Source organism: Myotis nattereri (assembly GCF_964212035.1).
Source record: "Myotis nattereri genome assembly, chromosome: 6".
Taxonomy (NCBI): domain Eukaryota; kingdom Metazoa; phylum Chordata; class Mammalia; order Chiroptera; family Vespertilionidae; genus Myotis; species Myotis nattereri.
In genome coordinates, this window is record NC_138081.1 from 8,767,077 (window position 1) to 8,911,255 (window position 144,179).

Consider the following 144,179-nt stretch of genomic DNA (forward strand, 5'->3'; position numbering starts at 1 on the left):
GACCCATGAAAGAAGTTTCTGACTTCAGACATGCCCTTTTTTGGGCAAACTGGCTACTAGGAACAAAACGAGTGCGATTCTAACAGGCTCATTCAAACACACTTGGTCAGAGCAGAACAGCCCAACTGTTCTCCATAGGAGTTAGGTGGTATTTATTAAAACCTTAAAAATGTGCTTACTCTCTGGCCCAGCCATTCCATTTCTAAGAATTTATCACAAGTACACAAAACCTGTGTATGCGTGTTCACTATGCCAGTGCTTTAGCCAGTCCACAAACCTTTAGCATTCCGCACATGGTGATTGCAACCTGAGGAAAAAACACACCACGAATATTCTGGGACAAATGCTGTCAGATGCAGGAATAACAATTTTCTTAGACTTTCCAAAATGTACTGCTAGTCCACCCCAATCCCAACTTAAAGACAGAAGCAAAGCTACAAACCTCACTGAATAGCATGTGTTCAGGCTGTAGTTTCGTTGTATATTTAAGTTCAAAAAGCACAGAGCTGATCCCTTCCTCCACTCTGAGGCGTGGGTCAGACCAACCTGGGCAGTAAACGAACACGTTTTCTGGAAACATGTGGGTTATTAAACCGTTTATTGTATTGCATTTACAAAGAAAACAGAATGCATCCAGTAGAAAGAGTAAAAATGGACTCAGGGTTTTATTTTTAACTGACAGCAAATAGAAATCCTTTTGTGAGACCGTGGCAATTTGACGTATTATGATTAAATTCAATAAGGTACACAGGGTACTTGGAAGATCAAATTCTACAGCTGCCTCTTTCTACAGCTTCTAATTCATGTGGCTCCTTAAATGATGGGGGAAGCCCTTATGTCACGAGAAAGAGTTCCAAAATGAAGTTACAGGTTCTACTAAAAGTTCTTTTCATGTCAACTGTTAAAATGGGGTTATTTGTGTTTTTGTTATTTCATCTTAATATCATAACCAGAATTCCTGTAATCCCACAGTTGTGATTTGACAGTGTAGAATTCAGTTCTAGTCTGCTATTGCTTTAGATGTATATATATCGCAGAAAATCCAAAGTGGATTAGAATTGCTGAAGGATTTTCCCTGCCGTTGTTTGATACAATCTATTCTCTTTATTCTTGATAGATGCATAGGCAGCCTCACTTAAAATTCTTTCTATAGGGCCGGGCCAGTGTGCCTCAGTGGTTGAGTGTCGACCTATGAACTAGGAGATCAAGACTTGATTCCCGGCCAGGGCACATGCCCAGGTTGCAGGCTCAGTCCCTAGTAGGAGGCATGCAAAAGGCGGCCAAATAGTGATTCTTGCTCATCATTGATATTTCTATCTCTCCCTCTCCCTTCCTCTCCGAAATCAATAAAAATATATTTTAAAAAATTAAAAAAAGATGGTTTCTACAGGAACATGTATGATTTCAGGACTACCCAATCAAGGATCCAATGAACGGCTGGCCATAGTTATTCAGGGTAATGTGTTAACTGGATTGCATAACTGCACCACTTTTTCCTTTGCCACTGTTGGTGAATAAATGACAGAATCTATATTCCAATTCCCGTACAGAAAGCTGGCTACCCGTCTCCTTGGGAGCTTTGCTAGCAGAGCCTCACGCTGCACCTCCTTGGCTTCTGTGAATCAGTCCTGTAGCGCTTCTGGAGAGTGCGATCCCGAGGCCCTCTTGGTCCATGTTCAACAAGCGGCTGTGGCCTCTATCATGCCCTTTTACTTTTCAATATGAACTGAGAAATATGCAGTCTAGGGCAAGTCTGAGAGAGACCCACCCTAAAATAAAATTCATAAAGCCTTTTCTCATTTGAAAAAGAAAACACCTCAAATACATCCAATCATCTCAAAATTGCAGTTAAAAACTTACATTATACAAGGAAATAGCAGCAGAGAATGGTTAATCCTAAACCAATCACACACACACACACAAAAGACCCAAACCCTCAAAATAATGAAACAAGTGCCAACTCTCCCTCCCTCCCCCTGCCCCGGTTCTTATTTCCTGGGATTTCATTTAAGAAATTCATTTAAGACCTGCAGCCTCTGAGAAAATGAGAAAGGCAAAGCCACAGAGGGAAACTGCTCCAAAGCTGAATTTTGGACAAGGCAAAGAAAATGCTGTAAATAACATTTGGGGACCATTTGGAAAAGGATTAAGAACTCTAGGACATTTTCTTGTTAGATGGGAAATCTCTGAAGCCCAGATCTCCTTTCTAGAGTCAGCCTGAATTCTTTAGCCATGGGAAATAAACTCAAGTGAAGTGAGTCAAGTGCCAGCCAGGGATTCAAAAAACCCCCCAAGACCCCTCAAACAGCCTATCAAAATAACTGCTTTTAGGACAACAGAAGACATGTAGGAAAGGACAGTTTGCAGGACACCTGTGGTTCTGAAGAAATAACTAGTTAATGGTTCTGTTTTTGTTTCCATCAAAAATCAGACTGAAGTTGCAAGACTCTTAGAATTATTAAGAGAACATGACATTATTCTGAACAGTGATATAATGGTACCCAAATTTGGTGTTTATACAGCGCATTTAAAAATAGACAGTAGCTTAAAAGTCGCAGGAAAAAAATGTGAACATAGAGAACAACAGAAACAATCCAGGAAGATGGTGCAGCCTGGATACAGCAAGTTTAATGTCTCTGCTGTACAGAGAGTCACCCTTCCCCCCTTCTCATCCTTATGCTGGCAAAAGGATATGCATTAGAAAATTTGACTCTTAGAGTCAGTGAATAAAAGGATGAGCTCCTACATATTCATAGCTCTTTTTAAAAAGGCTGCTTATTATTTAAAGTATGTCCTAATGGAAAGACAAGGGCACAGGGCGAGAGGCTGTTCCATATTTTAGTCCGTTAGTCTTTGGCAAAGCCCAATCAAGGCCAAATTCACCTAGGATGCCCAATGGCTGTGGGGGAATCTCCACAGGGTCAAGTAAGCAGACCCAAATGAACATGTTGGAATAATATAAAAAGCCGCCCAAAACCTAGAAACCCTTGAAGAAAGAGCTTCACCTGAAAAGGGAGAGGGCAATGCTTGGAGGGAAGCGGAGGGGCGGCGTGTGGTCTCTGCTGCGGAGCTGGGCTGGGGCTTAGGAGTTGAGCCAAGGGTGCCGGAGACAGTCAGCGGCAGTGGCTCTCTTCTCGGGGATCAGCTCCAACATGGGCAGTAAGAAATCCGTGAAGCCAGCTGCCTCTTCCTGAGACCACTCATATTTCTCCACTAGAACCTCAAAAAGGCCCCAGGGTTTCAGCTTCGTGATGTGTTTCAGGTCACCTATGGTAAAAGCAGTACAAAAGAAACTGACCAACACTGACAAATGACAAGATTACATTGTGGAAACCCAGTAGCAAATCCAGGTAATCTATAGAGAATCAAATTTTACCATCAGAATCTAACTCTCCATCTACAAAGCAACTCCCCTTCTCTACTCCAGTCCCTGGAAAGAAGTATCTCCATATTTCCATGAGGGCCTAAAAATGTAAGGGAACTTGTTTGTTCCACCGTTCCAGAATTTTAGCCCTGGTCAAATTGGGTAGGGATATCAGGACCTATTTACTGAAATGAGGATTAAATGCCTGTATAATCCAGATGTATTCAATATGGTGTTCAAAGGCAGTTTACAACCATACACCAAAAACACTTTGCATGTACTCTCTTTTCTTGGCTTGATAGTCGAGTAAATGTTACTTAAAAAATGGGCAGTCTTTAAAAATGAGTTAAGAAAACAACAAAATAAATAAAAAATAAGGAGCTGAATGAACCCCATACAGCTTTCAGAGATGCTGTGCCACCCTCGGTACTATTCTGGAACCTCAATTTAAGATAAGTCAATTTGCCAGGGCTTAAGGTAAATGCTGCTTTAACGTGTTTTCTCGTGCGACACTCATCGGAAGCCTCTCATGTGGGCAGCGAGCGCCGACTTAATCACTTGCTTGGCAGAGGCTCGTATTACCCTGACTTTGCACACAAGGAGGAACTCTTAGGAAGCACTTAACCATTTTCCTGCCCCAAAGAGCAACATTAAGGAGCGTTTCTGAGTGTGCTTGCTGTCAGTGTTGGGAAAGTGATTGTTCTCAGCACTAGTGTAGAGGCTGTGAGGAAAAAGGAAACATGGCAAAAAGGGAGAAAAAGGCAAGTCCCTTCTAAGTCAGGTTTTTACATTTTAGCTTTTAAACTTTATTTGAAATGCAGAAGAAATACATATTTAAATATGCCAATATACATTGTCAAGTCAAAAATTTAAAGTGAGAGTTTTATCTGTTCCTTCACTAAGAAGTGATAACGAACTTATGAAACTACAAAGTATAAAGTTAATTCACATGATTGATGGGCTGAAGTGACTGTGATAGGTGTCAAAGGGCTACAAGATGGGTGAGATGTAGTCCTGCCCTTAAGCTTAAGCGAAAATACTTGCTTGCCTTTTGATAGAGGCAGTTGTTAGGCCAAAGGCTAGCAAAAATTTGCTCATTTCTAGAAGTGCTGCATAGGAGTAACCAACCATGTGCCAGGTATTATACACAGAATAACTGAAACTAATGTAAACACGCAGATATCAGAAAACTGAGGCTGTGTCAATGGCCACATAACTAGTGGAACAGCTGGGATCTGAACCCACATGGCCTGGCTCCAGTTTCTGCTCGTGAGTGACTAATTTCATTTCTGCCAAGTAACAGCTCACATTCAAAGTAGGACCATCCTTTTGTAGGTGCTGGGAACATGCACCCAGCTGTACTTACCTCTTAATTTTAAAGCACTTTTGGCCCCTGAATGTCTGGGAATAAACACACTTATTTTACCTTTTTTGGTGAAAAACTCCTTGGAATATTTTCCTGCCACAATGAGCTTGCGAGGCACCTTCCCCAGAAGTTCTATGATCAATGCAATGTGATCTGTATGTTTCAAACATTTCAAGAAGGGGGAAAAAAAAGACATACATAACAGGAGTAACAAATACAGTTCTAGACATTGGCAGAAAGAGTAGCATGCACACCTCTTCGTAAAGCATCTCAGGCTTGCTTCCTGTCCTAAATGGGAAGAGGAGGACTCCATCCATCTAATGGAGAATCCAGAAAACCATAAAAATCAGGTGCCCACTCCAGGGGGACTTGAGCGGTAAGTTAAAATAATCTTGGTGTGAATGCTCTGCTTCCTGAAGGTGTTTCCTGGGGCCTAGATGAAAACTCATGTTAACAATACTACCTCTGCGATTGAAGAAGTCCTGTGAATATTTCCCACTGAGGGCAAAGCGTCTTGGAATTCTGCCTATCAGCTCTATAATGTGCGCAATGTGGTCTAAAATAGAAGGGTAAGAAGAACAGGATCAAGGACAGGCTGTAAGAGGTTTTTCCAAGAATAGCTTTTCAAGGACTAGCTGTTTAAAAGTCACTACAAATAAAACCAAGGCTACTCAAGAGGAGACTGGGAAAGTCAAGAATTATTTCAGGTGGTTGGTTACCTGATAGTAGTTGGCATGCCCTTTCTGGAGTTTAGCGGCTTATCTACACCTTTATTTCTATTTTGTCTATATATTTAAGTTCAGACAGGGTTTTTAGGAAAGGTAAAACAATGTACCAATATGCTTTTAGACATCATAGAAATTTATAAGAATGTTCGTGATGATTAAAGCACTAATATGATTAAGTTTTCACAATACCCTGCACAACAGGCCAAAGACTTACATACCATTTTAAAGACAAGAAATGAAACCTCACAGAGAATAAATGGACCACTTGAAGCTGTAGGGCTAATAAGAGCTAGTATGTGAATGAAAACCCACATTGTAGTCTAGTACAGGGTTGTGTGTGTGTGTGTGTGTGTGTGTGTGTGTGTGTGTAGTAAAACTGAGCACCAACATTTTAAAGCACAGCTCCCTGACTATTTGCAGGCCATCAAATGTCCAAGTCATGTGGTGCCCGGTGAGTGTCACAGCATGAATGTGGACTATGGACACTGACAGGGACGCGTGCAGTCTGTCATCAGGAAGTGAGCTTGGGACCACCCCCCATCCACACTTACAGGCAGGGGACAGAAACTATCAAGAGGCTTTAAAGTGAAGGCTCCTGGATACAACAGCTTTATAAATGAACTTAATCCTGTAGTTACAGAATCATCGATGTCAAAAAGAATCACTTAAGAAACTTCCAATAATGTATCTTCTAGGGGAACAATATGCTAGGTAGTCACATAGCTGGGAACCTGTGAAGGTTTCAGGTCATCTCTGTTTCTCATGTAAAGGACTCACTGGTGCCTTTTTAAAGGGGCTTTACATTCATGAATTCACTATAACCTTTGGGCAATTTTAACTGAATTTATGGCTTGGTAACAAGTACTTGGCTGCCAAGAAATTTCTACCAATCTTAGGCAGGACCTGCGAATAAATGCCTTTGTATATATTAATTGTGAGGCTAGTTTGTGAGACTATATATAGTTTATCTTATTATAAACTTATTGTAGTAGTTTGAGGTTTCATCTAAGGACTGTTAATACTAACTGGCATAGGAAGGAAAAGTCAGGATCTAAATATCTAGGGTAGACTGTTCTCCCTTGACCCTTACTTGAGACTTTTCTTATACATTTCAATTTTCAGGTTTGGTAGCATAAGGTCCTACTCTATATAACTCTAGCCACAATATGTGCACTGTACCACACACTATTTATAGGGAGTCTACAGAGGTAAAGAGAAAAAATTAATTCCCCTTCCAAATAGATAATAGTAGGGCATTTGAAAAACAATGTAAATCTATAGCATATAGATTTATATGCATAACTCAGAAAAAAAGCAAGCAGAGAACAGGGAAAAATCAAGTGTATATAACGGTGTTAATTACAGCATTTTCTCACAGAGCTTATGTATGAAAAACATATCCAAACTGTACCCACTAAAATAAGCATTTGGCTATGCCATTTTCCAAACAGCACTTGTTAGGATTATCAGCAAGCCCTACTAACATTGCCCATAATATCCCAGAGAGCCAGTTTGAGAAAGAGAGCATTCTTGTTTCTACAGAGAGAGCGTGAAACCCGACTTCCTAAAGACTCGAGGGAAGCACAGAAAGTAAAGAACTTATTTTCCACACTGAGAGGGCATATTGCTACTGCTCTCTCAAAGCAATCCCATTAATCCTTAAAATCAAAGCTGCACAAACTGTATAATAAAGAAGATAAAGTATTTATATAGACAAATAAAGTCTCTGGCCCTGGTCGGGTGGCTCAGTTGGTTGGACTGTTGTCCAATGCACCAGAAGGTTGCAGGTTCAATTCCCGGTCAGGACACACACCTAGGTCATGGGAGGCAACCGATCAGTGTTTTTCTTTCACACAGATGCTTCTCTCTTTCTCGCTCTCCCCTTTCTTCTCTGCATTCATTCACAGCATGTTTGTATATTAAAATTATTAACTTTCAGATAAAGTTGCAGGTACAACTGAGCAATAAGTTGATCAACAGGTAGATTCAAACTGAGTAAAGAATGAATCACCACTGGTTTATATAGAAAGAAAGATAACTAGATGTTTTAGAAGAACACAAATTTTAGTTTAACCAATTGTGGCCTCCTTTAATCCTCATCTAGAGTTATTTAATATTTATTATAAAATATCTAGTATATCTAATACCTAACATAAAACATATTTCTATATTTTCTGAAATTTATATATTTCTAGCACACTAAGAAGACTAAGGCTCTTCAGTAGTAATAAATGATGTGAGCCACATGTGGAAAGTGTAACTACCACCCACAAGCAATCACAGTTAAGGGGACTCACCTTCATCGCGAGTATACTCTTCCCCGGAATGAGGTTCAAACAAATAGTCACCAGTGGCCAGTTCAAAGGCCTAAGAAAAAGAGGACAGCGTATGAAAACACTAAGAAAAAAAAGACCTTTGGGAAGCTTATTTTTATTTGGCTCAATATTAAGTAACCTGCAGATAATCATTTAAAAAATATCTAAGAGATTATTCCTCAAGAGCTTTCCTCCTACACCCATATCTTAATAAAATGGAGCAGGAAAATAGTGAAAACTCAGTTAATATCAACATGTAGATTACTCCATGCCCTCCCCACCTCCCGCCAAATCAGTAATTAAGCTCTCAAATTTCTCTTTTTGGTCAGAGGGGGCACACCTGGACAGTAAGGTGATTTTTTATTATTAAATTTTCGTGAGAGAGCAAGTCTTACATTATAATTTTACATGGCTAGAAATTGAGATTCTGTATCCAAAACTGAAACCAAAAAATTCAGACATTTTTCTACCTATAACTCTTTAGTGTTTGGCAAAAAGTATATTTTAAAGTTCTGCGTTGGAAAGCACTCCCTAACCTATCCCAGACAGTGTTCCCACTTCTCAGTCCTATGGAAAATCAGAAAAAGATTATGTGTAAATGGAATCCGGAGCAACTCAGAATCTGTGTCACTAACCAGGAAAAAAAAGGCAGTCTCCTACCACAGACAGCCTCTTATAAATGGTTTTAAAGAGTATCTGAAAGAAAGTGATTTCCTATGGAATAAATGCCAAGCAGTATGAAAAGACAGCATCTGAGTGATGGGGCTATGTTAAATTTTCATTGATTAAAATGGATTAAAAAACAATAGAACAGTTTTAAAAGAACATTACTGATATAAAAGTGAAGTCAGCCCAGCTGGCCTGGCTCAGTGGTTGAGCGCTGACCTATGAAGCAGGAGGTCATGCGATTCCGGTCAGGGCACCTTCCCAGGTTGTGGGCTTGATCCCCAGTGTGGAGTGTGCAGGAGGCAGCCAATGAATGATACTCTTATCATCGATGTTTCTCTCTCTCTCTCCCTTCCTCTCTGAACTCACTAAAAATATATATTAAAAATAATAATAAAAGTGAAGTAAAAAAAGTTAAGTGCTAATCGTGGGACAACTTTGATTGAATCAATGGCATTGAGTAGTTCAGACAATCTCAAAGACTGTGGGGTGGATTTAGTTGGGGCACATTCTCAATTGAGACTCATGTTTAGGTCTCAGTGGTTGGCTCGTGTCAGATTTTGCAGTTTCAGGATAAGACAGACTTTCTTAAAACAGTATCTGTGGGCTGTATTGCCACCCAGAGAAAGGCCACAAAACCAGAAGGTTTAGGACAGTGATGGTGAACCTTTTGAGCTCGGCGTGTCAGCATTTTGAAAAACCCTAACTTAACTCTGGTTCCATGTCACATATAGAAATTTTTGATATTTACTTTATATATTTAAATGCCATTTAACAAAGAAAAATCAACCAAAAAAAATGAGTTCGCGTGTCACCTCTGACACGTGTGTCATAGGTTCGCCATCACTAGTTTAGGATTACCTCTAAAATGTCAGGGATGCTATGGCTTCTTGCCAGGTATAGCTTGTTTTACATTCCAGCAGCTCACTATGAAACTGAACCACACTGATAGAGCAGCTACTGGTGGTACCCTCTAATTGCCCTGAGGTTTATAGTCCCAATGCAGAACAGAAACCAACTGTGATTCTTATTCACCAAAATTTGTCTATCTTCTGAAACCAGTACTTTAATTTTTCAATGTCTCATAGTAGGAGGACAGTAAAGATACTGAAATTAAAGCTTACAAAAATATATTAAAAATTCTAAAACTTAAATTTTCTAATTTTTTTCATCTAGATATTTACATCTAGTTAAAGTTCTCTAAGAGTTTTATTTTCTAAACATAAGGTAGTTGTTAGTAGTTATAATTTTATTAAAACAGCAAAAAACCTAACCAAACGATTACATTAGAACTGAAAGCTAGCAGGAGCTCTAGATAATAAAACACCTAGTTAAACACATTTCCTTTGCAGATGAAAAAACTGTGCCCCAACGGAAAGGCAAAGCTCATCCCCCAATCCGGGGCTCCCAATTCCCACTCATGCCTGTCCCACACTAACCAGAGCCTGTTCAGCATCACTCAGGGTCACAGACACAGGCAAAATCAGTTATAAAAGGAATATTACAAAGTGAAAGAAACCAACCTAAATGGCTACATACTGTAGGATTTCAAGTTGACACTCTGAAAAAGGCAAAACTATAGAGAAAATAGAAAGATCAGTGGCCAAGGGTTGAGGGAAGGGAGGAAGGTAGGGGAAGAAGGATGAATAGGCAGAGCACAGAGGATTTTTAGGGCAGTGAAACTATTCTATCTGATGCTGTAATGGTTGACACATGTCATTATAAGGTTGTTAAGATCCACAGGCTGGAGAATTAAAAACATCTATTCTTTATTGATTCTTAATGTTCGTTAAAGAACATTAACATAACATTTATGTTACTGCCCATCTAAACTTGGTCATCTCAATCACTAGTGGTATAGGCGTTCTTATAACTTGTCTCTTTATCTCTCAGAAAGGGCCCCGATCTTTCTATCAATTAATTACACTGGATGCAAGATCCATCTCTTGGGGCATCTCTGATAATCTAGGATTTATTTTTATTCTCTGATTATGGCCAAACTTTAGGCAACACTTCTAAACCTATCAGCAAAATGAGAGAAGCTTGGGGCATAAGTTCTCATAATACTATCTCATGTCAAATAAGTGCTTCCCCCCCTAATCAAGAAAATTCCTGCACATGAGCTGGTCCAAATAGGAGGCAAGGTTAATTCCCTCACTTCTTAAGCCTAACATAGTAAATACTATGTTAAATGGCAAGCAGGATCCACTACCCTCAAATAATCAGCCCACTACTAAGAACCACTTCATAAATAATATATTATTATTTATTATCATAATAAACAGATACCATCTAGCTATATTTTGTAGTTGGTGATGTTGCTCACTTATTTTCTCTAACAATAAATTTAAAGCTTCAAGGCAGGGGTGGGGAACCTTTTTTATGCCAAGGGTCATCTGGATATTTATGACATCATTTGTGGGCCATACTAAATTATCAGCTTAAAAATTAGCCTGCTGCTCATTGAGCATTGACCCATGAACCAAGAGGTCACCGGTTCGATTCCCAGTCAGGGCACATGCACAGGTTGTGGGCTCGATCCCCAGTGGGGGCGTGCAGGAGGCAGCTGCTCAATGATGTTTCTCTCTCATCGATGTTCCTCTCTCTCTCTCCTTCTCCTTTCTTTTCTCTCTAAAAATCAATAAATACATGTTTAAAAAAAGTTAGCCTGTTATATTTGGTCAAACATTTAATTAACTCACCCCCAATGCCTTGCTTGGCAGGACCAGACCAAATGATTTCACAGGCTTTATACAGCCTGCAGGCCAGACATTCCCCACCCCTGCTTTAAGGTATGGCAAGAAAGACGTCAGATTTTATGTGTAAAATCTTGTGTGTAAAATACCAAACCTTACTTTATTTCAGAGTCCTCCACTTCAAAAGTCAATGATATGTCCTAACAAATGATTTATAAAGTTATGCCATATTAACAACATGGTTTTTAACTCTGTTACCTTTGAAAGACAGCGTTTCAGGAATGTAGATGTCAAAAATCTATGACTAAAACAGGTGGAGATTTATGCCTTGTCCTTTCTCTTTCAAGTTTTCCAGAGTTGATTGTGAATACTAAATGTTAATTAAAATGAATTTAATGTATTTCTTGCTTAGTTAAACACATCTGATGGTCCACAAATATTTCTTAAGTATTGTTGCATAATAATTAATTTGTTTGGTCTTTGTTCCTGTTTCCTGGGAGATAGCATCTAAATTTCCAAGCGATCAGGGTGTTTTTTTGTTATTCACAATGGAACACTGGGCCATACTTAAATTTATACTAATGAGGTGACTCATGATGAGCCTGAGTTCTGTGAGTCATTCTAGTGAACTATCAAATCTGAAATGCTAGTGGAATCTCCCAATGTGTGGCCAGTTGGCCAGAAGTACAGGTGGCCTGTGGGCCTCAGAGGCAGCCTTGAGGTGAACTATGCCCTTAACTTGTGAAATCTGTGACAACTCGAGGTATTTAGCATCAGAACTCCATTGTAAACACACACGCAAAATGTGCCAGGGTCTTAACCAGACACTTGCTATACATAACACACATGAGTCCTGCTGGCTCTTATAACCTAGTGGAAGAGAAACAAGCAAATAAACACACAATTACAAGTAAAGAGTATACTCCATTTCAGGAAACAATATAACACATTCCAACATGAGGCTATTTGTGGGAAATCATTTAGTAGCAACTAAATCTAACCATTTGAATAGTTGCTTGCCTGGGACAAAGCAGCAATTTATGAATGATTGAGCTTCACATTTTATGAAGTGCAAAGATGTCTGAGTAACTTGAACTTTAAAGACTGAAACAAACTGAAACAAACAAACCAGGGGTTTCCTTATTCTGAAAATAAGATCAGAGCCAAAGGGGAAGGGTACTTGTAACACCCTAAACAAAAGCAACACTACCTCAGAGTAGTTGTTTACAATCCACCTGGACCCACCCCCAACTTTCGTAAGAAACATTTGGTTCCTTCACCCAACAGGAATTTGGTAGGAACCAAATGGAAAGCTAGATGTTTACATCCAGCTTTTGAATTCAGACCTCTCCAGACACAGGATTTAGAGTACTAGTGATAAGTCACACAAAAAATACTTTTTCACTTTCTTAATTTGCTGGTCTACTGAAATGAGCAAACAGGGCAAGGCATGTTATTACCAAATAACAAGTGAAGGAAAAAGGGAAAAAACATTACCATGCATGCCGTGCTCCAAATGTCGGCAGGGGTACTATAGCCAGATCCTATCAGAACTTCCAAGGAGCGATACTGTCTTGTTTGAATATCTTCAGTGAAATGTTTATGCTGAGTAAATACAGAAGGAAACAGTATTTTAAAATTAATTTATTCTAAAAAGTAACAAGTCATGATTGCTTAATAACGGAGATTAAAATAAATTCTCTAAATTTTTCCTAAACCAGTTTTTATTTAGCTAATCTGTTAAGTATCATTTTGATGCTATTACCTCCAAACAGCACTTTGCTTTATAGTCTACTCTGAATTATTTTGCAAACATATGAATTTAAACTTTATATACACAGGTTAGAGAAAAACAATTTATTTTTAAGATGTAGGTTTCAAGTTTCAAGAACCTTAAAAAACAGCACCTATGAAGAATTCCTGAGAGTGACATCAGCATCACGGCAGAGTGACACATAACCTTGGTCTGCCCCCTTCAATCGACAATGACTGGAATACTGATAGATGTGTGAGAGATCCACACATCTGTACATCTGAAGTAGGTGAATTGGAATGCAAGGAAAGGTAGAATTAGAGGACCAGCAGTGAGGATGCCTGATACCCTGTCCCTCAGTGGCAGCTGAGTCCACACTCCAGTGAGCATGGCAGCATCAGTGGAGAAGGGGCTCATGACTACACCCACAAACCCCAGAAAAGGAAAAGGGCAGCAGCAAACTCTGGCTCCCTCCCCTGGCTGCAGCAGTGCCTGTGACCCTGGCTCCCCTGCCATGGTGGTGGCACCCGAGACTCAGACAACTTTGGACACAGTGGGGCACACATCATCCTGGTGACTCCAGCAAAAACTGTGGCTGCAGCAACACTGGAAGGCACCAGTGACCCTGGAGGCACAAGCTGCTACAAAGACAGCCTGTGATATCTCTGACAGCAGCTGTGGAGGGTAGAAAATACTAACTCTTGGGCTGGCTAGAAGGGGTCAATAGGAGGGAAAAGGGGGCATATATAATACTTTCAACAATAAAGATTTAAAAAGAAAGAAAGAAAATGCTAGCTGTCATATACCCAGAGTCCACTCAGGTAAGAGAAACCAAAAACTTGTGCTATAGTGCCACCTATTGGAAAACAAAAGAGGCCTCTAAGTACCAACTTGTTGAATTGTTAAAATTAAACAAAGCTGTACCTAAGCAAGAAAAGTGTTCATTACTTCAAATGCGCCAGTAGAGGAATCAAACACCATGGATAATCACAGTAACACAGTAGTACAAAAATAAAATGACATCTGCCAGCAACCAAACTCAGTGTCATGGAAGACTGATCTAAATGACACAGAATTCAAAATAGCTGTCATAAAACAAAATTCAACGAGATACAAGAAAACTCAGAAAGGCAGTCCAATGAGTTCAAGAATAAAATTACTGAACAAAAGGAGTGCTGAACAAAAGATATTGAAACTCTAAAAAAGAACCAAACAAAAAATCTGGAACTGAAAAACTCAATAAATAAGATAAAGAATACATTAGAAAGCACTGGAATTAGAGTAGACTGGCTGGAAATGAGAATTAGCAGGCTCAAATATAGGAATCTACAGATGATTCAGGGGGAAGAGCAGAGAGAACTAAGATTTTTAAAAAGACATGCAACTCTAGGAGAACTATCCCACTCCATCAGAAAGGGCAAAATAAGAATAATGGGTATCCCAAAAAGGAGAAGTGATGGAGAAGGGGACAGAGAGCCTATTAAAGAAATAATAGATGAGAAGTTTCCAAACCTGGATGAGTTGGACATACAGGAAGGTCAAAGAACACTTAATTATCTCAATACAAAGAGACATTCTCTAAAACACATTATATTAAGCTGTCAAAAGTCAATGCTAAAGAATTGTAAAGACAGCCAGGGAAAAAGAAGAAAATAACCCAGACAGGAACCCTCATCAGGCTAGGAGTGGAAGGACATATCGAAAATACTGAAAGATTAAAACTGCCAGCCAAGCCCTGGCCAGGAGGCTCAAGTTGGTTGTAGTGTTGTCCCTGTACACCAAAAAGGTGGCAGGTTCCATTCCTGCCTGGAGCAACTGATTGATGTTTCTCTCTCTCATTGGTGTTTCTGTCTCTTTCTCTCAAATCAATTAAAAACAAAACATACTTTAGGGTGAGGATGAAAACAACAACAAACTGCCAGCCAAGAATAATTTATGGAGTAAAGTTATCCTTAGATTTGAAGGAGAAATGCTTTCCAAGACAAAACAAAAGCTGATAAGAAATGCTAATATAATGTTAAAAACCAATGTAACCTCAATTAAAGAAAAGAATTCTCACCCTCATCCTCCTGTCCCCATCACCCCACCAAAAAAATCAAACAGGAATCTTGGGGAAACAGATCATGCTAAGTACATGAGGATACAACCAGCAAAACAAGTGGAGTTTCTTTAACACATAAAATGTATGGGGGGGGGGGGGAAAGGAGGAAACACCTCTATAGTAAAGGTAACTTAAGAGATTTAGTACCCAATTTTGTATTCATAGGTTTATTTGGATCTTATTTCAAATAAACGAATTTAAAAGAATGTTTTATGAAGAGACTGAGAGAGGAAAATGGCTTTATGAGAAAACAAGGGATTCCAATATTGAGTTTGAAGTGGAAATGAACTGCAGGTGACACATTTGGAAAAATGAACATGTTGATCAAAGGAGTTGTCTTTATTCATGTGCCTCACTAATGCCTTACACAGATTCTGTAAATGATAAATGAGGTCAAGTATTAGCAAAAATAAAGAAGGTGGATTGGATACATACACACACTTCCACTCACTCCTGAAACTCCACTTTAATAGAGAACGCAGTGTTAATTTTTAAAGTATAAACTGACAAGGATAGTGGCAAAGAAATCAAAGCAATGAAAATTAAAAGTTGGAAAACAGAGAGATCTTTGGTGAATGTCTTAATGGATCCAAAAAAGCTGAATAATAAGCCACTGGTGAAAGCTGAGAAGCAATGTGATGCATACTACAGTACACCTCCCCTAAGGCTCAGGGATTGGTGGTATCAAGTACAGTGGGGCCTTGACTTACGAGTTTAATTCGTTCCATGACGGAGCTCGTAACTCAAATTACTCGTATGTCAAATCAAAAAGTGAACGAGTGAGACACGTGATGCTGGGCTGATGTGGCGTTCACTGTGACGTTCGCTGCGCCAACTAGCGGTGGGGTATCTGAAGCTGGCTCGTAACCCGAATTTTAGCTCGCAACTCAGCAAAAAATCGGCCGAGAGACGGCTCCTATCTTGAAAAACTTGTTAGTCAGGACACTTGTAAGTCAAGGCCCCACTGTATCTCTGGAAATATGGATGAAGGGGCAATTCAATACAGGAATGATCCTTTAAAACACCTTTTAAAGAAACAGAGCTCCAGAACACAGGGCTTGATATAGTCTAACAGCCCTTATGGCCCACAGACCATTTGGAGGTTTTCTCTGGAATGGGTACAACAGGGTCTCCGGAGATGCTCTGTACAGTTGAGGAGAGAGTACCATTCTGAAGACAGAGAAATTAAGTGAATCTAATTCAGCCGTGGGCAAACTACGGCCCGCTCGGCTGTTCTATCCGGCCCGCGGAGCCGAAAGAGCGGAGGGTTCTCTTGCTCTCCCCTCCGCTCCTTCACCAGCAGCAGTGTTAACATGGCAACGTCGGGAAACACGGCCACAGCTCCTTCTTCTGAGTCCAGTTTAAGAACCCATTGTGGCCCTCGAGTCAAAAAGTTTGCCCACCCCTGACTAATTGCATGGTGAGCCCGTTTTCTTGCTTAACTCAGCTCCTTGAGTGCTAGTAGCCAGGCATTTACTCTCTGGGTAGGAAATCTAAGGAAGACTATAAGTTTCTGTGGGAAATATGACCAATTTAAGAGGAAAGATCCAGAGCATGACATCTGAGGATGAAATGAAATGGCCTGACAGATGTACAAACTGTCAGTTATAAAAACACTCACAGGATGTAAAGTTCAGCATAGGGAATACAGTCAATAATATTATAATAACTATGTATGGTGCCAGATGGGTACTAGACTTACCAGAGTGATCATTTCGTAAGTTATATAAATGCCCAATCGCTATGTTGTACACCTGAAACTAATATAATCTTGTATATCAACTGTAATTGGAAAAAAAAAAGCCCAGACAGATCATTCTATAGTGAATAACAGTCAACAAGATCTACCCAGGCAGAGCTTCCAAATGCTTTCTAGTAACTCCATTCATATGGTCATACGGTCCTTTGTTTAGTGACCCTAAACAGAAAGGAGGTAACACCTTATAGGAAGAAAATATCAAAATTGGGAAAATGATCAATATCCTCTGAAAGAGAACCAAAAAACCTGGAGAGTAAAAATAAGGCTTCTGGAGAACAAGTTAAAAAATCTTCCAGAAGAGCTGCCGGCTCCTCCACGCTCTCCGAAGCCTCTTGGGTGCCGAGGGCCGCACTGGGACCCGCAGAGACTGCATCTGGATGCCAGGAATTCACTGACAGTCATTCCTGGAGCCGGGCCTGGGCAGCTAACCCTGAAGCACCCCCTTGGGATCTCCAGCCTCAGCCCCACTGAGCCATCCCTGGCCTAGGCCGGGATCTGGGCTAACAATGCTCTCCCCTGGGACCTGAAAAATGGCGCCTGGGCAAGGACCCAGCCCTCCCGGGCAAGCGTGCAAAGGGCCTGCCCTGTCCTCCACTTTGGAGGAGCAGGTAGCCCGGGACACAGAGGAGGTTTTCTGCAACTACGTTTTTTATCGCCATCAGCAGCAGGAAGCTGAGGGGTCAGCTGCCCCCACTGACCCAGAGATGGTCACCTTGTCCCCAGAGCCTGCCAGCACCTTAGTGCAGGTAGGTCGGCAGCTTGCCATCATCAGGGACAACATCAACCAGCGCTATACCATGTTGCAGCACCTGCAGCTGACACCAGAGAATGCCTACGAGTACTTCACCAAGATTGCCTCCAGCCTGTTTGAGAGTGGCATCAATTGGGGCCGGGTGGTGGCTCTCCTGGGCTTCGGCTACTGCATGGCCCTCTACACCTACCAGCAAGGCCTGACCGGCTTCCTGGGCCAGGTGACCCGCTTTGTGGCCGACTTCATTCTGCATCACTACGGTGCCCGGGTGGATGGCGCAGAGGAGCGGCCCTGGACCTGGGCAACGGCCCCATCCGGAATGTGCTGATAGTTCTGGCTGTGGTTCTGTTGGGCCAGTTTGTGGTACGAAGATTTTTTAAGTCATGACCCCAGGAAGGGAACTTTGGGGTCCCAGCTGAGACTCCCGCCTGGACTTTGGCCAAGCCTTCTTCCCTTACCCGTCCCCTGCAGGGGTCCCCCCTCAAGGGTACAGAAGCTTTAGCAAGTGGCACTCCAGCTTTAAAGGGCCCCTGCTTGGGGTCGGTCAGGCTGCGGGGGCACCCCAACATTGCATGGTGCTAATGGACCCCCCTCTCTGGGCTCAGCTCTCTCTGATGGGCTTTAGGGAGGTTGATAACTTGGGGAAGCAAGAAGCTAGGAGGCACATTTCCCCAAGAAGTTTTTAATGGTTTTAGCTTTTTATAACGGCCTTAGGACACCCCTCCCCCCAGCCCCCCCCCCCCCCCGTCCCCACCACTCTGCCACAGGCCAGGACATGGGATATGGGGGTTAGTAGGCCTATCCTGTACCCTGGATTCAGCTGTTCTGGAAGGTCAGAGCTTGAGAGCTGACCTGGAGCCCAGTCCTAGCCCTTTCAAAGCTTCATGTCCCCAATAGGGCTGGCCGGGGTTGGGGGACAAGGACCTACTTAACCCCCCCACCCCACCTATATGGCCTTGGCCGGCAGACTCTCAGGGATTAGGGCCCGGGGTGTGGGATGAGGAGGCAGACCAAGCTGTCTGGCTTTATCCACCAGGCCCCTCCCAACCTGCCTCCCGAGGTCCTCAGCCCTCTCCCTTCCCCTCGCCACTTGCTCCGAGGCGTCACTACCTGAGAAGGCTGCCTGCCCCATCACTCCATGCCGGGGGCAGGGGCCTCAGAAGAGTGCAGTTCTGAGGACCCCTCCTTGCATAGACTCTAGGGTTTAGGACAGTGATGGCAAACCTATGACACGCGTGTCAGAGGGGACACACGAACTCATTTTTTTGGTTGATTTTTCTTTGTTAAATGGCATTTAAATATATAAAATAAATATCAAAAATATAAGTCTTTGTTTTACTATGGTTGCAAATATCAAAACATTTCTATATGTGACACGGCACCAGAGTTAAACTAGGGTTTTTCAAAATGCTGACACGCCGAGATCAAAAGGTTCGCCGTCACTGGTTTAGGACCATGGTTTGTGATGGTCAGGGAAAGGGGTAGGGAGCTCATCTTGAGGTTTCTGAGAGAAGGGCTATTAACATCACCAGAAACCCCAAGGTTGGGATCTACTCTCATGGCCTGGGCGCACTGTAATCTGGGAGGGAGAACTGAATACTTGAACTTTACCCCCAAGCCCATCCATCTGCCTAAACCAGCCGTGGGCAAACTACGGCCTGCGGGCGGATCCGGCCCATTTGAAATGAATAAAACTAAAAAAAAAAAAAAAAAAAAAAAAGACCGTACCCTTTTATGTAATGATGTTTACTTTGAATTTATATTAGTTCACACAAACACTCCATCCATGATTTTGTTCCAGCCTTCTGGTCCAGTTTAAGAACCCATTGTGGCCCTGAGTCAAAAAGTTTGCCCACCCCTGGCCTAAACCCCTCCTGGGGGTAGGGGTGGGGGGCCTTGTCTATCTTATACAGCATAGGGATTTGAGAAGAAAAGTTGTTGATTTAACCAAATGCAGGGAGGAGATGCAGACGGAGCCCCCTGGCTACCCCCCTTCTGAGAGTGTTGGACAATAAACTGCCATCCCCCTCCCATTGGGGAAAAAAAAATCTTCCAGAAAATAAAATAGAAAATAGGAGAGAAACGTCAGAAATGATAGCACCTGCACAGGAGGTCTAACATTTGAATAATGCGACTTCAGAGCTAGAAAACAGAGAACAAGGAGAAGAAGAGAATTAAAAAAAAAAAAATGAAGAAAATAAAACCAAGGAATTCGAATTTCACTATTGAGTCCATAGCATAATGGATGAAAACAGAGCTAGAGGCACACACTGCTGCGAAGTGATAGTGATGTCCCTCAGACTTCCCTGGGGAAAGGCCTCATACAAAGGTCAGGAATCAGAATGGCATTGAGCTTCAGCAGCAACAAGACAGGAAACTAAAAGACAAGAATGGAGCAATTACAACCACACTGAGGGGAAATGATTTTCAACCTAGAACTTGATGCCCAGCCAACTGATTGTAAAAGCAGAATAAAAACATTATCAGACACACAAGGCTCCCCTCTGCCTGCTCAATCTCACACACCCTTTCTTAGGAAGCTACTGAAGTTACATGTACTTCAAAAAATGGAACAAAAACAAAACCAAGAAAGATCAGAGACAGAAACAAGGGATATAAAAAGAGAGTAAACAATAATCCCCAGGACGACAGTAAAGGATCCCAAATGGCAGAAATGCAGCAGGCCGATAGGGCAATCCAAAGGATGAACACAGACAGAAGACTCCAGGTTCCAGGATAGAGATTTTTAGGGAAAAAGAAAGAATACCAAGTTATCTTTTTGTGTCAAAGTGTAAGTATTCACACCACTAGGAGAAAATGTGGGGTTGAATTAAGTGATAAGTGTACAAAGTTGTCTAAGCATGAAAGAGTGTTAGGCAGAAAAGGAAAAGGAATCCTAACACAATGCATGTTCAGTTCAGCTATAGGTAACAGTAGAGTCCTAATAATGAAACACAGAATAAATACCTAGCCAAAAATCATATTAAATTGGGAAGACTGGGGATGGGTGCAGTGGTGGTAAATTAGTCCTACTTTTCAGGAGGAAGAAATAATACCTAAAATTGAAAAAAAGAATTGGGAGCAATATAGTCAAGTTATTTATGAGTGAAATAAAGATAAGTACTGATGTGTGGAGATTGAAAAATTGGCAAAGGGAGTAGAGAGACTCCTCCCTTAAAAAAAAAGCTATTTGAAAACCCCATAATGTGGATAAAAAGGGACGCCATACTAAACCTGACAAGTCCAGTGACTGAAAATAACCTCAGGGTGATCTGTTAATAAACGCCTAACTGGGCAGGATTGTTTCATTATATCATTCTCTCTACTTTAATAAATATATTTGAACTTTCCTATAAGAAGTAAAAAACAGTCACTAAAATGTTAACTGGCAATCTGGGTACAGAACTGAAGATGTTTTCTTCTGTTAGTAGAACTACATTCAAATCTCATTCATCACTAGTTGCTTCAAAACAAAGCACTGAGACTAGTTTAACTTACCACCCAACAGGCATTTCCAAGATCAGCAATCTTCACTTGGAGCTTCTCTGCATTCTTTGGTTCGAGGGGATTAACAAGAAAATTTCCAGCAGTAGATTTCCCTATAGACAACAGGCATTATCAATAAGACTGTTCAATGAACAGAACTACCCAAAGTTAATAAAACTCTGAGGTAATACACCATGCCCCCAATTGGCAACTTACAATAACCTTTCTAAGACGAAAGGAAGACAGCAACACCTTGAGTTTCCAGACTTAAAACCTTTACCTTCTTGGCTGTGCACCCATTACAGGACAATAAAATTCAGTTACCTACAGACTTACACATTTAACGTCACTTGGACACCTGCTGTAAAGCTTTATTAACAAAACCCATGAAATTGATGACTATGTATGCGGGGAAGTATTGGGGAAATATGTCTGCATAGGTACCTTTGCTGTCCAGTGGTCCATTATGTTCTTGGTCTTGTTCATCTTCACAAGGTATCTCTGCCCGAATACTTTCTTGAAGCTGACTGATGTCCTGTTCACTGAGTGACTGGTCTACATTTGATAAAGACTGACGCACCACAGTATCTGACACCTCAGAGGTCACAGGTGTACTAGAGTCTGTTTCTTGAGATGTGCTGCTGTCTCCATTTGGGGAGCTTAGGAAACTAGTTTCCTGCTTCAAATTGTGATCAGAGTCATTAGCATTATGTAGGTCATCTGTAAGCCTCAGTGTTTCTTTATTACTGTCCTCATTGTCCTCAGTATAATTAACGATTTCAATTACTCCATTGCAATTAATTTCTGCCGTACCACCCTCTACACCACGTTCCACAAGTGTTAGATCCTGGTCAACGGTACTTGGCTCTTCTGAGGAACAAAGAGACAAAAAGGATGCATGTGTATGCGTAGGAGTGAAAGAACAGAAAAATTTCTCCACAAGATCAAAATATTTTCTAGAACTTACAGTTATGTAAAAACACAATTGAACTAAAACCTATGTATAGAAGGACAAAGATCTTCTTATCCTTACCCAACTGCTAAATGATGTCTACATTGCATTTCCTGAGAAAAGTTAGAAATTACATTTGAACATCACCTGCCTAACATTTATGACAAATTCTGTATTCTTACTATATAAGGACACCCCCAAAGATGTGCTGTATGCATGAAACCATTACATATAACAATGATAATGTTAAACTTTGCAATAAAGTTATTTTTGTGATGCTCTATTTATACCAAGTTTTTCTTGGGTCATTTTATTAGGTGGGTTCTCTTTCAAGGGTCTTTCAACAGGACTCTCTGATTCTTCTTGCTTGTTTGGTCTTTTTTGCCCAGGGCCCGACTCTTTCTCCATTTCCTCAATTTCCTGCATTCGCTTCTCTAGTAATTCTGCCTGGCGCTTCTGCTTCTTCTTCAATTTCTTCTTCTTATTCTTTGACATTTTGTCAGCCTGGGCGGAGATTACAAACAGATAAAGCCTTCAGGTGGCTAATCCATTACCCCTAGTTGGAGATAACTGTTAACTTTAATTACTTCCTAATCAAATGTCACTCTTTCCCTGACATTTTTCATTAACTTCAAAAAAGTGTATACTCTTATCAAACCAAATAAAAACAAAATTAACAACAAATCTTGGTCCTCTGAGCAGCCTATGGGGCTGGTGTACTCTCAGACACACTCCAATTTATAGATACCTCACCAGTACCAACTTGCCAGAGATGCATGGAATTTCTTGGAGAAAATTATAGAAGCGCAGGAATATTTTTTCCTTTGTTTTCAAATTCTAAACAAAGTGTCATTGTCCATAACAGGAGAATCCCTGCCCCATAGGTCAGAATTAAATACAGAAACGCCTTATACTTACTGGTTTAGGCTGGGGTGCAGTACTGACTGAAAAGAAAAGAAAACCAAGTAAGAATCCTGGCATTCAGCAAAAATAAACTAATGCTCACATAAGACACCCTACCAGAGTGAAAAATCTCTCTTGTACAGTTTATACTGTAGAGAAAACTACTTAAGCAACTTTGATAGGAACATTTTTTAAAAGAAATAATGCATACAAAAGTTGACTAACTTAAAATAAGTTTAAATAAATTAAATTCTTCAGACAGCATAAATGCAGAGCCAATACGCCATTTCTGGTTTCCACAATTAATGCTGCTAAAATCCCAGTCACACATACTGCTTAAAATAGAGTATGATAGAAAACAACCCCCTCATCCCTACCCAGGATTCGCATCTAATTCTTCCCCTTATCACTTGTCAGTTTTAAATGAAGAGTGTCATCAAGAGCCATAGTAATTTGCTACATAGCATATCATGAATATTAGTTTAGCTTAGGTGAGAGGAAGAATCTTCGGTCTCCTTTAAAACTTTTTAAAAATATATTTCATTGATTTTTTACAGAGAGGAAGGGAGGGGGATAGAGAGTTAGAAACATAGATGAGAGAGAAACATCGATCAGCTGCCTCCTGCACGCCCCCTACTGGGGATGTGCCCACAACCAAGGTACATTCCCTTGACTGGAATCGAACCTGGGACCCTTCAGTCCATAGGCCGACACTCTATACACTGAGCCAAACTGGTTAGGGCATCCCTTTAAAATTTTTAAAAATTGTGGCAAAAACACAGAAAATTTCCCTCTTAATCAGTAGTATTAACTGTATTCATACTGTTGGGTAAAATTTCTATAACCATTTCATTTTGGAAAAAAAAGAAATGCTATGCTCATCAAAAACTATCCATTTCCCTCTTCTTGAGTTTTCCTTTTTAAAGGAAGCCTATGATACTTCTTATCAAAGGAAGCCTAATAACTGATACTTTCAATTTGAAGATCAAGGAAGTTCCTCAGCCCTGGCCAGTGTGACTCAGTTGGCAGGGCATCATCCTGTGCAAGGAAAGGTTGCTGGTTCAGTTCACATGCCCAGGTTGAGGGCTTGAGCCACAGTAGGGGGCGCGCAGAAGGAAGCTGATCAATGTTTCACTCTTGCATTGATGTTTCTCCCTCTCTCTATCCCTTCTTCTTTCTCTAAAAACTCAATGAAAAATCTTTTTTTTAAAAAAGGTCCTCAAATATAATTAAACTATTAAAATTAAAATCTGAACTTCAAATGGAAATAATTATTGTAATCACAGTAGCCAATATTTATTTAGTACATGATGTTATATGGCACAATGCCAACTGCTTTAACATGAAATTTAATCCCAATAACTCCTGCATGAGAAAATAACGAAGTCAAATGACTCACTCAAGGAAACCCAGCTGATGATGAAGCCAGGATTCAAAATCTGTTCGCACCAGTGCTTAAACTTAAGGTGTTTTTTTTTTTTTTTAAAAATATATATTTTATTGATTTTTTTACAGAGAGGAAGGGAGAGGGATAGAGAGTTAGAAATATCAATGAGAGAGAAACATGGATCAGCTGCCTCCTGCACACCCCCTACTGGGGATGTGCCTGCAACCAAGGTATATGCCCTTGACCGGAATCAAACCTGGGGACCCTTCAGTCCGCAGGCCGACGCTCAATCCACTGAGCCAACCCAGTTAGGGCAAACTTAAGGTTTTAATAGGTATTACCGTGATCCTGCACAGATCACTGATCCATAAATGAGCATGGTAAGAGGTAAACACATCAAAAATAGCCATCAAATCACAAGAGAAAATATTTTACATGAACCAGCTTTTACATATACAGTTGCCACAGGTTTTAACTGTGTGACTCCACTTAATTGAGGATTTTTTTCTCTTCCTAATGATTTTCTCAATAACATTTTCTTTTCTCTAGCTTACTTTTCCATAAGAATATAGCATATAAAATATAACATATAAAATATGTATTAATCAACAATATGTTATTGGTAAGGCTTCTGGTCAACAGTAGGCTATTAGTAGTTACTTTTTGGGGGAGTCAAAAGTGTTAAGCTGACAAGAAAAAAAATATTTTAAATATATTTTTATTGATTTCAGAGTGGAAAGAAGAGGGAGAGAGAGGTAGAAACATCCATGATGAGAGAGAATCATGGATTGGCTGCCTCCTGCATACCTCCTACTGGGGATCGAGCCTGCAACCCAGGCTTGAGCCCTGACTGGGAATCGAACCAGTGACCTCCTGGTTCATAGGTCGATGCTCAACCATTGAGCCACACCAGCTGGGCAAGAAAAAATTTTTTTGAGGTGTCCTAAATTAAATTATAGCAGGCTGGAGGTTGAAAGGAAGAGATGAGAGGCTAATCTCTTAACGCATGCAGGCCAAAACCAACAAATATTCCTGAAGGTATGCTGAAACTTTCAATTAATCTCCAGGTGACTATCTCAGAGAAAATAGCCTAATAGCTGACCACCAAGTGTCACTGCATCTGGCTTATGCACGATATTTCCAGAGTGTTGCACACAACCTATCTTAAAGAATAAACATTTCTTTCTTTGAACCTATCTCATAACTAGCCCTTTACCTATAACTAAATTCTTTCGAAACAACTTACATCTTTCTTCCCCCTAAACTGTTTGTCTAAAAGATCCACCAATCCCAGAAGGGTAGACATTGTTGTCTTCTCCATGTAGTTCTGCTGCTGATGGTTTAGATAGTATGCTCCAGGACCCAGGCCTATTTCTGGCTAGCATGTGGCTCAATAAACCTTTTCTTTTAGAAAAGATTTGGCTATGATTTAACAAAGCAAATATTTTTAATGTATAGGGGTCTATGTGCTTAAGTCCCCAGTTGTTCAAGGGTCAACTGTACAACATATATATACCTAAAAGACACAAGCTCTAGTATTTTCCTTGCAATTATGGAAGCAATATAGAGAGTGAAAAAAATCTTTGGAAAACTGGGACTATTTTGTACACATAAGCACTTCTTGTACTTTCTTGTTAAACTAGAGGCTTGATACATGAAATTCGTGCACTGGATATGTGTATGTGTGTCTTCCTCAGCCCAGCCTGCGCCCTCTCGCACTCCTGGAGCCCCTCGATAGATTGCCCCACAGAGGGAGGCCCCGCCCACCTGCCTCAGCGCCACAGGTGGGGTAGTCTGGGCCTCCCTCTGCAGGGTGATGGCCACCCCCCTCCCTCCCCAGACCAATCGCACCCGCCTTGGCTGGCCTGGCATCAGTGCCTGTCATAGCGTGGTCGTCCAGACGTTCTGTTGTTCAGCCAATCGGTTGATTTGCATATTACACTTTTATTATTATAGATCAGCGATTCTCAACCTGTGGGTTGAGACCCCTTTGGGGGTTGAATGACCCTTTCACGGGTCGCCTAAGACCATCGGAAAACACATATATTACATATTGTTTTTGTGATTAATCACTATGCTTTATGTTCAATTTGTAACAATGAAATTGGGGGTCACCACATAAGGAACTGTATTAAAGGGTTGCGGCATTAGGAAGATTGAGAACCACTGTTATAGTTTAACTAGAGGCCCGGTGCACAAAAATTTGTGCACTCGGGGGGAGGGGGGGTCCCTCAGCCCGGCCTGTGCCCTCTTGCAGTCTGGGACCCCTCGGGAGATAACGACCTGCTGGCTTAGGCCTGCTCCTGGGTGGCAGAGGGCAGGCCCAATCCCTAGGTGCAGCCCCTGGTCGGGCTCAGAGCAGGGCCGATTGGGGAGTTGGGGCGCCGCCCCCTCATGCACAGAGCAGGGCAGATCGGGAGGTTGTGATGCCACCCTCAGTCACGCTCAGGGTAGGGCCAATTGGGGGGTTGGGGCATCGTCCCGTCACACTCAAGGCAGGGTCGATGGGGAGGTTGCGGCACCACCCCCTGTCACGCACAGAGCAGGGCCAATCCAGGGGTTGGGGCGCTGCCTCCGTCACCCACAGAGCAGGGCCGATCAGGGGTTGGGGCACCGCCACTCTCACACTCAGGGCAGGGCCGATGGGGAGGTTATGGCTCTACCCCATCACACACAGAACAGGGCCCGTGGGGGGGGTGGTTGGGGAGCTCCCCCCTATCAGGCAGAGTAGGGCTGCGCAGGGGGTTGGGGCCCCGCCCCCTGTCACACACAGAGCCGCAGGGCGATCAGGGGGTTTGGGCGCTGCCCCCTGTCACGCTGATCCCGGTGCCAGGAGGCATATTACCCTTTTACTATATAGGGTAGAGGCCTGGTGCATGGGTGGGGCCGGCTGGTTTGCCCTGAAGGGTGTCCTGGATCAGGGTGAGGGTCCCCACTGGGGTGCCTGGCCAGTCTGGGTGAGGGGCTGAGGGCTGTTTTCAGGCTGGGAGTGACTGAAGTTCCCAACCGCTCCTTTTTTTCTTTTTATTCTGGGCCAGCTTTACCTTGAGGCTTGGCTCCAGCTCTTAGGCCTCCGGCTGAAAATATGTTTCTGGCCTTTGCATACAATGTTGCAAATCTGCTGGCTGAAGTCTCAGAGGCCTGCTGCCGCAGGCGGGGAACGTTGGTTTCCTCCAACGATCCTCCATCACTGAGGCAAGCAAGCCTCATGTTAGTTTCAAGCTGCCTGGCTGCCGGCCACCATCTTGGCTGACAGTTAATTTGCATATCTCGCTGATTAGCCAATGAAAAGGGTAGCGGTCGTACGCCAATTACCATGTTTCTCTTTTATTAGTGTAGAAGATGTGATTTACTTAACTGCCTAGTAATAGAATAAAAATAGAAACTTGACTTAATTGCTAATGAGAGCAAAGTCCCCAAAACAAATATACCTGCAGATCCAGAAGGTGGAGGAGCTCCAGACCGCTGCCATTCTGTGGCTTCTGCAGCCAGCCTCCGGATGTACTGTTCATTCACCGACAACAAGATGTTTTCTGGTTTAATGTCAGTGTGGATGATCCGGCACTTGCTGTGTAAGTAATCCAGACCCTGTAACACCTGTGTGGGAACAGAGCAGGAGACTTGCAAACACAAAAGACAAGTCTTTCTGGAAAAGGAAGAAATCACAATAACTTAAAAAAAAATAAAACTATACAAATGGCCCTGACCAGTTTTGCTCAGTAGCTAGAGCATTGGCCTGTGGACTGCAGAGTCCCAGGTTCGATTCTGGTCAAGGGCATGTACCTTGGTTGTGGGCACATCCCCAGTAGGGAGATGTGCAGGAGGCAGCTGATCCATGTTTCTCTCTCATGGATGTTTCTAACTCTCTATCCCTCTCCCTTCCTCTCTGTAAAAAATCAATAAAAATATATTAAAAAAAAAAACCTATACAAATGATGTGGTAGCTTTCCACAGAGAATAAGGTATTTTTTTAAAGTACAAAGATTAACTGTGAATTATGAATGAAGGCAAGAGCTTAACTTATTTATAATAAAAAGTTCTTCCAATTTTTACAAAGTGAATTCTACTTGGAGATATTTTTAAGTACATTATAAAGATTGAGGAAAAAAATGGTACATATGCCCTTTAAATACTGAAATGTACTAGTAGGTGGTGAGAGAGATTTAGGTATCTTGTAATTCAAATTTCCTTTTGATGAAGAACTTTTGCTTCCCAGTGTGGAGCTCTTTCCACCAAAACACAATGTCGAAACAAATTATTTGCCCTTTGATGCATTAATACTTTCCTGACAGTATTCTTTACTGAACACTGAAAGGTATTAATAATACTAGAAAATGCCCACAGACCTGGTCAGTGTGGCTCAGTTGGGTGTCATCCCATGCACCAAAAGGTTGCCAGTTTGATTCCCTGTCAGAGCACATGCCCAGGTTGCCGGGTCAATTCTCAGTAGGGGGCGTGCAGGAGGCAGCTGATACATGTTTCTCACATGGATGTTTTTTTTTCTCTCGCTCTCTCTCTCTCAAAAAAAAAACAAACAAAAAAAACAACCACAAACCCTCCAAAAAATCAATAAAAACATTTTTAAAAAAAGAAAAAGAAAGTGCCCATGAACAATGTTTAAAAAGAGATTGTAATGATTTGACCTGGCAATTCCTTTTCTGTTAATACTCACCTAAGGATATTTTTCCATTGATTTTTAGAAAGAGTGGAAGGGAGGGAGGGAGAGAGAGAGAGAGAGAAACATCGATGTGGAGAGAAACATCAATCGGTTGCCTCCTGCACATGTCTGGACCAGGTAGGGCCGGAGAGCAAACTGAGGTATGTGCCCTTGACTGGAATTGAACCTGAGACCCTTCAGTCTGTGGGCCAACACTGTCCACTGAGCCAAACTGGCTAGGGTGACATAGCAATTCTTTAGTACCATAGAATTAGTATTTGTAACCAGAACTTCTAAATAAGGGTTCCAAATTTTCAAAAATCAGGAACTGCACACAGCTTCCCCTCTAGTAATTATTATAGAAATTGTTTTTTTTTGTTGTTGTTAATCCTCACCCAAAGATATGTTTCTTTTTTAAAAAAATATATTTTATTGATTTTTTTACAGAGAGGATGGGAGAGGGATGGAGAGTTAGAAACATCGATGAGAGAGAAACATGGATCAGCTGCCTCCTGCACACCCCCTACTGGGGATGTGCCCGCAACCAAGGTACATACCCTTGACCGGAATCGAACCTGGGACCTTTCAGTCCGCAGGCCGACGCTCTACCCACTGAGCCAAACCAGTTACGGCCCCAAAGATATTTTTCTGTTGATTTTAGAGAATAGAATTTGATGGGAGAGACAGGGAGAGAAAAACATCGATTAGTTGTCTCCTGCAGGCACCCCAACCAGGTCTGGGGATTGAGCCTGCAACCAAAGTACATGCCCTTGATTGGACTGGAATCCAGGACCCTTCAGTCTGTGGGCTGACACTCTATCCACTGAGCCAAACTGGCCAGGGCTATAGAAAATGAACTGAGGGGAAATGGTTTAGATAAAATGTTTAACAACAGAATAAATATAGTGAATCCTATGGACTGAATAAAACAATTAAAAAAGCCTACTTTTTTTAAAAAATATATTTTATTGATTTTTTACAGAGAGGAAGGGAGAGAGATAGAGAGCTAGAAACATCAATGAGAGAGAAACATCGATCAGCCGCCTCCTGCACACCTCCTACTGGGGATGTGCCTGCAGCCCAGGTACATGCCACTGACCAGAATCGAACCTGGGACCCTTCAGTCCACAGACCGATGCTCTATCCACTGAGCCAAACTGGTCTCGGCTAAAAAAGCCTACTTTTTAAAATAAAACTTCTATTGGAAACAGGAAACTCCTGACACTTCAAGAATATAAAAAAATAAAAATCACCACATAGAAGATATAAGATACATACTTGCTGAATGATTTTTTTGACACAAGGCAGTGGAAGCCCTTGATAATTGGACTTGATGATCCACTTCAGCAGATGATGCCCCAAAACTTCAAACACCATGCAGATATCTAGAAGTTTATTAAGGAGGAAAAAGGGAGGCAAAATGCATTCCAACCCAATGAAAATGTTACTGTATTATTCTTTCAGTATAAAAGGTAATAGAGCTTGACTAAAAAAAATCTAACTGTCAATATTCTGAAATTCCAAAGGTTAATTAATGCTTTAGTTACTGAAAACACCCAAGAAATGGAAAATTCTGGTAGGTTCATTTATCAATAAGACTATACAAAAAAAAAAAAAAAAAAGAAAAGAAATATTGCTTTAACTAGAAGATAAAGTACCAAGACTTAACTCCCAAAATGCAAATGTCAACATTTTAAATAATATAGGAAACTGACGTGCTTTATGCTCTGTAGTTTACAAAACTAGTCTCAGTTCCAGTGCCACCATGTTTTCTCTGTGTGTGAGCATCCCCATCATTGACACACAGCAGAAATACTGCCAGCCTGGTTGTATGCAGAGCTGCAGGGATTTTAGTAGCAAGATGTTGTTATCTTCTATCTCTAGAAATTTCTACATAAATTGGAAAATCAAAAACACACATATGTAATAATGACCTAGTGCCCAAACTTCGTTTTAAATTTTCCACTAAAGAAAACCCTGGTTCCTTGAAGAAATGGCCAAATCCAGGGTGAACCTGGACCATTTTGCTATGCCAGCAGGAAAAATGTCAAGAATAAACAAATCAGTTTGAAGATGTCATTAATCAAAGTTGAGAACATTTTAACGAGTGAAGTTATGAATTAACTTATAAATTAAAAATAGAATGAGTCCAAATGGATACTACAACAAGTATGTATCAGGAGACAGGAAATACCTCTTTTTAGAGAAAAAGTCAAGTAATAAATATACACAGTATGACAGAAATAGAAAGCCACAATTTTACAATGACCATAATAACTGGTTCAGGTAAAAATCAATGAATACTAAAACTAAACTACCGAATGAAAAACTATTGGGAAAACTGAAACAATATCACCCCAAAGATTGCTTATTAATTATAAAAGGGAAAAGGTACTTTTAACCAGAGAAATCTGGAAAACACTGCCATAACCTACTGAGCAAACTATCACTGCCAATGATGAAGCACAAATTCACATCATGTGCCCCCTGAGAAGAACAAAACATCATCCATCTAGTGCGCCTGACAAAAATGATTTAACCTCAATTTAACTATGAGGAAACAATTAGACCAATCCAAATTAAGAGACAAAACATTCTTTGGAAAAATTAGTAAAAGTTAATGCTGTGGGAAGTATTCTAAATTAAAGATTAAAGGAACATGACTATCTCAGAGAAATAGAAATCAAAATTACAGTAAGATAACATTCAAACTCACTAGAATGACTAAAATAAAAAGACTAACATAACCAATGTAAGTGAGAATGTGGAGCAATTAAAACTCTCATATTAAGTTAGTAGAAATGTAAAATAGTACTACCATTTTGGAAAACTGGTTGAAGTTAAACATACAACTAGGAAATCCGTTTCAGGAAAGGTGAAGTAACAGAACTGGATTTACCCTCTTGCTTGAAATGACAACAAAAGCAGACAAAATACATAAAATAACAGATTTTAAGACCCTGGACATCAGGCAATGAAGTCAGTGATCTCTGAGAGAAGGTAAGTAAATGAGCTGAAGCCTACGGTTCTTCCATCTTACTGCCTCGAGATTTTCCAGGCAGGCCCATTAAGGCAGCAGTTCTCAACCTGTGGGTCGCGACCCCTTTGGGGGTCAAACGAGCCTTTCACAGGGGTCGCCTAAGACCATCGGAAAACACATATATAATTACATATTGTTTTTGTGTTAATCACTATGCTTTAATTATGCTTCAATTTGTAACAATGAAAATACATCCTGCATATCAGATATTTACATTATGATTCATAACAGTAGCAAAATTACAGTTATGAAGTAGCAACGAAAATAATTTTATGGTTGGGGGTCACCACAACATGAGGAACTGTATTAAAGGGTCATAGCATTAGGAAGGTTGAGAACCACTGCCTTAAGGTAAACGTATGGAACTGAGTCTTGAGAGACTAAGGCAGCTCAAGATACCAGAGAGTAGAGAGCTGCAGAAAAAGAGATGCCTGGAGATTGTAGAGGGAGCCCCTCAAGTATTTAGCAGTGTATTAATAAGAATAGGTATATGAGGAAACTACCAGAGGCAGACAGAAAAGAAATCACCTGGAAGGATTAGAGGAAACAGTGCCCAGCATTCCCTGGGGTACCAACAGTATGTGCTCTCATTAAAAAGACTAGAAAAATTCAGTCGTACTTGTGGTCCAGAAATGAAACCTCATGTATATGGTCAATTAATTTACGACAGAATAGTCAAGATTATACAATGGGGAAAAAACAATCTCTTCAATACATGGTGTTGAGAAAACTGGACAGCCACATGCAAAAGACCACTGAACTCAAAATCAACTCAAAATGAATTAAAGCCTTAACCGTAAGACCTGAAACCATAAAACTCCTAGAAGAAAATATAGGGGATAGCTCTGTGACATTGGTCTCAGTGAAGATTTTTTTTGGATTTGACAAGAAAAGCAAAGGCAACAAAAGTAAAAATAAACACGTGGGACTACACCTAACAAAAATCTGCACAGCAAAGGAAACCATCAATTAAATGCAAAAGCAACCTATGGCATGGGAGAAAATATTTGCAAACCAATGTCAGATTAAGAGGACAGTATCTAAAATATATAAATAAGTTGTCCTGGCTGGGTAGCTCAGTTGGTTTAAACATCGTCCCGGTATGCCAAGGTTGCAGGTTCAATCCCTGGTCAGGGCACATATAAGAATCAAACAATGAATGCACTAATAAGTGGAAACACAAATGGATGTTTCTCTCTCTCTCAACAAAATATATAAACAAGTTATATAACTCAATAGAAAACAACCCCAATCCAATTAAAAAATGAGCAGAGGGTTTGAATAGAAAATTTTTCAAAGATGACAAAATGATGGCTAACAGGTACAATAATAAGGGAAATGCAAATCCAAACCACAATGAGACATTACCACACACCCCTTAGAATGGCTATTATGAAATAGACAAGAGATAAGTGTTGGTGAGGATGTGAAACAAAGAGAACTCTTGTGCACTGTTGATGCAGCCACTATGGAAAACAACATGGAATTTCTTCAAAAAATTAAAAATACAATTACCATATGATCTAGAAATTCCATTTCTGAGTATTTATCTGAAGGAAACAAAAACACCATGATAAAGAGATATCTGGAAGCCCATGTCATTGCAGCATTATTTACAACAGCCAAGACACAGAAACAACCTAAGTGTTCATTGAGGGGTGAACTGGATGAGTGGATAAAGAAGAGGTAGTACATACACACAATGGAATATTCAGCCATAAAAATGAAGAAAATCCTGCCATTTGTGACAACATGAATAGGCCTTGAGGGCATTATGCTAAGTGAAAAGTGTCAGACAGAGAAAGACAAAAACTAGATATCAATCATATGTGGTATCTAAAAAACAACAACTCCCCAAATTTATAGGTAAGAACAGATTGATTGTTGCCACAGGTGAGGAAATAAGTGAAGGTGGCCAAAAGGTACAAACTTCTAGTTATGATACTATTCTGCATATTAACATTATGTTGTATACCCAAAACTAATACAGTATTGTATCTCATAGCCCAAGACTGAACACTGCTCTGGATCTATCTAACAAGTCATAAAAGTAAAATCTGAAAAGGATCAAACTATTTCCAAGTAAAACAACTGCTTCCCAGAACAAGCTCAAGATATATAGGAATAAAAAATATTCAGCAGACCTAGCCAGTTTGGCTCAATGGATAGTGTGTTGGCTTGCAGACTGAAGGGTCATGGATTCAATTCCAGCCAAGGGAACATGCCCAGGTTGTGGGCTTGATCCCCAGTATGGGGCATGCAGGAGGCAGCCAATCAATGGTTCTCTATCATCACTGATGTTTCTATCTTTCCCTCTCCCATACTCTCTGAAATAAAAATATATTCAAAAAAAAGAAAGAAAAAGAAAGAGGCTCTTAAAAAAAAAAAAATCAGCAGCCAAGATGGTAAAAAAAAATCACAATGTCTCAAAGATTATCAGGCAGCTAACTGACCCAGAACTGTAACCAAAATCAGGATTAACAGACAAGAACATTAAACATTATAACTGTATTCTATATATTGAAAAGCGTAGACATAGAAGATATAAAAAAAAAAGAGACCCAAATAGAACCTCTCAGATGAAAACATGCTGGATAGGATAAATAGCAGATAAAGCACTGCAGAATAAGATTAGTGAACTTGAATGCATAGCAAAAGAAACTATGCAAAGTGAAAAACAGAAAAACGTACAAACAAACCAACTGACACCCACAAGAGTAAGCTGTAGGGGCAACTTAAAGTGACCCCCCAAAAAGGGAAGAACAACAAATAAAGGTTTTATTCTTTACAATAGATCAAAAAATTATAAAAATAACAGCAGTGATCAACCCAGTATCAAAGTACACTCCTAGTGCTTAGATTCTATTTGCCATTTTCCACTATAAAAGGAGTTATGACTTCTCAGAGAAATGGATGATTCCAGATTTGGACCAGAAATGTATAAGATGAATCTGAAACATCTTCATGTGACAAATTATAAAAAACTGTCAAGACATTATGTGGATCCTGACTCAAATAAGAAACAAAACAAAACAAAAACACAAAACAAAACTAAAAGAAAAAAACATGAGACATTTAGAGAGACTGAAACATTGACTAGATACTGAATTTCAAAGAAATTGGTCCCAATTTTTAAAATAATATTTTTTATTGGTTTCAGAGATCAAGGGAGAGGGAGAGATAGAAACATCAATGAGAATGATTGATTGGCTGTCTCCTGTATGCCCCCTACTGGGGATTAAGCCCACAACCTGTGCACATGCCCTGATTGGGTACAGAACTGTGACCTGGTTCATAGGTCAACAACCAATTATTTTTAGATATAATAATTATGTTAAAGTTGTATTTTAAGAGTCCTTGTCTTTTGGACATATATTCTAAAAACAATTATGGATGAAAGAATATATCTAATATTGGTCACAAAATTATCAGGAGGTAGAGATAAAACAATATTGGCTCTCAGTTGATAATGGCTGAAGTGGGTAATGGATCTGTGGGGATTCATTAAACTATTCTATTTTTGTATATGTAAAATACATCAAAACAGAATTTTTAAAAGTATAGACGGCTTGCCCAGCCATGTGGGGTTCAGTGGTTGAGCGTCGACCACAAGACATTTGACTCCTGGTCAGGGCATATGCCTGGGTTGTGGGCTTGATCCCAGTAAGGGGGTGGGGGGCATGAAGACAGCAGCCAATGATGATTCTCTCTCATCATTGATGTTTCTCTCTCTCCCTCTCCCTTCCTTTCTGAAATCAATAAAAAGAAATAATTTTAGAAGTGCAGATTGCTTAAAAACAAACACATATGCAAAGATAGCGATCAAATATGCAGACCTTTATTAGATCTCCTACCAGTGCCAGACTGGAAATATATTCACCTGGAATTACCAACTGAGGTCCAGTTGAGGAGGAGACATATCAAGGAAGGACACAAAACCCCTGGAAACTGATAGGAAGGGCAAGGCTGCAAGAGGGACTGAACCAGCCCCCATAGGCAGTAGGTCAAAAGTGAAGAGGGAGCCCTCCACTACGGGATGGTATTTTCAGGAGGTCCAAGATACTGCACCACTGGGTCCTACAAAACACTTACTACATAAGACCATCCCATGAAGACTGGAGGCATAGCAGTTTGACCTAATACCTAGAAACAAATACAAAGGGACAGAAAAAATGGGGAGACAAACAACCAACCAACAAATGAAACTGAAGACGGAATCACCAGAAAATGAACTAAATGAAATGGAGGCAAGCAATTTGTCAGATAAGAATTCAAAGTAATGGTTATAAGGGTGCTCAAAGAGCTTAGTAAGAACTTAAGGAGAATGATATGGAACTTATTGAGAACTACACCAGCATTAAAAAAAAAAGGTAGAAACCATAAATAAAAATCTATCGGAAATGATGACATAACTAAAAGAAAGAATAGCCTGTAAGGAATTAACAGTAGGCTAGAAGAAGTGGAGGACTGAATCAGTGAATTAAAAGACAAGATAGGAAAAAACATCCATTCACAGCAACTGAAAAAAAAAAAAAAAGCAGGAGAATTTAAGGGAGCTTTGGGACAATGAAATCTAACAACATTCACCTCAAAGGAGTGCCACAAGGAGAAGAATCTGAGTAAGGATCGATAGAGAATCTGTTTGAAGAAGTAATGACAGAAGACTTCCCTGACCTGGTGAAGAAAAAGTCACACAGGGCCAAGGAACACAGAAAGTATCAATAAAGATGAATCCAAAAAGACCCACAACAAGACACATCATAAATGGCAAATGTTAAAGACAAAGAATCTTAAAAGCTGCAAGATGAGAGACAGAAAATTACCTATAAGGAAATTACCATTAGATTGTCAGCTGATTTCTCAATAGAAACACTTTAGGCTAGAAGGGAATCATGGCAGGAAGTATACAAAATAATGAAAAGCAAGTGACTATATCCAAGACGAATTCATGCACCAGTGGGGTCCCTTGGCCTGGCATGCGGGATCCGGCAGAAATCGGCTCTCCCAAGGTGTCCCGGATTGTGAGAGGGCGCAGGCCAGGCTGAGGGACCCCACTGGTGCACGAAAGGGGCCAGGGAGGGACACAGGAGGGCTCCAGGGTGTGTCCAGCTCACCTCGCTCAGTCCCCAATCAGCCAGACCCCAGCAGCAAGGTAATCTACCAGTTAAAGTGTCTTCCCCCTTGTGGTCAGTGCACGTCATAGCAAGTGGTTGAGCAGCCTTTGCATATCATTAGCATATTATGCTTTGATTGAACAGACAACGGGATGACCGGACACTTAGCATATCAGGCTTTTATTATATATGGTAGCTAAGATCTGGAAACAGCCCATTAGTAGCTGAGTGGATAAAGAAGTTGTGATACATTTACACAATGAAATACTATGCAGTTGTAAAAAAAGAACCTCTTACCCTTTGAGACAACATGGAGGGACCTGGAGAGTATTATGCTAAGTGAAATAAGCCAGTCAGAGAAAGACAAATATCACATGATCTCACTTACATGTAGAATCTAATGAACAACATAAAGTAACCAATAAAATAGATCCAGAAACATGGAAGCATGCAACAGACTGAATTAAATGCATATATACATAACCCATGGACACAGACAGTAGTACAGTAAAGGCCTGGTGAGGGTGCTCAAGTAGAAAGGTAAGGGGTTAATGAGGGAAAGAGGGGAACACTAGTAATACTTTCAATAATAAAGATATACACACAGATACAGAAAAACCCAGGAAACAGAATTTTTAATTTATTTGCTTATATTCTTAGTTTTCAACCTTAAATTTTATTTATTGAGAGAAGCATTGCAATATGGCAACAATGTTATTTTAATTTGTAAGGAGTGATATAAAATTGACCAAGTATTTGGTAGCTTAGAAAACAAAAATAATTGGATAAAATATCAAAAAGATATATGAAAAAACATTTTTTGGGGAGATGGTGTAAAGAAAAACAAACAAAGCCTTTTAAATGAAGTAAGAGCCATATTTAGTGTGCATTCTGAACAAGAGGAGCTAGCAAAAGAGTCAAAATACATACTAGGGAAAAAAGTATCCTAAAGACATAGATCACATAGATGGCCAAAAATGACACTCACTGGCTAGTGTCCATATTATGTACAGACCAGCTTTTCCTTCTTAGTCATTCATCTCACTATCCATAGAAGTAGAATGAACAAATTGTTATAGAAGTCTACATACCTAACTTTCAAGCTCAGGGCTCTTTATATTTCTAGAGGCCTGGTGCACAAATTTGTGCATGGGTGGGGTCCCTCGGCCTGGCTGGTGATCAGGGCTGATGGGGGGGTGGGGTGTGGGCAGCTGGCTGGGGGTAGAGACCGCAGGAGGTTGGCTGGCCACCACCCCCCCAATTGGGGCCAATGGGGGGGGGGACTGGAGGCTGGGGAGAGGGATTGTGGAAGGTTAGCCAGCTGGGGGGGGGGGGGGGTACTGAGGGAGGTTGGCCAGCTGTGGGAGGTTGGCTATGGGAGCACACTGATGACTGGGGGGTAGCTCCTGCATTAAGCATCTTCCACTTGGTGGTCAGAGTGCATCATAGCAACTGGTCGACCAGTTGTTTGGTCGCTTAGGCTTTTATGTATATAGAATATGTAGATACTAGAGGCCCGGTGCACAAAAATTTGTGCACTAGAGGGGGTCCCTCAGCCCGGCCTGTGCCCTCTCGCAGTCTGGGACCCCTCAGGGGATGACCACCTGCTGGCTTAGGCCCGCTCCCCGGGGGATTGGGCCTAAGATGGCAATCAGACATCCCTTTGGCAGCCCGGCAGCCCTCGGGGGATATCCACTTGCCAGCGGGGAGCAGGCCTAAACTGCAGTCGGACATCCTTAGCACTGCTGAGGAGGCAGGAGAGGCTCCCACCACCACTGCTGTACTGGCAGCCATCAGCCTGGCTTGTGGCTGAGCAGAGCTCCTCCCATGTGAGAGCGACCTGACCACCAGAGGGCAGCTCCTGCATTGAGAGTCTGCCCCCTGGTGGTCAGTGTGTGTCATAGTGACCAGTCATTCCCAGTCTTTCTGCTGTTAGGGTCAGTTTTCATATTACCCTTTTACTATATAGGATAGAGGCCTGGTGCACGGGTGGGGGCCGGCTGGTTTGCCCTGAAGGGTGTCCTGGATCAGGGTAGGGGTTCCACTTGGGTGCCTGGCCAGCCTGGATGAGGAGATGATGGCTGTTTGCAGCTGGTCACACCCCCTTCAGGGTGGGGGTCCCGCTTGGGTGCCTGGCCAGCCTGGATGAGGAGATGATGGCTGTTTGCAGCTGGTCACACCCCCTTCAAGGTGGGGGTTCCCACTGGGGTACCTGGCCAGTCTGGGTGAGGGGCTGAGGGCCGTTTTCAGGCTGGCAGGTGACTGAAGCTCCCAACCTCTCCTTTTTTTCTTTTTCATTCTGGGATTTATTTACCTTCTATGGCTGTCACTGGAACTGAGAGCTAGCTTTAGCTCTGAGGCTCGGCTCCAGCTCTGAGACCTCGGCTGCTGAAAGCAGGTATCTGGGTTTGTTTGGGTTCTATAATTGTAACACTGTTGCGGTCCTGCTGCTCCAGCTCTGCCAGCTGAAAGCAGGTTTCTGGGAATTGTTTAACTTCTATAATTGCAACATAATTGCTTAGAGTGCAAGCTCAGAGGCCGGCAGGCGGGGAACCTTGGCTTCCTCTATCACTGGAGCAAGCAAGCCTTCTGTTCGCTTCAGCTGCCTGGCTGCCGGCCGCCATCTTGGTTGGCAGTTAATTTGCATATCTCACTGATTAGCCAATGGGAAGGGTAGCGAAGTTATAGTTAATTACCATGTTTCTCTATTATTAGATAGGATGAGAAAAGCTACTGCTCCAGGGAAAAAGCAGTATATAGAAAAAAAGTCAGACCTATAGTTTCATGATGTATGTCTGCACAGTGAAAAGAGATGAGGGGCAGGAAACTAACTCATTAACCCTTAACTCAGTGCTCTGAGTTTTATCCTTTTCAATCTATAGCAGCAGATCAGTAGCCAAGAGAGCCAAGAAGGAGGAAGGGCAGAGAGAAATGGCTAAGGACAAAGAAATAAATTAATAAAATAGGGATTAATAGAAACTACAGAGAAACCACCTGGTAAGTTTTGAAAATATCTTGGAGCTTGAAATTCAAATCTACTAAGATATTTCAATAATTTTCAAAAAGTTTTCTAGTTTTGGGTCAAATAAAGGCAATGAACATTACTGAGGAGAGGACATTATTAGAATATGTCTTATTAGAATAGTTTTATTTGTAACATTTCCAAATTAGTAAAGAAATCTGGTACAAGACAAGATAAAAAAATCAGGAAACAGAATTAATGGCCATCATGAGATCCTGTGTATGTTTTTATTTCTTGGTTAGCCTTCCTACTAATTTGAACACACACATACACAGTAAGCCAACAAAAAGTGACCACAATGGACCCAAGATACTGTTTTAAAATGGGATGATTCTTACAAGTTTTCCTTAGGGAATAGGGATGTAAGTTTCACTTCAAGGAAATAACTCACAACTAACTACAGAATGACAGATAAAATATTTTCACATCACCTGTTCTCTCTGCTTCTCTGTTCATATCTTTTACCATAGTCCACATGATACTACAGAACCATATGCAGTCTGTCTCCTTAAAAAAACATCATCGCTTGCAATTAAGAATGTTAAGAGAAGCTAAACATATAGGGAAATAGAATGATATATGAAAAGTCTTTTCTTTACATTTTTAAATAGTTTATGAATAAGCAGTTTTAGACTCTCCAATCCGAGTGAGATGCTATCATTTATTCTGAAAAGTCTGATAGGCCTTTATTAACATAGCTGTTACAACAACCTTTCAATTAGTTCACTGCATGTCACTCTGAAATTAACTCATAAAGAAAATCAGCTGAGCTTCCCTCCAACTATAAAATTCTAAGGATCTGGATAAAATCATAAAACAAGTCAGTTTTTCATTGATAGTATGTGAACAATCACACCTGTTTAGGTTATAAACATTTAACTACACACACAATCTCTTCAATGTTTACCCAGAATTTATCATGAAAAATTACTTTATTAAAATTTCTGTGCTGATAAAAATCATAGAACCTCCTCTTAATACAAAGCTATTTTCTAAAAAAGTTATTTTCACTTTGGCTTAATTGGGCTGAAAAGGGGGAAAAGCCTAAAATTATACCCTGAAATATCACAATATATAAAGACAGATATGATTCACATCTGTGGTCAGAAATTTATAAAAGAAAGTAATTTGATTTTAGTTTGCCTTTAGAAAAGAGACCAATGCTGTTTTACAAATCTGGTTCCTTTTTTGGGATAAAGTTAATTCATGATTTATTTTTCAATAGGTTTTAAAAAGGATACGTGTTCCATTAACTCCTGATATTTTAAAGTCATCTAGAAGTTGAACAACCATTTCTTTATTTGGATCATTAGGGTCTGAATTTCGCACCTATAATGGGGAAGACAGTATTCAGTAAAAACGAAAGCACTGAAATAAGCCAAATGGCTACCTGCAGCAAATATAATAAAAGATTAATTACTCCAAGAAACAGCAAATTTATGAGAAAAACATTAAAATTTTATTAGCTAAAATAGATAAAGAACTTAATTCACAAAAGGAAATGCATCAAAAAAAGATTATTATACTAAATTGACCATTTTTCTACTCAAAGCACAATTCCCAAATTAACTGCTGGTAACCAGGCTACGAGGAATTAAGCTTTGGCAGGATGCACATCAACCACAGCACTAACCACATGGTTTATTCAAGCTGATATTTTTGTTCAAAGATAAACTTTCTCAATGAAGGAAACAATACAGTAATTTACTTTTGGGCACAAATTCCTTATTCTGTCACAGACTGATACTTTGAAAAATACTTCCTGGTCTTACAAATGAAACAATTAAAGTTCAGAAGAAAGAAAATGAAGAGTTGGAGGATATATTGGGATAGAACTGATCCTAAAACCTAGGTTTTCTAACTCTGACTTTAAGCTCCTTCTACTACATTGGAATTTTCTAATAAAACTGAAAGTAAGTTTTTGTTAAATATACTTAAGTTTTCAAGTATAAAGGAATTAATACAATGTTTATTTTTATAACATCTAAAAACATAAAATAGGTATTTATTTATTAGCACAACTCTCCTTTTAACCATAGTAGAAAAGAAAAACATTCTTTGTGCTATCTGGCACATAAAACATGTTCAATAAACATTTTTATTTGTAAGTTTTTTTCGATGTGTATGAGAGCATGCATATTCCATCAGTTCGCTACCACATGCACAGAATGTTGTGTCTCCTCTATTTCTTTAAAGATATTGAAACTTTATAGTAAATATTAGCCATGCTAAAGAATTTACACTTTGTATGTTTTAATTCAATAAAACTTTATTTAATGCTTTGCAGTTCACATAAAATACTCACTGATTTCAGCAACCGGATTTCATCTAGTGCTGTTTCAGTATAATGTTCAGCACTTTTAACTACTTTCATGGCTACAAACTTCTTTCCCCTAAGAAACAAACATAGACAGTTAGGACTAAATGTCCTCCCTTACTGTAGGAAGCTAAGATTTTGGTATAATGGGAGGCAGTGACAAAAATACAAATATTGATTTCATGTTTCCTTGTACTCAAATACAGAGATCACTTGTACCCAACAATTATCTGGCCAGATTTAATTTATAGAAAGAAAATATGTTCTTGGGTAATGCCAGTAATTAAACATTTTTTCTAAGTTAAAATCTACCTTCTTAATGTCTCCCTGAAACCAAGGAAAACCATAAAAAGGGACAGATAAGGGGAGAAACCCCACCAAATTTGAAGTATCTTGTCTACCTGGCAAACACTAAAAGGTTAAAAACTATAATACTTTCCTATAGGAAGCCAGAAGAAAAAATAGGGTGAAAACAAACTAAAAAAAAAAAAAAAGTACATAGATAGCAATTACTGTTTTCATCAAAGATAGGTAGTACACTTTTAGGTAAACACCCCATGGTAATAGATTTTTATGTAGAGAATAGTTTTAGACTGTGTGAGACTGAGCAAGTCTGTTACCAAAAGAAAATATAAGAAAATCTCACATAGGTTCATCTAGAGCAGGGGTAAAGAATATCCAACCTGTGGGCCATCATTTGGTGTGGCCCAGCCAAAGCATTAGGGGTGAGTTAATGAAATGTCTAACAAAAATAGCAGGCTAACTTTTAAGCTGATAATTTTGTATGGCCCGAGAATGATGTTATAAATATCTAAATGGCCCTTGGCAGAAAAAAAGGGCATCGATTTTCAATCGGTATGCTACAAGAATTTTTAAAACATGCAATACTTAACTATTTAGTCAGGGGCACTGACCTTTTTCCTCTTAGACTATAACATTAAAAAATGGACAATTGCTGTCCAATGTAAATGATCTGTCTTGAAGCATAAGTATATAGGTCATATAACAGAGTTGCATCTTATTTGTCATGTCACATAATAAATAAGGTTGCACCTGACTGGTTACTTCTTGGTACCAGAAATTCTTATAAACAAGTACAGGTACCTGATTTTTATTTTTTTAATTTTTATTAACACATTTTATTTTATTATTTTGTTAATCCTCATCTGAAGATATTTTTCCATTAATTTTTTAGAGAGAGTGGAAAGGAGTGGGAGAGGAGAGAAAACATCCATGTGAGAGAGATCCATCAACCAGCTGCCTCCCATAAGTGACCCAACCAGAGCTGGGGATCAAGCTTACAACCAAGGTATGTGCCCTTAACTCAGTGGTTCTCAACCTTCCTAATGCCGTGACCCTTTAATACAGTTCCTCATGTTGTGGTGACCCCCAACCATAAAATTCTTTTCACTGCTACTTCATAACTGTAATTTTGCTACTGTTATGAATCGTAATGTAAATATCTGATATGCAGGATGTATTTTCATTGTTACAAACTGAACATAATAAAGCATAGTTATTAATCACAAAAACAATATGTAATTATATATGTGTTTTCCGATGGTCTTAGGCGACCCCTGTGAAAGGGTCGTTCGACCCCCAAGCTAAGAACCGCTGCCTTAACTGGACTTGAACCTGGGACCCTTCAGTCCATGAGCCGACACTCTATTCACTGAGCCAAACTGGCCAGGGCTAGGCACCTGATTTTTAAAAAGTTATTTTGGAACGAAAGGGTAGGTAACTACTACTATATTTTTTTGTAAATCAATTTAACTTTACTCTGGTGAGAAAACTACAAATTTACATACCTTACTTTTAGTAATAGTTGCAATGCTTTGAATTTGGGAGTTCTAAGTGCCTTTTGACACTAATTTAATTAATCTTTTGTCTTTAAAACTTCCTTCACCAGAGGAAAGTCATTTGCCCAAGAACAACAAAATTCTGATCAAGAAATCAGTCAGAGCCCTAAGCAGTTTGGCTCACTGGATAGAGTGTCGGCCTGGGGACTGAAGGGTCCCAGGTTCGATTCCAGTTAAGGGCATGGACCTTAGTTGCAGGCACATCCCCAGTAATAGGTATGCATGAGGCAGCTGATTGATGCTTCTCTCTCATCAATGTTCCTAATTCTCTATCCCTCTCCCTTTCTCTCTATAAAAAATCAATAAAATATAGTAAAAAAAAAAAAAGAAATCAGTCAGAGTTAAACTGAAGGTGGATCAGCTCTGGAAAATCAGAAACATTTAGCTATCACCTAACTAATTCTTTTGCAGGACCACAAAAACTTACTGAATATCCCATGATAACCACACTGTTGAAAAGTGTCCCCAGCCCAACTTTCGGATCACATGATATCTCCCATTGAATAGATCTCCGATTTTCACAAGATGGTAACCTCCTGGAAGAAATAACAGGAGGGAAACATTCACGTAAGTAGTAGGAAAAGGTATCTTATATCCCATTTTCAACGTCTCTATACCTTTTATTAAATAAAAATGGTTTCTTCTATGCTATGAATTCAACATTTGTAGTAGGAAAAGTTATTTAAGTAAAAAAAAAATTTAAGTCAAGTCAGGTGTTCAGTATCATTGAGCTCATGTTACAAAAAAAGATCTTAGAGAATAAAATTAATGATTTAGAAGGAGCAAGTGATGCTTTGTAGACCATTTGCTATTTAAAATAAGTCATCCTCAAACAAAAATAAGGTTATGTATCACAACAGATTTATCTAAACATATAAATCTATTTATAGTTGCAGTCTCAGGATTTTTCTTTTCTTTTTTAAAGAGAGAGATCAATGGATTCCATTTATTTAACTTAAAAACACACAGGATTTGATTTTCTAAAACACAAGACAACAAAACTCAGGAAGGCCTGAAAAGGCTTCCAACAATGGCAAGAATCAAGTTATTTTAACATTTATCTTTGCCTGATGAAAATAAAAAGACCCAGGTTCTACTAGATGGTAAGATATATTTTGTTATAAGTTCCTACCAAAGAATACTGGAAAGTCTCATAAAGAAATAGAAAAGCTATCAGGCAATTTTAGGACATAGTTTAAGTACATATAATTCCAGTTTAACTTATCTCAGCAATCATTATGAGAAAAAAGTAATAAAAAGGTGTTTTGCAAAAGTCTACATATAAAATCTCATCACTAGCCCTGACCGGTTTGGCGCAGTGGATAGAGCGTTGGCCTGTGGACTCAAGGGTCCCAGGTTTGATTCTGCTCAAGGGCATGTACCTTGGTTTCGGGCACATCCTCAATAGGGAGTGTTCAGGAGGCAGCTGTACCTTGGTTGCCGGCACACCCCAGTAGGAGGTGTGCAGGAGGCAGCTGATCGATGTTTCTCTCTCATCGATGTTTCTAACTCTCTATCCCTCTCCCTTCCTCTCTGTAAAAAATCAATAAAATATATTAAAAAATAATAAAAATAAAATTTCATCATTGGTTACTTCTGGGTGATAGCATTAAAGATGGCTTTTATTTTCTTTTTGTTTAATATATGTCTGAAGTTTTCTAAAGTAAGTATGCACTATTATTTTTAAGGAGAATAAAAGGTAAAAACAGGTTTGATATAAAACTAATAAATTGAGTCAAACTAAGAGGAAATACTATTTCCTATATTTAAAGAAAGAAAAATGCAGACACCTGTAATACTTTCAATAAAGAGAAATTTTAAAAGATACGGTAAGCAAAAAAGCATCAAAACTTTACAATGATTGAGCAAACATTCAAATGAGAAACTGAATACACCTGGATCATGTCTTACTTATAGAAAGTCTTACCTTTACAATAATCATTGGGATCTTCCTGCTCATCATCATCAGACCCTAGAATCTCCTCTTCCTGTTCTGGTGGATCACTCTCAGAGTGGGGAGCAGAGCCTCGGTGCTGAGTTTCAGATCTAAGAAATAATGCAAACATGTTCAATCTAAATGGACAGAATAGGACTTTAAGGAAATATTAGCAAAATGTCCTCCTCCCACTTAACAGATAATATAAACAGAATATTATCTAATGGCAGCCTAGGAAAACATTAACTATCACTTTACCTCAGGTTAGGAACGTACCACTTTTTAAAAAGTCAGTACATGATTAAATAAACCTAGAAAATATACAGAGTGGGGCAAGAGTAAGTTTACAGTGGTGAGAACGTGAAACACAAGAGTTTATTCTTGTATTATTATTTATAAACTAGTGGCCTGGTGCACGAAATTTGTGCATGGGGGAGGGGGTGTCCCTCAGCCCCGTCTGCACCCTCTCCAATCTGGGACCCCTTGGGAAATATCCGGCAGTTGGACATCCCTCTCACAATCTGGGACTGCTGGCTCCTAACCACTCACTTGCCTGCCTGCCTACTTGCCCCTAATCACTCTGCCTGCTGGCCTGCTCACCCCCAACTGCCTCCCCCCGCCGGCTTGCTCGTCCCCAACTGCCCCCCACTGCTGGCCTGCTTGCCCCCAACTGGTCCCCTCTGCCGGCCTGCTCACCCCCAACTGACGTCCCATCCTGGCCTGATCACCCACAACTGCCTCTACCTTGGCCCCGCCACCATGGCTTTGTCCAGAAGAAGGTCCGGAAGGTCTCCTGGAGGGTCTCCTAGTCTAATTAGCATATTACCCTTTTATTAGTATAGGGGGCCAGCTGGTTTGCCCTGAAAGGTGTCCTGGATCAGGGTGGGGGTTCCCTTGGGGCGTGGGACAGCCTGGGCGAGGGGCCTGTGGTGGTTTGCCGGCTGGCCACGCCCCATTAGGGTGGGGGTCTCCACTGGGGATGGTGCCGGCCGGGGCAAAGGGCTGGGGCAGTTTGCAGGCCAGCCACGCCCCCATGGGGTGAGGGTCCCCACTGTGGGGGTGTGGCCAGCCTGGGTGAGGGGCAGATGGCTGTTTGCAGGCTGGCCACACCCCCAAACGGGGACCCTCACCCCATGGGGATGTGGCCAGTCCGGGTAAGGGGCTGAGGGCCGTTTTCAGGCTGGCCAGGCACCCCAGCAAGGACACCCACCCTGAAGGGGGTGTGGCCAGCCTGGGTGAGGGGCTGATGACTATTTGCAGGCTGAGGGCCATTTTCAGGCTGGCCACGCCCACCAGCAGGGACCCTCACCCCAATGGTGGCCTAGCCAGCCTGGGTGAGGGGCTGAGTGCCGTTTGCAGGCCCCTCCCTCGGTGGCCAGCCCAGGCAACCCAAGCCTCCTGAGCGTTCATGCCTGCTCCGTGGCCACCGCCCACAGACCCCTCCTTCTGTGGCCGGCCAGGCAGGCGGGAAGCTTGGCTTCCTCTGAGCCAGGGGTGACTCTGGCTTGCTATATGGCTCCATGGCCGCTGCCATCTTTGTCCTGCTAATTTGCACATTCACGCTTGATTGGCTGTGGGGCATCATGGAGGTATGGTCTATTTACATATTTGTCTATTATTAGTGTAGACTAGAGGCCTGGTGCACAAAAATTTGTGCACTGGTGGGGGGGGGGGGCGTGTCCCTCAGCCCCACTTGTGCCCTCTCACAGTCTGGGACCCCTTGGGAGATAACGACCTGCTGGCTTAGGCCCACTCCTGGGTGGCAGAGGGCAGGCCCAATCCCCAGGTGCAGCCCCTGGTCGGGCTCAGAGCAGGGCTGATTGGGGAGTTGGGGCGCAGCCCCCTGTCACACTCAAGGCAGGGTTGATGGGGAGGTTGCGGCGCCACCCCCCGTCACGCACAGAGCAGGGCTGATCAGAGGGTTGGGGCGCCTTCCCCTGTCACGAACACAGCAGGGCAGATAGGGAGGTTGTGGCCCCGCCCCCTGTCACACACAGAGCCCCAGGGCGATCAGGGGGTTTGGGCGCTGCCCCGTCACGCTGCTCCAGGGGCCAGGAGGCCTCGCGGCTCCGCTGATCCCAGTGCTGGGAGGCCTCGCGGCTCCGCTTGACACAGGGGCAGTGAGGCCTCGCTGCTCTGCTGATCCCGGTGCTGGGAGGCCTCGCTGGTCCACTGATTCCGGTGCTGGGAGGCTCCACTGATCCCAGTGCCAGGAGGCCTCGCGGCTCCGCTGATCCCGGTGCCAGGAGGTCTCGCAACTCCGCTGATCCCGGTGATGGGAAGCATATTACCCTTTTACTATATAGGGTAGAGGCCTGGTGCATGGTTGGGAGCCGGCTGGTTTGCCGTGAAGGGTGTTTTGGATTGGGGTGGGGGTCCCACTTGGGTGCCTGGCCAGCCTGGATAAGGGGATGATGGCTGTTTGCAGCTGGTCACACACCCTTCAGGGTGGGGGTCCCCACTGGGGTGCCTGGCCAGTCTGGGTGAGGGGCTGAGGGCCGTTTTCAGGCTGGCAGGTGACTGAAGCTCCCAACCTCTCCTTTTTTTCTTTTCTTTTTTTTTTTTATTCTGGGATTTATTTACCTTCTATGGCTGTCACTGGAACTGAGAGCCGGCTTTAGCTCTGAGACCTCGGCTGCAGAAAGCAGGTATCTGGTTTGTTTGGCTTCTATAATTGAAACACTGTTGCAACTCCAGCTCAGCGGCTGGCTGAAAGCATGGGGTTTGTTTAGCTTCTTTAATTGCAACATTGTTTCTTAGAGTGCAAGCTCAGCGCCCAGCAGCGGCAGGCAGGGAACTTTGGCTTTCTCCTTCACTGGAGCTAGCAAGCCTCCTGTTTGCTTCAGCTGTCTGGCTGCCGGCCACCATCTTGGTTGGCAGTTAATTTGCATATCACCCTGATTAGCCAATGGAAAGTGTAGCAGAGGTATGGTTAATTACCATGTTTGTCTATTATTAGATAGGATTATTGTATTTTCCATACAAATTGTAAACCTACTTTTGCCACACTCAGTATATAAAAATTAAAGAAAGAATCCAAAAATACGAAGATAGTGTAAGGAGCCTCTGGGACAGCTTCAAGCATACCAACATCCAAATTATAGGGGTGCCAGAAGAAGAGAGAGAGCAAGATATTGAAAACCTATTTGAAGAAATAATGACAGAAAACTTCCCCTACATGGTGAAAGAAATAGACTTAAAGTCCGGGAAGCACAGAGAACCCCAAACAAAAGAAACCCAAAGAGGACCACACAAAGACACATCATAATTAAAATGCCAAGAGCAAAAGACAAAGAGAGAATCCCAAAAGCAGCAAGAGAAAGAAAGTCAGTTACCTACAAGGGAGTACCCATACGACTGTCAGCTGATTTCTCAACAGAAACTTTGCAGGCCAGAAGGGAGTGACAAGAAATATTCAAAGTGATGAATACCAAGAACCTACAACCAAGATTACTTTATCCAGCAAAGCTATCATTCAGAATTGAAGGTCAGATAAAGAGCTTCACAGATAAGAAAAAACTAAAGGAGTTCATCACCACCAAACCAGGATTATATGAAATGCTGAAAGGTATTCTTTAAGAAGAGGAAGAAGAAGAAAAAGGTAAAGATACAAATTATGAACAACAAATACACATCTATCAACAAGTGAATCTAAAAATCAAGTGAATAAATAATCTGATAAACAGAATGAACTGGTGATTATAATAGAATCAGGGACATAGAAAGGGAATGGACTGACTATTCTTGGGGGGAAAGGAGTGTGGGGGGTGCGGGAAGAGACTGGACAATAATCGTGCACCTATGGATGAGGACAGTGGGTGGGGAGTGAGGGTGGAGGGTGGGGTGGGAACTGGGTGGAGGGGAAAAAGAGGAACCAATGAAATAATGTGAACAATAAAGATTTAATTAAAAAATAAATAAATAAATAAAAGATCATACAAAAATCATAAAGATATTTGACAAAATTGAAGATGTATTTGAGATTGAAACCCTTGATAAATAGGAATAAACTTAATAATTAAGTTGAGAGACTTACTACTCAACTCAATTAAAGGTATATATTAGTAACCCATTGAAACATTACACAAGCATTCCCACAAAAGACAGAAGATGTAACACAGTTTTATGGCTACTTTTCAAAGTTATACTGGCAGTCTTAGTAATTTAAGGGAAGAAAAAGAACCAGAACTGCTACCGTTATAAAATGGTTATTCACCTAGAAAATCTGAGAAAAATAATCAAAAAAATCGGTAGCAACCAATACAAGGTTTTAGGTAATAAGGAGGTAACAAATTACCATACAAATTTAAAAAGCAACAGTTTTAACATACCATCAATAACCAATAAAAAATGTAATGGATAAAAAGCAGTAAACTTATAAAAGCAATCACAGTAAAAATCTAAAACTATAAGAAACACACGTCTGAAGGGTATAACAAACAAACAAACAAACAAGAAAGCTACCGAATATTCCTAGATGGGAAGAATCAAAACTAAACATGTCATTTTTCCAGAAAGTAACCTATACATTCATATAAATTCAAAGCAATCTCAACTGAAATCAACAAGATATTTTTGTAGAACTTTCCTTAGAAAAGAAAATTAGCAAAAATAGCCAAGAATTTTTCAAAACAGAGAAATGATTGGGAACTTGGGCTCCAGATAGCAAGATGGAATAAACAGCTATAATAATTAAAATGCTATAGTACTGGTACTGGATTAAAATGAAATCTAGCCATACACTTAATAAGGTAATTCAGTATTGGGTAAATATGGCATTTCACAACAAAACTAAAAACAACATGAACTGTTTACCATAATCACTGGGAAAACCAGCTATTTGTGAAAAGGGAAGATCAAAGTGAGATATGCTAATAATGTGAGGAAGGGACCATGAGCCAAGGAATGCAGAAAGCTGGTAAAGACCAGGAACCAATTCTCCCCTAGAGCTAGAACAGTGGTTCCCAACCTTCCTAATGCCGCGACCCTTTAATACAGTTCCTCATGTTGTGGTGACCCCAACCATAAAATTCTTTTTGTTGCTACTTCATAACTGTAATTTTGCTACTGTTATGAATCGTAATGTAAGTATCTGATATGCAGGATGTATTTTCATTGTTACAAAATGAACCTAATAAAGCATAGTGATTAATCACAAAAACAATATGTAATTATATATGTGTTTTCCGATAGTCTTAAGTGACCCCTGTGAAAAGGTCGTTTGACCTCCAAAGGGGTCGCGACCCACATGTTGAGAACCGCTGCTCTAGAAGTAAGATAACTTTGTCTCCTTTTAAGCTACTAAATTTGTAGCAATTTGTTATAGTAGCAATAGGAAACTAATAAAGCAGTTTAGCTTACTCAAACTAACATGTTAATTAATTCAAGAAAAGATTCATGTAGTCTGTAAACACATGAAAAGATATTAAATCAATAGAAACAGGGAAAAAGATATTAAAACAAGGATTTTTTTTAAAAAAAGTCCAGTGACTTGGCAGAAATAAAAAAGGATTAATTTTGCATGTTGACAAGGATTTGGAGGGGTTGAGTGGGCATTCTTTTATGCCAGTGGTTCTCAACCTTCTGGCCTTTTAAATACAGTTCCTCATGTTGTGACCCAACCATAAAATTATTTTCATTGCTACTTCATAACTGTAATGTTGCTACTGTTATGAATCATAATGTAAATATCTGATATGCAGGATGGTCTTAGGTGACCCCTGTGAAAGGGTCGTTCGACCACCAAAGGGGTCGCAACCCACAGGTTGAGAACCACTGTTTTAGGCTATGGATGAAATTAAAATTGGTGAAGCCTTTTTATTTTTATTTATGTATCTTTAAAATACATTTTTATTGATTTCAGAGAGAAAGGGAGAGGGAGAGACAGAAACATCAATGATGAGAGAGAATCATTGGCTGGCTGCCTCCTGCACGCCCCATACTGGGGATTAAGCCTGCAATCCCGGCAAGTGCCCTGACCAGAATCCACCTGTGACCTTCTGGTTTATAGGTCAATGCTCAACCACTGAGCCATGCCATCCGGGCTGGTGAAGCCTTTTTAGAGGTAATTTGACAGTTTAAAGTTTAAAATATTCATATGGGGATAATGCTGTGAAAATCTGACATTTAATGTAATTAGCATGATGCTGCTAATGCATCTGAAAACACATTCACATGACTGAAATAACTATGTTGGTGAGGAGGGAGAGAAACTGAAACCTTTGTATGCTACTTTGGTGAGACAACTAAGGATGGCACAGCCAATACGGAAAACAGTATGGTGTTTTTAAAAATTAAAAATAGATTTACCATAATCCAGCAATTTTACTTCTGTGTTTGCACCTAAAAGAATTGAAAGCAAGGCTCAAAATGTTTAACCGGTTTCAGTCCTACAAAATGAAAGGATGGATGGTGGTGATGATTACACAACAATGTGAATATATTTAATACCAATCAACTGTATATACTTAAATATGATTAAGATGGTAAATTTTATGTATATTATACCACAATTTGAAAAAGTGCCAGAAAAAAAAAATCCAACCAAAAATACTCTACCCAGAAAAGTTATCATTCAGAATTGGAGATAAGATTTTCCAGATAAGCAAATACTAAAGGAGTTTATCACTACTTAACCAGCCTTACAAGAAATGCTAAATGGACTTATTTAAGCTAAAAAAAAAAAAGGGGTGCTGACTGATTACAAGAAACCATATAAAAGAATAAATCCCACTAGAGAGGTAAATATATAGTAAAGGTAGTGGATTAATCACTTATAAAGCTAGTGTGGAATAAAAGACAAAAAATAGTAAAACTACCTATGATTGTAATAAATGGGTAAGGGATACACAAGAAAAATGTGACATCAAAACCAAAATGTGTGTGGGAATGGGGAATAAAAATGCTGAGCTTTAGAATGGGATCAAATTTAAGTTGTTATCAATTTAAAGTAGACCATAGATATATGTTTATGCGTAAGCCGTGTGGTAACCACAAGTAAAAACCTATAGTAAACAGCAAAAGATTAAGAGAAAGGAATATAAGTATACCACTATAGAAAGTCATCAAAAAAGAGAGCAAGAGAAGAAAAAAGGAACAAAGAGAAACTATAAACGCGGGTAAGTAAACAATAAGTACATACCTACAGACAATTACTTTAAATGTAAATGGGCTAAATTCCCCAATCAAAAGATGGATAAAAAACTAAGACCTATCTATATGCCATTCACAAGAGACTTACTTACATCTTAGAACACACAGTCAGAGTGAAGGGATAGAAAAAGTATTCCATGTAAAGGGAAACCAAAAGAAAGCTAAAGTAGCTACAGTTTTATCAGAAAAATAGACTTTAAAAGAAAGACTGTAATAAGAGACAAAGATGGATGTTACATAATGATAAAGGTGCCAATCCAGTAAGAGGATATAATATCTGTAAATATGTAGGCACTCAACATAGGAACACCTAAATATATAAAGTAAATATTAACAGAACTAAAGGGAAAAACAGACAGTAATACAATAGTAGGGGATTTTTATATACTACTTAGACCAAAGGATAGATTGTCCAGACAGAAAAACAACAAGGAAATACCAGCTTTAACACATTGGGCATTTTCTTTTTCTTTGCTGTGGCCTTCCACAGTTTATGAGAAGCACCTGATAATTAGACTCCCAGATTATTATCTCCTCTGATTCAAACAGCCCCTCTGTTCAAACTGCAAGACAAGATAAGCTACTCTCAAGGCTACATTCTTGCATTCCCCCTCCTTCTTGCTGTTTTCAGAACTCCTAAGCTCCAAGGGCCTTTCTTCTTTCTCTGTAACTTGTTTCTTGAGCCTACACAGCCCAGCTGGCTGATTTCTACTACCTTTGTAATTTTCTAAATAAACTTTCTTTTATAATTTGGAAAAAAATAACATCACATTGCCAGGTTCTTCTATACCTTCTTTTCTGTGTTTTCCCCAAGACCTCCCTTTAATCTGTGGCTCCAGTTCAAATTTTCCAAATCAAAAAAATAACAAATACATTGTACACCAAACACTTGCAGAGGGAAAAGGCGTTAGCATTATTCCTGCATATTCATAGTCTCAATACCAGGGAATTCATGGCATTCAGATTAAGTAGGAAAAGAAAATAGATTTTCCTCTATACAAAATGACCATAAGCCCTTAAATTCAACAGAGATGCATGTGCCTTTTTATCTCCCTTCTTAGAACCTCAATGCCAATCATATATCACCTATTGTGAAAGACATAACATAGAGCAGCGATTTTCAAACAATGTGCCATAAGAATTTTTAAAATATGGAATACCTGACTATTTGCTCAGGGGGCACTGAACTCTTTTTCCTTAGATTGTCAAATAAAAAAATGACAACAGTCAACACAACAATAGATGACTTGGTGAATGAAGCAAAATTCTACCCATTTTTTTGGTCAGCTTGGTGTGCTGCAGAATTTTAGTAATTAATTTATGTGTGCCAGGAGATGAAAACGGTTGAAAATTGCTGATGCAACTTGCCTGTATGGTCAAATCCTGCATTTGTTACTTCCTGGGTGATCTGAGGCAGGTAAGTTAACCTCTCCAAGTCTATTTCCTTATCTATAAGTCACAAAAATAAAAGCACCAAGTTTACAAGGTTGCTTTGAACATTAAATGAATTAGTACCTATAAAAGCTTAGAACATGCCCTGGCTGGTTTGGCTCAGTGGATAGAGTGTCGGCCTTTGGACCAAAGGGTCCCAGGTTCGATTCGTCAGGGGCACATGCCCAGGTTACGGGCTTGATCCCCAGTGTGGGGTGTGCAGGAAGCAGCCAATCAATGATTCTCTTTCATCATTGATGTTTCTATCTCTCTCTCCATCTCCCTTCCTCTCAGAAATCAATAAAAATATATTTTAAAAAAAAGCTTACAACAGTGTCTGGCAACCAGTGCTATTATTACTGCACACAGAAATTTAGATAGACTCTTTGGGATGTAGATAGTCTCTTTGGGCTGGAGGTCTTTACTTAGAGCTTTTCTCTATGATAGGCTGATATTGATGAATACTGGCACCTAGTCCAGAATAATCTATTTTAAAATTTTGGAACAAAGGTATCAATAATAGTACCTGCCTGTAGAATACACTCATATTTCACAAATATCACTTAATATCACTTATTAGGATATTAAAAGCCACGACACACTAATTTTATCTTTATTCCGGTCAATAAATAAGGGATCTTATTTTGTTGTTTGCCTTTCTAAAAAAATTACTTAGTGATTTCAGTAAAGCCTGTGTAATAAAGTAGATGAGAACATTCTGACATCGAGAGAGATGGGGATTTTTCTTGATATTATAATGTAGTTTAGTTGTGCTCATCTATTTGTCCCTGATGCTTCTCATACACCAGCAATGCCAGTAAGCACAATTCATTTGCTTCTCTCAGGAAGGGTAGTTGTTCACTAAACATAGAAAAGAAATAAAAAGGAAGAAAAAGAAAATCTGAACTTGATTATTATATAATGTCCCCCTTTATTATTTCATTTGGAAAGACTCAACTCATTCATGCATTTATTTAAAGGTACTTAAAATATCCCTTCTTAAAACTTTATAGAAAAGGCAGTGACAACTCCCACCTAGGACAGTTACTGCATTCCCAAGGAAAATAATTTAGAAATTCCTCTTCATAAACATGTTACATCTACATCTACCCTCTCCAAAGACATCAGAATTAAAAGAACCAATGTTTTAAACGACAAAACATCAATAATAAAAACTGCATACAACATCTAAATACTTTTCAAATTAGTGATACTAAAAGACCAAACTTCCTTGTTTCAGTCCAATTCAAAACCACAAAAATATTAAAGTTTACCACTGCTTTATGCAATGAGTATATAACTAAGGAAGATTTACTTTGAATATTTACCCAAGTACATGGGAATATAGAACAAGGTTCATTGCTGATTAACACATTGTATGCGGGAAACGTATTTATACATTTTACATATTAGTGTAGTAGAGCGTGGGACACGTATTAATACGTTTTTTTATAGACTAGCGGTAGAATGCGGGTAACGTATAAATATGTAAACTAAAGTTATTGTAATTTTACTGAACGTTGCCATTTGCGCAAAAAATTAGCAAAAATGGCCCGCGCCACCTGTTAGCGTGCGATAAAAACTACCTGCAAACAATGTGTTAAGAAATAAGCCATTACTTCCTGTCTAGTTCTCTATGTGCTCCAGAGAATAGCAGTCCAAGAGGAGACAGTATGCAACAAACACAAAACTCATTCTCCCATCTGGGGGACAGAAAAGCCTTCAGGTTCAATATATCCACAAGTGCTAATGTTTTCTAATTTAATCAAAGGAGGTATGCACTGTAATGGAATAACTAAGGGTTTTTTTTACCTTAAAAACTTCAAAAACTAGATTCTAGCCCAGCTGGCATGGCTTAGTGTCAACCCATGAACCAGGAGGTCATGGTTCGATTCCCGGTCAGGTCACATGCCCGGGTTGTGGGCTCATTCTCCAGTGTGGGGTGTGCAGGAGGCAGCCAATCAATGATTCTCTCTCATTATTGATGTTTCTCTCTCTTTTCTTCTCCATTCCACTCTGAAATCAATAAAAATATATTTTAAAAAAGCAAACTAGATTCCAATAACCATATGATCAAACTTCCCATTACAAACATGATACAATATGATGAAGTACACAGCATCACCTTGAATACTCATCAAAATGTTTAACTGAAATCCAATCAATCCTTTAGTCCTAGTGATAGGCCAGTGAGCCAGAACAAGTGGAATAGGGAAACTGAGACAAACAGCTGAACAAATTGGCAGAGCAATATACAGCAGATACAGAAGTCACCTCCCTAGAGATAACATCTAGGCCTCAGATGTATTTCAGCTCCAGGCCCAGAAAAGCAGCAAAACTAGGTGGGAGACACCAGGAGCAGCTGCAATGACTAACAACCCCAGGCCTTGACACTGACCAATCAGTGGAGACAACTCTGAAGGAGCACATCTAGAAAACTGATGAATATTCTGCTGAAACCCTCCCTGAGACCTCCCCTAAGATTCCCTCCAGCAAGAAAGAGATAAAGCCTCAAGACAAAGGACCCAGCCTGGGCTCTCCCTCTGGAGAGCAGGTCCCTGCCATGCCCTGTCCTCTTTCATTCCCCCACAGGCATGCATCTCCTAAACTCCTAAAGGACCCCCAGGAGACTTACAACAGCATCAGCCCATCCCAGGCTAACCCCTGACCCTGTTCCCAAGACCCCCTTTTCTCTGACTTTCCAGAGAGCTAAGGCAACCCAACCTAGGCTCTCCAATTGCTTCTTCTATGCTAAGCCCTTCTTTCTTGTGTTATTGTCCTCAGTTTTAATAAATGTTCCTTCATAGTCACCTGAACTCGTGTTGTGAAATTTCTCCTGCATGAAATCAAGAACCCATACACTACCGGCTGTCCCTAGGCCAGTGATGGCGAACCTATGACACGCGTGTCAGAGGTGACACGCAAACTCATTTTTTTGGTTGATTTTTCTTTGTTAAATGGCATTTAAATATATAAAATAAATATCAAAAATATAAGTCTTTGTTTTACTATGGTTACAAATATAAAAAAATTTCTACATGTGACACGGCACCAGAATTAAGTTAGGGTTTTTCAAAATGCTGACACGCCGAGCTCAAAAGGTTCGCCATCACTGCAGGCAGACCTGCCAAGGGCCAGGTTTCATTTCCAGTAACATTTGGGTGACCCTGATAGGACCCTTCATTGAAGACACACGAATAGCCAGTAAGCATTTCCAGCATTTAGTCAAAGAAAAATAATTTAAATGAAAAAAGTCAAAAGTAGAATAACTACTATGAACAACTTATGCCAACAAATTGGACAATCTGGAGGAAATGGATAAATTCTTAGTAAAATACAATCTTCCAAAACTGAATCAGGAAGAATTAGAGAATCTGAATAGCCATCAACAACTAGTGAAATTGAAGCAGTCATAAAAATACCTCACAAACAAAAGTTCTGTACTGATGGTTTCACAGGTGAATTTTACCAAACATTCAAAGAAGAAGTAACACCTATCCCAAACTATCACAAAAAATTCAAGAGGAGGGAAGACTCCCAATCTCATTTTACAAGGCCAGCATTATCCTAAGTTCAAAACCAGATAAAGACACTACAAGGAAAGAAAACCAGCAGCCAATATCCCTGATGCACATAGATGCTAAAATCCTCAACACAATATTAGCAAACTGAACCCAGCAATACATTAAAAAGATCATACACTATGATCAAGTGGGACTCATTCCAGGGATACAAGGTTGGTACAATATCCACAAATCAATAAACATGATATATCACAGTAACAAAATGAACATCAACAGATGCAGAAAAAGCATTTGATAAAACCCCACACATAATAAATATTCTCAGCAAAGTGAGAATAAAGGAAACATAACTCAACATAATAAAGGCCTTATGTGACAAACTCACAGCCAACACCATTCTCAAAGGGCAAAAATTATAAGCATTTTCTTTAAGACTGGGGCCAAGACAGGGATGTCGCTCTTATGCAACACAGTACTGGAAGTCCTAGCCACATCAATTAGATAAGAAGAAGAAATAAAAGGTATCCAAATTGGAAAGGAAGAACTGAAACTGTCATTATTTGCAGATGACATGATATTATATATAGAGAACCCTAAAGATTTCACACAAAAACTGATAAGCAATCTATAGAGTCAACACAACTCCAAAAATTTATGTGGAACCACAAAAGACCCTGAATAGCAACAGCTATCTTGAGAAAGAAGAACAAAGTTGAAGGAATCACACTACCTGATATCAAATTATACTGTATGGCCTAGTAATCAAAACAGCATGTTACTGGCATAAAAATAAGACATATAGACCAATGGAACAACATAAAGAGGCCAGAAATAAACCCACACCTTTATAGTCCATTAATATTTGTTAAAGGAGGCAAAAACACATAATGAGCTAGACAGTCTATTCAATAAATGGGGCTGGGAAAAAAGAACAGGTACATGCAAAAAAAAAGGGGTGGGTAGGAAACGGAACCTTCTTACACCTTCTTACACCACACAAGAATAAACTCAAAATGAATTAAAAACTTAAATATTAGACTCAAAACCATAAGCAATATATTTTCTGATATATCTCCTCAGGCAAGGGAAACAAGAAAAAGTAAACAAATGGGACTATTTCAAGCTAAAAAGTTTTTGCAAAGCAAAGGAAACTATCAATAAAATGAGAAAAGAAACTCACTGAATGGGAAAACCTATTTGTCAATACATTTGATAAGGGATTAATATCCAAAATTTATAAAGAACTTTCAACACCAAAAAAAACCCCAAACAATCCAATTTAAAAATGGACAAAGGACCTAAACAGATACTTCTCCAAAGAGGACATACAGATGGCCAATGGGCATATGTAAACATGCTCAACGTTACTAACCCATCACAGAAATGCAAATTAAAACCACAATGAGATATCACCTCACAACTGTCAGAGTGGCTATCATCAATAAATCAACAAACAACAAGTGCTGGTGAGGATGTGGAGAAAAGGGAACCTTTGTGCAGTGCTGGTGGGAATGCAAAATGGTGCAGCTACTATGGAAAGCAGTATGGTTACCTCAAAAAATTAAAAATGAAACTGCCTTATGACTCAGTGATCCTACTTTTTGGAATTTATCCAAAGAAACCCGAAACACTAATTCAAAAGAATATATGCACCCCCATGTTCATTGCAGCATTATTCACAACTAAAGGCCTGGTGCACAAAATTTGTGTGGGGGGTGAGGGTTGGGGGTCCCTCAGCCTGGCCTGCACCCTCTCCAATCCGGGACCCCCCGGGGGGCCTCTCGCAATCCGGGACCGCTGGCTCCTAACTGCTCGCCTGCCTGCCTGCCTGATCACCTCTAACTGCTCCCCTGCTGGCCTGATTACCCCTAACTGCCTCTACCTTGCACCAGGATTCCCACCCTCTGGCCAGCCGCAGACACCCAGGACCCAGGGCAGCCTTGCCCGGGCCGGCCGCATCTGAGGGGACCATGGGCGGGCAGCTTTGCTTGGGCCGCAGGCATCTGGGACCGCAGGGCGGGTGGCTTATCCCAATCCCGGGCCGCAGCCTGGCTGGTCCCCATTCCTCTCTCATGAGCTCATTTGTGCCTGGCTGGTCCCCATTCCTCTCTCCCCAGTGTTGAGTGTCTGAGCCATTATGGCGTGACGACCATTTGCGTATTAGCTCTTTAGATAGATAGATAGATAGATAGATAGATAGATAGATAGATAGCCAGCCAAGATTTGGAAGGAGCCCAAGTGCCCATCAGTAGTTGAGTGGATAAAAAAGCCATGGTACATTTACACAATGGAATACTACTTGGCTATAAAAAAGAAGAAAATCTTATCTTTTGGGATAGCATGGATGGATCTGGAGAACATTATGCTAAGTGAAATAAGCCAGTCAGAGAAAAACATGTACCATATGATTTTACTCATATGTGAAAACTAATAAACAAAATGAACTAATTAGCAAAATAGTGACAGACTCATAGATAGTAGGCTGACAGCTGTCGGAGGAAAGGGGGCTAGGTGGAGGGTAATAGAGGGATTGAGAAAAAAAAAAAAAAAGGAGCAAAAACTCATGGACACAGACAACAGTGTGGTAACTGCCAGGGGTAAGGGTATAGAGGAAAGTGGAGGAGAGTATAGGAGGGATAAATGGTGATGGACGGAGACATGACTTGGGAAGGTAAAAACACAATCAGTGTATAAATGATGTGTTGTAGAATTGTGCACCTGAAACCTATATAATTTTGTTAACCAGTGTCACTCCAACAAATTCAATTAAAAAATGTGAAATAATCAAAATTTTCATACACTGTTGGTGATAATGTTAAATGGTACAGTCATTTTGGGGAAATTTGGCATTTTATATAAAACTAGAGGCCCAGTGCACGAAATTGTGCATGGGTAATAAAATTTATATGTAATAAAATTATTACATATAAAATCCATTCAGGAATTATGTTTCATGAAATAATTTCACAAGCAGTGTAACTGTTAAATTATAAAACCTCATGACAAACAGATAAAGGCCCAGCTATGGGTATACACATTGAAAACAGAATGAATGCTCAAAGGGAGGTAGAGCATTCTGCCCTTTCAGAGCCATCACCAATGGGCCATGAAAGGGTACCTAAGGCATCCAGAGGCCCCTTATTCAGAAGCCTCTGCTCACTCAGCCTCTACCTTATTTGTTCTCTGGCACACTGAAACAACTGTCATTTGGTGACAGCAGGGTACGTTGGGGTATGTCAACTCCGGTTGGAATCCTAACTTTACAATTTTATAGGTGAGTAATTTACAAAACTCAATTCCCTTAGGTGCAAAGTAAAATACAGATTATCATCAACAAGTTAATGTTAATAAGAGTAGAGTCTGAAAAAGTGAAATGAAGGAGGATTTCTTCAAATAAGACAACTAAAAATCCTCAAAGTAAAATCTTTCAACACAGTATATGAACCCAAAGGAAACACCCTAAGAAGCTCAAGCAGGAGCCCTGGATTCCAGTTTTGACCCTGCTACAACTCCAGTTCCCTGGGCGTATTATTTCATGTACTAAGTTCTAGTTTCAAGATCTACAAAGTCAGGGGACCGAAAAGCACTTCCACCTGTATCATACCATGACTAAATTACCAGGATGCTATTACTGTTGTACTTTCAAAAGTTTCTAATTTTTTTTCATTTAAATGCTTGGTCCGTATCAATTTTCATTATGACTGAGCTACCAGACATAAGAGCATGTAGGACTATTTCTTAACTTAGTTAACAAAGGTCAAATTGCTAAAAAGTGGCAAAATCAAAATTCAAACCAGATCTGACTCTGACCAAACTATATGGCATGCTTCTTCCTCAGACCTTCTCCCTCATTATCTCCTGGTAACTAACAGCTTGCCTTGGCGAAAAGACTGGAATCAGGAGTCATGGAACAGAGTCAAGTTACCTGAGTCAGGTGGGGCTTGTACTCTAACCAAGTTAATTAATTAGACATTTCAGCTACTTAAGAGGAGGTTAGAAAATAAAAGGTAAAATTATCAAGAAAGAGTATTAATTGAAGACAAAAAAAATAAAGCACCTTTGACACTACAAGTAAACAGTATCAGTTTCAGGAGTCAAAGTTGCAGAGGATTAAATATCAGCAAAATAACTGCAGATTATCTGTACTATTCACTTGCTTTTATGCAAGTATGGAAATAATTAAGAACAGAAGTAAGTAGGTTATAGTAGTAAATGGAGGAGTAACCGATAATCAAAGTACATATAATTCAGCTTTAGAATAAGGCTAAGTAGATAATCCAAAGTAATAAATAATGTGTTAAAGTACACAATCATCTATATCTATATACCTCCCAAATTATAGATTGATTCAGGCTAATATAAAGATTAATTTCCGTGTTCGAAGACCAGGACAGAGGACTGCTAATACGGAAAATAACAAAATTACCACCTCCTTACATCAGCAAAAAATGTTTTATAACATATTCATATCGGCTCCACAGAGAATAACAAAACTAAGATACAAAAAGAAAATGAGTAACATTTAAAATCCCACTGCATATTAGAACCAGGTTAGCTCCTTGCTGTTTCCATTCAACCAATCTGGGATTAAAAACTGGTTTTCCAATAATCCATACCTGGATAACTCACATTTAAATGCGTTGGTTACCAAGCACTGTACAAAATAAAAAATTTCGTAAGACAGCCGATAGAAACGGAGCAAGAGGTGAGGTCACCGACCACGTTAGCTCTATTGACACAAGTCATTACGTGCTGCTCTTAAACATCAGGCGGCCACCAATAACATACACCCCTGCCTGGGACTGTCACTCAGCAGGGCAACCTGGGAAAAGCCTGGAAATGCGTTTTACCAGCCCAGAGAGAATTAGATGGTACACAACTCCACATAACATCAAGAAAATGGAACAGTGCCAAGAAAATAGAGCACTTTTTTTTTTTTTTCTGAACACAAACCGCCTAGCCGTTTCCAAGACCCTTTGCAATGATTCAATGTCAGCACAGGAGGAAACTTCTTTAGACCGAGCCTCGCCTGCAGAGGCCCTCTACCGGGCGTTTCTCCTAAAGCTGTGCCCAACTTTTGTGCTTCCCACAATAGCGCTAAGGTGATGCATCCTGCTGATAACGCCAGACAGACGTGTGGCTCTGAACACAGCGACCCAGAATCGCCAACAGCGCTGGCTCGGGGCCTTTCCTGTCGCTATGGTGGCGCCCACGCCAGAAGGCACCCGCACTGGAGCGAGGGCCTGGGGTCCAGGGGGAAGCGGAGCAGTAAGGGAAACCGGCTGCGCCCACGGCGGTCTGCCGGCACCGCAAGCGAAGGCTCAGGAAACCGACGAACCGGGGGGAGCTCCTGGCCCCCCTCGAGCAGAGGGCCCAGCTCGCGGCACAGGCACTCAGGAGCGCCCCGGCGGCCTGCGGCGCAGACGCGGGCGGCAAGGGAAGGCGCTCGGGGGCAGGTAGGGAGGAGCGACACAGCGACCCCCCAGCCCCGCCGGGAGGCCCCGACGAGGGCGCCGGGGGTGCCTCCTCCGGAGCCGGGGAGCTGGGGACGCACGGCTCCGGTCCTCCTCCTGCACCCTCTGCAGCAGGCAGGGGGGCTGCTGAGACCCGGGCCGGGCCCCGGGCACCGACGGAGGCGCCCTTCCCTCCACAGGTTCGCGGAGAGCGCCTCGACCAGGCCGCCCGGAGGCCATGCGGCCGGGCCGCGGGGTGCCCGAACCCGGTGCCCGGTCGGGACGTGCCACCGAGAGGAGGCGCGGGAGGAAGCCCCGAGAGTGGGGCGTGGGGGTTCAAGACTCACTTCCTTTGGGCTTTGTCCTTCTTGGCCTTGGTCCTTTTCTTTCGGGCCTGGAGCGCAAGCACTGCAGGAGAGAGGGATGGATGAAGGGCGGAGGTGGGAGAAGGGAGGTGACCCAGGTGAGGGTGGGCGCCTAGCAGCGGCGCGAGGCCCGACTGCGGGGCCCGCCGGAGGGGCGGCTCCGGGGCGAGCGCCGCGGCATCGGCGAAGCGGCTGGCCAGGAGGCGGGCGGCCCACGGGGCGCAGAGCGGCGCCGAGGCGGGGTGCGCCCGAGGGGGCCCGGGCCGGGGCGGGGGGCCGGCGGGCGAGGATCGGCCTCGCCCGCGGAGAGCGAGGTTCTGCAGTGGCCCCAAGACGGGGGTCGGCCCGGCGGGGAACAAGGGGCGATGACGGCCGGCGTGGAAGGACGCCCGGGCGGAGGGGCGCGGACCCGCAGCCCTGAGGCGGGGGTTGAGGGGCGGCGCCACCTCAGTGGAGGGGCGCCGCACTGCCGGGGACCCGACTGCGGCGGTTCGGCGAAGCTCCCGGCGCTGACCGGGCCTCGCCCCGGCGGCCGTTGCCCCTCGTGGCGAAGGCCGCTTCGCCGCTCACCTTTCCGCTCCATGGCGAGACCGGTAACCGCCAGGCGCCTGCGCACAGGAGAGGCGGCGACTCCGGCTCCCGCCGCGGCCCAAAAGCAAGCCCGCGCCCGCCCCGCCCCCAGCGCCCGCCCCGCCCCCAGCGCCCCGCCCCACGGCGGCGCGCGCCTGCGCGGTGAGGGCGAAGCCTACCACCTGCTCCCGAGAAGGGGGGGCCGTAAAGAATGGGGGCGGGGCGGGGAGAGGGAAGAATGTGGAGCGTCCGCGATGGAGAGGTGCTTGGAACGAGGCTCGGAAGCCTGTCGGGGGTTTGTTCTGTTGGCCCCGCGGCCGCCCCCGGGAAGGGCGGGGAGCGCGGCTGTGAGGGCTCCTGGCGCGCTGAGTCCGGTTCCGCAGCCACTGGGGCTGGCCTCAGTTTCCTGGCTGTAAAATGGGTTCAGCGTGCCCCAGGGCCTTCGCTGAGCTTTGAGGGCCAATTGAGATACTGTATAAAGAGAATGAGGGGAGAAGGGGGAAAGAAAAGGAAGGGCGAGCAACACAAGACTGGAAGGAACCTGTAAACCTATTGTCATTTAAATAGGGAACAGAGTCAACAGTGTTGTAAGGACGGTATGATGCCATCCGTCCAGTGGGTACTGGAAATGTCGGGGAACACTTTGTGAACTATATGAATGTCTAACCACTATTCTGTAACTAATATAAAGCCTGAAACTAATACAAAAGAGTGTTGAATGTAAAGAAATGAAAACAGTGAAATTTTTATAAACTTCAAAGTTTAAAGAAAGGCTGTAAAGGGAGGAAGGGGGAGAGCAAAAATAGTGTTTTTCATTTTACCGCTTTACTGTCTTTTCAGTACATGAAAAACACAGTTGTCTTTAAATGGTGCTTTTATGCTTTTCTAAGTCATTATCTCATTTGACGTTGATGGCAACTTAAAGACAAGATAGTTATTCCCTCCACGATTCAAAGGAAGGAAATCTTGGTGTCTGGCCCCAGTGATTCAGTCGTCAAGCAGGGTTAGTGGAATTTTCTGTGAAGGGTCATATAGTAAATATTAAGACATGTGGGCCGTGAGGTTTCTTTTTCAACTACTCAACTCTGCCCCTGGAACTCAAAAGCAGTCATAGAAAGCAGAGGCTACGTGTTACCAGAAAGCTTTATTTACAGTCCCCGACATTTGCGTTTCATGTCATTTTAACAAAACATTATTCTTCTGTTGAACTTTTTTCAATTATTTCAACCATTTTTGGCTCAGGCCTTAGTTACCAACTCCGGTTGTGAAGTGCTGTAGCTGGACAGGATGGGAGTTCTGGAGACCCTTGCTCTCAGACTCTAGTGGGGAAGACAGAGTAATTAATTGACCAGTAATTAATTGACAGTAATTAATTGACCCAGAAAGGAAGATGACAGTACAACCGTGCAGCGTAAGTCGAGCGTGGGAGCTTGGGCAGGATTTTATCGAGCAGTCGGGGAGGAGGCAGCTTTGGAGCTGGGTCTTGAGAAATGTGTAGGATTCCCACAGGTGGAGAAGGATATGCCAGACATTCCAGAATGAGAAACTCAATTGAGCAAAAAGGCACAGACTTGGAAATTTGTGGCCAAGGGCTGGGGCTGGTAGTGACGAAAGGGATGACTTGGAATGTGGAGCTGGAAATGTAGGTTAGCCAAATAGGAAAATTAGCCAATTAATATCTGTTGCATGGAACCTGAATGGTAGCGTATTGCAAAAGAGGACACCACCTGTTGGCCACGGAAAGCTGCAACCCAGTTTCCTCCCCACTCTGTACTTGAGAACAGAGGAGAGAAGGAACAGACAGTGGAGCCCTGGAGCCTGAGGCTTCTGCTAGCTCAGGAAAACCACATGTGGTTTAGGAAGACAGGAGAGAGCTCGGATCCACTGAGAAAAATCCCAGAATCGGGAATTTATCCCCCTCTAGGAAGCAAACTCTGAGGGTAGGGGGCCCTGTTTGGGTTTTTCTTATGTAACCTCGGTGGCTAGCAGAGTCTCCAACAATGACAATAAACGATATGCAGTTTATGACACATGTATAGACAAGAGAGACAGCACTCAGAGGGACAAATGAGAGCTGTGCTAAAACCCACGTGTGTGAGTGCAGATCCATCAAAAAGGAAGTAATTTTAACTTGCCGTGAATTGGACATACCTATTCAGGCTCTGGCTATTGTTTCTCTCCCTAAGAACTTACTAGCCCTCTGTTTAAGGACTCCACTTGAGATTTTTTCCAGAGTCAATGTAAAGTTTCCAGACTAAGTTCCCAGAATTGACCAGTTCTCCTGTTTCCCCCCACCCATTTTTTCTTCATTCTCCCAGCATGCTTCAGTTCTCCACACCTGTTCTCTAATTGTTTATATGAGTTACTTTGTATTTTCCCCCTACTTCTTGCTTTAAAGTAACTTAAAAATCACTCCCTCTCCCCCCCCAATTTCACAGGGTTTGTCCTAGTCTGGAATTTACCCTTCCAAAAGTTATTCTTTCTTTTTTTTGAAGTGAACATATCAAGATTTTATTGTCATATACTAGTAATAAAACAAAATATGAAACTTAGACCTGGATCACTTGACCCTTTTGCTTCTTGTCTCCTCCCAGTTCAGAATGCTTGCATCTCTTAATAGCCAGCATTCTCTCAGATCTGCAGTTGGCTCAACGCATTCAAGCCTCAGCACAATCTTCTTTGTAGTTTTAGCTTTTTTTTTTCTTTTTTTCTTTTTTTTTCTGAAAATCGGCTTAGTCTGCCCACCGTAACTCATCTGCTTCCTGTCGCAGCGCCGCTTTCCCTGCTCATACAGAGAATCCTTGCCCTTCTTGTACTGTGTTACTTTGTGGGGCTGATGCTTGCCACACTTTTTACAGAAAGTTCGGCGGGTTTGTTTACCATGTTTGTGAGCTATCGGCAGGGAAAGCCAGAAGTTATTCTTAAAAGTACTGGCCATTTTTTGGTATTCATTCGCAGTTACACACCTGTTTTTCTGCAGGTTCGTTTAAAAGTAGAATTATTCAGAGAACATGAGCCACCGTACTGTTTGCTGCTCATGGGCAATGTCAGAATTTAATTCCTGAGAAGATCCATTCCTCTTGAGCTAACTTAGTTTTTAAGACTGCCCTGGGGCCTTCCCTAATGCTTGTTTGAAATTTTTGAAATCTGAGCTCCTAAAGTGTAGGACATAGATTTCATTACATCCAACATTCCCTGCCTTGCTTACCACAAACGCTTACACTTAGTCCAACGTTTTTATCCAATTAAATCCAAACTATCACTTCCCCTAATGCAGTGGTTCTCAACCTTGGCCGCACATTAGAATCACCTGGGAATCTTTTTAAAATCCTGATTTCTGGGCCTCATCCTCTGGAAATTCTGTTTCTTTGTTACTAATGTTTGTGGCCCCACCCCATAACAAAGAAACAGAATTCCTGGAGGATGAGGCCCAGAAATCAGGATTTTAAAAAGATTTCCAGCTGATTCTAATGTGCAGCCAAGGTTGAGAACCACTGCCCTAATGGCTTTCCCAGTGTCCTGTGAGATGAAATGGACCACGGAAAGTGAAAATATATCAGATACTCTGTTTTGAGTGATGTGAGACTCCCAGTAGATGTCTACATAATTGGAGAACCCAAGTAGAACTTTATCTTGCCCTTGTGGTAGTTTTGTGAAGTATATTGGGAAATAATTGTAATCTAAACTTGAGTATCTGGAAACACATGGCACATTCAACAGAATAATTGAAGATAATTGAGTGAACAGGTTGGGGTGTGGGTATGTTTAAGGGAAACCCACAGGGGTGGTGAGGCATCCAGGGACTAACAGCAGGAGTCTGTACCACCTCTAGGCTTGAAGGCGCAGGGCTGGAGGTATTACCAGAAGCCAGCCACAGCTTGCGTGGGTCTGCTGGGGTTGTCATCTCAAAGTACCCCAAACAGAAATGCACTGTCTCACAGTTCTGGAGGCTTGAAAGCGCCTGAAATCAAAATGTCAGCAGAGTTGGTTCCTTGTGAGGAGTGTGAGGGAAGGATCTGTTCTCTTTCCCTTGGTTTGTAGGTATCTGTCTTCTCCGTGTCTCTTTATATATGTCTTACCTCTGTGTGTGTCTGAATCTGTGTCCTAATTTCTCCTTTTCATAATGACATCAGTCACATTGGATTAGGACTCATCCCAGCGACCTCATTTTAACGTGGTCACCGCTGTAAACCACATCTCCAAATAAGGTCCCTTTCTAAGGTGCTGTTTGTTGGACTGCAATACATCTTTTGCGGGGGGTGTGGTGGGGGGGTTAGAGGGGGGTGGGGACACACAATTCAATCCATAAGAGCTGTGGTGGTAAGAAAAGGCTGTCTGACAGCAGCTGTGTCCTTTGATAAAGGGAAGTAATCTTGGTCCAGCAGGGAAAGAAACACCCAACTTCTTTCTCCTCTCATCCTCTCAGGCTGACACCTCCCATTGACAAACCCCAGCTGGAAGTCAGAAGGGTGCCTGGGTGATGCAGTCTCCCGCAGGCCTCGGTCACCCTAGCCAGCCTCTTAGGGCACCGAGCAGGGTGGAGAAGGGTGGAGGGTGGTTATGGGAGGGCAAACAGATTATCCAGCATAACCTGTCTGGGCAGTCTATAGGAAACACCCAAGGCAGCTGGCACTTTCCAAGCAAGTAAGCCACCTTCTTGGGCTCCCTGATCCTTGGAGAGGCTAGAGACCAGAAACTACTTAGAGATAACCACCCCTTTCTGGCTTTGTTCTGTGAAAGCTTAAACTTCACAAGGAAACTGTGCTGGAGTGAAGGGGGCGAGGGGAGTAGATGAAGGAGATGAAAGAGTGAAAGCTTTGGCTTGGTGGGGCAGGAAAGCATGTAAGTTCTTTGAGGTCTTAGCATTGGCCGTTGGGATGCCCTGGCCAGGCATGAAGGTTGGAGGGGGGAGGGCATTCTCCAGCCATGAGGATGTTAGAGATCCCCGGTTCCTGAGGCTGGTAGGGCCCTGCTCTGCTCCCTGGGTGTGCTCTGGGGAGGCAGCAAGGGTTGCAAGCTGATCATGCCCAGTGCTCAGTTCTCTTTCACGGGTAACAATACCTGCCAGAGAAGTTTGAAGTGATGAGGATTTGCCCTGCCCACAAGATCACTCTTGGTATATCAAGAAAACAAGTTAGCTCTGATCGGTGGACTCAGTGGTTAGAGCATTGGCCTGCACACCGAAGGGTCACAGGTTTGATTCCCAGTCAAGGGCACATACCTGGGTTGCAAGTTTGATCCCCAGCCCCCGGGGCCCATACAAGAGGCAACCAATCGGTGTTTCTCTCTCTCTGTCTCTCTCTTCCTTCCCTCCCTCCCCCCCTCCTTCCCTTCCACTCTCTCTAAAGATCAATGGAAAAAATGTCCTCGGGTGAGGATTAATAACAAAAAGAAAACAAGCTAATATGTGTTAAACATTCATTAGTAGGAAGACACCAAAGAGTTCCTATGATCTCTGTTCTGGGTTTCTCTGTCTTTTTGGATGCTTTGGCCACAGCATGAATGAAAAGTTTACTCAAGGCAGGGACAACAGTATCCCAGCAAGACTCTGTCTCCCGCATAGATATCATCAGGCAACCAGAGAGGTAGGCTCCCTTATAGGCCTTATGCTGTTCCAGTCCTGATCAATGCCAGAGGTGTTACTGAAACAGGTTTCCACTGCTGACATGGGTTGCTTGTTAATTTGTGTAATGGCTGCTATAGAAGAGCTGTGCTTGGCAAAGTTTGTGGCGTTCAGTTACTCTGAGCCATTTTGTCAAAGCCACCTTCTGATTAGAATGGTCGCTAACCTCTCCTGGCAAAGGAATTGTTGATTAGAACTCAAGCTGCACCTGGGTGTAACTTCAAGTAACTGGCAGCTACAAATGTCCTGCCTTTGCCAAACGTTTTAATTTGCCCAAGTATTTTGTTTTGAAAAAGTAGATTTTTTTTTTCCAAAGACTATTAAAAAGAAGCAGCAATCTGGGAGTCGGACACTAGGGGAATGGTTAAGGAAGTTTTATGGCATGTCTATGTGAGTTGCCAAAACAGGGACATGTTGGAGCCCATTTATGGTCTGGAAGTAGCAGAAGACCTTTCTTAAACATCTTCAGCAGAATATGCTTCTCTTGCCTTGATTCCAAGGATAAATGCCGATGTAATTTCAGGTAAACTACAAACAGCATGAGATGTGGTGCCCTAGGAGGCTGCCAGGCCAGGAGGGATGCTGTGCTATATTTAACATGTTCAAAGGACCATGCAGACTTGGACAATAAAAGTAACAAACTGGCCCTAGCTGTTTTGGTTCAGTGGATAGAGCATCGGCCTGCAGACTGAAAGGTTCCAGGTTTGATTCCGGTCAAGGGCACATGCCCTGGTTGTGGGCTTGATCCCCAGTAGGGGGCATGCAGGAGGCAGCCAATCAATGATTCTCTCATCATTGATGTTTCTCTCTCTCTCTCTCTCTCTCTCTCTCTCTCTCTCTCTCTCTCTGTCCCCCTTTCTCTCTGAAATCAATAAAAATATATTTTTAAAAAAGTAACAGACTGAAAACCAGAAGTCCTTTCCCCATTTTGAGCAGTGGCTAAGCCTCCAGACTCAATGTGACCTAGGAGAGGAGCAATCTTAGGGTCAAAGTGAAGACAATTTAAGAAATACATTGAAATGGGGAGCATCTATTTTTTTTTTTTCAGATACTTTGCACCAGGCTCACCCTCATGACAAACATTTACTGAGTACTCACTGCAGGCCAGGCATTAGACTGAGGGCTTTGAAAAGCAGAGAAGAGAAAAACAAACACGGGCCATGACCTGTAGGACTTAATAGCCAGCTCTTACATAATAATTACTGTTTACTAGACATTGTTGTCTCTCAACCCTCAAACAACCCTATGACATAGGTACTATTGTCATCTGTTTGACAGATTAGGAAACTGAGGCACAAACAAAGTCACACAAACTTGTAAGAGGCAGGGTTTTGCATGTGGGCAGCCGGGGTCTTACTCACACACTGTGTCACCATACTCTTACTCACACATCATGTCACCCTTTTCTTACCCACACACCATATCACCTGTCTAGATTAGTGGGCGGGGGGATGGACGCATAAGTGAATAAACGCAATGCACAATGGCAGATGCACAAAGTACCACAGGAGCTCAGATAAAGAGGCCCACTAAGCCCAGGATTTGAGGAGAGGTGAGGAGAGAGGCATTGCCTGAATGAGATGGCACCTGGGCAGCAGTTGAGCATGGTGTGTGCGGACCCAGAAGCAGCTCAGTATCACTGGGCTATAAAAATCAAGGGGAGCGGGGAGATAGATTGCTCCACTAACACTTATTGGATCCCTTCTATGTGCAGGCGCGGTGCTTAGTGCTGGGCTACTGCAGGGCATCTAAGGAACTTGAACTTGAGCTATCACACATTTTGCTCCTTCGGTGGGTGAGTTACTCACCAAAGTAGCTTTTTGAAACTCCTCTCATGCAAAATACTCAACAAACTAGAAGGGAACTTCCTCAGCCTCATAAAGGGTGTTTGTGAAAAACCCACAGCTCACATCGTGCTCAGTGGTGAAAGGCTGCATGTCCTCTCTCCTAAGACCAGGACCACGACAAGGATGTCTGGTCTCACCACTGCTATTCAGTATTGTACTGAAGGTTCTCGCCACGGTCATTGGCCAAGGAAATGATATGCAATGCATACAAATTGGAAAGAAAATTGACATTTTAAAATAAAAGTGTTACCTCACAGTTTTGAATGCCATCCAATGGAATTTAAATATAACAGTTATTCTATACCAGCATCCACTTATATATGTAAAACAAGTAATATCACTTTGTTAAGTATAATAAATTTTATATTACTCCACTTTCTCCTTAAACTTGTATTTCTATTCCATTTTCCTCCCCCAGACGTTTATCCTCAGGTAATATAATTTTATGCTTGCAAGTCTATCATACTTCTACATTGAAATTTAATTTGTAAGAACATTTCCTGAGATCATGATCCTCTAAAAACTTTTTTTTACCTAACGTTGCCAGTATTACTATTGCATGATTAATCAAAATAACATATAGTATCACTTTTTGATAAAGGGAAATTTATTGCAGATATATCTCAGTGCAAGAGTAGGCGATTTTTTCTCAACAAGTTCTGCATCATTCTATTCCTATTTTTTTTTTTTTTTGGCAATGGCTAAGAAAACTTGTTCACATAAAATAAATGGGAATGGAAAGGGTTTTGCTGTAGCAATATCATTCCATTTTTGGGGAACTCCTCCCAAATAATGTGCCAAAAATCTCATAGTAATCATCATCATCACTTATTTTAAGCTGACAACTCCAGGAGGTCCTTATTCAATTTTGTTGAAAGCAAATGATCGGAAACCTTCGACTTTCAAAAAGATGTGTTACCCAGCCATTAAAGTTGTTTACTTCCTCATCCAGACACCCGAGTTTCAATATGCCTCTTTGTTTGGACCCCTAAGGGGTCTCTATGCTCCTGGCAGTGCATCTGGGAATGATTCTTTGGGGAGGGAGAGAGGCCTTGGTGTGTGTTTGTCTTGTGTGCCCCACTGCTCCCTGGAATGATAGTGCCTTTTGTTCACACTTTGTCTTCAGGGCCTAGAAAAGGGTCAGCTACATAGTACGTGCTCAGTGAATATCGAATATCTGCAGGATGTTATGAAAGAACGTCAGGGTGTGTTCACGGGGCAAGGAGAGGATTTGGGTTTCTCAGTTCAGAGGCACGGAAAGGCCACCTTTCCCCAAGTCAAAGCAGCCCCAAGTAGAGCAAAGGCCTAATCTTTGGCATCCTTCCTGGGTTTGAATTCTGACATTGACATTAAATGGCTGTGACTTTGAGCAAACTCTGGGGCTTAGACTCAGCCTGGATACTAAGGATAATTTGAGGATGAAAAGAAGCATTGGAGGAATTGACAAGGAAACAGGATGCTGCCGGTACAGTAGCTGCACCTGGCACACACGCAGAACTGTGAGCTGTCCTTCATTCCAACCCTGCTGCTTTTCTTTGGGGGCACCACCATTCCCTCTTACTAGGCCAGAAATTGGACTTGCCCTGAAAACCCACTGCTGCAAGATGTCGGCAAGATGGTAGCTAGGGCCTCAGGTGGAATCTAGGAGAGAGGGAACTCCTATACCACAGCTTCCTCATCTAGAAAACAGGAGGAGTATCAGCTCTCCCTCCTAGGGTTGTTGTGCAGAAAAATGTGTTAACTTTTGTGAAATGTGTAGGAGAGAGGCTGGCACACAGTAAAGGGTTAATGAATGAGTGTTATATCTTGGCCTGCCTGTAGGCCACTGATAGCACACACGTGTTGTCTGAAAGAGAAGGGGCACCCAAGGTGAACGTGGAGTGGGAGGTGGATCTCCCCAGTTGCTCTGTCTCCCACACACCATTTATAAGCTGCATTGAGATGTCACAGAGAGTCAGGTCTACCGGAGGAATGAAAACCGGTGGGCAGGTTTCAGTGGGTGTAGCAGGTTAAGGACACCATGGGTATCTGGGGTCAGAGGAACCACACATTTCCTTCAAGTCTCCGTCCCTCCAAAGCCCGGCCTCCTATTGGTCCCAATCTTATCATCAATGGATAAAGCAGGAAAAATATGGACTAACTGCAGATACAGGTGTCAGAATGTCTTCAGCCATGAGGGAGGAAGCCGTGGTGAAAATGTGGACATGAACTCCAACAGATGTTTGTCCAAGGTAACATCAGTATAAGAGACTCAGCTCAGAAAATGTTGCTTTCCTACTGGGATTATGCCACTGAAATCCCTTAGGTGGGTGAAATAAGCATTGAAACGGATAATGATTCGTGTGTCAACCGGGAGCAAGACTTACAAGAAGAGATTGCTACCTTTGGTGTGCTCCATGGGGTGGGAGGAAAAACATTCCTGTTCTACAAAGACACACAGTTCTCCGGATGCTGATAAAAAGGTTGGTAGAACTCAAAGTGACGTCACAGGAGAGAGGCCACTGGCGTGAGCTCCGCCCAGGTGGACGGTGTTTCCAGCGCCCCCGTAGGAGGCCGCGCTCTGAGGCAGAGGTGGCAGGACAGTGTGGGCTGTGTTTCCCCACGGGAATTTACAAGCAGTCAAAGCCCCTCTCTTCTAATACAAGAAAAACACACCTTTCTGAATGAATGCGTGAGAAATGTCTTTTTCCTGCGGGCTCAGATTTCGCCCCCAAATGGCATTTGATTAAACAGCACTCAGCTGCCGTGAGCCCACATTCAACATTTCTGGATACATTGATCCATCCCTGGATGAAGATTAGCTGAGGGAGGGAAGGCGACATAGTATAGAATAAGGGGTTGACCCCCTCTCAATGCAGAAACACATACATTTGAAGCCACTGCACAGGGTCATCTGTTACATAAACTGGAACCAAAGTTGGCTCCTGGAGTGACTGTAATGCGCGGGGACAGTTCCGCAATTCCACAGGTAATTGTGACCCAGAGGAGGACACCACCACGCTGTGCTGGCGGTCACGCGGGCAGCAGCACCTCCAGGTCTCGGAGAGAGCCACGCCTGCGCCCGCACACAGGACGCTCGGACAGTCGCACACAGACTAACCACACACACTTCTTGTGCCCGATTTGCTCCAGACCACAGGCCGTTTCTGTTGCTGGACAGTGACGGGCGGTACAGAGTAAACCCTTCGTGGGGAGGAACTTGAGGTACACATTTGCTCGGGGACGCTGCCAAGGTCCTCTTCTCTGAGCTCCCGCACTGCAGCAGATCCCCGCCAGCCCGCATGGGACAGTAGAATCACAACTTTAGCTTTGATGTTCATCGCCCTTGTGCATTTCACTCCGCTGTAACTTTTGGAACAGCATAAAGATTCCAGTTCTTGCATGTTTTTGAACCATTATTTGCTTTGTCACTAAATAGGACTTTCTCTTTTAGCCCACAGTATGTCTGCAGTGTAGTAATCTGCAGATGCACTACATGTGATGGACGGAGGACTTCCTTTGCCGTCAATGTTATAGGACTTTTAAAAAGAGCATCATGGCCCCTAACTGGTTTGGCTCAGTGGATAGAGCATCAGCCTGTTGACTGAAAGGCCCCGGGTTCGATTCCGATCAAGGGCATATATACCTTGGTTGCGGGCACATCCCCAGTGAGGCAGCTGATCAATGTTTCTCTCTCATTGATGTTTCTAACTCTCTATCCTCCCTTTCTCTCTGTAAAAAATCAATAATAAAATATATATTAAAAAAAAAGAGCATCATGATAAACAATAAGTTAGTGTTCACAGGTTAGAATGAGAACCAGTCGAGGCAAAGTAAACTCTCCTATCCCCCAAGGGCATTCCGTAGGTCTGCTCTCATGTGCATCAGCCAGCACACCTGCAGCCAGCACACACACCCGTGTTAGGTTTGCAGTGCAGAATGTAGGCTTAGAGTTAGTATCTGCCAGGTGCCATGTGCTGTTACATAAACGTGGTGCTTGTGGGGACAACAGAGACGACATTTTGCTGATTTAGCTGTTTGGTTTTAATGGCTGTAGTAATTGAGTGAGGCAAGTCTGGGGCATTTGCTATGAAGAATTCTATTTCTTACTCAGGAACAAATGATCCAATGATGTTGAATGAGTTATTTCAACAGTGTGACTTGTGTTTGAAATTAATATTTTTTAAAGAAATTTTCTATCAACTTCCCAAAGTAGCAATGTTTGTAGTTACTATAAATCAAGCTTTAGGCTTTGGAAGTCCGAAAAATTAAGACTGCCTTCCTTTTAGAAAAAAAAATTCCATTTTCTGGCCACTTAGCGCAGTGCACGTAAGTATTGATATAGTTTATACTCAGTCTTCTTGTCTCTTCCACAAAAAGTACTGTTAAATAAACCAGGTTTTCCAAATAGAATTAGTTCTTAAAAATGCATGTTTATATAATTGGTAGTAGAATTTTATTTAAAGGCCTTAGGTATGATTTTTTTTTTTAAATGAGTGCTTTAACTTAAAACAAACATTGGGAATAGCTCCTGCGATCTAGGCCTGTGATTTTAACGTCAACAGGTGCAGTCTCATTGTTGATTCATTAAAGTTGGACCTTCTCCTCTGTCCGTGATGAATTTGGGAACCAGGAAGAAACTGAAACTAGAAGATGTCCAAACAAGTCAGATAATAGTAACTACATGGGCTGCTGATGGTGACATTATTGTTAGACTGCAACTAGTAATTTGGATGGCAGTATTTACCTCTTTGTTAGTAAGCTAATAACTGGATTGCTTAAGCACAATTAAAGAATTTCAGTGCAATTAATTTTTAGTAGAAAACTGAAGCCTAAATTTCAGATTAATAGGTCCTGGATAGCCGTGGCCAGGTGGCCCAGTTGGTTGGAGTGTTGTCCCATACACCAAAAGGTTGTGGGTTCCATTCCTAATCAGGGCATATGGGAGAGGCAACTGATAGATGTTTCTCTCACATTGATATTTCTCTCTTTCTCCCTTCCTTTGTCTCTAAAAAAATAAATAAAAACATATCCTTGGTGAGGATTAAAAAAATTAACAAAAGGTAGTACAACCATTGTATCTGTAAATAACTTTACTTAGCACCTTTTGGTCAATTGGAATAGTATGCAGTCCTACTTGAGTGAGCTATTTTGGACGTGATAACAATTTCTAGTGTTCGCTTATCGGTATTGAATGAATTCACAATTCTGTCCTAACGTTTTGTACTAAAGTAGTTGAGCTCATTCTTGTGTCTGTGTTAAAGTGCTCTGAACCACTGGCGAGTGCTCCTTAGTTTCTGCTGCTACAGAATGTTCTTGCACATCCCTATGGTTATTGCCAAGGCTACGATAAAGAAAAGCGCTATTTGCATGCAACACTAGCCCTTTGACTGCTAATGTGTGTTTCTGCTTGCTATATCTTGTTATGGCTGCTTGTTAGTGCTAATAAATATGTTTGGTATTCTTGTAAAAAACAGAAACCAAAACCAAACCCCAAACCTTTCCAGATGCTCCCGGCAGAGGGCAAGGTAGAGTTCTGCCTCCTACTTCTCTCTTAAAAGGCCTGCAAGGTCTTGAAACAACACAGGAGATCAGTGTACTCAGCATTACCTTCCCTGGGTTATGTGCTCTCTCCCCCGCCAGCCTATGATGTCCTTCAGAGCCAGGAGTCATTCTGTAAAACCCCACACAAACGTAAGGCTCAGCACATGGCAAGCGCTTGTTCCTTAAGTGAAAAAGTCTGGAGGTAAACTGCGGCTATCACAGCTTGGTCAAAGACAGTGTGCCCCCAGACCGGAAGTACAGCTGTGAGCCAAGGCTTCCTAAAAAAACGGGAGAGAGTGAGGGAACCCTTGGCAGTTCCTTCAGTGCATTAAACCCGAAGGAAGGAAGCTAGAAACAAACATGTGGGCCTGGGAGCTCACTGCAGGGCTGGGCTGGCTGTGGGCAGCTGGCAGGGCACCCAGGTGGTTTATGTTAATCTCCTTGAGAACAAGAAATGCATGGTAAGATGGGTTATTTTCTCTTAGATTGAATCAAAGCATCCCCTAACTTGCTGAAGTTTAAAAAAGTTCGATAACTTTGGGAGGAGAGAATCCCTCCATTACGACAAAGATCTTGCCTACCAGGAAAGTAAGGGAAGCACCCAGAATGTTAACAGGATGTATTGCTAGGGAGTGGAAATACAGGAGATTCTTTTCCCTCTGATTTGTTTTTTTTTTGGTATTTTATAGATTTTTATTAAAAAAAGGTATTCTTCTAGTGAAAAACTTTATTTTTTTTTTTTAAAAAACCCATATTATGACCTCAAAATGTCTCCATTTGCTGATTTATAAAATAGTGGAGAGTTAATTGAAGGATGAGGCTCCTTTGACTGTGTTAAGTCCAATTTTCAGAGTACTTGGTATAGTATTTAGAAATATTTTGTCTCAGTTTTGGGGTAGGATTAGCCCTGGATTAAATGCTGCTCTGTCCTCACCTAACAAAGCATAAAGGTAATTCCTGAAGTGATCAAACTCTTTCCTGGTAACTTAGCCACATCCCAGAACAAAGCTCAAGAATATTTATAGAAGCCCAGCCGGCATGGCTCAGTGGTTGAGCGTGGACCTATGAACCAAGAGGTCACAGTTTGATTCCCGATCAGGGCACATGCCCAGGTTGTGGGCTCAATCTGAGGGGGGGCATGCAGGAGGCATCATTGATGTTTCTCTCTCTCTCTCTGAAATCAATAAAAAATATGTATTTTTTAAAAAAGAATATTTATAGGATTACACTTGTATCCCATTCTCAAATGTACAATATCTAGCATGATTGGTTAAGTGTTCAATAAAAGTTAACAAGTTTGCCAAGAAGCAGGAAAATATGACTCTTACTGAAGAGAACAACCAGCCCATTGAAGCTGACCTACAAGGTACATTAATGATATAATTAGTAGAAAAGAACACTAAAGCAACTTTAACTGTATTCCACATGTTTAAGAAACTACAGGAAATATTGCACATGTTCAGGTGGGACATGAGAGATATAAAAAAAGATCAAAATTGAACTTCTAGAAGAGAAAACAATGAAGTCTGAGATGGAAAGAATTCACTGTATGGGTTACCAGCAGATTTAGACATTGTAGAAGAAAAAATCAATGAACCTGAAGATATAGCTATAGAAGCAATTCAAAAGGAAACCCAAAACGGAAAGACTAAAGAAAGCAAAAAGAAAGGGGAAAAGAAAAACCAAGTGTACCAGTTTGCTAAGGGACTGGTGGATGGCTGTGCATGCCAGTGGAGTTCCTGGAAGAGAGGGGAGAGGGAAAGAATAAATATCTGAAGAAGAACGGCCAAAAAGCTTACAAATTTGATGAAGACTATAAACCATAAAACCTCAATGAACCTCAAGCAGAAGCATGGAAACTACACCAAAGGACATAAATCAATTTACATAAAACCAGTAAAGAGCAATCCTTAATAAGACTAAGGAAAAAAAAAGTTCTGTAATACTTTAAAGAAAAAAAAAAAGAGAGAGAGAGAGAGAGAGAGCAAATGTTGAAAGCAGCCAGAGGTAAAAGACACATTACATACAGAGGACAAGAAAAAGAGGACAGCAGCTTTCTCTTTAGAAACCATATAAACCAGAAGAGTGGAACAACCTCTTTAAAACACTCGAACTGTCAACCTAGATTTTACTTAATTAAAATATTTTTCAAAAGCAAAGTTGAAAATGAGACTTGTTCTGACATAAGAAATCTGAAAGACTTGCAGTACAAGAAATGTTCAAGCAGAAGGCAATTGATACCAGATGGAATAGGGATTGACACATAGGAATGAAGCACAACAAAAACGCAATGTGATTATATAATAGAATTTTTTTCTTATTTAAATCTTCTTAGAAGATAGTTGGCTGTTTAAAATAAGAATAATAGCAATGAATTTGGGGGCTCTAATACATGTAGAAGTAAAATGATAAATAAAATGACAAAAATAGCACAAAGTCTAGGAGGGAAGACATGCAAGTGTGTAGTTGTAATGTTTTCATACCATATATGAAGTCATATAATATCACTTGAAGGTAAACTGTGGTAAGTTAAATATATTATACCTGAAGCCACCACTAAGACAATCCCACAAAGAGTTATAACTAACAATCCAACAAAAATGATAAAATTGAATCACTAAAAATATTCAATTAATACAAAAGGCAGCAGGAAAAAAAAATAACAAGGTGATAGATTAAAACCTAACCATATCAATAATCACATTAAATGCAAATGGACTAAATACCCCAATTAAAAGTGAGAGATTTTCAGACAAAGAAAAAAAAGGAAGAACCAATTGCATGCCACCTACAAGAAAACCACTTTAAATATAAATACAAATATGTTAAAAAGAAGAGAAAAGAAAAAGATTTACTATGGTAACACATTTTTTAAAAAAAGTTGGAATAGCAATGAAAATTTCAGGACAAAAATATCATCAGTTGCAAAGAGTATCATTTCATTAGGAATTGAATGGATCCATTCAAGAAGACATAACAAAGCTAAATGTTAAACACCTAAGAGCAGAGCATCAAAATACATAAGCAAAAGTGACAAAATGCAAAGAGAAACAGACAAACCTTAAGTTATACTTGGAGTTTTTAATACCTCTCTCTCAATAACTGATGGAACAAGTGGATAAGAAATCAGTAATGATTTAGAAGATTTGAACAACACTATCAACCAACTTGACTTTATTGACATTTGTAAAACCATTTTCAAAACAACAGCATAATACACATTCTTTTCAAGTGCATGTGGATCATTTGCCAAGATGGACCTTTTCTGGATCATAAAACAAGTCTCAAAAAAAAAAAAATGGAAAGGAATAAGTATGTTCTCTCACTATAAAGGAATTAAGTTAGAAATAAGTAAGAGAAAGATATCTAGACAATCCCCCAAATATTTGGAAACTAAATAACACATTTCTAAATCCAGGGGTCGAAGACAAAACCAGGAGTGAAATTAGAAATCGAAGAAAGGTCTCTAATCAATTACCTCAGCTCCCACCTTAAAAATCTCATAAAAGAAGGGCAAATAGCTCTAGCCTGTTTGGCTCAGTGGAGAGAGTCTTGGCCTGTGGACTGAAGTGTCCTGGGTTTGATTCCAGTCAAAGGCACTTGCCCGGGTTGCAGGTTTGACCTCCAGTGGGGGGCATGTAGGAGGTAGCCAATCAATGATTCTCTCTCATCATTGATGTTTTTTCTCTCTCTCTCCCCCTCCTTCCTCTCTGAAATCAATAAAAAAAAGGCAAATGAAACCTAAAATAAGCAAAGAAATAAAGATAAATAAAGATCAGAGTAGAAATCAATAAAACAAAAAAACAGAAAAACCAGAGAGAAAAATCAATAAAACTAAAAGATAACATGAATATCAAATAAGCATATGAAGAAATTTTCAACATTATTGATCATTAGAGAAATGCAAATTACAACTACAATGAGATATCACTCTACACCTATTAGAAAGTCTCAGATTGAAGAGACTGGAGGTGAATGTTGATGAGGCTAGAGAGCAACTGAATTATCATACACTGCTGGTGAAAATATAAAATCATACAAACGTTTTGGAAAATTCTTAAAATGGTAATCATATACTCACCATATGACTCAGCCATTCTGTTCCTAGGAGAAATGAAAATATATGTTCATACAAAGACTTTCTCATTCCTCTTTACGGCACCTTGATTTGTAATAGCCCTAAACTGAAACTACCGAAGTGTCCGTAAGCAGATGAATGGATACACAGACTGTGCTTTCTACGCAGTGGAATACTACCTAGCAACAGAAAGGGATGCATTCTTGATACACGCAGCAACATGTATGAATCTTAAAATAATTATGCTGAGTGAAAGAAGCCACCCCTCCCCAAAAGAGCACATGCGGTATCATTCCATTTATGTAAAATTCTAGAAAATGAGAGCCGGTCTATAGTGACAGGAAGCAGTTCAGCGGCTGTCTGGGAATGGAGATGTGGTTGGGAGGACCAGGGGGGTGGGATTAAAGAAGGACACAAGGGAACTTTTGGGGGTGATGGATGTGTTTATGAGACACATCGATGTGAGAGAGAAACATCCATCAGCTGCCTTCCATATGCACCCTAACCAAGGATAGAACCCAAAACCTGGGCGTGTGCCCTGACCAGGAATCAAACCAGTGACCTTTTGGTGCAGGGAACAATGCTCAATCAACTGAGCCGCACCGGCCAGGTCGTGTTCACTATGTTGATTGTGGTCATGGTTTCATGGGCACATCAAACTGGGCCCTTTAAAACTGTTTCATTTATTATGTGTCAATTATGGCTCAATAAAGCTGTTTTAAATTAAAAACCAACCTGAAGTCCAGGACAAGAAAAAAAAAAAATCAAACAAACTAACATCCCTTTGGATCAGTACTGATCATAGAAATCTCTGAGATAAGTTCTTTAAAAAAGAAAGTTGTCAATAATACTTAATAACCATGTGGGCAAGAAAAGGGGATCTTAAGACTATATGTTCATATATCCATACTCACTTCTAGTTTCATAAAGAAGCAGCCGTCCTTATTGTTTTCGCATGAAGACCTGGAAGCACACACACAAAAAACTAAGGATCGTGGTTATCTGGTGGGGGGGGGGGGGGCGGGGGACGGAATTTGGGAATGGGACTGTGGACTAGGGCTGGGAGCAAGATTTTTCACCGACTGGATTTTTAAATAGTTTTTATTTTTGAACTCTAACTACTTTTACTATTTTAAAAGATAATTAAACAATAAAGCAGAACTCAGTTCAGGCTGAGGAATAGAAAAGAACAGAAACTATTGAGGAATATGAGATAATATTGTCGTGTGTGTGTGTGTGTGTGTGTGTGTGTGTGTGTGTGTGTGTGGTGTTATAAAATGTGGACTAACATAAAAAAAGAGTGGAATGCACTGTTCAGGAAAACCTGGTCTCTCTCTTTCTCCCTCCCTCTGTACGTTTTCTTTATTAATTTTTGGGTTGTACATATCACATTGTATTGTATTTATCCTTCTATCTATCTGTCTTCTCGTCCACATTATTAATATCTTCAGGGCAAGGGCTATCTTGAATGTTTGATCTATGCATGCATGGAGGATTAAGAGAAGAAATGAATGGGCTAGTGAATGAATGAATGAAAAGATTCAGATACTGCATGTCGAAAGCTGCTTCTCACGCTCTATTTGAGAGAGTGGTGGGCTAACATGATTTTTCAAGGCTTTTTTCTTTGATGATGCTCACAAACAGCCTTTTGGAGTCAGGATGAAACTGAGAGACCTCAAAAATGAGCAATATGTGTTTGATCTTCAAGCTCAAAGTCATCCTTCAGCAAATGTGTCCTGAGCACCTACCATATGCTAGAAACTTGAAAAGATTTACTCAAGGAAAGGACAGTCAGATTCAGGATTTTCTGAGTCCCCAAATGGACATTAGGTCGTCAGTACACGCGGCTCCCCTGTTCATCCTTGGTCCATTGGGAACCGAGCTGGGCTCAGGCAGTCCCATTGAGACTTACATTTATCAAACTTAATAATGTATGACGTGTATTAAGTGTTTTCTCCTTTCTTGCCCCTCCCCTATTTTTCCCTTTAGTGGTTTGGAAAGTACATGCTTTGTTTATTTTAGTGGCTACCTTTAAAATATTGCTACACATATTTAACTTGAAATATGGAGTTAATCACCATCTCTATCTTCCTCCTGAAAAATACAAGGAATTTAGAATGTTCTGTTTCTGCACTGAGACAATTGTGTTTAAAAATCTCCAACTGTGCTCATAGATTTGTCTATTTCTCCTCTTATGTCTGTCATTTTGCTTTATATATTTTGAAACTATGTTAGTAAATGCACACAGAGTTAGGATTGTTATGTTCTGTTCAATTGACCCCTTTCATCACTGTGCAGTGTGGCCTCTAACCCTTACGAATATTTCTTATCTCACAATCTGCTTTATCTGATATTAATATTGCCACCCAGCTTTCTTTTGGTTACTATTTGCTTGGCATATTTTCTCCATCCTTCTGCTTTCTACATCATTGCATATTTCTATTTATTTATTTTTAATGATTGATAGATTTATTAAACAATAATACATACGTCATCCTTGTCAGACTTAATCTAAGACTTTAAATGTTCCATCCAATTTTCCCTCTCAGATACGTTTTTCTTTTCTAACTCTGTTAGTTTTAAAAATGTAATACCAGAAGAGGAGGGGCCCAATTCCAACCAAAACTCCTAAGAATGAGTTCGTAGGAGTTGGGTCTGAAATTGGAATAGACATTTGCTGACCATACGTAGGTCCAACGAGTCAAAGCAGAATCTTCGAGGAGCCTGGCAGCTGCAGTCATTGTACAGAAGCAGGCACTCCCTTTAGCTGGATCTATGGCCCACCTCTGGCTGGGGCCGGCAGGTTTCCAGAGCTGGGTAGGAGCAGGGTGCCAGGCGCCAGAGCTTGTACTTAGGGAATGACATCTTGGGAACCTGGCGCACAACTGCCTGTGTATTTATATTTACAATGTGGCTCTCATAAATTGTATATATACCATTGGATTAAAAAAACATTCATTCAGAAAAATCTGTATCTTTTCATTGGGATGCTTAGTCTATTTAGTTATTGATATTGCTGAGTTGAAGACTGCCATCTTGGTATTTCTTTCCTATTTGTCCCATATGTTCTTTGTTCTTTTATTCAATTTTCTACTACTTTTGGGTTATCAAGGGTTTTTATTATTCCATTAATCTCCTCTATAATTTTTTCTCTATTAATTTTTAATTAAATCTTTATTATTCAGATTATTACATTTGTTCCTCTTTTTCTCCCCATAACTCCCCTCCTCCCAGTTCCCACCCCACCCTCTGCCCTCACTCCCCACCCACTGTCCTCATCCATAGATGCACGATTTTTGTCCAGTCTCTACCCGCATCCCCCACACCCCTTTCCCCCCCAAGAATAGTCAGTCCATTCCCTTTCTATGCCCCTGATTCTATTATAATCACCAGTTCATTCTGTTCATCAGATTATTTATTCACTTGATTTTTAGATTCACTTGTTGATAGATGTGTATTTGTTGTTCATAATTTGTATCTTTACCTTCTTCTTCTTCCTCTTCTTAAAGGATACCTTTCAGCATTTCATACAATACTGGTTTGGTGGTGATGAACTCCTTTAGCTTTTTCTTATCTGTGAAGCTCTTTATCTGACCTTCAATTCTGAATGATAGCTTTGCTGGATAAAGTAATCTTGGTTGTAGGTTCTTGGTATTCATCACTTTGAATATTTTTTGCCACTCCCTTCTGGCCTGCATAGTTTCTGTTGACAAATCAGCTGACAGTCGTATGGGTACTCCCTTGTAGATAACTGACTTTCTTTCTCTTGCTGCTTTTAAGATTCTCTCTTTGTCTTTTGCTCTTGGCATTTTAATTATGATGTGTCTTGGTGTGGTCCTCTTTGGATTCCTTTTGTTTGGGGTTCTCCGTGCTTCTTGGACTTGTAAGCCTATTTCTTTCACCATGTAGGGGAAGTTTTCTGTCATTATTTCTTCAAATAGGTTTTTAATATCTTGCTCGCTCTCTTCTTCTGGCACCCCTATAATTTGGATGTTGGTACGCTTGAAGCTGTCCCAGAGGCTCCTTACACTATCTTGGTATTTTTGGATTCTTTTTCATTTTCCTTTTCCGGTTGGGTGTTTTCTGCTTCTTCGCATTTCAAATCTTTGACTTGATTCTTGTGATCCTCTAGTCTGCTGTTGGGAGTCTGTATAATATCCTCTATTTCAGTCAGTGTATGCTTAATTTCCAGTTGGTCCTTTATCATAACCTCAGGGTCTGACTAGATTTCTTGAGGATCTCACTACATTTATCGGTGGACTCACCAGTCTTTTCAAGGGTCTTACTAAATTTATCGGCGGCTTCTAGAAAGTTCTTGAAAAACCTTAATAGTGTGGTTTTGAACTCTATATCCAGTAGTTTGCTTTCCTCCATTTCTGTCATTTGTGTCCTGTTTCTTTGTCTCTGCATATTTTTATGCTTCCCTGTGTTGATAAAGTGGTTTTCTGTGCTAAGTGTCCTCTAGGGCCCAGTGGTTCAGCCTCCCCAATTACCTGAGGAGGACACTCTTGGTGCACCCCCTTGTGGTCTTTGTGCACAGTCTTGTTGTAGTTAAGCCTTGATTGTTGTGGGTAACACTGGGAGGAATTGACCTCCAGGCCAATTGGTTGTGAGAATCAGCTGCGTCTTCAGTGGGAGAACTTCTGTGCTGGAGACACCCCTCCGGGGCAAGACTTGCTTCAGTGGGGCTTTGGTGCTCACTGAGTCTGCCCCCTGAGTGTGTCCTTTAAGGGTCTGAGGAGGTACAAACTGGATGGTCCCACTCTGACCACTGGGCACACTCGCTCCTGGATCTCTAGGGAGGTGCTAATCTAGCCTTTGCCTGAGGCTACCCAGCAAAAGCCTCCCTGCAGGGCTTGGGCGGGGCGGGTCTCACGGGATCAACAGGGTGGGGCTAGCAGTTATGGCTGCTCTCAGTCCTGCCCTCAGAGGCTCCGCTTCTCAGTGTCCCGGCAATCGCTGCAAGCCCCTCGGAGAGAAAGCTGCCCTTGAGTTCCGACCGATGCCAGACAGTCCTGCTTCTCCCGTATGAGTCTGGGTCCCCAAAGACTCGCCTGGAACTGGAGCTCAGAGCCTGAGACTCCCTCCCGGTTGCAAAAGACAACCGCGCCCTCAGCCACCAGCCCGCTCCGCATGCGCCTCTGTACCTTTGTATTTTACTTCCGCATCGCTCCTCCTCTGAGTCAGTATGCTTTTCTCTTTCTTTCTATTTGTAGAATTTCCACTCAGCCAGCCTTCCTGTGGTTCTGGATGATGTCTGTTCCGTCTTTTAGTTGTATTTTTGAGGTTGTTGTGCGAGGCAGCAAACTCTGGTGTTTACCTATGCCGCCATCTTGGTTTCTTCTCTATTAATTTTTAATTATGCCTTTAAAATATTACTTTAGTAGTTTCCCCAGATATATTAATATGCATCTTTGACTTATTTTAATCTACCTTAAATTAGTTCTTTACCACTTCATGAATAACTTAACTCCATTTACCACTATCTTGTCTTTCATATTTTTGTAGTCATATAACATACTTTTACATATGTTATAAAGTGCCCAAGATAGTTATTGTTGTTGCTTTAAGCAATCACAGTCAATGTTCTTTTATATGGCTCCACACATTTAACCTTTCCAACGTGACAGTGTGTGGCACATAGTAGGAGTTCAAAAAAAGTATTAAGTAAGCATGGATAAATGAAGCTTGTGACTTAGACCCCCACTTTTTCTTAGCATACAAACTTATCTGAGCCTTAGTTTATGTATATATAAAATAGGGATAGTGCTGTTTTATCTACCACACTGTTTGGGGTGCTATGTATGTAGCAGGTGACTAGACTAGTACATGTTTGTAGAATGAGTGAATTTATGTTTTCTCTGTGATAAGATATATATATGTATAAAAATACATTTTAGAGGCCTGATGCACAAGTTCATGTACCAGTGGGGTACCTTGGCCTGGCCTGCGGGATCAGGCCAAAACCAGCTCTCTCCAACATCCCCCGAGGGGTCCTGGATTGCAAGAGGGTGCAGGCCAGGCCGAGGGACCCCACCGGTGCACTATCAGGGCTGGGGAAGGACGTGGGAGGTTGGCCAGCTGGGGAGAAACCGTGGGAGGGCTCCAGGGCATGTCCAGCCCATCTTGCTCAGTCCCGATCAGCCGGACCCCAGCAGCAAGATAACCTACCAGTCAGAGCATCTGCCCCCTGGTGGTCAGTGCACGTCATAGTGACTGGTTGAGCGGCCTTAGCATATATCATTAGTATATTACGCTTTGATTGGTTGAACGGATGACCAGACGACCAGACACTTAGCATATTAGGCTTTCATTATATAGAATATATATATTAAGTTTATTATTGACAGTATTACAGATGCCCTGAGACGCCTATCCTATATAATAAAAGGCTAATATGCAAATTGACCAAATGGCAGAACGACCGGTCACTATGAAATGCACTGACCATCAGGAAGCAGATGCTCAATGCAGGAGCTGCCCCCTGGTGGTCAGTGCACTCCCACAGTGGGAGTGCTGCTCAGTCAGAAGCCTGGCTCATGACTGGTGAACACAGCAGTGGTCGCGGGAGCCTCTCCTGCCTCCGCTACAGTGTTAAGGACCCCTCGGGGGATGTCCGGCTGCCGGCTTAGGCCCGCTTCCCAGGGGATTGGGCCTAAGTTAAACATCCCCTGAGGGGTCCTGGACTGCAGGAGGGTGCAGACCGGGCTGAGGACCCCCCCAACCCATCCGGTGCACGAATGTTGTGCACCAGGCCTCTAGTATATATATATTTTTAATCAATCTTTATTGTTGAGATTCTTATAGATGTCCCTTTTCTTTCCCCCAGTTCCCCTCCACCAGGTTCCCAGCCACCCCAGGACCTTGCCACCCTATTGTCTGTGTCATAGGTAATACATACATGCATATAAGATCTTTGTCTAATCTCTTCCTGCACCCTCCACACCCCCTTCCCTCTGAGAATTGTCAGTCTGTTCCATTTCCATGCCCCTGGTTCTATTCCATTCACCAGTTTATTCTGTTCATCAGATTTTTTATTCATTTGATTTTTAGATTCAATTGTTGATAGATATGTATTTGTTTTCACTTTGTTGTTCATATTTTTTATCTTTACCCTTTCTTCTTCTTTCTCTTCTATAAGAATACCCTTCAGCATTTCATATAATACTGGTTTGGTGGTGATGAACACCTTTAGCTTTTTCTTGTCTGTGAAGCTCTTTGTCTAACCTTCAATTCTAAATGATAGCTTTGCTGGGTAGAGTAATCTTGGCTGTAGGTTCTTGGTATTCATCACTTTGAATATTTCTTGCCACTCCCTTCTGGCCTGCATAGTTTCTGTTGAGAAATCAGCTGACAGTCGTATGGGTATTCCCTTGTAGGTAACTAACTGTTTTCCTCTTGCTGCTTTTAAGATTCTCTCTTTGTCTTTAGCCCTTGGCATTTTAATTATGATGTGTCTTGGTGTGGTCCTCTTTGGATTCCTTTTGTTTGGGGTTCTTTGCGCTTCCTGGACTTGTAAGTCTATTTCTTTCACCATGTAGGGGAAGTTTTCTGTCATTATTTCTTCAAATAGGTTTTCAATATCTTGCTCTCTCTCTTCTTCTGGCATCCCCATAATTCGGATGTTGGTATGCTTGAAGTTGTCCCAGAGGCTCCTTACACTATCTTCATATTTTTGGATTCTTTTTTCTTTTTGCTCTTCTGGTTGGGTGTTTTTTGCTACCTCGTATTTCAAATCATTGATTTGACTCTTGGGATCCTCTAGTCTACTGTTGAATCCCTGTATATTATTCTTTATTTCAGTCAGTGTATGCTTAATTTATGACTGATCCTTTTCCATTTTTTTGGCATTCTCACTAAGATCCTTGAAAGTCTCACTAAGTTCCTCAGAGGTTTCTAGGAGATTCTTGAGTAACCTTATAACTGTGGTTTGAACTCTATATCCAGTAGTTTGCTTTCTTCCATTTCTTTCATTTGTGACGTTTCGTTGTCTCCGCTTTTTGGCTGCTTCCCATTGTTGTTTCTATGTATTGGGTAGCTGCTAAATCTCCTTGAGTTATAGAGTGTCCTTATGTAGTAGGTGTCCTATAGGACCCAGTGGTTCAGCCTCCCCAATCACCTGAAGTGGACACTCTTGGTGCACCCCTTTGTGAGCTGTGTGCACAGTTTTGTTGTAGTTGAGCCTTGATTGCTGTTGGTATCATGGGGAGGAATTGACCTCCAGGCCAATTGGCTGTGAGGACCAGCTGCGACTACAGTGGGAGAGCTGCTGTGCAGGAGACACCCTTATGGAACAGGACTTGCTTCAGTGGGGCTTTGGTGCTCACTGAGTCTGCCCCTGGAGTGTGTTGCTTATGGATGTGAAGAGTTGTAATCTCACACTGACCACTAGGTACACTGGCTCTTGGGTCTCCAGGGAGGTGCAAAGTCAGCCACTGCCTGGGGCCATCTAGCAGGAGTGACAGAGAGGTATGAAGATTCCTCCTCTTTGTATCAGGTTTGGAAGTGTCCAGACGAGGCCCAGCTGTGAAGAAAGGCAGGCTGGTGCTAGTGCTGGGTCTTGGGCCTTTTATTGATAGGTTTGGGGCTCCCTGACCCTGCTGCAGCTTGTTTGACAGATTTTTAGCCTGAAAAAGGACAGACCATTCATATGCAAAAGCCACTGTGCACAGCTTGGGTGGGGTTGTAAATTGGGTGAGGTGGAGGTCTCAGAGAATCACCAGGGTGGAGCAAACAGAAATGGCTGCCAGTCAGCCCTGCACTGGGCAGATCCCAGCACAGGAACAATGACTGCTGTGAGCACCTCCATCTGGGAGAAAGCTGCCCCAAGTTCCTGCCCCAATGCCAGACAGTCCACTTTCTCCCCATATGTGTCTGTGTCCCCTAGTGCTGGAGCTCAGAGGAAGCAGGACCTTGTAAGTTCAGTTCATGGTGCTGGCCTTTTAAGAGGAACAGCTGGGTCTCTAGCAGCCTCTGTGTCACTGAGCCCCAATCTGCACAGTTTTTACCGTCTGTAGTTCTTACTGCCTGTAGGGACTTCTTTCCCCAGCTCTGGAACCCTGGGCTGGGGGTCTGGTGTGGGGCTGGAACCCCTTGCTCCTCCATGCGGCTTCTACACAGGCAATCTCCCTCCCAATTAAAAAAGTGGCACACCCGGGTGCCAGACCAGCCCGTTCCGCGCCTCCGCACCTCCTACCAGTCTCAGCGTGTTTTCTTCTTTACTTCTCTAGTTGTAGTACTTCCATTCAGCCAGCTTTCTGGTGGTTCTGGATGACAGTTGTTCTGTATTTTAGTTGTAATTTTGATGTGGTTGTGGGAGGCAGCAGGTACAGGAGTTTACCTAGGCTGCCATCTTGGATCTCTCCGAGACACCTATATTTTAACAAGGATTTCTTTAATCTAACAGAAGAGAGAAATTGAGTGCCTGAGCAAGAGGAATCTTGTTTATTTGGTGGAAAATAAAATTCAGGATTCCACATACCTTTGCCTACGGGTCAATATTTCTCTTCTGGTTATAACTTAATACTAGATTTTTTTTTTTTGTTAATCCTCACTCGAGGATACTTTCCATTGATTTTTAGAGAGAGTGGAAGAGAGAGGGAAAGACAGAGAGAGAAACATCAATGTGAGAGAAACACATGGATTGGTTGCCTCCTGCACGAGCCCTGACCAGGGCCTGGGCTGGGGAGGAGCTTGCAACCGAGGTACATGCCCTTGACCAGAATCGAACCCGGTACCCTTTGGTCCGCAGGCTGACGCTCTATCCGCTGAGCCAAACCAGCTAGGGCAATACTAGATTTTTTTAATGGAGAGAGGAGAATTTGTTTGTTTTTGTTAATCCTCATCAGAAGATATTTTTTCCATTGGTTTTTAGAGAGAGTGGAAGAGAGGGAGGAACGGAAATAAAGAGAGAGAGATTGCCTCCTGCACTTGACCCAACCATTGCAATCAAACCTGCAATCCAGGTACATACTCTTGACCAGGAATCAAACCTGAGACTCTTCGGTACACGGGCCAAGGCTGTATCTGCTGAGCTACACCAGTCAGGGCTTTTGTTTGTTTGTTTATTGGGAGGGTGGATTTTTTGAATGAATGGTTTTGGACCAAACTTGTAATGATTAACTTTTCCAATTCTTAAGTGGTTTGTATCTGTCATATTTTTAAGATTTTTAAAAACTGATTTTTTAGAGAGTAAAGGAGAGAGAGAAACATCCACTGTATGTCCCCGTGCGGGGATCGAACCTGCAACCAGGGCATGTGCACTAACTGGGAATGGAACTGGCAACGTTTTAGTGCACAGGACAACGCCCAACCAACTGAGCCACACCAGCCAGGCTGTCACAGATTTTAACTAAGTTTGGTCTACCAAGAGTACAGACTCCAGATCAGTAGTTGCCAACCTTTCGGACCTCAGGGACCACCGGTTGGCAACCATAGCTCTAGATTGCATGTATCTTAAGCACCTGTGGGAAAGAAGCAATGGTGACTATGAATCTGAAGACCAGGGAGAGTTCTACAGAGCTAATGTTCTCATCAATTGGTACAGATACCTGGCCTTCTGAAACTGTGGTAGTAGAAGATACTGACCTTAGAGAGATGGCAAAATGCCTTCAGCCTAACAGTTCCTTGTATTGTATGCCTCAGAGGCTGGCCTGGCTTAACCTGCCTCAGGAAAGATACCTTGCATATAGAATACAAATGCTACCCAGTTGTTTTCCTAGCTCATCTCTTCTCCACCACGTCTACCTACTTCTGGTATTTCTCCTACCCATTTCCTTAGACGTACAGAATACAGAGAAAGGAGAAAATGCAGGAAGGGTCCAAATGTAACTAGAGTTATATATTTTATTTGAGCCTCATTTCTTTGGAGAAAGGAAACAAACTGAGAGGAGTAAGTTAGAGATGATGTGATAAAAACACTAGAAGTGCAGAATGTACAAAGAAGGAAATCTTTCATTAGAATATCTGCTGAGGGTGAAATGAGGTGAGCCTGGATAGGGAACTCAGAGACAATTCTTGGCATTTAGCATTGTGATCGGGGAGTGAGATCACAACGCTGGGCAAGGAAGAAAGACAGCAAGTGAAGGAGTCCCAGAGCGAGTGCTGCTGGTCTGTGACTACTCTAGGGCTTCTGACCAAGTGACCCCGTTTGGGTGGGAGGATTTGTCAAGGGAATCTGACCCTTATTCCCAGTTCATCTCCTAGGGATCCTCAGTGTCACTGTCCTGAGATGAATACGGAATCATATATGGCTGCCTCTTGTCCACTGACCGTGTCCCAGGTGGATTCTGACTTGGGGAGTTGGGAGGCCGGTATTGCTGCCGAGGATAAGTCTGAGGCCTTGGTATGGATTTGAGCGCAGGCTTGGGCTTGAACTCCAGGTCCAGCTCATTCTCAGGTTTGGGTTCAGGTTCCAGTTCGGGCTCAGGCTCCGTTTCAGGCTCCAGCTCAGACTCAGGTTCCAGCTCCGATTCACGCTCCATCTCGAGATCCTGATCCAGCCCAGTGTCTGACTCCAGTATGGGCTCCAGCTCTACGTCCAGATCTGACTCCTCCTCTAGGATGGGTCTTTGCATCCTGGCGTAGTTGGAACTTAGATTTTTGGGACCTTCTAGAATACTGCTGCTTACTTTTTGTCTTGCATCTCTACCCTGAAATACATATAATTAGATGGGTTAAAATTTCCAATTAAATTTAACTTTTGAATAGTCAAGGAACTTCAGAATATAACAGAGCTTTAGGTACCAGAAATCATGAATTCCTGGGAAAGCAGAAAATATTTCTGGCCTAAATCTGCTTTTCATCTTCTTTGCACCCTCCGGTTCCTCAGTTACTCACTATTTTTTAGGCTCAATCAATCCATACTCCTGATTTCTCTGGATTTTCTAAGTAGCCTGGGTTTCACGGTCAACCATTTGAATAGCAATGGTCTTGGCAGCATTCTGAAACATCCTGTCTCCTTGATCTTACTCATCTTTCCAACCCCCTGTGATCCTTAACAAGGCATGTAAGGCCCCTGTGACCTGGCCTCTTGTCTTCTTTAGCTTCAGCTCCATCTGTAGTCCCAACCTTTGCTCTATCCATAAAACTAACCAAAGATGCCTGGCTCCTGCTTACCTTTGCTCATGCGACTCCCTGTGTCTGCACTGTCCTTCTCCATCTCAGCCACACACACTTATTCATTGGTCCAGATTCATATCAAAGATCACTAGCCAAGATCTTAGTTTTGGGTTCAATTGTGCCTCACTTACACCTCTATCATAGACCAGTAATGTACTGTCTTATTCATTTAAAAATATGTCCCCCATTAGACTCTAAGCTCCTCGAGGCAGGGCAGGGCCTGGTTCCTGATATGCCACTCCCAGGCACTCTGCCTGTCACGTAGCAGATGCCTGGTAAGCTTTGTGGCAGCAGCATTCCACAGAATTAACACCTTTCATCCCTCCCCAAACATTTTTCTCTTCTCCCATATGACACTCTTTCGCTTTTTATTCCTCCCTCCCTCCCTCCCTCCCTCCCTTCCTTCCTTCCTTCCTTCCTCCCTTCCTTCCTTCCTTCCTTCCTTCCTGGTTGCTTCTTCTTGGTCTTCCTGTTGTCTTCTCTACTCCTTCTGGACTTCTGACTGTTGGCATGCCCCAAGGCTTGACCCTGAGACCCTTCTCCTCTCCATCTGCACTGTCCCCACAGGCAATTTAATTTAGTCCCATAATTTTTGTTACAGTAAAACCTCGATATAACGGACTAATTTGGGCGAGGGGATGCCCATTAAAGCAGGAAGTCCATTGTATAATAAAGTAGGTTTTCCCAATGCACATGTTAAAAAATTGACAAATTAGTTGGTTTACCTATTTTTACTTATTTGGACACATTTGTGTAATTAAAATAACTAAGTATGTATGAAAAGTTTAATTTCATAGAACAATTTTCTATATGTTTTACAAATGCACATGGTGGGCTGTGTTTTGGCACATGTGGGAACATGGCCAGCAGCCTAAAATTGCTGCAGGAAGTCACACCAGGAGATAACAGAGCCACTTACCGCGCAACAGTGTGGTGTGACCATGTGCTTTGTTTACCGGCAAGCAGTGACTCTTGGATATAAATATGTAGACTGTAATTGTAGATATGTCATATTTATGCCAGCAAAATTACTACAGTGTTTTTCCCAACATTTGGCCTATTTGCTAAAATTTGTTAAAAATAGCAAAAAAACCCAAAACCTGTCAATTTAACGATAACCAAATTTTGGTTATAAGCATTTTAAAATTAACAGGGTGTTAATGTTCACATATGACATATGGACTGGAAGTTTTATCTATTAAATCCAAAGTCCGTTTATCGAGGTCCACAAAATCGAGAGTTTACCGTACTGTCTATGTGCCAATGACTTTTTAGTTAAAACCCTTCCCCTGATCTGCTGGCTCATATATTCATTTCCATTCTTGACATCTCCACTTGGATATTTAATAGGCATCTTGAATTCAATACATTTGAATGGAACTTTCCCCCTTCTACTCTTCCCTATTTTAAATGCTAGGAAAATTTTGATATATTCAATATCAAGTCTTAAGTTCTGATAAGCATGTTAGTAAACTAGGAAAATACTTTTAAAAAACATGGTAAATATAAAGTACATCTTAAGTCAACTATCACCACTATTCTTAATAAAGAGACATAAGAAGCTTTTCTCATTAAATTCAGGAGTAAGACAAGACTTGCCATTATCACTTAAGTTGTTCTAGGAAGGCTAGCTAATGCCATAATATGTGAAACTGAAATAAGAATTCTAGCAACTGGAAAAGAAGAGATTTATATTATTTGTGGAAAATATTTTTTGTCTAGAAAACTCAAGAGAATTAACAATGAAACCTTTTTGGACTAGTAAAGGATTCACAAAATGGCCAAATAATTTAATAAAAATCAATAGGTTCCCTTTATACCAGCAGTTGCCAGTTAGAAAATATAATGAAAAAGATTATTCCTTTTAAATAGCAATAAAAATGTAAAAGAGAGAGGATAAAGTGTCTAGGATTTGTCCATATGAAGAAAGGCATAAAATCTTACTATGAATACAGCATTAACAAAGACTGAATAAATGTCGAGGCTGCCCATATAGAAAAATTATGATCAAATCTAGCTATTGGGGAAAGCTGTTCTGGATAGGCAGAGGCACATAGTCTATGAGAATTCTCAGCAAAGGTAGGGAAATTCTTGGTAATACATTACTAAGAGAAAGAGGGCTATGTTTTACAAGCTTGGCTATCTTTTACTTATTAAAATTTTTATAAACACTTGTTACTCCGATAATTTCTTTTTGTCATAAAAAATTCAAGCATTATTGAAATATAGTAAGTTGATGAATAGGGGGTTTAATTAAAAATAATTTCTACTCATTAGGTGAGATTTTGGTGCCCATCTGTGTTTTAATTTTCTTTTTGGGAGGAAACCGTTAACCTTCACAGATACTGGTCTGAAAACACTGAGGTAGGCCCAGGTCTTTACTTAGTATTAACGAATGGCTAAATATTTTGGCTTGTATATCAGTCTCCTTTGCATTTGGTTAGGTTGAGTAAATTATATTATTCACAATAGAAATATAGCCAAAGTGTTAGACTAGCAGATCTTTACCTCTGTGAGTTCATCAGTTTTACTATTCACCCCAAGGGTGGGGTGGGGAGGATTCTAAAGGTATAGCTAGAGATGTTTAAAATATTTAGTTATTGATATGGCATTGGCACTAACCTAGCTTTCGGTAAAAGGGCCCTTGAGGCCTTGGCAGGTTGGGTAACCCTCTCTTCAGTTGAGAAAGGGCCCTGAATGGTGTCCAGATGTCATGGCAGTGGGGGAACCTGGGACTCAGGTCCGCTGCTAGTTATCAACTGATAAGGGAGCATTTCAGCTTCGCAAAGCCTGGCACAGCCATACTCAATAAATGCTGAGTATACTCAACACCCTTTCCTGGATGTGCTCATCTCTGTCTGATCAGGTGTCTTCCCTTTTCTCTCCCCCCCCTTCTCGCCCCACCTCACCCCTCACCCTAGATGTTTCACATCATCCAACCTTATCTGAGTAGGTTTCCTGTATCACTGTCTCAGACTCATCCACGCTTAACTCGGAGGTCTCTGAAAACTTTCTTGACAACGCAAACAGCACAGCGTCATGGAGCGTGAGGAACAGTTGGGTCTTGGTGATGCCATCATCAAAGAATTCATTCCTCTCAAAGGCCTTGACCACAGAAGCTACAAACCAAACCCAGAACACACACAGAGTCAGACACTGGGGAGGAGAGCACCCAGGGTGCCAAACATAGCCCTCTCGTAGGGGGAAGCATACTCACAGTGAGTCCCTGCAATGAGCACCATAATGTTGGCATTGTGGAAGGCGTTGCACATCTGCAGGGAGGGAGTAAACCAGTGTTAGGGATCCCTACACTCCCTAGGAAAGTTAGCTGGGTTGTAAAGTCCCTTTGGTTATTCCCTTGTCTGGGGTAAATGTACCTTTATATCCATTTCAGCTCTATAAACATTTGATGGGTGGACTTCCGTAAGCTAGGAAGTGTCTAAAGTGCTGAGAATACAAAAGAGAATCAGACCGTCTCATGTGGGGTGGGGAGTGAGAAGGAGGGTAACCCATGGTCTCAAGGGGAAAACAGTTCACTTAAAGGGAGAATGTCAAGTCTACTCATCCACGGATGGGCACTTGGGCAAATAGTGCTTCTATGAACATAGGGATGCATACATTCTTTCTGACTGGTGTTTTGGGATTCTTAGGATCTATTCCTAGAAGTAGGATCACTGGGCCTTGGTGATGCCAGCATCAAAGATGTCGTTCTTCTCAAAGGCCCTGACCACAGTTCCATTTTTAATTGTTTGAGGAAACTCTACACTGTTTTCCATAGTGGTTGTACCAGTCTGCATTCCCACCAGCAGTGCACGAGGGTTCCTTTTCCTCCACATCCTCACCGGCACTTGTTGTTGATTTATTGATGGCAGCCATTCTGGCAGGTGTGAGGTGCTACCTCATTGTCATTTTAATTTGCATCTCTCTGATGATTAGTGACTTTGAGCATTTTTTTCTTGGCCATCTGTATGTCCTCTTTGAAGAAGTGTCTCTTTAGGTCCTCTGTCCATTTTTTAATTGGATTGTTTGTCTTCTTTTTGTTAAGTTGTATGAGTTCTTTATATATTTTGTGGAAATTAACCCCTTATCAGATGTATCATTGCCAAATATGTTCTCCCATATAGTGGGAACCATCATTTTGTTGATGGTTTCTTTTGCTGGCCAGAATCTTTTTATTTTGATGTAGTCCCATTTTTGTTTATTTTTCCCTTTATTTCCTTGCACTAGGAGTGGTATCAGCAAAAATATTGCTACAACAACCAAAGTGCCCATCAGTAGATGAGTTCATAGAAAAGCTGTGATACATTTACACAATGGACTACTATGCAGCTATAAAAAAGAAGGATCTCTTACCCTTTGAGACAGCATGGAGGGACCTGGAGAATATTATACTAAGTGAAATAAGCCAGTCAGAGAAAGAAAAGTATTACATGATCTCACTTATATGTGGACTCTAATGAACAAAATAAAGTGACAAACATAATAGATCCAGAGACATGAAAGCATGCAACAGAATGACGAATCTCAGAAGGAAGTGGTGCGGGGAGGGTGGGAAGAGGTTAACCAAAGAACATATATGCATAACTCATGGACACAGACAATAGTGGTGAAGGTCTGGGGGGTAGGGGACCGGGATCAGGGTGGAGGGGGTCAATGGGGGAAAATAGGGGACATCTGTAATACTTTCAACAATAAAGATAAGCCTGGCCGGCGTGGCTCAGTGATTGAGCATCAACCTATGAGCCAGGAGGTCACGGTTTGATTCCCAGTCAGGACACATGTCTGGATTGCGGGCTCGATCCCCAGTGCGGGGCATGCAGGAGGAGGCCGATCAATGATTCTCTTTCATCATTGATGTTTCTGTCTCTAACTCTCTCTCCCTTCCTCTCTGATCAGTAAAAATATATTTTAAAAAATAATTTTAAAAGACAAATTTCAAAAAAAAAGAGAAAGAGAGAGAATGTCACATGAGTGCAGTACTAGGGTAGGGACAGGCACAGGTGTGATGAAACACACCGACGGTCCTCAAGAACACTAACTATATCTCTGGTGATTGGTATTTGCATGTGATCCCCTTCTCCATAGAGTTCGCTAAGCAGGGGAGGCAAAGCATGGCCCGGAGACGGTCAAATGATATAGCAGGAAATGGAATTCAGGGAGCCTGAGAACCGTATTCAGAGCTGCTCTGCAAAGTTGCATTTGACTTTAGTAAAACAACACAAATTTAGTGGTATCAGATTATTAAGAATCTGCCATTGCCCTAACTGGTTTGGCTCAGTGGATAGAGCCTCGGCCTGCGGACTGAAAGGTCCCAGGTTCGATTCCGGTCAAGGGCATGTACCTGGGTTGCAGGCACATCCCCAGTAGGGGGTGTGCAGGAGGCAGCTGATCGATGTTTCTCTGTCATCGATGTTTCTAACTCTCTATCCCTCTCCTTTCCTCTCTGTAAAAAATCAATAAAATATATTAAAAAAAAAAAAAAAAGAATCTGCCATTGACCTCAACTTTACTTCAGCCAATATATACGGTATGCTCTGGGGCAATGAATAAAGTTCAATACAAAGCAAGTCAATTAAACTCAATACTCTAAGATTAAATAGACCAACCCTGAGCACTGAGTTAAAATGTGAAACAAAAAAAAAACAAACACAAAAAACCCCCAAAAACAAAACAACTAAAACAGACAGACTACTTCTTTCACTTCCAAGAGGAAATAAGAAAGTCATTCTTGATCACGTGGTAAATCATAAAGTCATTTGGTAAAGAGTCACAAGGGGCATACTCGAAATGACAAGCAAATGAAATCCCATGAATTAGGGCGAAGCTTAAATTGAGTGGTTCTCACTAGTGTTCTCTAATGAGAACAACAGCTGGCGCTTTTCTTATTAAGCTTTCAATTAGAATATTTGAAATGATTTCCTCCAATATGGCAGGATAGAACAATTACAAAAGGAATGAAGAAACCTGTATTTTTAAAGTGTAAAAGTGTGCCGTGAATCTGAAGGCTGTAAAGTAAAGGCAGGGGTCTGATATAGCCTCCATGTTGGGGCTGGAGCAGGAAGTCATCAGATAGGCAGCTGTGGATGGGTCATGCCAAGGACCAGACAGCAAGAGAGGAGAAGGGGGAGGAGAGGACAGAGCAAATGCTCTACGTCCCAGTGATAGACAGGCCAGATACTAACTGTGAGCCCAGGACTCTTAGGGAGAATTATGGCTTGTCTCTTAGGGCTGTGTGGGAATTAATGGGATCATGTATATAAATGTATCCACTCAACATGGTATACAATAGGCGCTTAATAATGTAGAAGAAAAGTAACAACTAGAGCACAAGCCTGGGAGAAGAGAACACAGGCCAGCAGGATGACCTAAAATGGAAAAGCCCACCAGATGGCATTGTCATGTACAGGTAAATCTGAAAATGAAGTGGGGAAAGGGGTCTCCTGGACGGGAAGCCCTGAGCATGAACCTCTCTATGCCTCTCATTTCATAGATGAGGAAACCAAGGCCGGACACAAATTAGTGAGTTAGCCCTGGTCAGAGGAGCAGAAACCAGGGCAGAGCACACATCACAGACCACCCACCAGAGTTCTTGCTGCTTTGAGAAGCTTCCTGTTGCCTCAGGCCAAGGAGGAGCTGGACTCACTTAAGAATCATTTCCTTTAGGAATAAGAAGGCTTGATGATATAGGATCTTAGAATTAAGGGTGGAAAAGCAGCCGAAGGAGCCTATCTCAAGGAAAGTTGGAAGTAGTCAGAGCCAGGAAGTGGGCATTCAGGATGTTTAAACCTGAGCCATCGCCAACAGGGGAGAGAGAGAGAGAGAGAGAGAGAGAGAGAGAGAGAGAGAGAGAGAGAGAGAGAGAGGGCTGGAGACTGAGATAAGCTGGCTGGAAAAAAGAGATTGTACTTATGAGACACTGAACAATAAAGCCAACATGGTTAGTTGTGCATCTCCACTGTCCATATTGTGTAAGAAAGAGAAATGAAAACTGTCAGAGAAACCAGAGTGGGAGAGAAGTCAGGACCTAGGAACACAGATTTTTTTTATTTTAATTGGGTTTTTTTTTTTAGAGAGAGGTAGAGAGAGAGAGAGAGAGAGAGAGAGAGACATATCAATATCAATCGGCTGCCTCCCACAAGCGCCCTGACCGGGGATTGAACTCATACCTGGATATGTGCCCTGACCGGAACTGAACAGTCACTCTTTGTTATACGGACAACACTCTAACCAACTGAGCCACACTGGCCAGGGAAGAGACAGAGCTTTTGAAGGAAAGTTTTTCCCTGCTCTTTTCACCCAAAGATGCAGGCAATGAAGAGATCCCCAACTGGGGATGATCCTACAGGTACTGGACCAGGCAGCCTCAGGCCCTAGGCTGAGGGTGTCTTTTCATCACAACTTCTTCAAATCTGAGCGCCTCTTACAATGAGCAGCTGAAGAGTGGAGAATTCTTGGTGAGCTTTTATTCTGTAGCATTCAGAGCTATTGTTTCAGATTTGCAGCTAACTCCCAGGTTACACTAGGAGTTGCTGGGTGAGACATAGATTGCTGTTTTCACGGTCTTGAGAGTTCCCTCCTTTTCATCCCTCGAGCAATAATATGCTATGTTTAGGTAGCCACCCCAGTTCAATAAATCAGAGTTGGTTAATTTTCTATTTATTCTGGTTGACCTTGAACTATCTTCAGTGTCCAAATTTCTAGTGGCCCAGGAGTCACATAGTAGCTGATCAGTGACTAATAGGACTCAATCAGGGTGGGGCTTGGGGTGGGGGGTGGTAGCTGAGGATCAGAGCTCTTGTTTTTTTTGTTTTTTGTTTTTCTGATTATAATTCTTTTTTATTTATTTATTTATTTATTTATTTATTTATTTATTTATTGCTTAAAGTATTACAAAGGGTATTACATATGTGCCCTCCCCCCCCCCCGCCCTTGGCAGTCCCCTAGCCTCCCCTATCCCCCAGTGTCTTATGTCCATTGGTTATGCTTATATGCATGCATACAAGTCCTTAGGTTGATCTCTTACCCCCCTCCCTCCTGCCCCCCAACCCCCGGCCTTCCTGCTGCAGTTTGACAATCTGTTTGAGGCAGCTCTGCCTCTGTATCTATTATTGTTCAAGCCACCTCAGTACCTACCTGTCTTAACACGACCACAGCCCGTGAATCCACAAAATGCACCATGGAGAAATCCAGGATGACGGTGTGGGTGCTGGGTATAAAAGACGAATCTGATCTACTCCTGACCTGACTTCCAGAAGCGTCAGGAAGTGGCTTCGGGTCGTTTCTATAGGGTTTATTAGGAAGCCAAATATTCTCATAGCTTTGCCCTTGATTTCTCTGAAGTATGGAAGATACTGTGTTGGGTATTTGTTCCTCAGATGAATATTGGCTCATGTCCCCACTGTCCATACGTGTGCATTGCATCATGCTCATAGAGGATGGCTTGCGGTCCTGTTTGGTTTCATATCGCTCTGTGTAAACAACCTGGGACAGGAGTTAGGGGAGGGATGTGAAAAGACTCAAACAAGGGTGGGGAGTGCTTGCAACTGTGCTGTCTCTATCTACTAACTCCCTCCCTCTCCCTTAGGGAACTTCTCCACAGACCAGGCACGCTGCAGCTTTTCCTTGAGTATCTCACGTCACTTCAAGCTCCGACTGAAAAAAACCACTTTCATCATTCCTTATCCTCACCTCTCACAAGCCCCACTCCCCGCAACGTCCCTACAGGCACCAATGACATTATCATGGTCCTAGTGAGCCGGAGTGAAAATCATCTTTGATTTATTCTTTTCCCTCATCCCTGGGTTCTAATTAGCCTCCAGCGCCTTCTAGTGCTTTGAAGTATTTCTCCCCCATCAGTCCCTTTGCTCAACACTGCCTTCCTTTATCAGTGAAACGGTCTTCTGTCAGACTTCCTTAAAAAAGACAAAACTGCCTTGAGCAGGGCTGTCGTTACCTCTCACTTTCATGCTCCTCGCAGGCCTGGAGCCTGTACAGCTTCAGGACCCTGGGGAGTACCAGGAGCACATGGCATGCAAGACACAGGGGCCCGTGTCTACCTAGGGAATAAGAACTCTATGACCCATGGAAAAATGGGAATAATTCATATGCTAACATGGTATAATTTGGGGTGATGTTTCTTTAAAAATATTGTTCTAATAACATTTATAAAATAAAATTTAAAAATAGAAAAAAAACTGTAAAGATAAAAAGTATATAAGGTAGTAGATATTGTACAGCAAAAAAAGAAAAAGTGGTGTGAATAGAAAATAAAACTCCAGTTCACAGGAGAGAGCTGTTCCCCAAGGCTTCAAGGTCCCCGAGGCCAGGCCTCGGGAGCACAGCTGTGGACTGACTCCGTGGCAGGGGGTGCAAGGTCCCCAGGCAGAGGAACCCTCTAAGAGCCTTCCTTCTCTCTCCTTCATCTATTCTGCAGCCCTGTCCTTCAAGGGCTTTCATAATCTACTCAGGCTGTGTCTGCCTGAACTTACTCCCCAGACCAAGCCTCTCATCCTGAGGACCCCATACTGATTTCGGCCTTGGTGTCTTGGTGCAAGCCTCCCATGGGCAGGGAGTCCTCTTTGTCGCTACCTGGCAGAAAGCCAAATTACTCTCCCCTGTCCCGCTCAAACCATTGCTACCAAGGTCTCCCTGACTTTTTGAGCTCATGTTGATCTCTCGTTACCTGGAGTCTTAGAGTTGTTAGAATCTAAACACACAATTTCAAACATAATAATATACTGCATAGTATGGTTTACTATCCTATTTCATCAGTTTTAAGAGGCATCACCACTTTCTGTATTCTCAAGAAAAAAAATACTGCAAATAAACTAGGACTCGTCATCAACTTCACAATGCATCCAAATTTCAGAGATGTGGAAAAACGTCTGTGTTAGGATGGATCAAACACAACAATGGCCTTCTATGTCACATTAATAGAGTCGTCTCCCTAGTTTGATTTAAATCTCTACGAACTGCTTCAAAATAATCCTGTGATTGGGGGGAGTACAGATGGGTGGGGTATGGATGAAAGAAGATTGGCTATTAGTTGTTGAATCTTAAAGTGGATGGTAGGTGCACAGAGGCTCATTATACTTGTCTCTACTTTTGTGTATGTTCAAAATTTTCCCTGAAAAAAACATTTTTTTAAAAGAACCACCTGGATGGACCTTGAGGACATTATGCTAAGTGATATACTCCAGCAACAAAAAGACAAGTACTGTGTGACTCCAGGGATATATGAGGTGCCTGGATTAGTCAGATTAATAGAAACAGAAAGTAGAATGGAGGTTGCCACAGGCTGAGTGAGGGGGAGTGGGAGGTGTTACTTAACAGGTACTGAGTTCCAGTTTTCCAAGATGAAAAAGTCCTAACTATAAAGGACAGTGAGGATTACACAACAGTGTGAATGTATTTAACACTACCATACACTTAAACATGGTTAAGATGATATATTTTATGTTACGTATTTTCTACCACAATGAGGAAAAAAAAGAAGCCAGAGACCCTTAAAAATTCTTTTGCAGAGTGTCATAGTTCTGGGCACATATAGGAGCTTAATAAATACCAGATGATCATACTCTACTCTCGAGTGCACTTGCTGATGTCATGTGAATGCCCTTTGCAATACTCAGTGCAGTGTGGCTATCACATAAAAACTAAATAGTTAATTCTGTCCTCTTGGCAAGAAAGCTGGTATTTTCAGGGAGCTCAGTAGAACCTACTCTCATTGGGGTGTATAGCAACCAGAGTGGGTGCCCAGAGTGAGTGTCTGGTGTTTGCAGGGGCTGCGCAGGAGGGGGACAGGAGGTGTTGCGTGTTGGGCGTCCGTGTGTGTGTGTGTGTATGTATGTATGTGTGTGTGTGTGTATGTGTGTGTGTGTGTGTGTGTATGTGTGTGTGTATGTGTGTGTGTGTGTGTATGTGTGTGTGTGTGTGTGTGTGTGTGTGTGTGTGTGTAGACTGGGAAATGAGCAGGCCTGCTCTGGGGAAAAGGACTATTTAGATCAAGTCTGAGTCGGAAGTAATGACACTTAGTTCATCGGCTGAAATAGCCTGCAGAGGCTGTAAAACCCCCATCTGTGCTTGTCCGCCCCTTACTGCCCATCGTCACTGCCTTGGTCCAGGCAGATGGCAGGAGATCCTTGAGACCCCAGCCAGCTTGGCCCTCGCCTAGTGGGACTTATAAGACAATCTTTAAGTCCCTTATTTTCAGAAAAATAAAATCAGGCAGCCAAAGGTCTGGGAAACAGGCACAGCTAGGGAATGACTCTGTCTCTACCCACTGAGTAGGGCCTCAAGAGTCACCATCGCTTCCTACCCGCTTTCAGTTCAAGATCTGACCCTCAGAGGGGAAGTCATGTCTTCACTTCTGAGCAGAGCTCTTTAATTTCCAATGACCTGTGGTCCATCTAAGAGTCAAAATCCCTGAGGGGGCTTTCTTTTCTTAAAACAACAACGACGACGACCTGCCCTTGCACTTCTTTATAAAGCGCGGGGGAAATGCAGAAAGAAGAGGTTGCTAACCCTGGGTGGCGGCTCCAGCTCATCGCAGTTGCAGTAACACTGGCACATCCTTCCTTCCTGCCGGCCACCGTCACTGTTCGGGAACAGCCTGTACAGCTCTTCCTCTTTCAGAGGCACCCGCACCATTTCCACCTGAAAGGCAGAAGGAGGCTTCAGCGTGGACGGGTAGATGGCAAGTGGCAGGAGCGAGGGCCCCTGGGGGAGGCGAGGGGAGGCGGTGGAGAAGAGTGGGGAGGGCAGCCTTACCTCCTCCAACAGCTTCTGCTTCAAGTCGTGCACGTTTACAAAGGTGATGGAGTTGCAGCACTGGAAGATTTTCACCCCAGGAAAGGTCACGATCTGCAAGACAAATGTAAAGTTTAGAGAAATTTCTCAGCTCTTTCGTGGAGGGAGGAACATTCTTCAGAACCTAATTGAGACTATATTCTTCTTTATAAGAGGCAAGAGCCAGCAAGGCCCTTCCTCCCATTTCCACCCCTGCTTTGCCTGCTTTCTTCTTTTCCCGCCATTTCCTCACTCCCCTCTTTTGGCCTTCCACCCCCTAAAGTACATTTAAAAATTATCCTTAACTGGCTGCGGGACTCCAGGACTTACCTGCCTCTTTAAGCGCCCACCCTACCATGGTGCATCCCTCTCCCCACCTTTGTCCAGCATGTCTGTAGTGCAGCAAACAACAGGAAAGGGATTTTGCAGAAAATCTTTTAGGCAAAGAAGTGGGACTGGTTTGGATTCTTACCTCCCGATAGTCCCGGATGCTTCTATAAATGTTGGTGTTAGGGATCTGACCCAGGAGGAGAATCTTCGTTCTGAAAGGAAAGGCATTTGCCTTTAGGTCATAGTTGCCTTGCCTGCCATGGCTAAGCTTCTATGACCAGAGACTGAGTACCTGTGTGACTGAATGGTGATGACGAAGAAGGCAAAGGCTACGGAAACCATTAGTCCGACGTCCAGTCCCAGGAAAATTGCAGCTATGAACGTCACCATCCAAATAATCTTACGGGAAGAAGTGAAAAGGAAGACCATATCGCAAGCAGAGATGAGGACTTCACCAGTCCTATCTCCTGACACCCTCTCCCTCTCCCTCCTGACACCTGGGATTTAGAGGACAAATTCCAGAGCCGCATGGACTGATGCCATCACAAAGGGCTGGCCCATGGCTACCGAGCAGTTCGTCTAGGCCTCCCGGGTCAGTTCTCTTTTGAAACTTTCATTTCCTCCCGTGCAAAATGGGGGTATTAATAGCTACTTTATAGGCTTTGCTGAAATTAGAAATGCGATTTGTAAAGCAACCCGGAACACTCACCAGATGGCAGTTGCTATTTTAAGACCTATAATAGTTATTGGGAGTCTTGAGCACCACTCTCAGCAGGTGACTTGACTTGAACCTTCACAGAGAAGAGAGGCTGAAACTCCCTCAAATGTTTACTTCCCTTCCCCCTGCCACTTGTGAGTTAGTTGGAGGTGCTCGCTCTCTCCTCCTAGAACCAGAAGCTCCGCCCGTGCTCTGGACCACATACCCTCTTAGCTCCTCAGGGATCTGAGTCCAAAAAGTAGCCCCTTTCACATCTCTTTGCCTCTATTGGGTCCTTCTCCCCTCATCACATTCCCCCATCTTTTATTTCTTGCTGTTTCCCCTCTGTCCCCCAGGTCCGTGCTGGAAAGAGGAGGAGGGTGCTCTGTCAGTTCCTCGGGCAGGACACCTCCCTTTCTTATTAGGATTTGTGTCTCCGGGTTAAAAGTCAACCAAATATGCAAGGCATGACAAACCCTTTTTACTAAATTTGTATTGAACTATAACCACTTAATTACTTTTTATTTAATTTTGCGTAGTTGGAGTGAGGTCGCAGTATTTCTTTGCACCAACAGCTTCGACTCCTTATTTGAAGCAAAAGTAAAGTACCAGGCATCAGAGTTGCTAGTGTCCTTCATGTTGATGTCCTTTGTTTGTTCTCTTTCCCTCTGTCCAACCTTCCCCTGCCCCTGCCCCTGCCCCTGCCCCTGCCCCTGCCCCTGCCTCAGCCAGCACATCTACACTCACAGAGTCATACTGGCTCTGCCTCCACAGACTGGGTAGATAGTAAATATTTTCAAGCAAGGGTAGGACGTTGCTCACAATAATACCAGCCAGCACAGCCTGTGGGGAGAAGGGTGGACGTACAAAATTACTCATTGTTGTGATATTTATAATAAAAATTCAGACAACCTAATTTTTTTTTTCTAATTTTCTAATAATAACAAAATAACTAAATAAGTTCCAGTATGAGCTATCATGCTATATATCAAATACAAACAAGAATACAAAGTTGTATGCCCAGTTAGGTTGAAACGATGCAAAGTAATATCAATTCACAGAAAATAATATTGATCAGATATATGCCAAAATGTTAATAGTGGTTCATTTGTAAATGTGGATGACATTTTTAGCTCTTATGAATTTTCAAAAGTTTTTAGAAATAGGCACGTCTACTTTTCTAATGGAAAAAAGTTTTCTTAAATATGAGAAAATGAAAATTTATACTTGGTTGTAAAAATCATCAGGGCCTTAAAGTAGAACTAAACTAGTTTTAGAAACACTTTCTTGTGTTTATGAAGTCCCTGCATTAGCTTAACATTCCTCAGCCTTTCCTCATCACCCTCTCCTCTGCTCTGCCTGGGAATTAGAACTGACCCTACCACTGGGATGGCCGCAGCCACGCTTACTCTGGACTTCTGAGGTTACTCAGTGACCAGCTGACTCAATATAGAGGAGGGAAGAGCAAAGATGAAGTTAGCAGAAATTACTTCCTTTCCATTTTTATCTTCTTTCCAGTCAGGAATCTCCAAACTTTCTGCAATTTGCAGGGAGATGTGGTGGAAAGGAAAAGAATCTCAACTTCATAGGGTTTTTTTCAAAATGTTTGGCTTGAGGGAAGGAGTATAAAGAGGAAACGTAAATTTTCATAAAACAATATACAATAAAAAATTTACCTTCCTGAATATTAAGGTTAGAGATGCTCATGTGTAAAGAAGAATTAATCTCAGATATAATTTACATCATCCAAGAGATAACAATTATTAACATTTTGGTATGTTCTATTTTTTTCCTAATACAAATCGAAGCAATATTAAATACACTGCTTTGTATCATGTTTTCTAAATTTTTGTATTGGTCCCCTGCTAAGTAACTGAGATCCTAGCCAGGATGCTCCAACAATTCTTCCAATAAGGGTTTTGCAACAAGCTATTCATAGCCTTTCAAGGAAGGAAGCAATCTTTAATACTCATAGAACCTCATTAGTATTGTACTCAGATGTCCCACTGGTCAGATTGTGTTCGCATTTTCTTACCCAGAAACATTCTACCAGTTGCTGTAAAAAGCATGTGACATAACATGGGGAGCCAAAAGCAGGGGCTGTTCTCTCTCTAACATATTTGCAATAAAGGAGCGCTACCTACTTTTATCAGTAGCCTTCATACCTGTTTGGAGCTTTAAAAAGTTCTGATTCTCCTAGCTAAAAAGCAAAAACAACTCTGTTCAAAGTAAATTACTGAGTGGCTTTGCTAAAATAGACTCCATAGTGATTGCACCAAAGGTGCTATACAACCTCAGTTCTGGAGATGACTTCTGCCGGGAATCAGAGGACAGCTTGTGTGATAAGCACAAGCTTAATCCCACCCCCAGGCATAGATTCGTTGGCTGGGGCCCAAGGTCCCTGAATCACAAGAACAGAGGCAGCAAGAGCCTGGAGGTAGCCTGCTCTGTGGCAACCTGATCTTCACCAGGTGCAATGGACACGTTCAAAAGGATGGGGGTAATGGCCCGGCTGGCGTGGCTCAGTGGTTGAGCGTCGACCTATGAACCAGAAGGTCACGGTTCGATTTCCGGTCAGAGCACGCGCCTGGATTGTGGGCTTGATCCCCAGTGTGGGGTGTGCAGGAGGCAGCTCTTCAATGATTCTCTCTCATCATTGAGGTTTCTATCTCTCCCTCTCCCTTCCTCTCTGAAATCAATTTTTTAAAAAGGATGGGGTAACATTTACTACCACTGCAGCTTCAGACTGCCACCTCAGCATGGAACCAAGCTGCAACACCAGGCAGGAACCCTTCTCCCACCTCCCACCTAAAAATGGCTAAAGGGAACATTAAAGAAATTTAAAAGGAAGTCATGGTCACTGAGCATTGATCTCTATTGAGAACAAATTGATTATAGCCAGGAATTAATGCGCCTGGAATCTCTCAATGCACGGTGGTCGGTCTCACAAAAAGGAAGAAATGGCACCGGAGCATGTAGGAGCATCCCAGCTGAACACAGTTATAACTCAACTGTCAGGCCCTGCCTTCTCGTATTGTAAGCTAACCAGAGACAGTGGGGAAGCAGGCGAGGGGGTGAGTTCACCTGTGTGCAGAACAGGCCCCCCAGAAGCGGTCTGGGAAACCAGATGGCGTGAATGTGCACTGAGGGTCTACGCCTGTGATGGTAATGGGCGTTCTGGCATCTGAAGTCTGTGTTGGTCTCTTTAACGGAATCCTTACTGTAAAGCTTACTTTAGCGCTTAAGCGATTAAAAGAAGATTAATAACAATAATGGCTAATGTTTCCTGAGTGCTAATTACTAGCTCAACGCTGTTCTCTCTATATCATATATAACATCTTATTTGAATCCCAATCCTGAGAGGTAGGTGCTATTATTGTAAAGGAAAGGCACTAGAGAGAGGCCGGGGCAGGCCGTGGGGGCGTGCTGAGTGCAGTTCTGCGCAGAGATACCCACCAAGATGCAATCTGGACCCTGGGCTTTCTGGGCTTGGATATTCGATCAGTTCCACTTACATTTGGCAGTTCGTAGAAAAAGGATTCCACCTTCACCATCAGGAGCAGCATCAAGCCTGCTCCTACCAGAGACGCAAACTGAGGAGACAGAGCCGGTTGGAGAGAGACCATCAGGATCGTACTGGTCCCTGCCTGCAACCGAGGCTTCTGCTTGGTGAGAAGCGCGTCAGCTTTTCTTAAAAGGAACTGTGTGTGACCATCCAGCATTAAGTGCATTTTTGTTGACCTGACACTGTCAGGTCTTGTCAAAGTGCTAACCACATGCTAGGTGCTCCACCCGTGCTCGCTGATGCACGCATGGGTGCTTTCTAAAGGTCCACATTGTCCTGGGTGTTTAATCTTTACTGCCTTAGCCGTTTGCTGCGAATCGGAGTCTCCTAAACCCCGGCTTGCACTCCCTCCTCACGCTCACCCCTCCTGGAACAGTTCAGAAAAGCCCTCGCAGAGCCCTCACTGTCAGCCCTGAAATCACAACCATTCCTCCTCCCATATCCATAAACACCCCTCCCTCTGGGAGCGTGGGACCAGGCAAGGAGGCCAGGCCTTGGAAAGCAGGGAGTGAGGAAAGGAACCCACTCAGGGAGCGCAGGGCGCACAGTGGTCAGGACCGAATAAACAGGAAGACGGGCCAGGGACAGCCCAACTGGCCACAAGCCCAGGGCTCTTCACATGCCCTCTGCCATGCGCCTGCCAACATGTCCGGCCTGGGCCATGGCTGGAGGGCTGAGAGGTTTGGGTGCAGCCAGTGAAGACAAGTGGATTCTAGATCGGGGAAAAGTAAAGAGAAATCCAAATACTTATACAGAGTTTGTATTTATGCCAGACAAAAAATAAAGCTGCCCTTGGTGGCAGGTCATGTCTGAGGTTCAGAGCCAGACCTGAGCTTGTCTGAAGGCCTGGGGAACTGAAGAAATAGAGGAGCTCTTGGGCGGAGTGAATCAGAAGGCCCCAGAGGAAGGGGTGGAGAGGACACCACTGCTGAGGGATGAAGAGGCTGAGCCAGTCTCAGAGGCCTTTGCCCGTCCAGGTCAGAAACCAAAGTGGAGGCTCCAAGGGTAGGGCCGGGGGCCGGCAACATTCTCTGTCTGAACCCGGATCTGCACTGGGCAAGTCAGGGTCTCCAGGAAGGGTCTCCAGCACCCCAGACACATGCCTCCCACCAAGGGTCACTGCGCCGCACAGAGAGATGCCATTGGCAGGAGGGTGCGCTGCGTGGGACAGCAATGTAGCAGCAGAGAACAGGATGGGGCCATGGGCTGCCTTAGGCAGGCGCTTTGCCCAGCAGGCACTGGCAACTCCCAGGCTGAAGTGAAGGCTTCTTCCTTCCCCCCATCTGTACATACCTAACCCCTTCAGCAGTCCACAGAAGTCCCACTTGCCCCATCACTCTCCTTGCAAAATTTATGGCACTTTTTACTTACTGTCCTTATTCTGCACTTAATTTTACTTGCACTGTGATTTCGTTTTTTCTAATGGTGTGCATCTTTTCTCCCCACATTTATGCTTGTATACTGAATCAACAAAGTGTGTTGTCAAAAATCACTGGGAACTAAAGTCTGGAATTGCCATTTCCATTTCTTCTGATCATAAAACCTTCTCATTATGACTTCAAGTTCTTTTGCCCTTGCATCGAACATCCTTCTTCTTACATAACCCAACTTGCTTTTTTTCTGGTAAAGAGTGGAAAAGGGCTACTCCCTAAAGCCAGTGTGTCTGGCAGCAGCTGTATGACAACGAAGCTCAGCCCACATAGACTGATCTGAATGGTCTTACTAGACACCCGCTCTTGTTTCTGCCTAATCTTCTGATTTTTATGAGCTTTCGCCTTCTATTTCACAAATTTAGCCATGAAATGTGACACTTTACCTTTCCCCACTAAAATTTAGTGTCGATTCTTCTGACACTTCTGTTTCTGACCTGAAGAGAGTCTGACCTAGATAATTTTCTATCATACCAAGGTAGGATGATCGTACATTCCCAAGGCTCATCTAGACAAAGACCTTACTCTCTATCATGAAAGCCCCTTGCCATACCCTTTGAGGAAGCCAGGAAAGTTTCTGGTTTGGCAGCCGTGATAGAGTTGAATTATTGCTTTCCCAGAGTAGGACTAAGAATATATCGCATATATATATATATATATATATATATATATATATATATATAAAGTTTATAGGTGATTGTTAGTTCACCTGAAATATTATCTTTTAGGTTACATGGAAAATGGTTGTGTTTTTTTCTTTTGTGTGTGTGTGTGTGTGTGTGAACTTCTCATATAGAATAAGACCTCTGTAGAAAATGACTTAAAAGTTCCATATTGACAAATACCTTTTAAGACAAAAATCTAAACAAAAATTAAGGCAAACATGAGATCCTCCCGAACAAGTATAACATTAAAATAGCAATGTGATTAAACTAATGTAACCCCTTTCTATAAAAACATATGAATAGACATCAATATTTTTAAATGCTAGAGATCAAATTCTATTTCAGCATACCTGTTGTCTTCCTCCAGATTTATCCTGGATCATTGTCCTAATAATAGCACCAGTAAACACACAAGATCTGAAAAATGAGCTGACGACATTGCAAATGCCAATGACTATTAAATCCTATAAAGAAATAGCAAACAATTTAGGCCCACTATTTGTTGAAGAATGCTGATTTAAGTTTGAACTGAAGGTATACTGTCTGTTTCTGGTGCATGCGAATAGGCTGTTTATATCATTTCAAATAACACGGACGTGTTCTTAGAAGAACAAAAGGATGGCACATCTGATTTCTGGATTAGGTTGAAACTTCATTTTAGTTAGTGAGCACAAAGAAAGCACTTTTTCAAAGTGAGGAAATGAGACTTTTGCCTTATTCTCTCTCTCATGATCACTAGGACTTAGAATGACAGAGAGAACATAGTCCTACTTTTCTTTCTTCCTTCTAAACTATCCTAAAAGTAAAAGTGGGACACCTCATGCATCCATATTTCCTTTTTGGGTACTAGGGAAAGTACTGAACTCAGAATAGTTGGAGCTATTAAAAAAAAAAAAAGGACAGCCCTAACTGGTTTGGCTCAATGGATAGGGCATCGGCCTACGGACCGAGGGGTCCAGGTTCGATTCAGAAGGTCAAGGGCATGTACCTTGGTTGCGGGCACATCCCCAGTGGGAGGTGTGCAGGAGGCAGCTGATGGATATTCCTCTCTTATCGATGTTACTAACTCTCTATCCCTCTCCCTTCCTCTCTGTAAAAAAAACAATAAAATATATTAAAAAAAAAAAAGACAAAAACTATTTCTGAGAGATTGACTTAATTATATTAGTAGCCTGGTTTTGCTATTCCATATCATTTCTTATTGCACCGCAGAATGTGGTTGACTTCTAAAGACTTGGTGGAAAGGAAGATAAAATTAAAAGGAGAGGAATTCTACTAGCTCAACAGCATGATGCCACACGCTATCGTCTTGCATCCCTGCACCGTATCTGTTCTAGGGGATATCACTCGTGCTAATTCAGATGGGTTCAGAACTAAGTGCGCCACACTTCTCCTAAGTCCTTTGGTAGTTACAGTTCACATTATATTCTAAACGATTCTCTGGCTACAGAAGAATCCAGTCGTCATGTTAGCAGGAGGCTCAGATTAGAGTACAAAGACTTAAGGGTCAGAGAAAGTAATAGAAAGGCCTGTCTGCTCACCTGGTTGGAATTGACATTATAGTTATGGAAATTGGCAATCTTCTTGCCCAGAAATACAAGCAGTGAGGAGCTCACTATAGCTAAGGAAAAGGCATCTAAAACAATATCCCGAAGATTATCCAAATTTGGCATTACAGGAAACAGGAATCTGGAAAAAAATGGTGGAATTATTCCTGGAGAGCAGGAGTCATTCATTGGCACCTCCCCCACCTCATCCTTATTATACCGAGCAGGCCTCATGCTTAAAACACAAACAAACAAACAAAACCAGTAAGATATAAAAATAATTGAGGTAAGAGCTTGCCAAAACTTCCAGCAAACTAAGCCAAATTACCAAAGCCAGTAGGAGAACATGCTTTGCTATGTTCTAGGTTCAAGGATTCTGCCATGTAGTAAAGAGAATAGAACAGGTAAAACCAAAACAGATGGACAAGAATTAGTTTATTTATACTATTGGAGACCATTAGTAAACAATAGGCAGATATCACATCTAAGATGGTTTATAACTAAACAGCTCAGCGAATTCCCTTGTATTCACATGCAAATCTTTTAGATTTGCAAATATTTTCTCCGATTCTATGGGTTACCTTTTTACTGTGTTTAAAAGTAAAAAGGTCTTTTGATGCATGCAAGTTTTTAATTTTCATGAAGTCTAATTTGTCTATTTTCTTTTGTTGCCTATGCCTTTGGTAACATATCCAAGAAAACACTGCCAAATCCGATGTCATGAAGCTTTTGTCCTGTTTTCTTCTAACAGTTTTATAGTTTAGGCCTTACATTCAGGTTTTTGATGGATTTTGAGGTAAGTTCTGTATATGGTATTAGGTAAGAATCCCACTTCATTCTTTTGCATGAATATCCAGTTTCCCCAGTACCGTTCATTGACGAGATTGTCCTCTCCCTATTGAATGGTCTTGGCATCCTTGTCATTTGACCACATATGCAAGGGTTTATTTCTGAGCTCTCCATTTCATTCCATTGGGCTGTATATCTGTCTTTATGCTGGTACCACACTGGTTTTAATTATGGTAGCTTCGTGATAAATTTTGAAATTTGAGTTCTTCAACTTTTCAGGATTAATCATTTTCAGGATTGCTTTTGCTATTTGGGGCACCTTGTGATTCCATATGAATTGTAGGATTTATTAAAGTTTCTGCAATAAACTTCATTGAAATTTTGATAGGGATTAAATTGAATCTGCAGATAGCTTTGGGTAGCATTGACATCTTAATAACATCTTAACAACATCTGAACATGGGATGTATTTCTATTTATGTATGTATTCTTTGTTTCATCGATGTTTTGTAGATTTCATTGTGTAAGACTTTTATCTCCTTGGCTAATTCCTAAGTGTTTTATTAGGAATTTATTGAGCTTCTTAGATGTTTATATTCATGTATTTCATCAAATTTCGTTTTTTTCAGCTATTATTTCTTCAATATTCTCTCTACCCCATTCTCTTTCTCTTTTGCTTTTGAGACCATGATGTGCATGTTGGTTTCTTGATGGTCTCCCACAGGCCCCTTAGACTCTGTTCATTTTTCTCCAATCATTTCCCTCTCTGTTCCTCAGACTCAATAATTTCCATTGTCTTATCTTCAAGTTCATTGATTCTTTTGACTGCTCAAGTTTGCCTATCTCTACAGCCACGTGTTGCTTAATGATGGGGATACATCTGAGAATGTGTCATTAGGTGATTCCATCATTGTGCAAGCACCATAGAGTGCACTTACATAAATGTAGATGGTACGCACCTGGGCTATACGGTGTAGCCTATTGCTCCCAGGCTACAAATCTGTACAGCATGTTACTGTACTGAAGACTACAGGCAACTGAAATGGTATTTGTGTACCGAAATATACCTAAATATAGAAAAGGTACAGTAAGACTATGATATAAAAGATACAATATGGTATACCGGTATAGGGCAGTTACTGTGAATTGAGCTTGCAGGACTGAACGTTGCTCTAGGCGAGTCAGTGAGTGAGTGGTAAGTGAATGCAAAGGCCTGGGACAGTGGTCGGCAAACTCATCAGTCAACAGGGCCAAATACCAACAGGACAACGATTGAAATTTCTTTTGAGAGCCAAATTTTTTAAACTTAAACTATATAGGTAGGTACATTGTTATTAACTTAATTAGGGTACTCCTAAGCTGGCCTTTGCTAAAATTGTCCTCAATCTAATTGAGGTACGTTCGCTGAGGTCGACCCCTCCCAACTCTCCCATCCACACTCGTCTTGTATGCTTGTTTCTCTATCTCCTTTCGTTCATCCTCTCTCTATGTCCAAACCATCTCAACATACCTTTCTCAATCCTCAACACTACATCTTCTTTCACTCCACAACGTCCCCTAAAATTAACTTAATAAACTTTACTTAAAGTTTTAAGTCTTAGTTAAACTATAGGTATGTTGAATAAAACTTGATATCATACTTAATAACGATATTATTTATTGATAAAATTAAATTCCTTACAATTTACCTTACAATATCCATAAAATTAAATCATGACAATGACTGACAAACACTAATGTGAACAATGGCCTTGCATCTCCTTGGAAAGTTTGGGTAAGTCCGGTTTGTATGTTGTTGTTTTTAATTTTAGGCACGATTCCAGGCTCTCATCAATAAGATGACTTCTCAATTTACTCTTGGTAAGGTTCATGCTTGAAAATGATTGTTCACATAAATATGTAGACCCGAATAAGGAAAGAACAGCAAATGCTAGTTTTTTCAGTTGATTATATGAGTCAGGAATACTATTCCAGGTGTTAAAAATCAACATATCTTCCTTCTCCAGGTCTTTCAAAGCAGAACACTTGTGCTGTGAACTAAGTGCACATTTGTTTTTCTCCAATATTTCTATATCAGCACAAAGACGTTCAAATTTCAAGCTCCACAGTTCTTTGTTTTTTAAATCCAGCAATTGCATTTCAAAGTTGCCAATGTCAATATTAAAGGGAGAAAAATTAAATTCTGTTACAGTAGCATTAAGAGGTTTTTTAACAAAGGCTAACGTTGCTTTGCTGTTTCTGAATTCCTGAAACCTGTTGAGAAAAGCTTCCCTCATATTTAAAAGTGTTGTTTTGAAATAGCAAATGTCAATATCAGAATTATTTTCTTGGTGATGTTTCAACAGGCTTAGAAAGTGAACCAAAGTTTCTCTTTCAAAATCTTGAACAAAAAGAGATAATTTGTTTTCAAATGAAATAACTTCCTCTAACATCAAAAAAATTGTGTTTCCTTTCCCCTGTAGTTTACGATTAAGCTGATTTAGATGAGACGTAATGTCTACCATGAAATAAAATTTTTGGATCCACTGATCGTTCGTTAGTTCTGGATAGTGAACACCCTTCTCAAGGAGAAATGCTTTAATTTCTGTTAATAAGGAAGCGAAATGTTTCAAAACGTTTCCTCTTGATAACCAACGTACCTTGTTATGCAGCAGAAGATCTGCATACTCACTCTCCATTTCAACTAAAAATTCTCTAAAGTTTCCATCGCACTGTACGTGCGCGCTCACATGTGGTATTTTGTGGAAGAGCCACACTCAAGGGGCCAAAGAGCCGCATGTGGCTCGCGAGCCGCAGTTTGCCGACTACTGGCCTAGGACATTAGTGTACACTACCATATACTTTATAAACCCTGTACACTTAGGTTACATTAAATTTATAAAAAATCATTTTTTTTCTTCAATGACAAATTAACCTTAACTTACTGTAACCTTTTTACTTAATAAACTTAAAAATTTTTAACTTTTTTACTCTTTTGTAATAACACATCTTAAAATACAAACTCATTGTATAGCTATAAAAATATTTTCTTTCTTTATATTATTATTCTATAATGTTTCTGTAATTTTTTAAAATAGTCACCTGAGGAAATGTTTTATTGATTTTAGAGAGCGCGGATGGGGGAGAGAGAGGAGGAGGAGAGAGAAACATAGATGTGAGAGAGAAACACTGATCCGTCATCTCTCACAAGCACCCCAACTGGGGATCAAACCTGCAACTTTTTGGTGTATGGAACTATGCTCCAACCAACTGAGCCATCTGGCCAGGGCTATAACATTTTTATTTTTAGATTTTTAAAATTTTTGTAAACGTTTTAGTGAAAAACTAAGACACAAACACACATTAGCCTAGGCCTACATAACGTAAGATCATCAATATCACTGTTTTCCACCTTTACATCTTGTTCCACTGGAAAGTCTTCAGGGCGATAACGAGCATGGAGCTGTCCTCTCTTATGATGACAATGCCTTCTTCTGGAACACTTCCTGAAGGACCTGCCTGAGGCTCTTCTTAAGGAGGTATTACTCTCTTCAGAAATATGTCCATGGTGGTTCGCTTGGTTTGTTTCTTTTTCATCATAGTTTGACTGTAAGCAGATAATGCACCATGGATATTTCTCTCTATTAATGAAAACCTTTTGGTGTTGAGTCTAGGTCAAGCATGTCAAACTCAAAGGCTAACATGCACCAAATAAAAAAGGTTTAAGTTTATGTGGGCTGCAAAAAAAGAAAAGCTTCAATTTTCATAGAAACATAGGTTTATTTTGATAGGGACATGCTGAATACAAAGGGCTGAAATAAATGAGTCATCGTTAACGTAAAATAATAGAACATTTTAATAAAAATTAATATTTTGTCTTGAACATTAACTTACCAGACACTGAATAACTGCACAAATTAATAAGCATAACACAAATAAGCCTATTTTTCTTGTTCTCTGAAAGTGAAATATTTCCTGTTGTGCACACCAAACAAGTCAGTCCAAGACTAATGACATGGCAATCAGCTGCTAGTATTAGTGGAGAGAAATGGTGCACCAGCGCGTAAAGTGTGTAAGGGAAATGAATGAAACACAATTATAGTAATCAGTTATTAGAGAACATAGTAGTTTGTTATAATCTACACTAATAAAAGACAGACATGCAAATTGACCATACCTTTGCTACGCCTTAAGCCACTCCCACCAGTCAATTAGAGCGACTATGCAAATTAACCCAACCAAGATGGCGGCTGGCAGTCACGGAGCTGGAGCAAGCAGGAAGCTTGGTTGTCCCAATGATGGAGGAAGCCAAGCTTCCCGCCTGCCGGGGCCGGCTCTGAGCTCCACTCAAGGCAACAAAGTTTCAATTATAAAAGATAAATAAACCCCAGATACCTGCTTTCAGCCAGCCATGGCCATGGAACTGGAGCCAGCAGGAGGCTTGGGTTGCCCCTGGTGATGGAGGAAGCCAAGCTTCCCTCTCGCCCACCCTGGCTGGCTCTGAGCTCCACTCAAGGCTACAAAGTTTCAATTATAGAAGGTAAATAAATCCCAGAATTAAAAAAAGCAAAAGAAAAGGAGAGGCTGGGAGCTTCCATCGCTGGGGGGCTTGGCCAGCCTGAAAACGACCCTTAGCCCCTCACCCAGACTGGCCAGGTACCCCAGTGGTGACCCCCCACCCTAAAGGGGGTGTGGTCAGCCTGAAAACAGCCATCAGCCCCTCACCCAGGCTGGCCAAACCTCCATGGGGTGAGGGGCCCCACTATGGGGGGGGGGGCTTGACCAGCCTGCAAACAGCCATTAGCCCCTCACCCAGGCTGGCCAGGCACTCCAGTGGGGACCCCCACCCTGAAGGGGGTGTGACCAGCTGCAAACAGCCATCAGCCCCTCACCCAGGCTGGCCAGGCATCCCAGTGGGGACCCCCACCCTGATCTGGGACACCCTTCAGGGAAAACCAGCTGGCCCCCACCCATGCACCAGGCCTCTATCCTATATAATAAAAGGGTAATATGCAAATTGACCCTAACAGCAGAACAACTGGGAATGACTGGTCACTATGACACACACTGAGCACTAGGGGCCAGACGTTCAATGCAGGAGCTGCCCCTTGGTGGTCAGTGCATTCCCACAGAGGGAGTTCTGCTCAGCCATAAGCCAGGCTGACGGCTGCCAGTACAGCAGTGGTGCTGGGAGCCTCTCCCGCCTCCTCAGCAGCGCTAAGGATGTCTGACTGCAGCTTAGGCCTGCTCCCCGCTGGCAAGTAGACATCCCCTGAGGGCTCCCGGGCTGCCAGAGGGATGTCTGACTGCCAGCTTGGGCCCAATCCCCCAGGGAGTGGACCTAAGCCAGCAGGTGGTCATCCCCTGAGGGGTCCCAGACTGGGAGAGGGCACAGGCCAGGCTGAGGGACCCCCCCCCACCCCCAACGTGCACAAATTTTTGTGCACTGGGCCTCTAGTTATGTATAACAGGATACTGTAAAAATTAAGTTTTATTAAAATTTTTATTAAAACATTTCTTACATACCATTATATTGGCTGGGCCACAAAAATATTTATTGTGGGCTGCGAGTTTGACATGCTTGGTCTAGGTTTTCAAACTTTTTAAGGATCTTGTTGAGGTCTGCAAAAGCTTCTTTTAAACTTTTCATTGTTAATTTTGTTGGGGGTCCTTCTTTTCTCCTGCAGTTTCTTTTACTCTGGCCTATTCTTCCTGTTTCAGTTCCACCAATTCCTCATTAGCCAATTCCTCAGGAATTGCGTCTGCAAGTTCCTCAATGTCACCCTCACCCACACCCAGGTTAAAATTGTTTGTCACCTCAACCACAGCCTTGTTGATTTTTACAACCTCCTTATCCTTGGCAAATACTTTGAAATCATGGAAAAAACTCTTCCCCCTGCCCCTATTACTTTATTTATTTTGTTTGTTTGTTTGATTTAAATTTGGAAAAAACTCTGGAGTATCTTCTTCCAGATGCCATTCATACACTCCTCAGTGACATCACCCCATGCCCACGCAAGGCTCTTGATGCAGTCATAGATGTTGTGATCTTTCCAGAATTGTATCAGTGTCTTCTCAGTATCTCTGTTAGTTGCAGCAATAGCCTGGGCCAAGGTCCTCCTCAGGTAGTAGGCCTTAAATGCTGCTATAACTCCTTGATCCATTGGAAGAAAGAGGTGATGTTTGGAGGGAGAGACACCACTCTGATATTGGGATGAAGATCATCAATAAAAGGAGAATATTTGGGAGCATTACCAGCAACAAGGAAACTCTTGAAAGGTACATTATTCTCCAAACAGTACTTCCTCATTGCGCTGGCAAAGCCATTCAAGTGGGCATCTTAGAAGAGGAGCTGGGCCATCCGTGGGGTATTGCTCCTGCAGTATACACAGTGTGTGCTTATGATATGCTTGAAGGCCCTGGGGTTCTCACTGTACCTGACCACAAAGGATTTCAACTTCTAGCCTTCAACATTGCCCCCAAGCAAGACTGTGATCCTGTCCTGAAAGGCCTTGAAACCCGGAACTGCTTTGCCTCCTTATGGATGGAAGTCCTTTCAGGCATCCATTTCCAGAATAGGGAGGTTTCATCCACATTGAATATTTGTTCTCTCAAGTAATTTTCCTCCACTATCAGCTTATCTAGAATTTCTATAAGTTCCTCAGTTGCCTTTACATCAGCACTCACAGATTCACTGCTTACTTTCACATTATGTAATGAATCCTGAATTATTTGAACCACACAGAGCTAGTAGTAAATGCAAAACTAGAGTTGGGCCCAGTCTTTTCTTTCAACATCACAAACGAACTTTTTGCTGTGGCTGTGATCGTCATGGTGCTGAGAGGGACACACTTCTGTGTCTGGTCTTCAATCCAGGTCATTAGAAGTTTCTCTATGTTGGATATAGCCCTTCTCGAGTTTTTGTTAGTCTTACTGCCTTCAGTGAAGTGTAGATCCTTTAACAGCTTCCATCATTTTGTTCTTGCTTTTCAAGATCATAGCTGTGGTGTAATGGGTCATGTCTGACTTGTGAGCAATAACCACCACTGATTTTCCACCTTCACAGTCCTTAAATCACTTTTAATTTTGTTTCCAGGTCAATCATTCAACATGGCCTCTTACTGACAACCTGAACAGTGGATTTTATATGCTTGGTGGCCACAATCAATGAAAACAACACAAGATTAAATCAAGCACAGAAGAAAATTATGCAATTAGAGATGTGGTAAACACAAGATGTATAGCACAGCATTCTGTTTTACAGCAAATGTTTTTTTATAAGTAGAAAGAGTATACTCTAAAATAACAATAAAACATATAGAATAGAAAATACGTAAATGAGAAACAGTCGTTTATAATCATTATCAAATTTTATGTACTGTACTTAATTGCATGTGCTATCCTATATAATAAAAGGCTAATATGCAAATCGACCGAATGGCAGAACCACAGGTTGCTATGATACACACTGATCACCAGGGGGCAGATGCTCAATGCAAGAGCTGCCCCCCGGTGATCATTACGCTCCCACAGGGGGAGCGCTGCTTAGCCAGAAGCTGGGCTCAAGGCTGGTGAGCACAGTGGTGGTGGTGGCGGGAGCCTCTCCAATCTCCACAGCAGTTGGACATCCCTCAAAGGCTCCCGGACTTGGAGAGGGCACAGGCTGGGCTGAGGGACCTCCCCCACTCTGAGTATATGAGTTTTGTGCATCGGGCCTCTAGTACTTTCATATGACTGGGAGTGCAGTAGGTTTGTTTATACCAGTGTCACCACAAACACATGAGTAATGCATTGCATTATGATGTTAGGATGGCTATGATGTCATTAGGTGATAGAAATTTTCAGCTCCATTAGAACCTTATGGGACCACTGCCATATATGCAGTCTGTTGTTAAAATGTCATTATGTGACATATGATTAGTGAATTTTTTATTTCAGTTATTGTGCTTCACAGCCCCAGAACTACCTCTTCTTTCTTTTTTTCTATCTCTATTTTGATATTTTCATTTTATTCATCATTTTCTTGACTTTCTCCACTTTTTCCTTTAGTTCTTTGAGGATCTTTAAGACAATTATTTTAAAGTCTTTGTCTGGTAGATCTGTCATTGGGTCTTTTTCAGAATAGTTTCTGTTGATTTACTTTTTCCATTGAATGGGGCATACTTCCTATTTCTTTGTATGCCTTGTGATTTTTGTTGAACACTGGATATTTGAATATAATAATGTGGCAACTGTGGAAATCAGATTCTCCCCTGTCCCATGGTTTGCTGTTTTTGTTATTGTTTTGTTGTTGTTGTTATTGTAGGCTGTTGCTGTGCCAAGGATTAGCCTGAGTTATAAATTTAAGGTCTTGCTTGGTCTTTTCTGAGTCATTTTCTGGGCATGTGTAATTTTCTAATTTTTCCTGAATATGTGGGTTTGTGAGTGGGTTTTTTTATGTCCTAATTTTTCATGTCTGACTTCCAAAAGGGGGCACAAAAAGAGGAAAAGGAAAAGGAAAAAAGGGAGTTCTGGCCCTTTAGATCCCATGGAAGTCACTTCAGCCAGAGGGGGAGGGGCTTGCAACAATGCAATTTACCATCCAAGCCTTTTTCTGGAAATTGTAAGCCTTCAATAGGCTCTGGAGTTCCAAAATATAACTTAGGTGCTTCCTAAACACATAAGTAATATTCAAAACCTCCCAAATGTCAGACAGATTCTGCCAGTGCAGTGGTTTAGGTGGAGGGATGGATTCCTGGTGCTTCCTACTTCATCTCCCAGAATCCTCTCTACCATTCTATTGTTTTGAAGTCACCAGAATTTTCAGACTAATTCATTTTGCTGGTAGTCCTAGTCACCTAATTCTACTAAGTCAATACATTGTTTCTATTAAGATCATATCATTAAAAAACATTGCCAAACACACACAACCATGATCAGAACTTTTCCCCAGGTATATCTCCTACCATATTGTTAACTAGAAAACTCTCCTTGAGACAACAAGCTTTCTTCTTTGCCACTACTATCATCATATTACTGACTAGAGAATGAATGAACATCTTAATTTTTATAAGAACAGATGCTTGTCTGTTTGTGTACAGGCTTAGTAATGTTGCCCAGATCATCTGTTAAGTCAGCTTCTTTGTGGCAAATTTTAGGCTATGATTTCTTAGGGGGTCAGAGTCTATGTTTTATATGTAAGCAGTATAGTACCACTCACAAATGTTTGATCTTTTATTTTAAAAGTGTAAAATTTTCAAACATTTTCAAAAGAAAGGATAGTATAATGAACCCTGGTATACCCATCACTCACTTTCAACACAACAATTTATAACCAATCTTATTTTATTTTGAAGCAAATCCCAGGTATTATATAGGTTTAATTGTAAATATTTCAACATATCTCTCTAAAAGATGTACCCCCAAAATTGTTACAAATTTCTTAATATTATCAAACATATAATTAATATTCAAAATTTCCCAAATGTCTCATAAATATCTAGTTTACATGTTCAAATTAGAATCCAAATAAGGTCTATACACTAAAATTGGTTGCTAAGTCTCAAATCTCTTTAAGTTATAGATTCCTTCTTCATATCTTTATTTTTCTTCCCTGCAAATTTTTCGTTAAAGAAACCTAGATGAACAAAATAGGTCCAGAGATGGAAGCATGGAACACACTGACAGATCTCAGAGGAAAGGAGACGGGGGTGGGGAAGAGATTAACCAAATAACTTATATGCATACTAGTGGTCCAGTGCACGAAATTCGTGCACATTAAAACGGAATTAGAGGAAATATTTTAATATTGCTCTTTGCCCTTTCTCTATAATAGAAGTGTCAGAGATGAAAGAAAATTAGTAAAATGTATATGAAAATCTCCCTCCAGTCAGAGTCTGAGGTGCACCGCAGGACCCAGAGTCACGTCCCCGCCCACTTGCACACGCCTTGAGAGACCTAGACCCGGCTGGCCCCACCCCCGTCAAGCCCCACAGGGCGGGGGGCGCAGCCTCAGGTCCCCTGTCAAGCTGCACTGGGCAAGGGGTGCAGCCTCAGGTCCCCCGTGAAGCCCCACTGGGTGGGGGATGCAGCCTCAGGTCCCCTGGCCCCAGCGCGAGGGCATGAGGGCATGATGACCATTTGCATATTAGCTCTTTATTATATAGGATATGCATAGCCCATAGTCATAGACAACATTACTGTGAAGGCCTGTAGTGAGCCAGATAGAGGCGGGCAAAGCGGGGATATCTGTAATACTCTCAACAATAAAAAGAATTATATTTTAAAGAAAGAAACCTGGCCATTGGTCCTATTAGATTTCCCCACAATCTAGATTTTGCTGATTGTATTCTTGTGTTGTCATTTAACATATTCCTCTCTTCCTTATATTTCCTGTAAATTGGTAGTTAGCCCTTCAGGTTTGGTCAAATGTGGGATTTTTGGTGGGGGCAAAAATGCTTCACAGAGAAACACAATGTCTACTTGTCATTTTAAAGATATTTGACATATAACATTATATTAGTTTCAGGTGTACAACATAATGATTTGATATTTGTAAATATTGTGAAATGATCACCACAATAAATCTAGTTAGCATCTGTCACCACACATAGTTGCAGTTTTTTTCTTGGGATGAGAACTTTTAAAATGAGCTCTCTTAGCAACTTTCAAATATATAATACAGTGTTATTAACTACTAGGGGCCCGGTGCACGAAGATTCGTGCACTGGGAGGGGGAGGGGTAGAGGGGGGTGTCCCTCAGCCCAACCTGCACCCTCTTCAATCTGGAGCCCTCAGGGGAGCCCTCTCAAATCCAGGAGTTTCTGTCTGCTTTGCAATCATATGAGTGAATTGTCTGAGACCCCCAACCCAGTTTGGTTTGTTTCTCACAGAATAAGAGAGGCATTTTTTTTTTTCTTTGCTCCATTGGTGGAGACTTGCTGGAAGTTTTAGGATCTCTTCCCTTTAATTTTTCATAGACACTCTGATTTTACTTATGTCTCTCACTTTTGCTTTCCCTCCATCCCAACCACAACAGTAACTTGCTCCAGGCTCACTTTGCTCTAGTGCAGGGGTTCTCAACCTGTGGGTCATGACCCCTTTGGGGGTCGAACGACCCTTTCACAGGGGTCGCCTAAATATATCCTGCATAGCAGATATTTACATTACGATTCATAACAGTTGCAAAATTACAGTTATGAAGTAGCAATGAAAATAATTTTATGGTTGGGGGTCACCACAACATGAGGAACTGTATTGAAGGGTCGCAGCATTAGGAAGGTTGAGAACCACTGCTCTAGGGTCTAGACAGTGATGGCGAACCTTTTGAGCTCAGCGTGTCAGCATTTTGAAAAACCCTCACTTAACTCTGGTGCCGTGTCACATATAGAAATGTTTTGATATTTGCAACCATAGTAAAACAAAGATTTATATTTTTGATATTTATTTTATATATTTAAATGCCATTTAACAAAGAAAAATCAACCAAAAAAATGAGTCCGCGTGTCACCTCTGACACACATGTCATAGGTTCGCCATCACTGGTCTAGGAGATCTGTCTGCCACCAGAACTAAAATTCCCAGCATTCCTGGTGCTCCCTGCACTCTGGGCTTCTGCTCTGGGCTTCCGCTTCTGGTCCTGGGGCTGCCACCAAAACTACAATTCCCAGAATTCCTGGTGCTCCCCACGCTCTGGGTTTTCACCAACCTAAGGAGGCACATCCCCCAGAGCTTCCAGCTCTCCTGCTCTCCTCTGTGTATGCAAATTACCTGCCATCTTTGTCAGGTTAATTTGCATACTCACTCCTCATTGGCTGGTGGGCGTGGCTTGTGAGCATAACGGAGGGACAGTTAATTTGCATGTTTCTATTTTATTATTTACTAGAGGCCCGGTGCACAAAAATTTGTGCACTCGGGGGGGGGGGGGTCCCTCAGCCCGGCCTGTGCCCTCGCACAGTCTGGGACCCCTCGGGAGATAACGACCTGCTGGCTTAGGCCTGCTCCCAAGTGGCAGAGGGCAGGCCCAATCCCTAGGTGCAGCCCCTGGTCTGGATCAGAGCAGGGCCGATGGGGGAGTTGGGGCGCCACCTTATCATGCACAGAGCAGGGCAGATTGGGAGATTGTGATGCCACCCTCAGTCACGCTCAGGGTAGGGCCAATTGGGGGGTTAGGGCACCGTCCCCTGTCACACTCAAGGCAGGGTTGATGGGGAGGTTGCGGTGCCACCCCCTGTCACACACAGAGCAGGGCCCATCAGGGGGTTGGGGCGCCGCCACTCTCACACTCAGGGCAGGGCCGATGGGGAGGTTATGGCTCTACCCCATCACACACAGAGCAGGGCCCGTGGGGGGGGGGGTTGGGGAGCTCCCCCCTATCAGGCACAGAGCAGGGCTGCTCAGGGGGTTTGGGCGCTGCCCCCTGTCACACTGATCCCGCTGCCGGGAGGCATATTACCCTTTTACTATATAGGGTAGAGGCCTGGTGCATGGGTGGGGCCGGCTGGTTTGCCCTGAAGGGTGTCCTGGGTCAGGGTGCGGGTCCCTACTGGGGTGCCTGGCCAGTCTGGGTGAGGGGCTGAGGGCTGTTTTCAGGCTGGGAGTGACTGAAGTTCCCAACCGCTCCTTTTTTTCTTTTTTTTGTAATTCTGGGCCAGCTTTACCTTGAGGCTTGGCTCCAGCTCTTAGGCCTCCATGGCTGAAAGTAGGTTTCTGGCCTTTGCTTACAATGTTGTGAATCTGCTGGCTGAAGTCCGGCAGTATTTGTTACAATGTTTCTTAAACTGCCCGCTCAGAGGCCTGCAGCCGCAGGCGGGGAACGTTGGTTTCCTCCAACGATCCTCCGTCACTGAGGCAAGCAAGCCTCATGTTAGTTTCAAGCTGCCTGGCTGCTGGCTGCCATCTTGGCTGACAGTTAATTTGCATATCTCGCTGATTAGCCAATGAAAAGGGTAGCGGTCGTACGCCAATTACCATGTTTCTCTTTTATTAGTGTAGACTAGAGGCCCGGTGCACAAAAATTTGTGCACTTAGTGGGGGGGAGGGGTCCCTTAGCCCAGCCTGTGCCCTCTCACAGGCTGGGACCCCTTGGGGGATGTCCACCTGCTGGCTTAGGCCCGCTCCCCAGGGGATCGGGCCTAAGCTGGCAGTCAGACATCCTTCTGGCAGTCCGGGAGCCCTTGGGGGATGTCCACTTGCCAGCAGGGAGCAGGCCTAAGCTGCAGTCGGACATCCTTAGCACTGCTGAGGAGGCAAGAGAGGCTCCCACCACCACCGCTGTGCTGGCAGCCATCAGCCTGGCTTGTGGCTGAGCAAAGCTCCCTCTGTGGGAGCACACTGACCACCGGGGGCAGCTCCTGCATTGAGCATCTGCCCCCTGGTGGTCAGTGTGTGTCATAGTGACCAGTCATTCCCAGTCTTCCTGCTGTTAGGGTCAATTTGCATATTACCCTTTTATTATATAGGATAGAGGCCTGGTGCACAGGTGTGGGGCTGGCTGGTTTGCCCTGAAGGGTGTCCCGGATCAGAGTGGGGGTCCCCCTGGGATGCCTGGCCAGCCTGGGTGAGGGGCTGAGGGCCATTTTCAGGCTGCCCACAGCCCTTCAGGGTGGATGTCCCCGCTGGGGTGCCTGGCCAGCCTCGGTGAGGGGCTGATGGCCATTTTCAGGCTGGCCATGGCTACGGGCCAGAAGCAGGTATCTGGGATTTATTTATCTTCTATAATTGAAATTTTGTAGCCTGAATGGAGCTCAGGGCCAGCAGGGTAGCCGGGAAGCTTGGCTTCCTCCATTGCTGGGGGCAACCCAAGCCTCCTGCTCACTCCAGCTCTGTGGCCGCCACCATCTTAGTTGGTTTAATTTGCATATTTGCTCCTGATTGGCTTGTGGGCGTGGCTTGTGGGTGCAGCAGAGGTATGGTCAATTTGCATGTTTCTCTTTTATTAGATTAGATATAATAAATATAGGATAATCACCATGCTGTATATCTCCAGGACTTATTTATTGTATAACAAGTTTGTACCTTTTGACTGCTTTCACCCATTTCACCACTTCTCACCCCTCACTACCAGCAACTACCAATCTGTTCTCTGTATCTGTGTGCTTAGTTGATTTGATTTTTTTTTAGATTCCACATATAAGTGAGATCATACAGTACAGTGGGGCCTTGACTTACGAGTGTCCCGACTAACGAGTTTTTCGAGATACGAACTGTCTCTCGGCTGATTTTTTGCTTTGAGTTGCGAGCTAAAATTCGGGTTACAAGCCAGCTTCAGATACCCCACCGCTATTTGGCACAGCGAACGTCACAGTGAACACCACAACATCAGCCCAGCATCATGTGTCTCACTCGTTCACTTTAATGATTTGACATACGAGTAATTTGAGTTACGAGCTCCGTCACGGAACGAATTATACTCATAGGTCAAGGCCCCACCGTATTTGTCTTTCTCTGACTTATTTCACTTAGCATAATGTTCTTAAGGTCTATCCATGTTGCAAATGGCAAGATTTCCTTCTTTTTATGGCTGAATAATATTCCATTATGTATATACTATAGGCCCAATGCATGAAATTCGTGCAAGAGTAGGCCTTCCTTCCCCAGCTGCCGGCACTGGCTTCCCTCTGGCACGCAGGACCCAGGCTTCCCTCACAGCCCAGCTTCGTTCAGAAGGTCGTCCGGAAGGATGTCCAGTCTAAATAGCATAGTACTCTTTTATTATTATAGACTAGAAGCCTGGTGCATGAAATTCGTGCATGGGAGGGTGGGTCCCTCAGCCTGGCCTGCACCCTCTTGCAATTCGGGACCACTGGCATCTAACCGCTAACCTACCTGCCTGCCTGATCACCCCTAACCACTCTGCCTGCCTGCCTGATGCCCCTAACTGCTCGCCTGCCTGCCTGATCACCCCTAACTACTCTTCCTGCCTGCCTGATGCCCCTAACTGCTTGCCTGCCTGCCTGATCACCCCAACCACTCTGCCTGCCTGCCTGATGCCCCTAACCACTCACCTGCCTGCCTCATTGCCCTTAACTGCACGCCTGCCTGCCTGATCACCCCTAACTGCTCATCTGCGAGCATGATCACCCCTAACCACCTCTGCCTCTGCCCCCACTACCCTGGCTTCATCTGGAAGGACGTCTGGAAGTCGTTTGGCTGTCCGGTCTAATGAGCATATCACACTTTTTTTTATTATAAATACCACATTTTCTTTATCCATTCATCTATCAGTGGACACTTAGGTTGTTTCCATGTCTTGGCTATTGTAAATAATGCTGTAATGAACAGTGGTTTCATTTCGTTTGAATAAATACCCAGAGGTGGAATTTCATGATCATATAGTAATTCTATTTTTAATTTTTTTGAGAAACCTCCATTTCTACCATCAGTACAAAAGGGTTCCCTTTTCTCCACATCTTCACCAATACTTGTGATTTCTTATCTTTTTTATAATAGCCACTCTAACAGGCGTCAATGATATTTCATTGTGGTTTTGATTCTCATCTCCCTAATGATTAATGATATTGAGTACCCTTTCATGTATCTATTTGCCATCTGTATGTCTTCTTCTCCTTTTTTTTTGTACGTCTTCATAGGACAAATGTCTATTCAGATCCTCTGCCCACTTTTAAATAAAATTGATTTTTTTTTTTTTTGCTATTGAGTTGCATGAGCTCTTTATATATTTAGGATATTAACCCCTTATCAGGTATATGACTTGCAAATATTTTTTCACATCTGATAGGCTGACTTTTTATTGTTTTGATGGCTTCATTTCCTGTGCAGAGGTTTTTAGTTTGATGTAACCCCACTTGTTTATTTTTTCTTCTTTTGCCTTTCTTTTAAGAGTCAGATCCAAAAACATCATCACCAAGATCAATGTCAAGGAGCTTATTGCTTATGTTTTCTTCCAGGAGTTTTATGGTGTTAAATCTTAAGTTTAAGTCTTGATTCCACTTTGAGTTAATAGTTGTGGTCCAGTTTCATTCTTTTGCAGGTGGTTGTCAAGTGTTTCCAATATTATTTATTGAAGAGGCTGTCATTTCCCCATTGTACATTCTTAGATCTCTGTTGTAAATTAGTTGCTCATATATGCCTAAGTTTATTTCTGAGCTCATTCTATTGCTTTGATCTATGTCTGTTTTTATTCTGATACCATACTGTTTTGATTACTATAACTTTGCAATATAGTTTGAAAGCAGGATGTGTGATGCCTCCAGCTCCAGCTTTGTCTTCTTTCTCAAGATTGCTTTGGCTATTTGTGGGTCTTTTGAAATTCCATACAAATTTTAGGATTGTTTATTCTATTTCTGTGAAATATGGCATTGGAATTTTAATAAGGATTGCATTGAATCTGTAGATTGCTTTGGGTATATAGACATTTTAATAATATTAATTCTTCTAATCCATGAGCATGGAATTTCTTTTCATTTATTTGTGTCTTCTTCAATTTTTTTTGTCAGTGTCTTATAGTAGTTGTCAGTGCACAAGTCTTTCACCTCTTTGGTTAAATTTATTCTTAGTTATTTTATTCTTTTTGATGCAATTATAAATGGGATTGTTTTCTTAATTTCTTTGATAGATTGGTTTTTAATTGTCTCTTTTTGTGATGTTAACAGATGATATGCTAGTATCCTTTAATGATGTTATTCTAATTCTGTAATTCCTTCTTCCTTTATTGGATACTAGTAGCCCTGTGCACGAATCAGTGCACCAGTAGCTCTCTGTGGGGCTTGGCCACTCCACACCTGCTGCCCAGAGGCTTTCTGTGGCCCAGAGGCCCATCTGCAGCTGGGTGCGGAATGCTTGCCTAGTCACCAGGGCAACGACTCAAGTGTTCCCCTTCCACTGGCCGCTTTGTGCCTGCTGTCCAGACCCTCTGTGGTGGGGTGGAATGCTTGCCTCGTCACCACGGCGACAAAGCGAGCATTCTGCCAGGCCGCTCACACTGCCCACTCTCAGCAGCTGCCCCCCCCCCCCCGGGACTGGAGGACTCCGGCGGGGCTAAGAGGACTGGGCACTTCCATCTTTGTGACTGAGTGATGGTTAGTTTGCATATTACCCTTTTATTAGATAGGATAATTCTTCTAAAAGTGAAATGTTGCCCAGCTGGTGTGGCTCAGTGTTTGAGCATCAACCTATGAACCAGGAGGTCATGATTTGATTCCCGGTCAGGCACATGCCCAGGTTGCAGACTCAATCCCCAGTGTGGGGCATGCAGGAGGAAGCCAGTCAGTGATTCTTTCTTTTTTTTTTTTTTTAAATATATTTTATTTATTTTTTACAGAGAGGAAGGGAGAGAGATAGAGAGTTAGAAACATCGATGAGAGAGAAACATCGATCAGCTGCCTCCTGCACATCTCCTACTGGGGATGTGCCTGCAACCCAGGTACATGCCCTTGACCGGAATCGAACCTGGGACCTTTCAGTCCGCAAGCTGACGCTCTATCCACTGAGCCAAACCGGTTTTGGCGAGTGATTCTTTCTTATCATTGATGTTTCTATCTCTCTCTCCCTCTCCCTTCCTCTCTGAAATCAATAAAAGTATATTTTAAATAAATTAATTAATTAAATAAAAGTGAAATGTCTTGTTATCAACTATTTGGACACCCAAAAGAGCAGTTCTTACAGGAAAAGCATGATAAGTTTCCTTTATTTAACAATTTCAAAATAACAAGTTGGTTCCATAGCATTTTCAAATGGTGAAGCAAACAAGTTTATTCTTTTAGAATTTTTATGCATTTGTGAATTTAAGCATATTTTATGTATTTGGCCAGTTAAAGAGCATCAAAGCAATATGTAGATTCTATGCAATTCCTATCAAAATCCCAGTGACCAAACCAGGGAAGATTACAGCCCTACCATATCCATGAGCGACCCACTCAAGGGTCAGACTTGGTGAGCACCAAGGCCCCACTGATTTAAGGGTGTCTCACGCACAGCATCTCTTCCACTGTAGTCTCAGCTGGTCTGAACAGCCAATTAGCCTGGGGGTCAATTCTTTCTAGTGATGCCAAAAGGAATCAATACTCAACTGAAACAGGATAGTGCTCACAGCCCACCTAGAGTGCCCAGCTCAGGCCACTGGGCCCTACAGGACATCTGCTACACAAGGCCACTCTACCAATTCCAGGAGACACAGCAGCTCTACCTAAAACATACAAACAAACAGGGAAACAGCCAAACTGTGGAGATAAAGAAACATGTTGCAAATTAAAGAACAGAAGAAATCTCCAGAAAAGTGCTAAATGAAATGGAAGCAAACAAACTACTAGATACTAAGTTCAAAACAATGGTTACAAGGATGCTCAAGGAACTTTATGAGGACTTCAAGGAACTTAGTGAGAACATCAACAACATAAAAAAGGACCAGTCAGAAATGAAAGACACACTCTTGTTGTGCAGGAGGTTTTTAGTTTGATGTAGTCCCACTTGTTTATTTTTTCTAAGAATAATTTACAGGGAATCAAGAGTAGGGTAGAGGACACTGGGAATCAAATCAGCAATTTGGAATATGAGGAAGCAAAAAATACCCAATTAGAGGAGCAAAAAGAAAAGAGAATGAAAAATATGAAGACAGTTTAAAGAGTCTCTGGGACAATTTCAAGCATACCAACATTTACATCATGGGGGTACTGGAAGGAGAAGAGAGGGAACAAGAAATTGAAAACTTGTTTGAAAAAATAATGACAGAAAACTTCCCCTACCTGGTGAAAGAAATAGACTTACAAGTCCAGGAAGCACAGAGTGTCCCAAACAAGAGGAACTCAAAGAGGCCCACATCAAGACACATCATAATTAAAATGCCAAAGGTTAAAGACAAAGAGAACCTTAAAAGTAGCAAGAGAAAAGCAACTAGTTACTTACAAGGGAGCACCTATAAGACTGTCAGCTGATTTTTCAACAGAAACTTTGCAGGCCAGACGGAAGTGGCAAGAAATATTCAAAGTGATAAAAAGCAAGGACCTACAACCAAGATTACTCTACCCAGCAAAGCTCTCATTTAGGATTAAGGGTCAGATAAAGAGCATCACAAACAAGAAAAAGCCAAAGGAGTTCAGCACCACCAAACCAGTATTTAATGAAATGTTGAAGGGTATTATTTAAGAAGAGGAATGAGAAGGAGGAGGAGGAGGAGGAGGAGGAGGAGGAGGAGGAGGAGGAGGAGGAGGAGAAGGAGGAGGAGGAGGAGGAGGAGGAGAAGAAGAAAAATATGAACAATAAAATGGCAGCAAATACATATTTATCAACAATTGAATCTAAAAAATCAAAATAAACAAACAAGAAATCTAATGAACAAAATAAACTGGCAAATAAAACAGAATCAGAGGCATGGAAGCATGGCACAGACTGAGGAATCTCAGAGGGAAGCGGGAGGGGGGCAGGAAGAGATTAACCAAAGATCTTACCTATGGACACAGACAATAGGGTGGTGAAGGCATGGGGTGGGGTGGGAACCAGGTAGAGTCGGGTGGGGGGGGGATAAGGGGGACATCTGTAATACTCTCAACAATATAGTTTTTTTTTTAAAAGAAAAACTAAAATAAAAAAGATTGAAGAAATTATAATTTCCTAACAGAAGCAAGAGTGATACCCCATAGTCACTGGTAGGAATTATAATGCAAATTAATTGTGAGCCCATAAGAAACCTATCTGCCAGACTATTTGAGGAGAGCTTTCTACTCAGAGTAATACCATGAAGTTGCTCAAGGACACCGATTCAGTCCAAGTGGCTGAAGACAGAAGGAATGCTAATCAAGCGAGCACTGAGCCCCAGCAACAAGGCAAGGAAAGTGGAGGCATCTCTTGTCTCCTCCTTGAAAGGCAATCAGATAGGTGTGGAGGTTGAGAGGGGCCATCATGCATTAGGGAAAAAACATGTGAGTCTCTGGTGTTCCATGTATCCAACAATTTACTTGGGTATGGAGATCAGTTCAACTATGGGAAGAGAGTCGGAGGCTGACCAGAGAAGAAACGGGTTGCCTAGCCCTGCTTCTTTCATGAACCTCTATGCTCTAAAATGAACGTGAACTCAGCGACCCGAATGTGGCTGTGGCTAGAGACTACTAGCGGAGAATATCAATCAACTGTATGGTCAGCAGTGAAGAGAAGGTAACAGAAAGGGCAGAATTAGTCTTGAAAAGTGGAATTACCAACCTGTAAGGAATCATATCCTTGAATGTCTTGCCGGTATCTGTGGCAATGCTTATCTTGCTAGCAAGTGCACTGAAGCCAAGAACCTGTAGGGGTTAACAAAGGGCAAACAATCATCTAAATATTATGTTATGTATTGCTTCCAGGAGTGGAGGTGCCCTTAGCCGCTGGCAGGACAGGGGGTGATATATGTTGGTCCTTGGAAGGTTGGATAGAGGGGTTCAGTGCAGCAAGGAAGGCAGAAGTCCGCCCGGACTTAGTTCCCGAAGCTGGTTTTAGCACTGGAGCCAGAATGGAAGCAACTCCAGCCTTGCTGTCTGCCACATAATGGGAACGAATGGGTGCCCTGGGCTGGTTTTTCCTCACCAGCTTTACACACCCAGAGCAAATACAAACTTGTTTTCAGGGAATACCTGTATCAAGGCCTCAGTTTTACAAGATTTTAGATCTGGGTACGTTGTGCCAATATGAATAGGTCTGTTGGGGGATTGTTGAGGTATATTGAGAATCATATTAATGACTAATCCTTAATAATATGGAACAACAGTTGATAGCAGGTCTTCAGCAAGGCAATTACTTGCCGTTTCTCCTCCTCATTCATTGATTTCTAAAATGGCAAGTCTCCCTTGCATTTCAACTAGAAGGAAAACAGATAACCTAGCAATTGTTATACCTCATAAAGATCTCACAGCAAAGCAAATTAAACCAGAGACAATAAAACTTAATGCATAGGTTAAAGTTTTTTTTAACATTGATTTGAAAGTGAGGGGGAGGGGGGGGAAGAGAGAGAGAGAGAGAGAGACAGAGAGAGAGAGAGATCTGCTATTCCACTCATGTATGCACTCACTGGTTGACTGCTGTATGTGCCCTGACCCAGGATCAAACCCGCAATGGACTTTGTGCAGGCAAAGATAACTTTTATCTGTTAAGATCTCATGGCTTGTACGTTGCTACAGCATAACTAGCATATTATAGGTTTCAATAACCTTTGAGTATAAATTAAGTCACAACAAAGTTTACTACCTAAATTGCAATAATTCTAAGTCTTCAACTCTTTGTATTGCTGGACCTCAGATTCATCTGTCGCTGCACTTCATGGTGCATCCTACTTATTTACAGCATTCCCCACAGGAATGTCTTAACTGTGGCCCACAAACCAATCTGTCAGCCATAGTCAACCCACAGAATTCTCTATGCTCTTACTTCCCTGTCTTAACACATTTCGTACCGCTCAGGAGTTTTCTCGTGTTTCGCGCGCCGTCTGTTAAGGACCGCTCACAAGTATTCTCGTTTTTCACGCCCATGGAAAAAGGAGCGAATCTAGATATTTATGTAAATTTTGTTTGGTCCCTCTTCATAGAGGAAAATGTTTTACGCAGTACCACACGTTAAAAATGTACTAGAAACTTTAATTGTTTAATTGTTTTTGTAAATAAAAATGATATAATTATTGAAAAGCAACACCTAAAGTGCATTATGATGATTTAAATAACGTGCAGTTTGCCCAGAAACGTGCGGTCCCTGGCGTATGTCTTAGAGATTTCTATGTGGTACACAATGTATTTTAATAACCCTGGTTAATGTTCACTGTCTTTGAGGCTGCTTGAAGAAATAGCACTATGATTCCTGTTGCTGATGTCTCTTAGAGAGGGTTGATTTGTGACAACATGGATGGGTTTTGAAGATATTACGATAAGTGAAATAAGCCAGACAGAGTAAAACAAATACTACATGATATCACTTACAGTATGGAACCTAAAAACAAAACCAGTCACATTCATAGAAACAAAGTGCAGAAAAGCAGTTGCCAGGAGCTGTGAGGTGGGGAAAATAGGAAAAAGTGGATAAAATGGTATAAACTTTCAGCTATAAGATGAATAAGGTCTGAGGAACTAATGTGTAACATGGTGACTATAGTTGAGAACTCTGTTGTATAATTGAAATTTGATAAGAGAGCAGAATTTAAATTTTATAAGAATAGTGCTTAAAGTATTCTCATCTCCCACCCCCAAAAAGATAAACATGTGAGGTGATGGATGTGTTAATAACTAGATAGGAGAATCCTTTTGCAATGTACATATATGTCAAATCACAGTGATGCATACTTTAAATATCTTGCAATTTTATGTCAATTACACACTAATAAAGCTGAAATGAGAGAGGGGAGGGAGGTAGGGAGGGAGAGAGAGAGAGAGAGAGAGAATGTCTTTGTCACAGATGCCATCTGCTGGTGGCCCCAAAGCCTCGGTTCGCTAAGGTGCCAGAACAGGGCGGGATCCATGACAAGGAGAGCTTGTGCCTGACTCCATTCCTGGCGCCAGGGCACCGCTATTCGTGTACAGTGTTTTGGAAAGTCTTTTGTAAAAGCAGCCTTTCAGCTTCTGCCCTTTATAAATTAATAGCTTTTCAACTATTCCAAGGAAGAAAGAATATGCACCTCTGTAAGAGGTGGACAATAGTGATGAGAGTTTGAATTTCCAGCAGTTCCCATAGTCTTCCAATCATGAATGCCATGGACCTGAATTAGAACGTATAGGCTAGGTATGCTGTGGCAACCAACATACAAGCCATGAGACCTTAACACATAAAAGTTATTTTTGCCTGCACAAAGTCCACTGTCTCTCTAGGGCAGCTTCTTTGCAAAGGGTACCACAGGGATCCAAACTAATTCCATCTACTAACTCTATCATCTCAACAGACAACCCTATGATTATTACAGCAGGGGGGGCAAGTACATGGGGACTCAAACCTAGCCTCCTATGGTTTAGCTCCAAGTCACGTGGTCTTGCCTAACGACAGGGGTGGCTGGGAAATATAGGGGGACACATGGATATTTGGTGAGCTTTAAGTATCTCTGCCACAGAACACTTCTTAAAGGGAAGAGAATTTTCAAAGACATCCAAGGATTCAGCAATCCCAATATGAGAAATGCTGACTTTAAAAAACCCTAAGCTTTATTTATGAACATGTCTTTATCATTATAAAAATGTTAGTTATAACTGCAAAAGATAAATTTTATCAGTGGATTTTTAAAAGAAACAAGAAGTGTTATTATTAGACAGTAGTGAGTCCAGCTCTACCACTTACTAGTGGCATGGGTTAGGCCAGTGGTCGGCAAACTGTGGCTCGCGAGCTACATGCGGCTCTTTGGCCCCTTGAGTGTGGCTCTTCCACAAAATACCAACTTCTGCACATGGGCCATGAAGTTTTAATCGCACTGTACGTGCGCACCCACACGTGGTATTTTGTGGAAGAGCCACACTCAAGGGACCAAAGAGCCGCATGTGGCTCACGAGCCGCAGTTTGCCGACCACTGCGTTAGGCAATGCATTTCACAACTCATCTCCCTCAGTGTCTTCACGGCAGCATAGTGAAACGAAAGAGGCTGAATAACAGTATGAGTGCAGCCATACTGAAGTAGAAGCAACTTCTGCATAGAAGGTGGACATTCACCAACACCGAGCATAGGTAGGCCTCTCAAGTATTTGTTTGGAAGAAAGAGGGAATAGCTAACGATCTAAAAGTATCCATGTAGTTGACTTTGGGTGGGTGCAACTATAGGAATTTCTTCTCTTCCTTTTATCTTTTCTTCTTTATGTTTTGCAAAATGGTTAGGCTGAGCCTGTATTACTTTCATAAGAGGGGAAAACTTTATTTTTAATGGAATTTACTGGGGTGAAATTGGTTAATAAAATTATACAGATTTAATTCTATAATACATCATCTGTAATTATTTTTAAATAGAATGAAAAAGAGGCAATTGATGAAAATCCTTTGAAAATAAGTATGTTTTTGCTAAGTGAAACAAGTCAGTCAGATAAAGACAAGTATCACATGATCTCCTTCATATGTGGAATCTAATTAACAAAACAAACTAATGAACAGAGTGGATCCAGAAACATGGAAGCATGGAATAGACTGTGGAATTTCAGAGGGAAAATGGGGGCAGGTGGGTGGGTGGGAGGTAATCAATCAAAGACCTTGTAATCGTATATACATAAGCCACGGACACAGACAATAGGGTGGTGAAGGCCTGGGTGGGGAGGAGGGCAAGGGCAGGCTGGAGGAGGTCAATGGGGGAGGAAAGGGGGACATATGTAATGCTTTCAACAATACAGAGAAAAAACAATAAAGATTTATTTTAAAAAAGAAAAGTATGTTTTACAAATATAAGCTAGTACATAAAACTAAATACATTTAAAGCTCTGTCACAATTCAACGTGTTTTTAAAAAATCATTGTTTTTACAGTGTTTTCTTTCCTAGTGGCTTATTTATATATTTTAAAAGAAAGGTATTTTAAATGATCCGATTCATGAATTTGGGACATCAGAACACCTACCAGGAAAGCCTCCATGGGAAACTCAAGGGGGTATTGATTGAAGGAGATTCTGATACATTTGTTGGTTCTCAGAATGACAACAGCAGTTAGAAATAGCAGGATGCTGGTGGAATTAGCTTTTGGGAGAGATATACAGTAGTTAACTATGTTCTGAAAGAAAACAAAATTACAGAGGCTTAGAAAGGGATATATAATTGTCTAAGTCTAGAAAATGACACTCTTTCTAGATTAGTTCAAAAAGAAGTTCTTGGCCCTGGACATTGTGGCTCAGTGATTAGAGCATCGGCCTGTGAACCAAAGGATGGGGGTTTGATTCCCAGTCAAGGGCAAGTATGTATCTAGATCCCTGGCCCCAGATGGGCCATGCAGGAGGAAACCAAATGATGTGTCTCTCTCACATCAATGTTTCTCTCTCTCTCTCTCTCTCTCTCTCTCTCTCTCTCTCTCCCTCCCTCTCTCCCTCCCTCCTTCCCTCTCTCCCTCCCTCCCTCCCTCCCTCCCTCCCTCCCTCCCTCTCTTCCTTCCATTCTCTCTCTCTAAAAAAGAAAAACATCGATGGAAAAAATATCCTCCACTGAGGATTAATAACAACAAAAAAAGTCCCTAGCCCTGGCCAGTGTTTCTCAGTGGTTAGAGTGTTGGCCTGCACACCAAAGGGCCAGAGGTTCGATTCCTGGTGAAGGGCACTTACCTGGGTTATAGGTTTGACACAACCAATTGATGTGTGTCTCTCTCTCTTCCCTTCCCTCCCTCCCTTCTACTCTCTCTAAAAATCAATGAAAAAAATGTCCTCAGGTAAGGATTAACAAAACAAACAAAAAAAAAAAAAGAAAGAAAGAAAGAAAAAGGAAGTCCTTATGCAGTGTTGCTAGACACAAAGTCTTGACCAAGTGGGTAGATATGTATTTTTTAAGTTGAAATTGATAGTAATGTCCAATAAAGAAAGAACAGACTTCATACATTTCAGTATAACACAAAGGACCCAGGAGTTCTGTTTGTTAGCCTATTCTTTATTAATTTTCCTAGACCATATGTGTACTTTAGCTTGGCTCCTGTGCCATTTTTGCATTTGGGGACTACTTAGCAATTTACATTTTTTAGATGTTTTAGGGATACATGTCTGTTATGAGGCATGTGATGGGAAGAATTATGATAGATATTGTATCTTAAAGATCCAATTTTTTTGTAAGTCATGTAAGTTTAAAAAGCAGGGCAACATGGTTAATGAAACAGAAAAATAGTCCACCTGGCACCTGCAATTAATTAAGACTAAATCTAGGGAGAGAAGATTATTTCCAGGGCCCTCCTGACCTGGCTGCCTGTGCAGGAGTCTCCTCGCTTGGGTCCGAGTCTGTTGGGGGACAGGGGGTGGGACATCGGCAATTTGGGTGAGAGTAGAAATTACTCACATAGAAGAAGGCGGTAGGACCAGCGTGGAAGCTAATCATAATCCCGAGGATGGAAGTCATCTGGGACACGATGATGTGTAGTGCCACGGCAGTCAGGTAGGCATTGATTGCCGCCTCCGGAAGGTAGGTTGCTATGAAGCCAAAACCTAACATGCCCATTAATAGCTGCAGGGGGTTCAGATGAAAAAGAAAAACAGAGGCAGAAAGTCATCAGACCAGCAATGGCACCGGTTAAGTTCTCTCCAAGGGGTTTCCAACAAGAAAGTTAGGTTAGGCCCCTTTGATAACTGCAGTGTCTCTTTCCCTAATCAGCTGAAATTGGTCTTTGGTGTTCATTCATTCGGGGCTCCCTAGGGCACTAGACCACACTTCCCTTTTTTAAATATATTTTATTGATTTTAGAGAGAGAGAGAAACATCAGTAATGACAATCATCCATCGGCTGCCTCTTACACGCCCCCTACTGGGGATTGAGCCTGCAACCCAGGCACGTGCCCTGACTGGAATCAGTGTGACCGCTGGGCTCATGAGTGGACACTCAACCACTGAGCCACACCAGCCGGGTCTTCTTTCTTTCTTTGCAAGCACTTAAGCTTAATATCTTGCCCTAGAATCTACTGACCTTGTTGACTTAAGGTTAACAGTCACAGACTAATCAGAATAAGCCATTGCCTTTTTATTTATTTTTTCTTGCCAGGGCAGAAATGCCAGATGGCAGAATTTTATGATTTTATTAACATAAATACAATGTGTACACAATCTGTCTATTCAGTTTCTTCGCTGCGCAGCCTGGCATTGGGACTGGTGACCTGATGGCAGGTGGGCTGCTCTTTCCACAATAGCTTGCGGTTCTTCGAGGAGACGCTGTGAGCAGCCTCAGCACGGTGAGGTTTATTGCACATCAGCAGCACTTCAAGCTCCTTGACGTTAGGGACCAGAAGCTTCCGAAAGCCACTGGGCAGCCTGTGCTTTGTTTCCTTGTTGCTCCCATAACCAGTGCTGGGCATCGGGATCTGGCCCTGAATCTTCCACGCACCCTATTGTCAATGCCTCTGAGCTTCCGCCAGTTCCGCTTCATTTTGACATATGGGTCTGACTGGTGCCGGATGAACTTCTTGGTCCTCTTTTTGACAATCTTGGGTTTCACGAGGGGTCTGACGGCCGCCACCTCCGTAGGCAGCGCCGAGGAAGGGAGGGGCAAGCCATTGCCTTCTTAAAGAGGCCTTTCATTAGTCACTCTTTCCGGGAGATACTAGCATCCCTGTGAGGAAAGCAGCTTTTTACAAAGGAAAAGACAATTTAAAAAACCCAAGTTCCAGCTCACACTTGGCCTTTCACTCTTATCTTTACTAAGAATGATTCAACTGAATTTCTGTCTTCAGGATTCTATCTATATACTGCATATATGTATAAAACATTGCATTTTACATGCACATATGGATATATAATATAGAGATACAAATTTTAAATGTTACGTAACATATTATAAAATAAATTATATATATGTATATTTCTAAATATGCAAAGGGTCTAAACTAGCGACATCTAAGTATTCACAGAAGTTACCTTTGGGGAATGGGATGAAAAGTTGGTGGCAACACTTTATCATTTATACTTGGTTATTGGAGCTTTTTGCAGTATACGTGCCCATCTTTTAGAATAAAAAACACAGTTGGAAAATGGATGGATAAAGCGTGGGCCCCAATGCCCTTGAGAGGGTAGGTTAAGGAAACTAGCACAGCCCAGTGAAGAGAAGGAAAAGGGAAACAAAAGTCTTGAAGCCCACTGTTGTCACCACCTCACCTTCCACTTGACTACAAGGGCTCAGAAAACAAACTTGGAAGAGGAAGCCTTTTACCTTTAAAAGCTTTTTGTTTCAAAGCTTCCTGTCAGTTGGGGCTGTGTCTCCCCCTTAATCTCCTGTCATTACAACTCAATACTCTCCTCTACTCTAGTCAGGCCAATCTGCCTCCTGTCTTTTGTGTGAATGTCTGATTTCTACTTCTGTGCTTATGCATGAACCCCTCCCTTTTTTGCCATCTCTGCCAATCTGTCCATCACCTCTTTCAAGAGTGTAGTGAAACTCCCCTTCTTTAGGAGGTGTGATGGAAAGAGCAAGATTCCTAGAGATGGAGAATGTGACTTCAATCCTGGTCTGACACTCACTGGCTGTGTGAGTTTGGACAAGTTAACTAAATTCTCATGAGCCTCAGTTTCCTAGCCTGTAAATTGGGAATAGCACCCAGCACAGTGTTTTGTATGGATTACATCACACAACACATGGAAAACACTTAGCTCAAATCTGAAAGTGGTGACAGATGCAAATACATGTCACTCATCTTCATGCCATCTTTCCTCCCACCTGGTAAATGGCAAGTATCTATACTTAACCCTAGAGCTCTTTCATGCCCAGCTGCTATGTGGTACCAGAGTCTGTGTTAACATAGTTCTCTAGGCAATCAGAGTTGTCCTGTGACATTAAGACTATCTGCCATTCTTACAGAAAGCAAGTACTAAATGTTCAGCGAATGAAAGAACGTCTCAATAAACGGTTATTTCCTTCCCAGACAACTCCGCAATCCAACTAAAGATTATTTCTTCGTTTCATCTTCTTTTGATACTAAACCCTTCACTTTTATTATTAGTTTTCACTTTAATTATCTAGAGCGCAAATTCTTGAGGCAGAGCATTCTGAGTCTGAGTCCCAGTTTGGGATCTTACCAGCTATGTGACCTTGGGCAATTTATTCAATCCCATTATACCTTGTTTCCTTCAAATGAGTGATACCCACCCTCACAAAGGGGCTCTTATGAGAATCAAAAGACATAACACATGTAAAGCAGGGGTCCTCAAACTACGGCCCATGGGCCACATGCAAATACAAATATTGTATTTGTTCCCGTTTTGTTTTTTTTACTTCAAAATAAGAGATGTGCAGTGTGCATAGGAATTTGTTCATAGTTTTTTTTTAAACTATAGTCCGGCCCTCCAACGGTCTGAGGGACAGTGAACTGGCCCCCTGTTTAAAAAGTTTGAGAACCCCTGATGTAAAGTGTTGAACAGTAACTAACACAGCAATAAATGCTAGTTTTATCATCTGGTTCAGAGTTCTTTAAATGTATACTTTTTATTTTTGATAATGTAGATTGATAGGTAATTGTCATAAACAAAGCAGAGAGATCTGATGTATTCTTTATCCCATTTTCCCCAATAGTAACATCTTGAAAAACTTTAGTACAAACCACAATGAGAATATTGATGTTGATGCAGCCAGGATACAACAGAATTCCATCACCACAAGGATCTCTCCTTTGACCTGTCATCATAGCCAACACCCACTTGCCTCTCACCTCCCATTCCTACTCCCAATCTCCATACTCTTACCTCTACTCTCATCCGTAACCCCTGCTCTCCATTTCTGTAATTTTGTCACTTCAGGCATTTTACATAGGAATCATGAGTATATAAGCTTTCCTATTTTCATTTTCATTCATCTTCTTCTTCCTTCTGCTTATTTTGGATCTAATTTGCACTTGTTTTTCTAGGTATTTGAGGTGGGAGTTTAGACTATTAATTTGAGACCCTATCTTCTACTGTATGCATTTTAGTGCTATAAATTTCCCTCTCAGCACTGCTTTAGCTGTGTCCTGCAATTTT

The 144,179-nt window shown here is 42.0% G+C and overlaps 3 protein-coding genes across 3 annotated transcripts in view; 1 reads left to right on the forward strand and 2 right to left on the reverse strand.

Annotated features, from left to right (window-relative positions):
* Positions 1-632: 632 nt before the first annotated feature.
* On the reverse strand, positions 633-64,796 carry SRPK1 (SRSF protein kinase 1). Its single transcript, XM_081095042.1, has 16 exons — positions 64,668-64,796; positions 64,080-64,140; positions 46,164-46,282; positions 44,664-44,772; positions 42,366-42,453; positions 41,302-41,389; positions 30,163-30,269; positions 27,659-27,824; positions 22,856-22,881; positions 22,228-22,441; positions 21,430-21,855; positions 20,998-21,098; positions 12,633-12,740; positions 7,756-7,825; positions 4,791-4,883; positions 633-3,267 (listed from the first exon to the last, which is right to left on the reverse strand). Exons 1-16 carry the CDS (start codon positions 64,678-64,680, stop codon positions 3,083-3,085), a joined length of 1,974 nt encoding a protein of 657 aa, XP_080951168.1. The 5' UTR covers positions 64,681-64,796; the 3' UTR covers positions 633-3,082.
* LOC308521624 (bcl-2 homologous antagonist/killer-like) lies at positions 17,279-17,827 on the forward strand (the record flags this gene model as incomplete). Its single annotated transcript, XM_081094680.1, has 1 exon — positions 17,279-17,827. One exon carries the CDS (start codon positions 17,279-17,281, stop codon positions 17,825-17,827), a length of 549 nt encoding a protein of 182 aa, XP_080950806.1.
* A 27,768-nt stretch (positions 64,797-92,564) lies between the features above and the next one.
* SLC26A8 (solute carrier family 26 member 8) overlaps positions 92,565-144,179 on the reverse strand; it is a gene marked incomplete at its 5' end in the record, with an annotated part of 78,330 nt that continues 26,715 nt past the window's right edge. The window contains 15 exons of the mRNA XM_081095041.1: positions 92,565-93,389; positions 96,799-96,977; positions 97,076-97,130; positions 101,992-102,339; positions 105,382-105,513; positions 105,628-105,720; positions 106,118-106,187; positions 106,268-106,374; positions 107,420-107,515; positions 110,188-110,265; positions 112,683-112,796; positions 113,874-114,021; positions 134,778-134,860; positions 139,115-139,264; positions 140,524-140,688. Of these exons, the coding sequence (XP_080951167.1) occupies positions 92,940-93,389; positions 96,799-96,977; positions 97,076-97,130; positions 101,992-102,339; positions 105,382-105,513; positions 105,628-105,720; positions 106,118-106,187; positions 106,268-106,374; positions 107,420-107,515; positions 110,188-110,265; positions 112,683-112,796; positions 113,874-114,021; positions 134,778-134,860; positions 139,115-139,264; positions 140,524-140,688 (2,268 nt within the window). The 3' untranslated portion in view covers positions 92,565-92,939. The remainder of the gene's footprint in view (positions 93,390-96,798; positions 96,978-97,075; positions 97,131-101,991; positions 102,340-105,381; positions 105,514-105,627; positions 105,721-106,117; positions 106,188-106,267; positions 106,375-107,419; positions 107,516-110,187; positions 110,266-112,682; positions 112,797-113,873; positions 114,022-134,777; positions 134,861-139,114; positions 139,265-140,523; positions 140,689-144,179) is intronic.

Coding starts and splice junctions, on each gene's coding strand:
- SRPK1 (XM_081095042.1), bottom strand. Junction 21,856..22,227: donor AATGACCCAAGAAAAACTTG/GTATAAATAGAG, acceptor TTTGTTCCTCAG/AAGAGCCAAGTACCGTTGAC. Junction 21,099..21,429: donor TGGACCACTGGACAGCAAAG/GTACCTATGCAG, acceptor TGTTGTCTATAG/GGAAATCTACTGCTGGAAAT.